The sequence below is a fragment of the Setaria viridis genome, chromosome 7, assembly GCF_005286985.2.
Source record: "Setaria viridis chromosome 7, Setaria_viridis_v4.0, whole genome shotgun sequence".
NCBI lineage: Eukaryota > Viridiplantae > Streptophyta > Magnoliopsida > Poales > Poaceae > Setaria > Setaria viridis.
Window position 1 is genome coordinate 19,844,605 of NC_048269.2, and position 124,369 is coordinate 19,968,973.

Consider the following 124,369-nt stretch of genomic DNA (forward strand, 5'->3'; position numbering starts at 1 on the left):
GGCTATTTTGATTATACTCTACAGTTTGCGGTCGTATACTTATACCAAAGTTATTGCTCTCTTTATAATTGTTGACTGATCATTATTGGTGCTAAGAAAAGATATTCGGTGGATATGCTGTCGAACTTTTAGAAGTATGCTTATTATTGAGCAAGAAGGCCAAAGAAGGGTCGGTTTCTATCTCTACTATTAATGAGTTGGTGGTGGCTGCAAAGATATATGATATCCCACAAGCCGACGTATGACTTTAGAGAATCCAATGTAGGCTATGCAATATTTACGAACCAAAGTACGAATCCAATGTGGAGTATGCAACCATTTATGCATGGAGTATAAAACCGATATAGATTACATATGAGGATTTATGTAGGGTGGATGATACAGACATATATTATTGTCATTTACATATTCGATCATGAAACCAATATGAAGTATACAATCATTTACATATGAATTATACTATGGGAAGTATGTGATTACCTATGCATTTGAAAAGCATGAATCTAGTGTGGAGTATGTGATCATTTACATAGAGGAACACTAGAACATATGATTCTTCACATGGCTTATTGTGCAATCTTGCTATGTATTTGCATACCATCTCTAGATTTAGGTAGAATTATTGGTGCCTGTTAGTTAGGACTTAGGATTATGAAACGTTTGGCTTGTTTAAGATCTTTTCCTATGGAACTTATTGGTTGCCTCAATGGTTATTGGGCTAGGCTAAGGTTTTGACCACAAGCTAGTATGAACCAAAGCTCTCCTAACAGAAAAGTTTCTTGCTTCCTTAGTTTGCCTCTCTATGAAGGTGAATGCACGGTATGCATGAAGTAAAAGTGAAAAATAAAAAATAAAATTACCATGGTGTTCTTATATCACTTAATTATTGTAAGATTGATTCTACTCTAAACTCCACACTATTGCCATTTGATATGTATTTATTACATATCAAACTGGCTCACACAACTCAATTCGTGCCATCACTAGAAGGGCATATCTTGCATTTGCTCATGGTTCATGCTTGATGGGTGTGGTGGGAGTGGGACTAAACCATTGCTTCCAAAGATTCATCCTACATTGCAAATGGGCCTATTTGTTACGGTAAATTAAGAAATTCTAGCTGGAATATATCATTTATGGTCGTAAATTTTTATTTATCATTATTTTGATTTCTTTATTGTTGTTGATCGACTTGTTAAGAAATGTTGTCAAAAATTTTAAAATCTATTTTTTATTCAGCAAAGGGACCAAAGAAGAGTTGGTTTTTTAAGTGTATTTCTCTAATATTAAATGTGTTGATGATGTGGTGAAGATGTATGATACTCTGCCAAGCAAATTACTTTTGAATTGATATAACCATATGCTTTGGAGTATCCAAAGCGGAGTATGCGATATTCACATACGAATATGAGTCCATGTAGAGTATGCAATCATTTATGTAGTGGAGGGTGATGCGGATGTCTTTATCTATTATACGGTTATTTATACAACCATATGAATCCAATGTGGGTGTATAATCATTCATGAAGTAGAGCAGAAAATAATATGAAATGTACAATAATTTATGCACCAGAAGTATGGAACTAATATGGTATATATGATCATTTAAGCTTTGAAGCATGGGTCAAATGGATTGTGAAATTATTTATGTAGTGGAGTGTATGATTATTCACACATTCCTCTATTTACATGGCTTATCATACAATCTTATCCGTGTGCCATATCTAGATATAGGAAATATTTTACGGGCGTGTGTCAACTAGGACACTGAAACTTGTAACTTATTCAAGATTTTTACTATGAACATTACTTTTAGTGGCCTAGATTGTTATTGGGGTACTAGGCCAAAGGGTGTGACCACAAGCTGGAGTACAAACTAAAACTCTCATGCAAAGAAGAGTTGCTTTCCTGATTAGTTTGACTTTTTAAGAAGGTAAATACATTATACATCACATGCACGAAGTATTGCCATGGTGTTGTTATATCACTTATATTATTGTTAATTCCGATCCTACTCTAAAGTATACTATTGTCCTTTAACATGTACACATATGAATGTTGCCATCAGGTGACACAGTTTACAAGACCCTTATTCTTCATTAGAAGGATGTATCTTGTACTTACAAACGCCACTATTGCTTGGGAAGAAGATTGATGCTAGATGAACGTGGGAAGGACCATTGCTTATTTATGAACTATTTTACTTATAGGCGTATCTGGTGTGATTTCAGACAAACTTGAGGTGCTGCACATAATTTGCGCTTTCTTTTTTTTGAAAGCTTGGGTGGCTCTATGGCCTTTCATTACCATCACCGGATTCCGCTAAATCGCGGATCACCTGCACATTTACAGATTCGGGAAGAGGGCCAGTCCATATGCATGACTGTTCCGAACCCCAAAATAAACCCAGTCTTGCAAGCTCGTGCGCAGATGAGTTAGTACAACGTGGAATAAGAGAAACAGCTAAACACACAAACTCATTAGCTAACAGGTTTCGGATATCCCTGAAAATCACTCCACAGTGGCCACGATCATGAGTATCACATGTAATAGCTTCCTTTAGAACACTTGAGTCAACCTCTAGCTGCACATGGGAGATGCCATACAATTCTGCTGTTTCCAAAGCTTTGAGACAGCCAACCGCTTCCGCCATTAACGCATCATGAAGCAGACTAGTGTTGCCTGCACCTGCCAGCACGTGTGCACTTGTGTAATCTCTAATAATGAAGCCCCAGGCGCCATGCTTAGTTGCCTTCACAAAAGCTCCATCAGTATTGATTTTCAGGACACCTTGGGGAGGTCTGAGCCATCTCTGTTGTAGCCTAGCAGTCGGTCTAATTTTTATCGTTGGCAATTCCAGCAGCCCCGCCATCTCTAAGACTGAGTGACAAACATTTTGTATATTTTGAATTGGATCTCCAGCATTTACCTTGTTTCTTACATCCCACCACTTCCACAGCAAGAGGCTAACCTTACATGCCAAGCTTTGTTCAAGTTGCAGCACATTCCAAACAAAATCCTTCGATGATTTGGCCGACAGCAAAGCAAGGTGTGTTTGTTCCATTTCCAAAATACGCCAACATCTCTTTATTAGCTTGCATTTTAGAAAACAGTGACCCCCATCCTCCTCAAAACGCATGCACACCGGACATCTCGTGTCAAGAATAACCCCTCTCCGTTTGATGTTTTGCTTCAGTGGTAGGCTGTTATGAGCCAGGCGCCAAATAAAATGATGTACCTTTGGAGGACATGGCAGCTTCCACAATTTCTTCCACTTCTGTGCTTCGTGGTCTCCCTCCCGACAGCACACGCTACTTTCTCCTTGCTGGTACTGCCGCTGGCGCCTCTCTTCATCTACTAACACGTGGTATGCCGACCTGACCGAAAACATCCCCTTCCTGTCATGGTGCCAGGCAATAACATCATCCCTGCCGATGCATACTGGGATTGATAGAATATTTGGAACGTCTTCTTCCCAAAAGATTTCACGCACAAGCTGGGAGTCCCATGTTCCAGTAATCGGATCGATAAGTTCTTCAACTTTTGAGAGTAGCACCGAACCCCGTGGTGTTCTTGGTTGGCGGGATATACCTGTTGGGATCCAGGGGTCATCCCAAATTCTTACTTGGGACCCATCGCCAATCCGCCAGATCAAACCATTCTTCAAAGCTTTAAATCCCCGAACAATGCTGCGCCAAGTATAAGAAATTCCTGACCCCTCAGACACCTGCAAAAGGTCACCACTTGGGCAATACCGAGCTGTGAGTAATCTCGCAGATAAAGACTTCGGGTTTGCAGAATGCGCCAAGCTTGTTTTGCTAGCATAGCAAGATTGAAAAGATGCAGATCTCTGTAGCCCAAGCCGCCCTCATCTTTCCGACTTGACAGAATCTCCCAAGACACCCAATGCACTTTATTTTCCTTCTCCATTTGAGCCCACCAAAAATGGCAAATCATAGTACTAATCTCATCCGACACTGACTTTGTGATATCAAAACAGGCCATCGCATAGCTTGGAATTGCCTGGGCCACCGCTTTTATAAGAGTTTCTTTTCCGACCTTCGACAAAAGCTTCTCCTTCCAGCCATGTATGCGCTTCCAGACTCTGTCTTTTAGATATGCAAATGTTTATGTCCTTGAACGACCCATATAGACAGGCAAGCCAAGGTACCTGTCTGTTCTCACCCCCTGTGCAAATTTGCGCTTTCTTGACTTCATAAACGACTCACAGAGACGAAACAGAGGTGGTGACAAACACGTGGAAATTATTAGTTTGCCCCGTAACCCTTATGTTGGACCGACGGGGCTACCATGGGCTGGCTACACGCGAGGAGATGGAAGGGATGTTGGGCCAAATTGGAGGAGAGTGAGGGCCTTACTTCCTTTCGGCCCATTGGATCATATACGCGCCACAGCATTCGTGGTTTCCCTGCCTCCAAATTCCCCAGTAAGCGCAGGCAATTTTTTTTTGTTCCCAGCTTTTTTGGCTTGTCATGCTGCTGTTGTCTTTGTACATAGAAGAAGAATTCTTGGAGTCATAAATATTTTCTGTGTTCGAGCTGGGCCAAAATGGAGACAGTGAAGGCCTTACTTCCTCCTTTTTGGTCCATTGATTGGATCCATGGGTAGCAACAACATCACGTCAAAGCATTTGTTGTTTCACAAGGCCCATTTGGCCTGCCTTTTTTTCCCTGTTAAGTGACCAGCACTCACTCTGCCTCCGGGCGCAATTTTTTTGTTGCCTGCTTTTGTAGCTTCTTATGCTGCTGTTTGCAGTTTGCCGAGAAAACCCTGCTGCTGTGCTGTCTTTGTAGAGGAAAGAATTCTTGGGGCCTTAAATATTTTCCGTCTTCGACCTGTAGCAGTTTTTGCACATTTGGCGCTTGAAATCTAGAATTATTGACTCTAAAAAAGGTTTTTTTTGTGAAAAGAATATGCTTTTTCCTTTTTTCTTTTTACATTGTTGCTGAAGCTAGAGACAAAACAGGTAGTTAGTGAGGTCCCATAGCCGCCTTTCTTCTCATCAGTTTTCAGAGCAAGCCCACACCTGGAACAATATCAAAGCCTGCTAATCTATTGCCTGTCAATTCCTTCCCTGAATATACAATCCAGAAATAAAAGCATTAGTACAACAAACGGCAGTATACAAAGTGGCACTCCGTCCATGTCAAACGCTAAAGTTTGACAAGCAATCCTGAAGAGGGGATGATTGGGAGGAACAAAAATGTTAGGTAGGTAGATTCCAGGCCACTTTATCGACAGGGTTTGAAAGAGATCGGGTCAACAAAGCTAAAGCTCAGGCTGTGAGCATGACAGGCCCTGATGGAAACCGCATTGATTGATTAGCTCTAGGATGAGACAACGTTGCACACATCACGCAAGCATGCTCATCAAACTGTTTATTTTTCAGTTCTTTCTCCTTTTTTGGGTTGTTTCCCCCCTCTTTTTGGAGATAAGCATGTTGCAAGATGCGAATAGTTTGGGAGGAACCTGGATGAAAAACGCACGCAGGACTGGTTGTGTCTGCAACGCATAAAAAAGCTGTCTACTCAGATTAGGCCTTGAGAGAGTTCATTTAGGATGAATTTCTTCAGATTTGACTGAACTGTAATTCAACTGATTCTCAGTTGCCAGAATGGGTACTTGCGGGACTCAACAATGCTCATTCCTCCACCAGCAGTTGAGACCATTATCTGAAGGAAATTCAAACAGTTGCAATTCCAGATAATGATCTCAACTGCTGCTATGACGAATGAATCATTGAGTACCGCCAGTGCCCTTTCTTTCTTTTTCTGTGGCATCTAAGCTGAAGTCAAAACGGCTGCTGATAAGTGATAACCGAGATTATAAAAACACGCTCCATTCCATCCATGATGAGACCACCCTTCCACATGCCCACGCACATGGTTCTACTCCGTGATCGAGCAATCAACCATGCCACGGGCATCACTTCAACGCCGAGAGGAGAGTTCTCCTTCCTTCCGCACCTCAAAAGAATCGTTGTATAATGCAAAATGAATGTGCAGACGCGCAGTTCATCCTCAGCACGCGCGCGCGTCGGTTTGCGCAGCGCTCCTACCTGTGGCCATTTGTTTTCTCTGTCTCTGAATGACTGAAATCTGCAGCCGCCGACTGCGACGAACGTTGTCCTCCAAAAGTTTGTAGTTTACGGGATTCGGTACACCAAACCACTATTTTACACTGGGGTTTAGAAGGTTCTTTTGGTAGATAAGATGGGCAAACTGACAAGACTATCTAGTACCTACCACCAGTCCCTGCAACTGCTTTTCCGATCACTGATCACAGTGTTCAGATCTCAGAACAGTCGCAGATTTGGAAACTTGCGATGCTGCCGGATTGCATAAGTGACAAGGCGAGACGGCAGTCTGAGGCTATAAGATCTTTCTCCGAGATCGTGGCCGGATCAATTTCAGACGGCAGGGGCATTCGTCCGTCGCCGGAGGTCAGCAGATGTTAGGCAGCCATGAACCGAGCCGTCTCGTTCGCGCCCGTCACCTCACCGCGGACTCCATCAACCGCGACGACGAAACCGGCGCCGGGGGCCCTAACAACTCCCGGAGAAAAAAAAAAAAGCCGAGGCCCAACACATTTCAGGCAAGAAGAGATCGCCAGTGCCTGTGCGTGCGTTCTCAGCTAATTTCAGGCAGGATCAGTCACGGTCACCACCAGTGCATGGGCTACCGATCGAGTTCTTGGGAGTTCGGCTCGTAATCTGACAGTTCGTATCCGATCCATAGGTGGGTAGGTAGGTGGTGCTGATGCTCTTGGGAGTTCGGCTCGTGATCTGACAGTTCGTATCCGATCCAGAGCTGTTTTTTGGGGCAGGTTCGTGTTTGTCTGAACTGTGCTGTCTCGGCTCGTAGGTTCCGGAATGAGATTGTAGGTCAGATCCGAGAACCAAGCGTGCAGGATATTGTAAACAACGTTGGTGACCTGATGTAATGAGCAGTGCAGGCGAAGGGAATTAAGTTAGTAATGGATGATTTTGACCTGACAGAAACCTGTTCCCTGAGCCATCAAAATGCTTTCGAAGTTTTTCTTTTGTTGATGGCGTACATCAATAATGCATGAATCGCGTCACGAACATTCCATCATGTAAGCAACCATCGATCGGTTCTAATAAAGAAACAAAAAGGAAAAGAGAGCTTCGTGTAGCCTCTGTTCATGCCTCTGCTCCTATTTCTATAATCCGCGCCATGTTTACAGGGTCCAAACACCATGGAGAGAAGAACAAAAATATGCGAAATAAACAAACAAAAGGGAAGCAGGCAAGTCGAATCCGTTGCACACTAGTCACCACATCCTCCAATTTTTGGGGGAAAAAAAATGAAAGTTTCGATCGAGTTCATTGCTCACTACTCGAGTGTGTAGCCTAGGTAGTAGTAGCTAGGTCGAAGCACGGAAGGCGGTCATCCACTTAAAAAAAAGATCTTCATTTCATTCACGTCCAAGTCCAACACGCAAACGATCTGCCCAAGCCTTTCACCAATCTTGTTGTCGCCCGACGGACAAATTGGCAAGAACTTCTCATCTCCTTCAAGGTGAGGTGATGGCCGGCCCGGGATTTACGTTTGGTTGGCGTGGTGCTTCACGGCCTAAAACAATTGGAGAGAGGAGTTGGATGGGGGGCAATGAGATCGATCGACGAGATGGCCGGGGAACGGCCGGTTGGTACGACTCCACTCTCCGCCCTGCAATTCGCTGAGATGACCTGTTCTTGAGGGAATTTGCGTTGGGGTTATGGATGGATGGATTGGATGGATCAACGTCTGAACGGCGGCGGCGATCAACAACTGCACACCAACTGGTACTAGAATGGCAGCTATGCCACTGGGATGCCAGGAATGCTATAAATAAACCATAATAAACGAGCGTTTGTTTGGTTAGGTTATGCTAGTTTGGTCAATGGGTCTTAATATTTTGAGAGGGATTGCAGCCGGAATTGGCTGTTCCGTGAGCTTTGTTGGTGGTGGTTCAGATGCTAAAAACCTCCAACAGATGGTATACAAATGTAAATGCCATGCTGGGTGTCTTCAAAATGGGGAGTTGGCTCTACAAAGCAAAATTGAGTCGTCCAAAATAGACATCACTCAGTTTTAAATTGTAGTTCGTTTTGGCTTTTCTAGATTCATATATGTTTACATGCATCTAGATATAGGCTATATTTAGTTTAAGTATATAAAAAAACTATGCACCTAGAAAAGCTAAAACGACTTACAATTTGGGGGCGGAAGTAGTAGTAAAGATACAATGCCATACTTCAAAAGATACCTGTTTGCACTTCATCAAATTATTGGTTTATTTTTCATTGATATTACTTTTGGACTATTACATTTTGTTTACCATTTTTTATACTTGACAACTTACTTTAAGTACCAACCAAATGCACCACGTATCGTTGGCCCGCGTCGTTGTCCTAAACAACAATTAATCCAAATTTCAATGTATGAGTGTTATGTGTATTTTTTGTCATCTTAGTTATAGTTTTTCTTCCTGATAACTGCAAGTTGCAGAGCTAACTTGAATAGTGCATTTAAGTGTAATCGCAACACAATTTTAAAGCGATTAAATCTAGTGAGACGACCTCAAAATCTAAAAATAAAGACCAAGAGATGGAATTGGGACAGTTTCTTCACCATCTAAAAAAACAACCCAAGCTAAAAATATAGGAGTACCTCATCAAGAGAATCTAAACATTTACAGTTAAACAATGAAAAAAGTATATATTTTTTCCACTATATTTTTGGTTCTTGTAAAATGTTAATGAATGTACCTATACTAGCAATTAATCGCAAAAGAAAAAACCTACAAAATTAGGGGAAAATGAAAAAGAAGAAAAAAAAAACCCTCAACAAACTCCCTCGTGACGTTGCCACACCAAGCAATGCCTTTGCCCACATGCCACGTCACGCCGTGGTGGACCCATCGGTGCACGACCGCGACAACACTGCCTCGCCGCCGCCGCCTTCGTCGTTCTCCTCGCACGCCGCCACGGCCCGCTCGAGCACGCCGACGACCTCGCTCATGGTGGGGCGGTCGCGCCCCGCTGGCCGCACGCAGTCCGCCGCCAGGTAGCCGACGTAGGCGACGGCCTCCATCTCCCCTGGCGTCGGCAGCGGCAGGCGCGCGTCGAGCACCCGGTGCACGCGGTCCGCCTCGATGTGCGGCACGGTGACGTCGACGACGTTCTTGGGCGTGCCGCTGCCCTCGAACCGCTGGATCACCTTGCAGCCGGAGAGCAGCTCCAGGAGCACGACGCCGAAGCTGTACACGTCGCTCTTGTCCGTCAGGTGCTGCAGCCGGTAGTACTCCGGGTCCATGTACCCCACCGTCCCCGCCGTCAAGCACGGCTCGTCGTCGACGTCGCCGCCGGCATTGCCGCATCCGGCGCTCAGGTCGTTGAGCAGCGAGAGGCCGAAGTCGGAGACCTTGGCGGTCCAGTCGGCGTCGAGGAGGATGTTGGGGGACTTGATGTCGCGGTGGATGATGGGCGGCACGGCGTAGGTGTGCATGTACTCGATGCCGCGGGCGGCGCCGAGCGCGAGGCGGAGGCGCGCCGGCCACGACGTCAGCGGCGGGGAGAGCGGCGCCGCCGGGGGACGCCGGTGGAGGTGGTCGTGGAGGGTGCCGTTGGGCATGTACTCGTACACGAGGATGCGCTCGCCGCCGTCAGCGCAGAAGCCGAGGAGGCGGACGAGGTTCTTGTGGTTCACGCGGGAGAGCAGAGCCAGCTCGGAGACGAAGGCCGCCTCGTGGCTGCTGGCGCGCCGCGCCGCCGCCGCCGTGGCGGAGGAGGACGACGCGGCGCCGGGGTCGCGCCGCTCCACGCGCTTGATGGCGACCTCGCGGCCGTCAGCGAGGGACGCGCGGTACACGGTGCCGAAGCCGCCGGAGCCGATGCGGTGGGACGGCGAGAACCCGCTCGTTGCGGCCCGGAGCGCCACCAGGGGAAACTGCTCCACCGTCGTGTTGGGGCCCTTGGAGAGCAGCGCGCTGAGCCGCCGCTCCACGCGCGGCGCCGCCGGGCCATTCGGCTCCGCGTGGATGCGCCCGGAGTCCTGAGAGCCGCCGCCCCGTCTCCTGCGAAGGCAGTACACCACCACCGCGGCGATGGCGGCCAGAACTCCCGAGCCGATCCCGGCACTGACTAACGCGATCGCCAGGTCGCTCGGCCGCCGCTTCCCGCTCGAGTGAGAGCTCGACGTCGACGAGCTGGGGGTAGGCGCCAGCGCCCTCATGGGCGGAGGAGAGTAGCCGCAGGGGTAGCAGACGGCGGCGACGCCTGCGCCGCCGCATAGGGGCCCGGAGCCCGACCAGACGCCGCAGAGGCACGACGCCCACGGCGCGCACGGTCCAGGCAGAACGCGGTCGAACACCTTGCTCACCCCGCCCGGGGCTCCGGCTCCGGCCTGGACGCCGGGGCCCCAGCACACGAGCGAGTAGTCGGACATGAGCACCCCGCACACCACCTTCCCCTTGGCCTCTAGCGCGACGAATTGCTTCTGCGCCACCGACCGCGGCGGCGCCGCCTCCTCCGGTGGCCAGCACGCGACCGTCCAGTTCCCCCACAGAACGCACGTTACGGCGTCGCCAACCGCCAGAGACGACACCGCGCGCCCCGCTATCCTCGGCGACGGCGACGCGGCCGCCACCGCCGCCGCCTCGCCCCAGCACACCACCTCGCCGCTCTCCGCCCTCACCGCGCACGCGTGACGCTCCCCCGCCGCGAGCATGGCGTGTCTCCCCTTCGGCTCCCACCTCGCCGCATCCCCGCCGCCGAAACACCTCACCTCGCCGGAGCCCTTCACGAGCCCGCACACGAACCCGCCGCCCACCGCCACGGCCGAGAACCGCACGCGCTCCGGCACCGTTCCCGACGACCACCTCCAGCATTGAATCCTCTCCTCGACGATCCCGCACACGTACTCCCCGCCGCCGGACACCGCCGACAGCGCTTTGCCCCAGTACACCCGCTTCGACGTCGCCTCGCTGTCTCTCAGGTCCCACCACCGCATGGACATCGGCTGCGACGACACACTCGGGCCGGCGGAGCAGAGGTACCCATCGCCGGCGACGACGGCGGAGAACGGCGTGCTCTCGCCGCCGTAGGAGTAGTTGTGGTGCTGGGCAGAGCTATTGGTGATGCTGGCGCAGGAGATCTGGTAGTCCGCCGTCCCGGTGCCTGTGGGGACGAGCGCGCACGCGACGTGGTGCGGGCAGGCGGTGGCGTTGGCGCCGACGGCGGCGATGGCGATGGTGGGGAACGGGAAGGAGGAGGACGCGAGGAGGAGCGGTGGGAGGAGGGCGAGGAGAGAGAGGAGGCTCAGGAGGAGGTGGCGGGGCGGCGGAGGTGGAGACATTGGATTGGGAGAGAGGTTAGGGGAGGAGAAGAGAGAGAGGAAGGGGTTGTGTAGACCATGGTGGCGCGAGGAAGGAGAATGGAAGGGAGAACGGGGGAGGGAGGGAAGGGAGGAGGTTTAAAGGTTGGTGTCTCTTTCTCTTTTTTTTTTCTTTTGAATTTTCTTTTCTTTCATTTATTTGCTTTGGGTGTGTTTGCAAGGGAAGATACCTAAACTCGTGTTCTTTAAATTTTTCCTTTGGTTGGATATGAATTTGTGAGGTGGTTTTTGTTGAGTGATGCCTGCCAATGTTTTTTAGGGACATGTTTGTCCCTGTTTTGTTGTAATGTTTTGTATTAAAGTTCATCCTTTTAGATGGTAGTAGACCAAACGATTATCTTAGCTAGCTATTACATTTATACTATATTGGAAATTTTGTTTTTTGAACACACGAGTGCATGCATGGTGCAGCACATCCATTTAAGTCAACTTTCCAGATTTGGGCATGTACAATCTTGTCCGATCCACTCTATTCGTAGACAACACTAAAAATCAACTCATACAATTAATTTAGTACTGGCTAAACTTATCTTAGTAGTGTGATCACTTGATGGCACTAGTATGAGTCACAATTCACAAACTACGCGTGTGCTCGTTGATATACCCAAAAAAAAAACGGAAAATGTGGTTCTCACGATGCATATTTGGAGTGGTTAGAGGCACAATTGAAAGGAAGACGGCGAGGGCTAGGAAGAGAGAGCAGAGTGAGACGTTGAGGATTTCACCTCACACACGATGCCACAATCTTTTATTCCAAATGAAGAGGCCGGTGCACATATCACCTCACGCACTTGAACTAGTGAACAATGTTGAAGTATTACATTTCTCCATTAGTAATCTTTCGAGTGTAACTGGTCGGTACATGCAATTCAATAAACTCAAAAACATATGGAATATCACAATATTGGAGGCTGTGTCGTCATTTACGTTTTTTGTGACTACTATACTGATGCAATTTTAATTCTAGAGATACCATTTCTATCGACAGAGCATTTCGTCGTGTGCGAGAGTGTCGTCATACACACATAAGCATATGGTCACGCATGGCTTCGGTTCGTGTGACTGCGAAAGGAGAAGAAGAAAATTACTTCATGAGCTCTTTCTCCTAGGTAACGTGTGAAAGAACGCCATTTCTTTCACGTGCGGCGCCATTTCTTTCCTGTAAAGTGGGAGGAGAAAACCGTATCAATTGTGCTAGTCCCCATTCGAGAACATCAGCAAAAGCTGGAGACCCAGACCCTTGTTTTTGAAGAGCAACGCGAGATCGTGGAGAAAAGGAATATAAAAGAGAGTGTTTTTCCAGATCTAGAAACAAAGTCTTCTATTACGATCGTCAGAAACGACTAGATTTATCAAAGATTAATTGGTTGTGAGTGGCTTGTGAGTTGTGAGCCAGATCGATCGGTCCTCATGCATGCAGATGATCCTCGAGAAATGTTTTCTTAATGCATGTCTTCCTACCGGAAGCAAGCAAGAGCTGTGCAGTATGATCCAGGGTGTCGATTGCATGTGCTTGCGTTGACTGCTGAAACTAAAACACTTGTAAAGCTGGTCTCAGTGCACAGTTTCAGTTTCGTTGCACAGTTATCAAGACTGAAAACTTCGTAATTGAGTCTGATGAGTGTCGTGGGGATGAAACTTCTCTCTCATCTGATGAAACTCTCACATCCTCTTTCCTCATAATTACCTAGCAATTTTGATGATGTGATATAAAAAATAATGTCCATAAAATTCCTATTGAGACTGGCCTTAAGCTAAACTTGGCAGCATATATAATCAGTGTGTCCGGACAGTCTAAAATGGACTTTCATGTGCAAAACAAAGACTCCTGATGGCGTATACGGCGCATGAGACTAGTTTTGGTGTGTTCCTCGGAGGAATTAAACTACCGGAGCTCGAGACCGGAAAATCCATACGCGTTTCTGAGCTAGACTGCTGACTAACCACCGTCCATCAAAGAACCGATCGAAACATGGTCACTGGTCAGTCTGGTAGTACTTGCAACTTGCATCGCGAGAGGTCCAAATGGAGATCCGAAAATTAGACGTCTGCATCCTCACTCCAACTGTTTCTTCTAAACTGCATTGCAAAAACATCCGACGAGGTCATCCTACATGCTGCATCCTCAAATTTCCACATGCCGTACAACGGAGAACGCACGTCATGAGTCGGTGCCGCGTACAGCCACTCATTTTGATCAAATCTTCAATCCCCGTCGGAATTCTGATGGAGTTTGGCTGTGACGAGTGGCGAGTTTACGATGGTCAGAACCGAATCGTTTGTTCTTGGTTTACTGGTCGCTGGTCACTCGCACTCACCAAGTCACCAGCTAGAAGGTTTCCTGACGACCTAACGCCGCAGCCAGTTGCCAATCGGCATGCCGCAGGGGTTAACATGTCAATCGCGTTCCACCTTCGTCCTCCCTCTCGTACTAGTTTAACCTTTTCTTTTCCCTCTCGCCCAAAATTTGCAGTTGAGTAATCCACATCCTCTCTTCACCTGTTTCGCCTAACCGCCGTACAGTATTGTTTACGTTGACGTGAGTAGCCAGTGAAGAGAAAGAGATTCAGACATGAATAGAAATGGACTAACCTTGGAGGAAATAGGCACCCAAATTGGCTTCGACGTCGAGGACTTGATAACTTGGGTGGTCGTCAAAGATTAATAAAGATTCAGAGACATTCGTATTGCCATTTTGTTTCTTCAGGGTGTGTGGTAACTGCAATCAGTGTGTGATGATCTGAACGACGGCAGGCACTGCATGGGGAAACTTTTCCACGGCGTTCCGGGCTGCTGCTTTTCCTGTGTGAATGGTGGTGGCAGCAGATAGTGGAGCTGCGCTTTTCGCCGGCGGCCTGTTTTACCTGGTCATTGCTTTTACGAGAAGATTCCTAGAACAAAGTGGCATGCATAGTGCTAGTACTTTCAGGAAAGTTCCCCTGGCTAGCTAAAAACGTGATGTGGATCATGTTCAGACTCGAGGTCTGAGTCGTATTTGCCCGGCCTGTTCGCGTTTCTACAGAAAGTATTTGCCCTTTTTCACCTGAGCGGCTGAACTTTACGACATGTTCAAGATCCTTTCTCTGATTTTAGGTTTTCCCCGTGTCAAGTTCAGAATTCCAATTAGTCGACGTCAGCAAAAGGATGAAGAAATAAATTTTCACTCGGAATTTAGTGTCACCTGTATCGAATTTCCGTTACCCTTTTTGTGAGTTTTCTCTGGCAGCAGTGTCAGCATTCGATCAGCAAGTGAAAGCTTTCTTCAGCCATCCTCAACTGAACACACACTACTCCGTGTCTTGAACTGGAAGTTGAATTGTTAGCACATCGACCTCACCGCTGGACCTCGTGGCCTTGACCTAATAATGTTCACCGTCAAGTGAAACTCGCCGTACGTGTCCGTGGTTAATGTGAAGTTTAGGAGTTTTGGTACAAGGCCAGTGCAATAATGTTGTTGAAGTTGATGTAGCACTGGCCAAGCCCAAATTTATACACTAGTTGTGCGTTCAAATTTGCTTTACAGGTTTGGGAGATCAGGTCGCAAATCATGCGTCCGATTAGCCGGTCTTCGGTAGCGATTTGTCAATGCGACAAAGCAGTCAGCGATCAAAATCTTCCACTGCACCTTTTTTTTTTCAATTAACTTCTAGCCGATAATCATTACCGGAATCCCGTCTAAAAGCAACCAAGAAATACTAGTTATCGTGGTACGGCTAGAGTTGGTAGTTCAAACGTGTATGCATTGTCTCTGCACAGAACGAACCTGATTCGGAAGATTTTGGTGTCTGGGAGAGCCAATGGTTCTTGGAGAAAGAGATCGGGCAAGAGGAGACCTTGGGTTGACATCTTTCCCTTGGACTCCCTCTATTCCAAATTATAAGTCATTCCAAAAATCTGGGAGAGTCGAAGTATCTTGAGTTTGATCAAATTTATATGATAATATAATAACATTTATGATGTCAACTAAGTATCATTAGATTCTTTATCAATTATATTTTCATAGTATATCTATTTGATGTTATAAATCTTTATATTTTTCTCTATAATTTTGGTCAAACTTGAGATGCTTTGACTCTCCAATATTCTTGGAATGACTTACAATTTGGGACGGATGGAGTATTTATTAACAGTATCCGTGATGCCAAATTTGACATTGGTATTTGGAAAAAAAAAAGTATACTGGATTGCGCGTGACAATGCACGACTATCATGCAATCCCGGTAGGGATAACCTCAGTCGAATTCTCTCTTTTTTACGCGACCGTGCTAAGGCACGTTTTTTCATTAATAGGAAGACCTCAGTCGAATTCTCATCCCACAGGTGACAGGTCCGCAATTCGTCTTCCTAGCTTGTTCGTCTTTGTATTGCTTTGAATCGCCGGACTAGTTAAAAAAAAAAAAGTCTACCATCACCTTCCGCACTGTTGAACATATGTTTTGCGAGAGACATCGTCATCTCGTCAAGTAAATTCTGCCTTGGACCACGACGCCGTCGGAGTTTTACAGCCGCATCTAGCCTAGAATCAGGCACTCGACAAAGGCTAGAATCAGGCAGGCCTAGGTTGCTTACCTAGCGGCGGAAGCGACCAGCGTGGTTGCGACCGCCGACCGAATCGTCCACGGATTGTCGACCCTTCGTCCGCGTCGGCGATTGACTGGCTCGTCGTCCGGGAGGCGTTGTCAATCTTAATTGGTTGTGCGTCTCGGCCACCAGGTTTGAGTTCTCACCAACTCGAATTTGAGCTGCCCATTTCTTCGAATTCGTCACGAGAAACGACCAAATTCTTACAGGTTGGGTCTCGTTTATCGCTGGAGCAGGCGAGACGCATCGTGCATTTTCGTGCTTTGCTCGCTACTCGGGGGACGCGGTCTGGGGTTTGATTTCCTCCGAGAAGCATGGCGCGCGCGGTGCGGGCGAGAACAGTCACTGTGTTCGATTCGTCACTCCGAAGTCCGAAGCGGCAGCGCACGCCGGCATCCGGCGGATCAGCGCGGGATCCCGGTCGTGGATGTGAACCGCGCTGACGCATCCGCGCCGGCGAACAGACGTGCTTGTCGTGTCCATCCGCGCCGGTGGTAACCGCGTGGACTGCTGCTCGGTGCGGTGCGGTGCGGCTCCGGTGGGCAAGGACCTGGTCGGCTTCCAGGTCGCCTGTCCGGGCCACGGAGGGCACTAGTACGCCGCCAGAGATGTGCTCTCCTGGGCGTGGATGGTCAAGGATGGATGGCCTCTCGCCGGACACCCATCGAGCTAATCCGAGGCATAAAAAAACCAGGGATAAGGTGATAAACTGGCTCCCCAGCGCGGCCGTATTGGAATGAAGACACATTTCAGCCCGATCAAATAGCCAGGAAATGTCGGAACAAGATTACTTGCATCGCCATAGTATATCTCTAATAACATACTACACATGATAACAACATGGTATCAAAAATGTGGTCATACGAACTGTCCCTGCGTCTTTCACATCCTACGATAAACCATGCAATGCAACGTCAGCACGAAACGATGTAAATAGAAATTTTTGACCCTGCTACGTTGACTAGCCTGACTTTATGAAGTAGGGGTCATAGGCTCGTAGCTACACCAAAAGGCGCAAGATGAAGGACACGATGTACATTGGCAACTCCAAAAGCTTGGCACAGGGAGGGTATACCTGGAGCATCATCACCGAACAGCTGTTCCTTTCTCTTAGACAGATGCTACAGCAACCCTTTGGACATGAGACGGTGGGCCGTAAAAATCAAAACTGCAGTCTCGCAATGAAGATCCACTAGCCGTTAATTTGAGGGAAGATCTGTGATATCTTCATGAAAACATCCATGACCTGTCAGGAAACAATCAGGTTACAAGGTGAAGCAGACTGTCACTCCATCTATGTTCATAAACTGAGTCTTTTCTCCTTTTTTTTTCAAAAAAAAAGTGAGACAGACAATCAATAGGATCAAAACATACCTCTTTGTCATTTTGGTATTTCACAATGTTAAGAGGGTTCTGCGAGCACTGCATCAAGATGGCACAATGTCAGAACACTCAAATGACTAAAGCAGCAAGGAAGAATTTCTACAGGTCTTACATCCATGATGGCTGTCTGGATTTTTGGATTTTGGAATGCAACAGCGACTTCTGGGTTTGCCATTATTTTCGATACTACTTCCTCCGGAGTCATGCCAACTTGCGCTGTACAAGCAATTCAATAGTTTAGGAGTTCATATCTCATTTAAGCTACCACTTTAATGGGTAACTAATGGAATAAATTTGCAACAATCAGTTTCCGATCAGCACATCAAAGCCTTTCGGTCCCAAACAATCGGTTTCTGATGAACAATAAAAATTCAATACCAGAGAAGCACAGATTCTTAACTTAAAACAATTTTAACATTGCCTTCGAAGCATAATAAAAACACACTAGAAGCATGTGCAAGTGATCCTACGCTTTAGCATAAGAAAGTGACATGGGCAAGCTAAAATAATTAAAACAACACAATATTCTCAATATGGCATCACTTCAGCCAATAAACTTTGTCAGCTTCTGGCAGGCACACATCAGAGTCAGAGGAACATATTTGCAGCAAATAATGACAATAATTACCATATTAATTGAAATCTTCATTTGATTAGGAGAACAATGAATCAGGTAGGCACAAAAGCATTGCATAGATCAGGGGGGAATTTTGCAGAATCCATGCAATCAAGCATTCCAAACAAGACCCAAGTTACACAGAAAGCGTTTAATTTACTCACCAAACTGCTGTCGCACTTCTGGACTGCTAAGGTCAAAGTTCTTCAGGTGATCAACCATGCGGTTATCCCATTGATCAGGAGACGAACCCATGTTATTTCTGTTAATAGGTAATAACATCAGTATAATAAAGCCAGGGAAGATTTTTACACTGTAATAAAGCCGGAGAAGACTTCTGTTAACAAGTTGAACATTCAGATATGGGTGCTTGTTAGCTCAAGTGCTCAAGTGCATTAGTGACCAGTGGGCATAAGTTGATAACCAGTAGGTCTATGAGTCTGGGTGAAGTGCTGGGCTCATCAGTTGGCATTAGCTTGCATAATCTTTAATCGTTTCTATCATGCCGTGACATCCTACCATTGAAGATTAATATGGTTTGTATAAATGGCTTTTATATAATCAAACTACTTCCTGCCGTGATTCATCTTAATTCCAAGTACTCAAACTTAAACAATGTAATATACAAAAATGCAATAGATGTATTACAGCATATCCTGTAGTTGTTGGCGGTACATTGGATTCTGCAGCATCCCTGGAAAATAAGATTTCCACACATCACTATTTGTATTGGAAAATAAACTGTGAATATGTGACATTAATTATCTAAATAAGTGATCAGGAGCATACACTTGAACGAATCTGGGTTCCTCATCTCTTCGGGCAAGTAGCTGCAACATGTGAAGAAACCGGCAAAACTTTTTCAGTCTACTTGGAGGATAAAAAGGAGTTCTTGATATTCTTAATTTTCCGATACAAGAATTAGTAACTTCAGATTTACTAAAATTGACTCTGCAGGTATTCCATTACATGGGATGCCTTCCCACAAGAGACACCACCTCAGTCCCAACATATAATAAGCAAGAATTGGAGAACTGATAAGTTGCTATAAGTAGTCCTATCTGTTACTATTCATTAATTGGGGTTCCCTCATCCCAAACACATGACAAGCAAGAAGCCATGGAGTTCCTCCCAAGCAGAACTAACTTTAGAGCATGAACCATCTAAAAATAGAAAATTCAGGATTAAGTTATTGCTACTAAACCAAAGGTATTATTTTGCTACTATTAATCTTTAATTATTCTCATCATTCAGCAAACAAACACAGATCTGTACAGATAGGAGTATGGAGTATCACCAGCACCCAAAATGCTAACAGCCTGACATTCAAACAGAGTCATAGGAACATGCTTCAGCCAAGCTGGTTTCTTAGGTGCTTTCTGATGAGCCATTCTCCTATTTCACAGGGATATTGTGTAAAAAAAACATTGTGGATATATCAAGGGGGGCAGGGTATGGGGTATTTGGTATGGAGCAATTAATTGATGACCACCAATATCACTAAACTATTACAATTTACAACAAAATAAACCAATTGTTGGGAAGTGTTACTGTTTTAAAATAGATGCAAAAATAGTGAGGTTCTGTATGTGTCAAACTTACGGATACACCATCTTCTGCACAGCTGGATCTTCCATCATTTTCTCGATTGTCTCAACAGATAGCATAGGTCCTGAGTTGCCTAGAACAAAATCAGTTGAGAAAAATCTATTCGCATCAACCAGGAAATAGTGGATAAAAGGAACACTACAATATCATTTTGAGAAAGATAAGAGATATGAATAGACATCCTCAATATGCATAACAAAAGAAGTTCAATTGCTCACTAGATTCAGTTGGTCCACGAGCAGCATCTTCATTTGGCTTAAAAGCCTCTCCATTTGTGGGAACCTTTGATAATTACAGAAAGGCATCAAATAAAATATCGCAGATTTTGCAGGAAGCTTATTAACCAGCCTTGTAGCATAACTTACTTCTCGCTCAGTATCCTCCTTACTTTCACTATCTGTACTATCACTTTTTACATCTACGGTCTCCAGTGAAGATTGGAGGTTCTTTTGCTGCAACTCTTCAGGAGAAACATCGACAAATGCTGCATGCATTTACTGATGGTAGTCAGAATGAGACAGATATCAAATATATAATGAAAACGAAGTTCAATGTTAAGATAAGCAGCAGTATCACCAATGGGTGGTGTGTTTTCATTTCCTAGTATCGTACTAGTAGAGGAGCAAGAAATACAATCACAGAAAAATACAATAAATGCACAACAACGGTAACATATAAGTTGAACATGCTACTGGAACACAGACGCCCAACCTTCCATTCGAGGATAATTAGAGGAAAGAAAAACTACAAACATAAAACCCATACCAAATTTCTTTGAAGGTTTCGGTGTTTCAGCCACATCCGCCTCTTTTGATGTTCCAGCAGCTTCAACTTCAGTAGCCGAGACATCAACAGTTGCAGCCTGTGGGTAGGTATCTTTCTTTGGTACTGAGTATGGATAAGGATAACTGCTTGGTGCAGTGGGAGCTGCCTGTGGCGGCATGGCAAATGGGAAAGGGGAGTTGGAGCCAAATGAGTTTGATGGTGACTGGGACATCATTGACTTAAATGCTTGCTGCATGGCATATTTCTGCAACAGATTTAGCAACAAGTGAAATAATGGGTAAGCCAATCACATACAGTCATATTCAAAGAGGCAACGGAAACAGTAAAAGGTAACAAAAAATGACTGAGAGGGCCAAACCTAGAAATATATGAAGTGGGGTGAAGTATGCACAAATTTGATAGGCAATTGGTGCAGTAGTGATAAGCATGAAAGTTGAAGATTATAGGATGCACAAACTAAGCTTCCCGTCAAACTACAACACAATCCCACCTTCATAGGACTACATACTATGCTTCAAACTTCTAAATAATAAAACTCGGAAATGAACTGATGCATTACATATAAACTGGAAGACTAAGCAAGCGTAGTACAAAAAGGCTAACAGAAAGACCTCCTGATTCATGTCCCAAAGGGTGATTTTTAGGAGTAACCATGCAATTAATGGGGATACATACCGTTTGACGACATAGAAAAAAGATAATAGCCAAGAGCTCACCTTTACCATGGAAGAGACCTGATACATCAAACCACCAAGTATTTAAGTTACAAGTGAATGGTATACATAACTGCACGGTATAGCATTAAAGGCAATGGGATTCATACCGTGGTAAACGCCACAGACAATGCTACACCAACTCCAATCCAGAAGACAGGAGAACCACTGCAGAGATTATATGTCAAGTTATCATACAAGGGTAAAGTTAACAGCAGCATACACAGAGAAAAACAAGAGGAAAAACTCACATGTATGATGACGGGGGAGGCATGGGAGGCAGGGTACCGGTTCCAGTAGACGTATTCTCATTGCTGGTCGAAGACGACACGCTTGCAAAGCCTTTTGCTCTCAATCCCTCGAAAGCTGACGTAACAAAGGATTTTATTTAAAGTTATCATGATAATAAAGTAGGTACTACTCAATTATATGGACAGAAATGGGAGCAACCCAAGCTGACGAAACATCCTCTACTCTACTCATCAGCTACTTCACTAAAAATGCAAACGGATAAGCTGACCATTCCGTACTTGGTCCTCAGCTACTACTTGTAGTCTTGTGAGCTAAGAATTCAGATGTGAGTTGAGGAAAATTAGACCGAGGATGCACAGAGCAGCCTCGAGCTCCAATAGGACAACACACTCAGTTCCAAAAGTGATGAGCAGGCAACGATTAGGCCGGCATAGATAGATGAACAAAAGGGAACAATCTGACAGAAACTACAGTCTACAGCCCTCGGCGCTTGAAGCAATTCAAATCCCAAGCTCCCACTGCTCAACCGGTCAACCCTAGTCATCATCTCGCCTCTCTCGCAGGACAGAAACTGGGCAGCGCGCAATCAGGGAAGGTAAAAGCATCAGGAGAGAGAGCCCCTCACCGTTCCTGGATCCGCGAGGAGCCACCGCCGCGACGAGGAGCCTGGGCCTCCTCGCCCCTCCCCGCGCGGCGCCGCCGGTGGAGGCCGCGGTCGGCGGCGCGGCGCCGGGGAGCCCGCGGAAGCGGGCGGCGGCGGAGAGGACGGGGAGGCGTGGGGACGCGGAGCAGGAGGAGGCGAGGACGAGGCTCTCCATGCCGCCGGGCCGCGCCGCGCTGCGTGGGGGCGCTGAGGTCTCTCTGTCTCCCTCCCTCGCTCGCTCGCGCTAGGGTTTATCGCTTGCGTGGCGCCGTGGCGGCGAGGCTCTCGTTGTGTACTCGCGCGGTGAGGGAGAGGGAGAGGACACAGGAGAGGGTGATTCGGATGACGATGGACGCCGAAACCAAAGCCCCTCGCCTCTCGGCTCTCGCTGTGGAGTGGGGCCCGCGGGGATGGTTTAACTGCAGTGCGGCCGCGCGGGACGGCAAGCCGGCAACAGCCTGCACAGTAGGACAGTAGGAGTGGCTGTATTGTACCTGCACGGCTGCACTACCCAAGCGTAAGACTCGTCATTATCATCAGACAGCAACGTCTATCCGTCCCAGAGCATAGACAGCCATGCTAATCAGCCTGGGAGCCTGGGAGGTACACGTATGACGTACCCCCTCTCTCGCAAACGAATATCATTTTTTTTAGCAACGATATAAGTCACTAATTGTACAAACTACAAAGCTACGAAGTTACTAATTGTGCGGAATTTACCAAAGTTGTAATGGTACTTTTCAAAGCAAATCTGATGGTTGAAACTAAAGCAAGTTACCACCTCTGGGACAACGCTGTTTGGGACTTCATCCTTGTAATTCCTCTGGTATATATCCTTCTTTTCCTTCCCTTTTTCCTTGTAACAACCCCCCCCCCCCCCCTCCCGGGTTTCCGGTCAAAATACCACACTTTTAAGAAATCTTTCTAAACGCATGGTCCTCATCTTGTATCCTGTAGAGTTTGTCATCCTTCGTACAGTAAAGAAACCATGGTCTTTCTGTGACACATTATCCTAACTAAGAAATGCTCTGGTTGTCACCTTGTGGCGTTCGATTTAATTACAGAAAGCTTTGACAAATTTCACAAAGTTGTTAAGTCATGGAAATATACACACGCTCTTCGTCTGCGACCGCCTGACAAGACACGTCTTCAAGGCAGATATAGATGTATCGAATAGAATTCATGAGCCGGAGCCGGAGATGCGGACGAGATTGGCATTACGACTCCAAAGTTCAGAAAGGAACATCAGTCAACATTGCAGTTGCAGATATCACTTAATGGTCCAGCATTTTTTAGGTAAAATTGCAATGGTACAGCGAAATAACACAACTGCATAGAACCTTTGTTTACTCCCAACAGGTTAGTTTACAGAAAGAATGTTCAGAGAAGTAAATTTACTCTTCCCTCCTGAGTCCTGATTTTTTTTCACAAAACACTGACATTTTACTCTCATAGTGCGTGCTGATCAAAGTCGAGGGTTTTTTTACAAGATACATGTGAAACATACACTCAAAAATGTTTTTCAATGTGCAAGGCAGCTATCAGTTGGCAATCTTTTACACAACCCTATCAAATAAAATTTGACATTATCCCTAAAGGAGTAAAAGATCCGCAAACTTTTCTGCCTTGTACTTCACAATTGCTGCTCTTTCGCTTTCTTCCGGGCCAGAGCTCGTGCTCTCGCAGCAGCAAGTGCATCATCACTTCTTTTGTAGTGATCATCAGTAACCTTTGCTGGCTGAATGTTCTGTGGGGTCTGAGAAGCATTCGAAGGAGCATCAGCGCCAGTTTTCTCAGTAGATGCAGCAGCTGTTGAATCCTTCGGTTGACTTCCTGAGGGTTCTTCCACACTCTTAGCCCTCTCTGGTCCAACACTGGATTCTCTTCTACGCTTTGGAGAAGGTTCGGAGACTTCAGCATCAACACTGTTAGATTTAGTATCCTCTGGTTTATTGTCCGACTTTTGAGGGTCAGCAGCTTTTGCACTGCCATGCGTCCGTGCACCGAAAGCAACATTCTTCTCAAGTCCGAAGTAAAAATCACTCAGGTCCTTCTTTTTAGTTACCTAGAAGAGATAGGTGAATAAAACATTAGCTGAGAGACAATATGGCAGCAAAATAACAATACAAGCTCCTTTAGATAGGCAATCTAATTTGCAGATGAGCATGAGACAAAACCAGCATTTATGTCATTAATACTGTGAATAGGAAAGGAATGCCACACCCATGACAAAATTTAGCCTTGGGGACGTTTACAGTTAGCAGATCATATTTTGCAGAAACAAAATTAACTTATCAGCTACAAATGAAGATAGTCCTGAAGTAAGGGATAAAACTAAAAGGGCAGTATAAAAGGCCAGGTTCATGTAGCTATACGCTATAGCATCCAGATTCATAGGCATCAGGATCCCTTTATTCTCCTAGTCTGATGCCACCAAGTCAAGCACATAGAACATGTAATAACAGCAGAATTCAAACTAAATACTTGATGATGATTTATCATCGAGCACAAGGCTCAACAGGAATGAAGCAACCATCCAACATAGACGTGTAATTCAGCAAAGTGAACTAGCCTGCCTCATGAGCAGGGTATCATCGGTAGTAAGTAAACGATACCCATACCGTATCGTATTGAAATAAAGGGTAGAAGCAAACATGCAACTTGGAAACAATAGAAACAAGTAATAAAAATAGGAACTCACAAAGATAGCAATGTAGGTATAAAAGACGTGAAATGCAACAGCAAACAAATGAAAACTTACATCTTCCCTTTCTTCTCGAAGTTGCCGCATTCTCTCTTCCTCAAGCCACTTTTGCTGTTCCTCAAGTTTCTTTCTGTAGGCAGATGTTACAAACTTATCCTTGTCCCCAAAAAGGTGGTCCTCCTTGCTCCTCTCTTTCTGAAGCTTCCTCTCATATATTATATCCTGTTCTCGTTTACGTTGCTCTGCTTTTTCCTTAAGTTGTGCAATGTATTTTGACTGTACAAAAGGAGAGGAATTGTTTTTAAAAAATCAAAATACCAAGGTATCAAACAATAATAAAACTCAGAGCTAGTGGCTCAGATCAGAGAGTACATGAAAAATATCATCGTAGCATAAGAAATGCAGAACAAAGCTCCTCTTTGGAAAGCTTCCACTAAAATACAGGTACATAACATATCTGTATCGTGTAGAACAAATCAGCTGCGACCAATATAGCATGCAAGATTGAGTAGCTACATGAAGGAATATCTTTCTCATTGCTAAAGCTTGTGCAGAATTCGAAAACTGGTTATCTAAGCTACATGCTAATTTTCAAATACTGGACCGATTAAACAGTCAGCAGAAGCAAACAATTACTTTTGCCAAAGAAAAATAATGGAAAATAATTCTTTAGATCTTCATAAATAGGAGATTTTCATTCAGCTAAATCCCTGTTTAGCACTCGATTCATCCACAAAAATTCCTCTTATAAATCAAGATGCGCTAAGCACCAAGGTGAATCTCTGCCAAACAACAACAATCTCCCATGCTCCATTTTCCTCCCAACAAGAAAGGAAAACACCATAAGCTCCACTTCAAATGTAAAATTTCGATTCCAGGAATCAAACACTAAGAAACAGGGCGCAGAACTATGCTAGCAACTAGTATTCTTCGCCAAAAATATCAAACTATACTCTTTCAAGCATCGCAATAACGAAACACTACGGCGCAAATAAACAATTGACGGAGGCAGGACCGGACGAATTACCTCGCGGACGACCTTAGCCTGCATCTTGGGGCGGGCTTCCTTCTCCTTCATGTCGTCGTACACCTCGTCGTACGCGTACACCGATGGATCCTCCTCTATGGCCTTCTTCTTCTGCTCCTCCACCTGCACTTCCGAAACACCAACGCCCCGGAGAGGAGGGACGGGGGGAAAATCCATCATCTCGTGGCCCGGCACACAAACGTTGGGGGGAGCGTACGCGCGGGGTGGTGACCGAAGCGGGTTACCTTCTGGAGGGCGCGCTTTTTGGCGGCCTGGCGGAGGATCTCGGCCTCAACATCGTCGTCATCGTCGTCGGCGAAGGCCGCCAGGGGCCGCGCCGGCGGCGGCGGCGCGCGCGACGACGAGGACGCCGCCGGCTTCGTGCGCAGCTGCAGCCCGTACCTCTGCATCGCGGCGTCGACGGCGGCGAGCTGCCGGTTCGATCGGCGACGAGACGGCGCAAACCCTAGGGGTCGGTGTCGCGCGTCGGCCTCACACGGTCACACCAGAGGAAGGAGAGCACCAGAGTCCAGAAGGCGAAAGGGAGAAGAACACGGTGCAGCGGCTTTTTTACGTTTTCCTGCACGGGTGACGGACCGCGCGGGGAGTCGGCACGGCGAGCTGTCTAATTCGGTGGCTTGGTGTAGCCTGTAGCCGGCTTCAATTTTCCTTTTCAAAAGACATTTTTATTTACAAATTGGGCTTTGATTTACGAGAAAATATACGGTGCAAACTACCGACATGATGGTGCCGTGAAAACCCTCAAAATACTAAATATAGAAGTTTTGTAATATTTTAAAAAATAGAAAATGGTACGCATAAATGCCATATCCAATTTGAAGACCAAAATCAACTCGCAGTTTAGGATTACACAAGTAGTTAGTTTGCACTGAGTATTTTTCATGGATGGTCTCACAATGTGAATGAATTAAAACCTCAAACAAAACTAATACCGTGTTTATACGTAGAGTACCTACACAAAGACTTCGGCGCTATGGCCAAAACGAGGATGATCAGATTTTGTCATCCGTGTTCCAATTTGTTTTGAGGAAAAAGTCCAAATCACTATCCTGAACTATGAAGAAAGTTTAGATAACCCTTAAACAAACTTTATGTTTACTTAACAATTTCTTAAACCAGCTTACTATTCACCTTTGGCCCATATTCGATTCTGGTTTTGCTGACTGGGATGTAGATTTTGCTAACTGGGATGACACGCGGACTATCCAACGTGGCAAAAGAAATGAGGAGCATATAACCCCTCGAATTAAGCCTGGCCAGGTGCCCTCCTTCCTCTTTTCTCTCTCTCCTCATGATATTGAGCACCTTCCTCGGTGCCGAGCATGTCACCGCCATCTACTACGCCGCTGTGTCTGATGTCGTCGTCTAGCAACGCTAAGTGCAACACGTCATCTTCGCTCCCTATCGCATCCACTACATTCGGGTGTTGTGCTGCGCTCAGTCTTGTCGCCTGGGTCTTTACTTCTGCTATCAAGGTCTGGTGACAATGGTGGCCGCCGGCGAGGGGCCCGGCCATGGCTTCAGCTCATCCATGGGCGGCTGCAATATCAATGAATGGCGACATGTGTTTGAATGCCTGTACCATCACAGGAGGGAGAGCGGCCACGTTACTAAACATTTTGGATGGAGAAGGGGCAGCTGCGGCAAGTTCAGAAGCAAGATTCAGAGTAGCAAACTACAATGTTGGGACTTTTTTACTTGAGTTTTAAATTTCTCTGTTGATTTAAGGCTGCTATTGTACCAAACATTCTCATTGGTTTATTTTTGAATATGATTATTGTAATTCTGTCAGCCTGTTCATGACAATTCGATTTGTCACATCAATTTGGGATTTCAGTATAGGAAAAGGAATAGCAAACTTCAAGTTCTGAGGACAGATATACACGTACAAAAGTAGTGTTCTCCATGCTTTCAGAATGGTTGCAAACTGGAAAATGAATGTCGGACATATATATATATCCAATTGAGATAAGTTCACTGACATAACTGTGATAAAATTAACAAAACCCAACTTAACTGACTAAATTATCAACTATTTACACCCAAAAAATGATTAAGTTCATAGCATGACTTGATCAACTTATTACGTCCCAACAATTGATATGAAAAGAAAGTTGCTGACAACTGAATCAGTTCTTTTTCCTTGCAAGAGCCTTGGCCCTTGGAGAATGCCTTGGCTTCAGAGCCCATTTCTTCTTTTTCTTCACAAGGGTTGACGTTGATTGTGAACGCATATCACATTGAGTGCTATTTTGAGTTACTTTAGCCTTCCTTAACTTTTTTAGTGGCCTGCTGCCCTCAACAACCTCCACATAATTTTGTAAGTTGACAATACAACATGGTCATAAATAGACTAATACTATGCATTACATATACTTGCCTCTTTGGCAGACTCAAAAATCCTCCTCTTTGCATTAGATTTACGACCACAGCTCCTAGTGTTGTGACCTTCCTTTTTACACTTGCTACATTTAATTTTGGTTCCTATCCTACTGACCTTTGTGGCCTTTTTATCCTCACCAAGTTCCCTCCTCCTTTCCTTCCTAGGCCTGCCCGGCATTTTCACATAGGCTAGAGTTTGTGGCTTAGGTCTTTTGGCCACTAATCCATTCCGTTCATGGGCATCATGCAATGATCATAGATCTTATTATATTCCACAACTGAATAGCAATATGCTATGTAGTCCTCAGCAGGCTTTGAACTCAAAAATAAAGCTGTGATGGTACAAGCACAAGGTATACTTGACAACTGTCGGTACGTATAAGAGCATGTCCTCTTCTCTATGTCAACTGAATACCTATTATCCTTTTGTTTGACCTCAAAGCCATCTTTGCCATTCCAAATTGCTAAAAATTATTGTGACAAGTCAATGTACTTGTTGAGCTTCTTCAGTATATTTGGACGGATCGTAGATGACCATCTACCTGCCTTAGTTTTGTTTTGCTGAATCCTCACATACACCTTTGTCCTTATACCCTCGAGCATGGAAATGATAGGATGAGCCCTAACATCTACTCTCCAATTATCGAAACTTTCACATATATTATTGTCAACACTATCACAATTCGATCCAATATTGAATCAAGTCCATGAATCCTCGGTTTCTTTTTCCACTACTGCCCAGACAATTGGATATATCTAGTTGTTTGCATCTCTGCCAAGAGCACAAATTAGCTCACCATTGCAAGAACCCTTAAAAAAATAGCCATCTACTCCAACCACTCTCTTGCACCCAGCAAGGAAGCCCTTTTTACAAGCATCAAAGCACACGTAAATCCTTTGGAATACTTGGAAATCGTAGTCAGGGTCCAAGCATATTACACATGTGCTCCCTGGATTGCTCCTAAGAATTTTAGCCTGGTACTCAAAGAGCTTGGCATACTCACCTTTGCATGACTCATAGATCTTTCTCATAACAATACCCTTTGCTCTCTTGATCTTGGAGAGTGACACATCTACACCCATCTCAAGTAGCGCGATCTCCTTAATATTTTGAAGCTTCCAAGATGGGTTTGCCTTGATGATGTGCTCGTATTTTTCAGCTATCCTTGGGCATGTGACTAACCTATTATCCTTTCTTTGAGGGCAAATGTGTACATTATGGAAGGTTTTCACCTTAAACTTGTCATTGTGTTTGGAGGCAAAAATGAACAAGGGTAGCCCTTCCATGAACACTTGGCTCTAATCCTAGTAGCCTCGTCCTTTGGAAATATGATGTGCCTCCTAGTAGTTAGTCCATATTTGATCAAGGCCTCCTTGAACTGCATTCTTCCACTAAAAATCATCCCAAATGAAAATATTGGAATTATAGTTTCACTGTCATATCTCCAAAATATGCTCTTCCTTCTTATTGCTTCACCCTCATCATCATCTTCATAACTGCATTCTTCACTACTATCCAGCATTATGGGTTCCCCATCATCTTCTAAAGCATGTGCTTCTTCTGCAATTTCCTGGATTTCAAGGTTAGAAAATCCATGATCTTCATCAGTGCTTGCTGGATTTCACCTTTGGTTCCTAGCATTGGTCCTAAACTCAGTTGCTTCTTCATCATCCTCTGATGTGTCCTCATCTCCCAAAACATAATCTTCTTCTTCATCAGATGTATCCTCTTCATCTTGAACGTATTCTTTATCATCTTTAGAAGGCACCTCACCTCCTTGATCACCAAGCTCACCTCCTTGATTACCAACCTAAACACCACCTTCATTAATAAACTGAACACCTCCTTGATCCCTTCCATCATACATATATATCTCTACATAAATTTCATCAACTACACCATCTGTTATGCAATCAAACATATAGAAGCAAGTTTTGTCATCACTAAGCCTCCTCAATCCATTGCTTAGATCATCTCTAGGGAATAACCAATAAAAATCAACATTATCTTCATCAGTTAGTGCAACATGAGCTAACAAAAACCTCCTAAGTTCTGGCAATGACACTTTGTCCCTCTCTACGTGTGATAACTCTACTCTACCGTTGACATGGTTCAATAAGTTGACATCAAAATTAAACCATCCCCCAAAGTGGAATCTAACCGGAATAAAGTCTCGCGGGTCCATTTTCCTAACAGCATTGAACACATAACAATCCTATATCAGAACAGTGTATATTCCATAGATTCATAGAAAAAGGCATAACTTTTTTTAAAAAATTCAAGACTACTAGCATCAGGGAGTACAAGTGATTGTATTAACGACATTATGATCAACTTAAACACCGACTTTCAAGTGATACCAACATCCTCCATCCGTTAGAACCCCATCAAACCAACAACAGATTGGCAACAATTTTCAAAATTTGAACCTACAATACATAGCTAATGGTGAAGACAACTACAAGTACTCATCCAAATCCCATTTGAACGAATAAAGTCACCCAATTGCTCCAAGATTGAATCCCAGCAGGTTCTAGACGCTAAAACCCTAGCCTTATAAACTAAATGATTCTTCTAGTTTCGATCTGTCCTAAAGGAAGAGGAATAGACTCGATTTCATCATTACCGATCAACTTGTCTGTCCTCCAATCATCACTCGGATTGATTCGCAAGGAACGGGAAGAGGGCGGCGGAGACAGTCAAGACGAACTCGAGGGATCAATGAGAGAGAGCGGGGGGGGGGGGGGGGGAGGGAGGGGCACCTGGCAGATTAGGAGGGATTTGTGGGCCTTATTTCAGGCTGCCATGTTGGATAGTTCGCATGTCATTCCAGTCAGCAAAATCAGGATTGAATATGGGCCAAAGGTGAATAGTAAGCTGGTTTAACAAATCAAAGGGGTTAAGTAAACACAAAACCAGGATTGAATATAGGCCAAAGGCGAATAGTAAGCTGGTTTAACAAATCAAAGGGGTTAAGTAAACACAAAATTTATTTAAGGTGTTCTAAACTTTCTTGCTAGTTCAAGGTAGTGATTTGGACTTTTTAAGGTAGTGATTTGGACTTTCCCTGTTTTAAATTTGGCTGCCTTCTTGAATTACTTGCTGCAACTACTTATAACTTCAAATATGAATTATGTTCAGGCTGATCGACAAGACATTCAAGCTAAATTCGTTGCAGCAACGATAGAGCTTGCCACCAAGAAGCAACAGCAGGGAAACGCTATTTAGCATAGGGCCTAATAAAAAAAGAAAAGAAAAACTTCTGATGGAGGGCACAAGAGGGAAGACATCATCACCCATTAAAGCCAGGCAACATCATCTTAAGATTAAAAACAGCAAGCACCTTGGATGCTGTACACAAGCATATCATTCTTAACATGACAGAACCCCGGGTCATCTGGTGGAACATGACAGCAAAAGACACACCAGACGTCAAAACAACCTCACATCCCATTTAGTCGGAAACATAAACCAAAATGAGATGTCACTTTTGCACTCTTGGGTAACTTTCCGTTGAGGCGAACCACGATTGCAGTAGTTGCAATACAGGATCTCAAAATCTACTAGCTAAATTCACCTTTATTTAGCAAACCGGGTAGTCTGATAACTCTTATATCTCTTTGTAGATACACGGCACCTCTAACCTGTAAACAGCAATCAGAACCAGACCTCTTCTTTCTCTAGAGATATTTACATCCATCTCTGACGAATTGATGAGGGTGTGTGTAGCCTCCAGGGGTCTTGGAAATATGTGACCACTATCACGAGGTAGTGAGGTACTGATGCCAACCTAATCTCCATGCATTGCTCCACAAATAGCAACCTTGGGCCCAAATCAAATCTCACCCAAAGTGATCGAGAGCTACCTACATGCTGGGTTATGTTACTTCACTATTTCTGTGAATCAAATCAGCAAGCTCCCTTTTTCAGCTACAGCTGAGACTTCAATTGACAAATCTGAGATTGCACTTCATGGCAGCATTTGATTGATGGGCATTTTGTTAACATACTTCACAGGATCAACAGCTAATAAAGAAGAATGAGCTGCAGAATCCAAGACTTCTCCACAACTTGCAATACCTGTTTTGGTGAGAGTATCTGCAAAAGAGTGGGAGAAATCAGTCTACAAATTCTAGATTTTCCTGAAGACCTTTTTAGGAAAAACACATTCATTAACAATTTGACGGAATAGCCGAATTCATCCCTTACGTTTTAAATGGTTCAGCCAAACCCCGCAAGTTTGGCTTAATTTGGTCCCTAGGCTGATGTGGAATGTGGCATGTGCATGCTAGTAAGCAGCAAGTGGGCTTAGGTGATTCGTGGTGTGAAATCTCTCATTTGCCCTTGTTTATAAGCTACAATGGTTTAGCCATAATTAACAGATTAAAACGCGTGTCACCTAGCTAGCTACCACATACTGGTTGGGATCATGTGACCAGTCTGAAAGGTTTGATTCAAACTTCCCAGGACCGAGGATTTTATTGAGCTGTATCATCTAACAGAAACAGAATCATTTTAAAATTGGGGTAGAAAAGAATTCTCCCATGCATGCAGAGATCCATCCGAACATCCAGCAGACTATGCACACAAACATGTGGCATTCCATGTTAACCTGGGGGCTAAATTGCTAATGATCAAACTTGCTGGACTTGAACGGACCTTTTAAAACTGTAAGGGACACAATTGACACTTTGGGAAGACTTTAGGGATGAATTTAGCCATTCCACTAACAGTGCTCCCAAAAGAATATTAGGAAGCAGAAATGTACATGGATGGTGCTGGCAATGATCATAGTAGTGTTACAACGATTCCAATAAGGGCCTGAAGACAATGCATAAACTAGAGTAGCATAGCATACCGTCAATGCACAAACTCAAGAGCCTGAACTTGACTTCTGAACCCATACTTGTCTCTGCACATGACATTCATGGTATTAGATTTAGATGAAAAATTAACAGATTCATAGACCTCTGCAATCAGCCATGGTTAAATAAGAAATTACAATATAATCACACCTCATGAGCACCATAGCTAGCAGAGCCCCTCTTCGAATTCTTTCCATCAGGCGTGCTAGCAGATGTTTCAGTTTCCTTCGGACCACGTGGAGGACCACGACGGTTGGCATGCCTATGCCCTGGATTAAAAAGTGCATCAGGAACTGTGTGTAAACTGATCTAGAAATATGCAGCTTATTTTGCATACAAACCATTTTCAACAGGACCGCCACGGCTACCACCATGACTCCTTGTGTCTGTCTTTCTGTCTCCATGACCTGCATCAAGTCATACAGTTTAATGACTCAAGCATCACCAACAATGAAAACATTTCAGCAAGATACAAACCATCTGCTATTTGTGAGAAATTGTCTCCAGAATGTGAAGGCATTTGTGGGAACTCTGATGACAAGGCATTTGAACCACCACCAGATGTAGACTTGTCATAGCGGCGAGGAGCCCATACACCACGATCGGGCCTATCTCTGTTTCTAGCATGCCTTTCAATCTTCTCACCAACTGGAGCAGAGCCATGGAGATGATTAGGCTTCTCATCAAAATGGCTTCTCTCAGCATTTTCAGCTATCTGATCTTTCACTATAGTACGTGGGTTGAGAACCCGCGGTGGCCGCTTATCCCTCTCAGTGTTAAGTATGTGACCTTCCTGTTCATGTTGAGATGGATTCGAACTGCGGGCTTCCTTGTTTGAGAGTATAGTCTTAATAATTCTGCCACTGCCCTCGAGTCGCTGGTCTTGTCTAGAACTCGATGGTGGCACATTCTTCACAGGGGTTGATGACTGCTGTGTTGTGCCATCAGGTATCTGTGGCAAATATTGATCAAACTTAGGTCCATACTAACAAAATAGCAAAAATATTTGTGAGATGATGGTATGTGTTTGCTTACATTAGAATCAACCCTTCCTCTGCCTTTCAAAATGACAATTTTGTCCCTTTTAGCCTCAACAGCCTGGCCAGATCCAGATGTTCCCCCACTTGTGGCATCTAAGATAAAAAAATACAAAATGAAAAAAGATTAACAAAAAAGATGCACCACTCCGAACACATGCAATAAGTCGATAAATTGCAAGAGCAGCGATTAACATGACAAAGACAAAAACAAAATAGCTTTCTTTTTCTCTAACAGAAATAGACCACCATTCCATGCTCAGGAAAAAAAAAACCCATATAAAAAAACTTATCTTTCAATCTAGAATTAGAAAAGTAGGCGTTACATCAGTAAAGGCCAAAGACGTCACGCAATAGGAAAGACAGTTATCATGCCCATAATTGGACGGCAACAGAAGTACCAGAAGCGTGTCTCCACACGCCAGCGATGCAACCAAACAAGAGAAAAAGCTCAATATGCATTTGTGTGTTAATAAGGATATGCTTTTAGCGTTGCAGTGGGTCTTAATGAAACATGCATATTTTGCCAATTTTGGAAATACTCCCTCCGTCCCAAATTATAGGTCGTTTTGGCTTTATTAGATTTATAGACTTTGTTATGCACTTAGATATACCCTATGTCTAGATGCATAATAATATCTATGCATTTAGAAAAGACAAAACGACCTATAATTTAGAACGGAGGGAGTATGTTAACTAACTTCTAAACCATTTTGCTATGTAAAGGTTCGCATATATATATGTGTAATTCCACCGTGCAAAGATGCGCAGCAATATGAACAATGCCCTGAGCCCCTGACTAAGGGCTTGGAAATGTTGGGTACTGTTCCCCAATGACATACCAAGGGTGCAATTTAGAATAACGGGGATCACAGGCAGGGTCCAATAATCAACACAATAGTAGATACATCATTTTAACAGCACATAGACAAGGGTGTAGGTAATAACAGAAAAATCCCTCAGTAATACGCACTAACATTAAAAATACTGTTGTTTAAACAGTTAAAAACAGAAGGATTACGATTAACAACTTCTTGATTTGCTACAAGTTTACCACCTGAACTTCCAGCAACAGCCTTTTCCCTCTGTGTATGCTCCTCTCTCTTCGGCACCATGATATAAGTTGGTTTCTCCTTAGCACTGTCACGTACAACATACTGCCCGAGAACACAGCAAAAGAACTTCAGGTCACAATTTATTTCACAGAACAAAAGGAAGGAATTCATTATCAGAACAAACAATAGAACATAAGGTAAAGCTTCCAGCAAATCAGTAACAATTGCTACAAAAAGCAAGACAAACCAAATTTCAAATTAACCAAATGGGTTCGCTAGTGCCTCAACTGAATATAATAGTAACCATGTGGCAGAAGAGTCAGGGTACACCCTAAACTATTTTTTGTCTCAATTTACCCCCACAACTATGTCAATTGGTCCAATTTACCCCTAACAAGATTTGTGGTCTTTTTTTGTTTCTCCATGCACAGGTGGTGTTTTAAGTCAATTTTGTTGTGTGATAATGGACATCATAACTTATGTTAAAAATATATTCTGATTTTTTATCATCATTATTATTTTGTACAATTTTATATCCTATGGACTAATTTATTATTAGATGTCCTAGCCTATCAAAATAATGATGAAAAATTCATAATGTATTTTTTAAACATGTTATGATGTTTGCTACCACCCACAAAATTTTAACTTACAACTCCACTTATGCATGGGGGGAAAAAGACAAAAACCTATAAACGGGTAAACTGAACCAATTAACATAGTTGCAGGGTAAATTGAACCAAAAATAGTTTAGGGGGTTAGCTTAAAGGGAGTAATTTGGACTTTTTCCTTTAAAATATACATAACATATAGGGGCACATTATGCAGACACCAGAGATTACAGAAATGAGAACTATGATAGTTTCATACAGTACAACAGATTAGAGTCAAAGTCCCAAGGACCATCTAATGCATCAGGAGAAACATAATGATGAGTTAGTACCACACATAAAAGAAAATTTAACTGAATGAAACAATATTGCATAACATGACCATTCATTGGTAAGGTATACTCCACTTATCAGAAAATTTCAAAAAGTTGCAAACCAAGCATATTACCGCGGAGGACCTGCGCTTCTCAGAAGACCTTTTAGAAGGACTGGAACTGCTAGTCACAACACCAGCAACTTTTCTGCTAACTCTACTTCCAGGTCTCTGCAATGTACAAAAAGGGTATCAAGGTAACCATTGATAAGAAAGAACCCTATTTTATAAGTTAAGGAATATACCTGAGCCATACTCTTAGCTGCCCGTTGCTGACGAACAAACATCATAAGAGCTGTCACAACAGGGGCCTCCTTTCCAGCAGCTGACAAAAATAACCAAATGATATGACAACACCGTTTTAATCTTGGCATATTCAGAAAGATATATCATTCAGCAAAATACTGTATTACAGATAGAAAGTAATGATCGCATATTCTACCTGCCCTTTCAGCTTCTTTCCTTTCAAGCTGAATTTCAGCACTTGGCAGATGCTCAGTAGGCTTTGAAATAAGCTCAAGAAACTCCAAGTATTCCGGATCTAGTAATTCCAAAAAAAAAGTCCGAGTTTAGAAAAATGGTATGGTTTGATAGTATCAGACAAACAATTAGGTAAAGTAATTGTCTAGGACCTTTCATAATAGTTCCTTCACGGCCATCCTTCTTGATATTTGACCTTGGAACCTGTTGCGATGGTGCATATTCGACAAGAGCTTTGAATTGAACGCCTGACAGAACCATGGGCAACATCCATAAGATCCGATTTACATAGAGCAGATCATAAATGAATACTCCCAAAAAAAAACTAGAAACATGTGCTCTTCAGTTGCGTAAAAAAATAGAGAGAAGGATTTACACATTTAATGCAGTAAGTATCAAATTTCTGCTTCAGCACTATAATATAACACTACAAGAAATATTATCACATCAACATATTCTGTGCCTTGCAGCCACCGCCTCGGTGCTGAACTAAGTTGGACTAACATGCACAATAACCCCAAGGACAAGATTAACAGGGCACTATGTCATTGTTAATGTTTGCTGCAGCCTTAGTTTAAGTACATCTGATACAATCTCAACGTAGCACCTTCGCTTTCTTTTCTTCTACAGTCACTAAGTAAAGGGAAAACAGAACCTATAGGTCAAGTAGACAGTATTCATAGAAGGTTAACTATAGCTAATCATAATCAATAGGAGACAACATTAGTTGAACGGCTAATGCTCAGGTATCAAAAATTAACATCAATTTGCAACGTCAAGTAGTAGCATGACTGATGCAAAGACCCTAACAAATCATGCTAAACTTAGATCACAGGAGTTATGAACAAAGAAAGGGCAGGCCATCAAGGATAGTTTATCATCTTAAAAAAGATGTATATTCAGTGATTGGAATGATCAAGTATATTCAGTGATTGGAACTGATCAAGTTGACATAATATGATCAGATGGATTTAGGTATCCTGAAGATAGATTACACGGATGGAATTAAAAAAGACAAACATATTAGGTAATAACTAATAAGATCAAGAAAATACCCTTTTCATTCACAAAAACATGTCCATTGAAGACCTCAGCAAACTCAACAACATCCTCTGGGCGCTTGAAGTTAAGGTATAGTCTAGAATACCTATGATTCTTTTGGCTGGATAACAAACATAGATGAAGAAGAATGTCAGAATCATTTAGTTTCGAAGTAAGTAATATACTTATTTGCTCAAGAAGTCACTTGCTGCAAAGTAAAAGAAGCTGAATGCAAAAAAGTAGTTCTAAATGATTGTATAATTCTTCTCAGCATTGCTCTACAACTAAGAATGAAAACGCCTTCAGTCAAGAAGCAACAAAGATAAAATTAAGAATATTGAGTCTACCCTCACCAATGATTTTTAGCCCTTTTTGGCTCCACTAAAAGCAAAAGTAGGTCAGATACAGCTCATGCTATGTAATCAACAGAGAGAAACAGCTAAGAAGGCAACCACTAGCACTTCAATAGCAATCAATGCTAAAGAAAATATAATTAAACTTGAACAGACCTTTCAGAACCCCAGATACTCTCCTAGACCATCGCAAATTGGAGAAGGTTTTTGAAGGTCACAACAATCATAGGAAAGTACAATTCCACAACTCATCAGTAATTAATCAGTCACAGATTAGAGTACCACTAGAACTAGCAAACGGAATGTAATAGAAAACATCTCAATAGTGTAGTTGCCTATCGCAGTTCATAGGGTCAGAAGGATGGTACCCCAAGCCCTGAATCTAGCCCTAATCACGGCCGCAGGAACGCCACAAGCACGGGGCACAGAGGGAGCGCTGACCTGGCATTGCCGGGGCGGAAGCACGCCCAGTCGTACCGGCCGGCGAAGCGCGCGTCGACCTGGTCCACGACGGCCTGCTGCGCGATCGCCGGCGGCAGGCGCCGGAGCACCACCTTGGTGCGGTGCGCCGGGTCCTTCATGTGCGCCCGCGCCGCCGTCGTCACCACGGCTCCCCGCCCTCTCCCGCGTCACGAATCCCAGCCCCCCGCGAAGACCCCCCCGCACCGTCGCAAACCCTAGGGCCGAGTCACATCGAGGCGGGGCGGGCGGCGGCGAGATCTGGAGGACGGAGGGGGAGGTGGCTAGGGTTTGGAGGCTGGTGGGGATTTCTCTCGCTACCGTCTGCTGCTTCCCCTCCCTTCTCCGTCGCGTCGTCGCGTGCGATTTTTTTTTTCCTCTTCCCCTTTGGTCGCTCGGGTGGGTTGGGGTTGGGGTTTGGGTTTGGGAGATGGGAAATTGGGAACTGTCGGAGATTGGGGGAGGAAGAAGAGGCGAGGAGGAAAGCGAAAAGGTCAAGACGGGAAGAAAAAGGAAAAGGGAAGGAATTCAAAGAAGACGGTAGAAAATATAAGTACGGGAGAACTGAAAATCCGGGAATCAGGAAACCATTTGATTTTCATTAATTATTTTATTTATCCTATGTAAATCAATTATATCGAAATATTATTTACAAATAATTTACGGGATATATGCATTTTAGTGATTTTCTATATTTTGCATGAAAGACTCTAAATGACACAGCCCTGGAATAATAGGCAATCCGTCCATGAGTTCATAGACTTGTGTTGGTTTTCTCATCTTACTTGCAAAAAAAGAAGTAGAATAATTTTTCAGGAAAACACCAAAAGTAAAAGTGCAATTGTAATGTATTCTTTGGTGTAGATGCTTAGCAAAAGGCTTGGGTTAAAATTCTTCCTATTTTCTCCCGTTAGCTCTGCACGCTGGCCAAAGTAGGAGTGCAGGAGCAGGACCGACCCACTAGTGTGACTCCCACCGATCTTCTTTATGTTTCTGCTATGTGTCAAGCTTGCTACATAATGTTTGTAATTTTGAGACAATGAATCTAGATATTATGATTTGTCTTGTGCCAAAATACTTATATTTATGGAAAAAATTTAAACAACAAACACCTTATATTAGTGGAAAAAGGGGGTATAATGGGTGCTTTTGGATCGACACCCTGCCCTGGTCGACTAAAAAATTGGCGTTGACTTTGGCCAACCGTTTGTTTAGCACCGATCTTTGGCATAAACGTTCGATTGCGCCAAGCGCATCTATTTTCCGCCAACTGCGGGCGAATCATTGGTCGCGAAATCTCTCACCATTTTTTTTTTTTGCTCACCGACGTATCGCCGCAGGTCGCTAAACAAACGAGCCCAATATTCATGCGTTTCTCGATCTAATCCTCTAACGAAAAGCTACTTCAATTTTAGTAACTTTCACAGGAACCTCGAGTTTCAAAGCAGAAACTCGTTTTGGGAGGTCTTATAGAGTTACAAAATGTGAAAATGGAACAAATCTTCGCGTTTAATAATGGGAACTTTGTTATTGTCAAAAAAAAAAGAGGTAACTTTGTCGTTCCACCTTGAAATTGCTTACATTTTTTCTGAGCTGGGCCGGTCTCCTGCTATGGATGAACAAGATCAAGCCACCGGGGGCCCGGTTCCCTGCGATGGATGAACAAGATCAAGCCAGCCCAGCCCATCCAAGCCCATTTACAGTTGCAGCGCGGTGGACTAGTGCCTAGTGCTAGTGGAGCACTGGAGTGGAGTGACCTGAGTGATGCCGCCGCTGCCGACTCCTCCACCCTCCCTTCTCCCCTTTCTCGCTCGCCGTCAGCCTGGTTGGTGTTGGGGAGACGAGCTGAATGGGGTTTAACCGTCTAGCTAGCAGCAGCGCCCACACACACCCTCGGACCAACGCCACGTTCCCCTTCCACTACCTGCTACTATGGCCCGGTGGCGGCTGCGGCGGTAAGAGCGGTGCGAGGGAGGCCTGTGATGTCCGATCCCACCCCAGGTCCCTCCGCTTAGCTGCGATGGAGACCGCCCCCAAGCGGGCCTGCGCGAGCGGTAGCTCGGCACCTGGCCGAGTTGAGCGTTTTGTTTTAAAATTAAGTACTACTTCATCTTAATAATTAATTGCTCAGAACTCATTTAATTTAATTGGTGTTTTACACAAACTCTAACATACTTAGGGCTCGATCGGTTAGCTCATTCTAAACCCAGAACCATTCCAAATTTAGGGTACCCAAACGTACCCATTTCATATCATTTTTTTACAGTAGCGAAATGCTTCGAAACACTTCCAAGGTTTAATAAACAGCAAAACTAGCGTTTGCGTTTGCGATATGGGCTCCTCCACCTCGTCCTTTCCTTCCTCCCGTCGCGGCAGGCAATGCAGAGCGTAGTGCTGTCCAAGCGGGGGATAGATCTGTGGCGTTCGATGCCTGCCGTCGACCTCGACATCAGCGAATTCCTCAGCATCACCCGGAGGTCTTCCCAATACTGCTGTAAGGATGTGTGGGGAAAGATGGAGAATTTCAGCACCAACCTACTGATGCGTCACAGAGCCCCGCGGCTGGATGCATTCCGGTTACGTATAGGTAGTATTATGATCGATTGGAGTCGGAATTCTTTCTTCTTTTCTATTGCTACCGAGTACTGCCCAATGGAGCTCGAGATCCGGCTTAATAGGCTTGACTGGAGTGTTCTATATCAATTACCCAAACTGGTTTCTTGTCATCTCAAACGTTTGGTTCTTTCTGGTGTGTCTTTGGAGCACAGTTTCGCAGAGCACCTCCACTCTGGGTGCCCAGCCCTGGAGGATCTGGTTCTCTGGGGATGTGACACTGAGTTCTGTGGCCTTCAATCTGAGACATTAAAGAACTTGGTTATTCGTAGTTGCACAAGTCGAGTTGCAGATATATTGGTGATCAGGGCTCCTTCTCCTGCTTCGCTGCGCCTCGACCTTCTTTACAACACCCATAAAAATGGTGTTCTATTAGATACTGAAAAGTTCCTTGTCAAGGCATCAATTTCTCTGGCATCTGATCAACTATCTCAAAGAGGCGAGGCAATCCTTCTCGGCAGCCTATTCAGTGTGACGAGCTTAGAGTTGGGAGGTTTTAATGCAATGGTATGATCTCCTTATTAGAGACGTGTCTACTAAGCTGATCATTGGCTCAGTTCTGTTTCCATTTCTCTATTTCAGGCAATTCTAGATAAGGAATTTGATAAATCCCCAGCATTTGACAACTTGCGAACCTTAGCACTCAACTGGTGTTTTCACAGCAAACGTGATGTGAACAAATTCAAGGCTCTTGGAAGATTGCTGCAGAAGTCTCCTAATCTGGAGAAGCTTACTTTGCAAACTTTCTGGGTAAGATCAGTTATCTTTTTTTAATAAAAAACATATACTGTGAGTATGTAACTCTGTATATCTGCGTCAACATCTTACATGACTTTGTGCAATTGAAAGTATGGTGAAGAAAGGGAGGTGCAAATGACCAACAAGAAGACGCTTTTTTTCTCTTTGTCGGAGAGATAGCCATATCTTTTCTCTATTGTTTATTTTTAGTTGGTCATCTGACTTCTGTAACTAAGCTGTATCAAAACTGATCGCTAGTATGGTGCTTAGTTGCTTTTACCCTTATGTTACTCGTTTATTTCTTAATACCAACCTGTGCAATATAAACTGCCTACCATGGCCTGTTGTTAATACCAATGTTACAAAATTTTGGACTCTGATTTTAATTCCTGTCCAAGATTTCAATATTTTACACCTTAACTCCTGAACAAAAGCTATGTATATAGAAGAAAAAAGTCTACTTAACACCTGAACTATTGTGTTTGGTCTACATTAACACCCTCAACTACAAAACCAGTTCTTTTACACCTTTAAGTATTGAAAACTGTCTGAAGGTGGTTTTACTGATGTGGCACATTACGTGGCAAATGATGTGGCTGTGAGTAAGCAAACAACTTCTTTCCTATCTTCATCTCTCTTATATTGTGATCCCCACAGGCCCACATGTCATTAATCTCTGTTCCATCTTCTTCCTTCAATCAGCTCCGTTTCGTCAAGCTTTGAGAAAAAGAAAGCTATGTTCCGTCAATGCTGGTAGCTGCTTCTAGAGTTGATTGAAGGTGGACGTAGATGCAGAGCGTGCGCTGGAGCGAGGGCAGCGTCTTGAGCTCTTGCGTTGCGATTAATTTGGCTAGCGGCGCTGGTTGCATCTTGCATGAGCGAGCAATGACAGAAAGCGAGGAAGACGGCTGCCTTGCGTGCCTGCGTGCTGCTTTTGTTTTACCCGATGGAAGCGTGGCTAGCGCGGCTCCCTGCCGTGGCGGTGAGCTCCAGTTCCACCGCGAGTCTTGCCGCAGTTGTGAGCCCCGCGGCCACGAGGTCTGCAGTCTGCTCCGCTGCGAGTCTTTCCCCCTCCACGCACCTCGCTCTATGGCCTACGTGGACTGGTGGCGTGAGGAGAGCTCGGTCGGGGCCTCGGGGATGCGGCTCGGTCGGGGCCTCGGGGGCGCGGACGGGCGGTGTGTGGAGCCGGGTGGCCAGAGGCGCTGGGAGCTGCTCGACCGATGGCACGGACGCGGGGAATGGCTTGGCCGGGGCGCGGCGAGCTGGGCGGCCAGGGGCGCGCGTGGAGCCAGGCACCGCGAGCGAGTCGAGCACAACAGGTAGAAGAAAGATATACAAGTGGGCTCATGCCAGCATGGCACGCCACCATGGGAAAACCAAAACCACCCAGGGGGTTATTTGAATGGTATTCCATAGTTTAAGGTGTATAAAACCTGATTTTATGGTTTTATAGTTTGGGGGTGAAGTAGCCCGCTTGCAATAGATTAGGGGTTATGTAGACTTTTTTCTATATAGAAATGTCAAAACGAATAGTATTTTGGGACAGAAGGAGTATCTTTTGTTGCAAACCCGCTATGCTCGTTCTTTGAATAAGGGCCTAGGCCCACAACATAGCGTCACAATGTTTATTTCTCCTTATTATGTCCTTATGTTGTGCAATGCAAATGCTTGCATGTACTTGGAATTTGTTTCAGCTTTCCGCAATTGCAAATGTTACACATTTGAAGAGTTTGTTTCAGCTTTCCACAATTACAAATTATTGATCTTGCTACTGATGACCAATAATGATATGAACATAGTAGGCCTGATGCCAGAGCTAAGCTGTCGGAGCTGAAATATTCAGGGCCGAGCAGTAATCCCTGCAATAATTCCAGCCAAAACCATCCAAAACCGAACGCAGGGTATAAACACAGGCCGAGGGAGTGAGGGAAAGGCTTAAAGTGTTCTTGGCGTCTGACGCTAGGGTCAGCTCGTGATCCAGTGGAACCTATATGCGCGTCGCTCCTTGTGGATCAAGCTCCTCCAGGACCGTGCAGCCGCCTCCTCGAACCTCTCGGACAGCGACACGGAGGAGAGGTGGGGCCTGTGAGCTCGGGCACCACTGGCCCCCAGGACTTCATCCAGCTCCTCGAACGGAGGCTGCGTGGCCTGGCGGTCGCCGAACGCGTAGCTGAACTGAAGCGGAGCGCGGCGGGACGAAGGCCGAGGCCGTGGCGGATCCATAGGCCGAAGGGGGCGTCGCGTTCACCTCGTCGGCGCTGTGCAGGCGGAACGAGCACGGCGGCGGCGACGCGCCGTGGAGCCGGATCGCCAGCATGGCGTCGGCCAAGTCCTCGAGCATGTAGCAGCCCCTGGAAGTCGCGTCGGTCGATGTCGATGCACCGCGCGCCGCGACGGCACGGTCGTCTCTGCACAGCCTGCATGGACCCGAGGCGCGACCGCGACTGGTGTGCAGGAGGCGGCGGCTGGCATCTCCATGACGATCAATCAGCCCTCCGTTCCGAGAGAGCCGTGTTTGCCGCCCTTTCTAGCTAGATGGCACCATACCCGCGCACCGGGGCACGTACACGGTGCATGCAGTGTGCTCGTGTCTATCCTCCCATGCATCATGCGCGGATGCGGCGGCGATGCGCCCGCCCCCCTTTGGTGGCAACTGGCAAGCGCGGACTCCGTCACCTGGATACGCACGCATCTTGATCCGCGACGGCAGGGAGGGAGAGCCCCCCAGATCTGAACGCCCAGTACGCATGGAAAACTACGGCGGCACGCACGATGCCGCCGGCGGCGGCGACCGGCTGAGCCAGCTGCCGGACAGCCTCCTCCACTCCGTCCTATCGCGCCTCGGGTCCCGGCAGGTGGTCCAGACGTGCGTGCTCTCGCGGCGGTGGCGGCAACTCTGGCGCGCCGCGCGGACCATCGACCTCGACGACCGCGCGCGAGTTCGTGTCCACCGCCATCCCTGCCAACAGAAGCGACGCGGGGTGGCTCTACGAGAGGGAGAACGTCTACGACAGGTTCGAGGACTTCGCCGACAACCTCCTGTTCCACCGCCTCGCCGCCGCCGGATGCCCTCCGGCTGTGCCTCGACGACAGGATGTCCCGCCACACGACCCACTTGCGGTGGGTCCGCCGCGGGCTCGCGTGCTCCCCGGCGGCGCTCGACGTCCTGATCCGCGACGGGCACTGCCGGATCGCCCTCGCCGCGGCGGCCCCCGGGTGCCCCCGCCTCACGAGGATGCGCCTCGACAACGTGACCCTGAACGACGATTTCATGGCGCGGCTCGACGCGCTGTTCCCCGCCCTGGAGGATCTGGACCTCAGGGACTGCCGAGTGTGATTTAGGAGACGACATGCAGACATTGCGGCGTTTCCTGCAGAACACGCCTGTCCTGGAGACTCATCGCTTGCAGCATTGCAAGGTTAGTATTTACACTAATTCTACCTATCTGTATACTTGTGAGTGTTTAATTGTGCACTTCGCTCGATTGATGGCTCACTGAAACCTCTGCATTGGCAAAAGCTTCCAGATATACTACATTGCTGGGAAAGGGAGGGAGGAACCGGCCGTGTGTAGCTCCTAAGCTGAAGTTGTTAGAGATCAAGTATAAAGATGATGAGTATGTAGCGGGGACGATGCCGGATGAATACTGGGAAGAGCATGCTCGTAGATTTTAGGAGGTTTTATCGGTCATTTCTCAGGAGCTGCAGACTACTGTCCGAGCTACCAGAGTTCAGTGAAACTAGCCTTGCTGCGAATCTCAAATCATGTGCGCGTTCAAGTTTCTTGGGTTTTTTTTTTCCAACAGAAGAATTTTTTTCCAACAAGAGTTCAGAAGAATTGTTTTCAAAATAAGTGGCGAGGTGGCTAGTACCGGTTGTACAACCGGCCTTTAGTACCGGGTCAAATAACATAATATGCATATTATGCGTGTACGCACTTTATGGGATTCGAACTCACGATCTTAAGTCTCGCTTGAGCCTTCCTTACCATCTCATTTACACATCACATGTGATGGAGATAGATATGCTTTTCTTTCGAAATAACCCGTGGAGAGACCTTTATTACGGGTCATAACACCACCCGACCTTTAGTACCGGGTCACACTTGCTACTAAAAGGCCTCCGGGCCTTCCAAATTTGAACTCGGTACTAATGCTAACATTAGTAACAGGTCAAAATGCAACTGGCACTAAGACCGAGGATAAATGTTTATATTTTTAGTAGTGCTTGTTGATCAAAGACGGGGTACAACCGTTGATATTACGACAGCTACAACTATGCCAAATGCTCCTCGATCTAGTTGTGTCTGCTGTTGTTTTCTTTCCTTTTGGTTCTTTGAGTGGTTGCCCTCCCTGTCCTCTCATCTTAGTTGTTCATGCTTTTGTGCCGGCTTTAGTGGTGCTCGGTTTTCTGTCCTAGGTGGGGGAGATGCCCAGTCATTTTTATTTTTTGTCTTTGATTTTGTGGTTTGTTCCTTCTTTTAATAAAAATTGCGGCAAATCTCTTGCCGTTCCGTTAAAAAAAATCTTGGTTTTCCGTGATCGTACTAGCATATATATCTTTGTGTACCTAATTGTGGAAATTGGTTTTATTTTAACAACTTATGAAATGTTAAAATAATAAAGGTTTCGAGAATAAATTGTCCATTTATCATTTGTATTAAAAAAACATTCTACTTTTTCCTTGTTCAGGTACGATGTTGAACTTCAAAGTTTTTGTTTCTGTTTTCTAAGAAGAGCATATTTTCAGTAGCATATATACGTATTTTTTAAGGATGTTTTATTTTGATTCGATACTCTCAAGTTCAGTGTTGTATATGCACCGAATTAGATACTACTACTAGTTCATACTCTTACACATACACTGGCCACTGGTACTTCAATGGCTGGTGTCAATGATCGGATTCAGTGGCACGGTGCACCAAATCTTCACGTGTACGAAATTTTGACTCTACGCTTCCCGTCCTGAACAGAGCTTTCCATCGGACGAGCCTCTTCCTTCAAGATACCTACCAGAGCTTGAGCTAGCTCATCGACGGCGTGGCCTTCACGGAACTCGAGCTCTATCGACTTCAGGTTCTTGCACTCGTACGCCGTCGGACTGCAGCAATCGGAGGAGGGCGTCTTGTCGCGGGACCTCGCCTTCCTCTTCTTGCTCCTAGAGTCACCTGTAAACGCGCAGCGTGAGCGTCTCCAGACTGGGCGCGTTCCGGAGGAAGCGCCGCAGCACCTGGCACTCGACCCCGACGTCGCACCCGTCGAGGAGCAAGGTCCCCAGGTTGTGGAAAACGGGGAAGTCTCCGGCGTCCTCGCCGCCGAGCAACGCCGTGGCCGAGAACCCCGACAGGTCCAGGCTCCTCGCGTGGCGAAGGGACCTGAGGAGACCGAGCTTGCCCGCCGGGTCTGCCAGTGACGCCGCGATGAGGGCCGGCATCTCGCCTTCCGCGGTGACCGGCGGCGGGTGGCCATTTATACTATGGTAGGCGATACGAGGAGCCGCGATTGCCAGGACGTCGTTGACCTGGTGGTACTCGCGCCGGCAGCGATCAATGAACAGCTCCCTCAGCGAGTGGGAGGCGAGCCGGCCGAAGTTGTACGTGCACCCCTCGAGATGCAGGTGTTCCAGGACCACGAAATCGGCGGCGAGGCAATCCGTGAAGTCGTCTGACAAGCTCACCCCGGAGAGGCGCATCGTCCTGAGGCGGCACGCGAAGGCGCCGGCGTGGCTGCGCAGGGTGATGCCGGGGAAGCAAGGCCATCCGTGCTCGCTGAGAGCGTGAGGGGCGTCGTTGTCGCAGGTGAGGTGGAACGCCACGGGGCGGCGCCGGAGCCCGCGGCGGATCCACCTGCGGGCGGCGCGGAAGTCGACGCAGGAGACGCCGCGCAGGCGGAGCGCGTCCAGCGGCGCCGCGTCGCCGGGCGGCAGTAGTCTGTCGGCGAGGTCCTCGAACGCTTCCCACTCCTCCACGCACCTGTGCAGCCACACGAAGCCGCGCCGCTGTTGGTCTCTGCGCCGCCAGCACCGGTCAAGCTGCCCCACGCCTCTGCCTTCATTGTGCCCCCTCTCCCTGTTACCGGCCTCCCGCCGGCCGTCGGCCGGCCGTTCAGCTCTCGGAGGAGAGCCTCAGTGCGGCGGGGCTCCATGTGCCGCGTCGGATGGCTGGGTGGCGGTCAACAGCCGCGATGCGGCGGGCGCCGTCGCCTGGCTCATCGCAGAGGACGCCGGCGAGGGGCCACCGTTGTCTTTGAAGAACGGTGGCACACCTCGGTGAGCCGCCATGGTCCCGACAGTGAAGCTCGGGTGGATGGCTGTGGTACTCCCAACGAGGTCGGAGGTGATGGTGGTATGGTTGCCACAGTTGATGGAGGGGTAGCCTCGGGACCGAAGTCGACGATGTTATTGATTGATGGGGTAGCGTTACACATATATACAAGTCCAAAGGGTGCGAAGGTGTCCGTTCGGGAAGGACATGCCCCTTCCCGAATGGCCCCTTTGTGACTTGTCATTAGCAGTTACTAATGATGTCATTAACTAATAATTAAGTAATTAGAGTAATTGACACTAATAACTGTGTTTCACCGCAGTTGCCAAGCCGGGCCGCCGGCCGTTTCGATTGCCTTCTTAATCCGAGAAGAACCGACCGTTCTCGTGCACTACGACGCGTAGACGGTAGACTACGTGTCCTGCGCGGGTACGTACGGCATCTCAAGTATTCCCGTAGGGGAAGCAACGCTTCTGCGCCGAATCGATCACGACGCCCTCGATCGATCCCCATGGAGACTTCCGCCGCCTGCGCCCTAGACCGCCTCAGCGCGCTGCCGGACGACGTTGTGCGGGCCGCCCAGCCTTCATCTTACCTCTGCGCAGTTCTGCCACGCGTGGGCTGCTGCAAAAGTGCTCTCCCCCACCCCACGGCCCGTGCAAGGGGGTCGGTTAGCTTTTCGTTCGGATCCATCATCATGGACATGGACACAGAGTTGGATCGAGGAAGCGACGCTTCTACACCCGATCGATCGCCCCCGATTGCCATGGAGGAGGAGACGCCCGCCGCCTGCCACGACGGCGAGCGCGGCCGCGGCGGCGCAGCAGCAGAAGACCGGCTGAGCGCGCTGCCGGACGACGTCCTGCGGATCGTGCTGTCGTGCCTCACGTCCCTGCAGGCGGCGCGGACGAGCGCGCTCTCGCGGCGGTGGAGGCACCTCTGGCGCGCCGTGCCCTGCGTCGACATCGACCAGCGCGAGTTCTTCCGGCCGCCGCCGCCCCGCCCCGCGGCCACGTGGATCCACGCGTTCCGCGGCGTGGCGACCGAGGAGGAGGATCGCCCCCGGGCGCCGGCCGCCGATCTGTGGGACAGGTTCGAGGACGCCGCCGACTGGCTGTCCCTCCGGCACATCGGGCCGTCGTCGCCGCCGCCGCTGGACGCGTTCCGGCTGCGCGTCGCCTGCGGTGGCTTCCACGCCGCCCGCAAGTGGATCCGCCGCGGGCTCGCGCGCCGCCCCGCGGCACTCCACGTCCGCGTCGACAACGACGGCGTCGACGCCGAGGACAGTGGGTGGCCGTTCTTCCCCGACGCCCACGCCGCCGGCGCATTCACGTGCCGCCTCAGGACGCTGCGCCTCTCCGGGCTGACCCTGACGAGCGACTTCGCCGGCGCTCTCGCCGCCGACTTCCCGGTCCTCGGAGACATGCAGCTCGAGGACTGCCGCTACGAGTTCACCCGGCTCGCCTCCGCCTCGCTCAAGAAGCTCTCCATCGAGTACCACGACCACGCATACAACGTCGACGAGCTGGTTCTCGCGACACCTAGCGTCGTCTCGCTGCGCGTCCTCGGCAACGCGCCGCCGGTCGCCTTGGAACACGAGACACCGTCCATCGTCGAGGCGACGCTGACGCACCGGGCCGGCGACCTCGGCGTCCTGAGATCCCTGCGCGGCGCGGCGAGCCTGAAGCTGTTCCGGTTCTCGACGGCGGCGCTGCTGGACGACGGCGAGCCCGGCGGGTTCCCCGTGTTCGGCAACCTGGGGACCTTGCTCCTCGACGGCTGCGACGTCGGGGCCGAGTGCCACGTGCTGCGGCGTTTCCTCCGGAACGCCCCCCGCTTGGAGACGCTCACGCTGCGCAACTGCCTGCGCAACCGCGTGTTCTCCGGCGGCGCTCCGGTGTCTAGGAGCAGGAAGAGGAAGGAGAGGGCCAAGAGGAAGCGCTCCGACGATCAGCGTGCGCCGGCAGGTTACCCGTGCAGGAACCTAAAGCTGGTTGAGCTCGAGTTCTATGAAGACAACGCTCTGTTCGAACTGTCCAGCGCCCTGCGGGATATCTCCAAGGAAGTGGTTCATCCGATCGAAGGTTCTGTTGAGGACGCGAAGCGTACGGTCAAAATCTCGTACATGTGAAGAACTGCAGATGGTCTGAGCCCATTCTTGGAGACATTGTAGGCCGGAGTGGTTTCTCCACGAGTTTCAGTTTTCGATCAGCTTAGCAAAGATGACCCTGCAACTTCTTATCACTGTTTTTGTATCGAATTCTTTGTCAGCAGCCCAGGAACAAGCAAAGAACACAGCGGTTTCCAGATTGCTATTTCACTTCACAGGTAAATTAGTGTATGCATAATTGCATATACATGCAGAAAGATCAAGTGAACTCAAAGATTTATTTTTGAAAATGCCAGCCTCCACTTTAAGTTGGAGTTAGGGCTCCTTTGGTGCGGCTTACGCTGGCTTTAGCTTCAGCACTGTGCGCTACTATTGCGCATCGTAGCGCGTGCCGGAGTCTAAGCTGGGTAAGCCACTTTTTTCGGCTCCACCGGTTTCTCATCTTCCTAGTTCATTTTTTTGCCTCGTTTTGCATTCCGGCTTCACGCTACAGTAGAAAATAGTGCAGCATAGTGCCCGGCTACTATAGCAAGAAGTCAAAGCTAAAACAGGCTAAGTCGTGCCAAAGGAGCCCTTAGTATATGCAAAGAAACGAAGCATCAAGCAAACATGCTACTTTCAGTCCACTTTGAAGTTTGAACACACGTAAGCATCACACCAAGGTAACCAAGCATCACACAAAAGCAAGATTATAGCTTTATAGGTGCAGACGTGCAGTGAACACAAATTCAGAATACCACACCATGCAGCTAAATTATCTAGAAACGAAAGGAGCCAAAAGTACATGTTTGCACATTAGCTAAGATAGAAGCGGTCCTACATTCGAAGATAGTAGAGGACATGGATGCAAAGCGACACAACCACAGAGACGGTCTGGAGCCCTGTCCTAATGGTCAAGCGAATCGATTTTGGTGAGTTTTATGTTATTCTTGGGCAGACTCACTAATGCTCAACAAAAGCTCCACCAGCTTTTTTACATCGTCATCTTCATAGACAATTTCAGTATACTTGAGGTTCTTGCAACGGACATCAAACTGGTTCAGACACCCCTTGTTCAGCTTGGCCTTCGTCCTTTTTTTTTTCTTAGGGTCTTTTGAGAACTATCGACATCACAAAAGATGTAAGACAATGAACTAAAAATTTAATCGCATAAGTTAAAGGCCAAAGCACATTATACCTTGCAATGGCACAAAGTGAGCTTCTTCAAATTAGGTGAACTCTGAAGAAAGTGTTCCAATATCTGGAAGTTGTCACTAAGATCACAGTTCCAATAATAAGGTCCTAAGATTTCTGAAGTTCGGGAATGTCACCAGATCCTCACCAAGCACCTGGTGCATGCAATGCACCAGAACATGAGTAGAAGAGAAAAAAATGGGAAATATCAATGAAGACAAAAAGTATTACAATGTCAGGAAAATTGACAACACCCAAACTTGTCACATCAGAAACACAACAAAAAAGAAAACATTGGTAAAGATAGAGAAGGCAAACCATTGTCTCGAAACCCGACAGCACCAAACTTGTCACATTAGACACACTAAAAAGAAGCTTGAATTGATCCTCGTCGAGTTTACTTTCTACGTAGTTCCTTTTTAAATGAATTGAGGCCTTGGCAAGAGATAGCATCTCCTCTAATGAGACACCACCTTCAAAGAAACAAGCATCCATGTCCAGGAGCAGATAAGTAACAACAGGGGCAGTGATAACCAGCAACGATTCTGTAAATTCTGTATATCTGCGGATATGAATAATCAAGCTCTGCAGTGTGGGCGATGTAATCACAGAAAGTCCACTGTGTTCGATAAATTAGTTGATATCTTGTACCACAAGTACTCGAGGTTGTTTAGATTGGAACCGTGACAAGTCTAGAGATAGAGTTAGAGATATAGTTGGTTGTTGTAATCTAGTTGTTATAAATCTAGCTGTAGTTTGGTTCCAATCTAAACCAACTCGAGTACATCTTGTAAGCCACACAAGGGGCTCTTCCTTGCCTATATAACAAAGGTGCGGCCTCCTACAGGAGGTTCAACGCTTCCCATCTTATTTCACATGGTAATCAGAGCTATCCTCTAAACCACATCCACCGTGTCGAGCTCATCTTCCATCGCCGAGATGCCCTCCTCTTTTAGTCACCCGGTGACTGAGAAGCTCACCAAGTCCAACTTCGCCCTATGGAAAGTGCAGGTCCTCCCTGCCATCTGAGGAGCGCAGATGATGGGCTACATCGACGGGACTATCGTCCCCCCACCGCAACATATTGATTGCGGCACTGAGGAGAAGGAGAAGGTAGCCAATCCGTCCTATGCAGCATGGCTGGTGCAAGATCAGTAGGTGTTCAGCTACCTCGTCGCCGCGATGTCCCATGACATCTTGGTGCAAGTTGCGACCTTTGTCACGGCGCGCGATCTGTGGATAGCCCTGGAGGAGATGTTCGAGTCAACAACGCGGGCACGTGTGGTGAACACCTGCATTGCTCTCGCCACCACCAAGAAGGGAGCCTTGTCCATCGCTAAGTATGTTGCTAAGATGCGTGCTCTTGGCGAGGACATGGCAGCTGCTGGCAAGCCCCTCGATGACGAGGAGATGGTGTCCTACATCCTAACTGGGCTCGATTTGGAGTTCAATTCGGTCGTCTCAGCGATGTTGGCTCAAGTAGAGCCCATCATCGTCACAGGGCTCTACACCTAGCTTCTTGCGTTCGAGTAATGCATGGATCTACTGGTATACTGACACCGGAGCCTCTGATCACATCACTGGTGAGCTGGACAAGATGATGATTCGTGATCAATACATGAGAGGAGATCAAGTCCACACGGCTAACGGGGCAAGTATGAATATCGTACACATCGGTCGTGTTATTTGTTATACCCCTGAACGAAAGATCTTTCTCAATAATGTCTTACATGTACCTAGCACTGCTAAGAATCTCATATCTGTTCATAAATTAGCTGCTGATAATGATGCCTACTTTGAATTTCATCCAAATCTATTTTTCATAAAGGATCGAGCAACGAAGAGAATCCTTCTGGAAGGAAAGTGTAGAGATGGTCTTTACCCTCTACCGGCTGCTGCCCTCAAGAATAAACATGTTCTCAGCATCTCTGGTGTTGTCAAACCAACTTTGGAGAGATGGCACCATCGCTTGGGACATCCCTCTTATCAAGTCGTTAGGGAAGTCATCAAGAAGAATAGTTTACCTTGCTTGGTCGAGACTAGGTTAAATTCCGTTTGTGATTCGTGTCAGATGGCCAAGAGCCATCAGCTACCCTATCCAAAGGCGTCGAGTCAGTCTGCTTTCCGTTTACAATTATTGTTCTCAGATGTATGGGGCTAGCTTGTGATTCTTTTGGAAAGTACAAGTATTATGTGAGTTTTATCGACGACTATAGCAAATTTGTTTGGATCTATCTTCTTGAATACAAATCCGAAATTTTCCAACATTTCCATGACTTCCAAGCTCTTGTTGAACAACAATTTGATCAAAAAATTCTTGCCATGCAAACTGATTGGGGCGGCAAATATGAAAAGCTAAATTCTTTCTTTAACAAAGTAGGCATCTCTCATCTTGTTTCTTGTCCCCATGCTGACCAACAGAATGATGCAGTTGAAAGGAAACATAGGCATATTGTTGAAGTTGGCCTCTCTCTTCTTGCTCAATCTTCCATGCCCCTAAAATATTGGGATCAAACTTTTCTAGCAGCCACCTATTTAATCAACAAAAAACCGAGCAAGGTTATCCAACATCTAACACCACTTGAGCGCCTTCTGAACCTTGAAGTTGACTACAACTCTCTTAGGGTCTTTGGTTGTGCATGTTGGCCAAACTTGAGACCTTATAACTCTCGGAAGTTGGAATTTCGTTCAAAGCGATGTGTATTTCTTGGGTACAACAACCTTCACAAAGGGTTCAAGTGCCTTGATGTCTCTAGTGGTCGGTTTTGTATCTCGCGAGATATCATTGTTGATGAGGAGATTTTTCCCTTTTCCGATCTAAATCCAAATGCTGGCGCTTGATTTACCTCGGAGCTCCTTCTTTTGCCTCCGGCCTTGCTTAATCCATCTAGTTCAGGTGGAGTACACTTACACGATCATGTGGACGATATGTCCCCTAATGGTACTGATGATAATTCTCTAAGTGTATAGGAAAATGCAGCTCAAATTAATGAAAACACCACAGCATAGCCTGATTTTATACAACCATCCACCAGCGCGGAGCACGAGGATGATCTTCCGGTAGTGTCAGTATGAGGAGCAGGCAGATCCGCCTCGGATCCGGCGTCGTTAGCGCCATTAGCACAGAGCCTGCACACGATCCGCCCGCGGCCAATCCGGTCGAGCCGCGTCTGGCGCCCATGTCGCCCGAGCGCAGGGGGGCAGGATCTTCTGTGCCACAACATAGCAACACACTCGAGGCACACGGATTCGATGCGGCTGGCACTAGACATTCGGAGTTCGAGGAGGATCCGGCAGGATTTGGTGTGCCCGCTGATCCTGTGCACCACTTAGTGTCAGCATCGCCCCTAGAGCTGACAGAGCCGGCTTCAACTTGTCCCAGGGCACGGCTTCAAGGAGGTATTTGCAAACCCAAAATTTATACAGATGGAACTGTAAAATATGGTCTTCTCTCTTGTACTGGGGAACCAGATAGCCTTGAAGAAGCTTTGCATGATGAAAATTGGAAGCAAGCTATGGATGTTGAATTTCTTGCTCTACAAAGGAACAAGACATGGAGGCTAGTACCACCAGAGAAAGGAAGGAACATTGTGGATTGCAAATGGGTTTATAAAATCGAAGGAAGCCAGATGGAACTATTGATAGATATAAAGCAAGACTTGTTGCCAAGGGCTTCAAGCAAAGGTATGGACTAGATTATGAAGACACATTTAGTCATGTGGTTAAGGCAGCAACAATTAGGCTTTTGCTCTCCATTGCTATGTCACAAGGATGGAGTCTTTGACAATTGGATATGGAGAATGCGTTTCTTCATGGTGTTCTAGAGGAAGAGGTGCATATGAAGCAACCTCTTGGATATCGTGACAAACTCTTTCCCAATTATGTGTGTAAGTTGGATAAGGCACTCTATGGTCTCAAACAGGCACCAAGAGCATGGTATCATCGTCTAAGTGTAAAGCTTCAAGGTTTAGGATTTAAAGCATCCAAGGCCGACACCTCTCTTTTCTTCTATAGGAAAGGTAATTTGGCTATGTTCATCTTGGTATATGTAGATGATATCATAGTGGCAAGCTCATCTACCGAAGGAACAAAGGTACTCTTGCAGGTTCTCAAATCTGATTTCACGTTAAAGGATTTGGGGGATCTGAGTTACTTCTTGGGGATTGAGGTGTCGAGATCTGCAGATGGGCTGACATTGTCTCAAGAGAAATATGCTGGTGACGTGCTGAGAAGGACAGGGATGCTTAATTGTAAGCCAACCAACACGCCAATGTCAACTACAGAGAAATTGCCAGCACATGGAGGGATTCCACTTGGCCCTAAGGATTCTACTCTCTACAAGAGCATCATTGGGGTGTTACGGTACTTGACACTAACAAGACCGGATATTTCCTTTACTATAAACAAGATCTATCAGTACCTCCATGCGCCAACTTCTGAACATTGGATAGCAGTGAAGCGTGTGCTGAGATACCTCAAGTATACATTGCATCTTGGGCTTAAAATGTCCAAGTCTAAGTCTGCACTTGTAAGCGGGTTTTCTGATACAGATTGGGCCAGGTGCGTTGATGATAGGCAGTCAACACGAGGCTTTGCCATTTTCCTTGGTTCGAACTTAATCTCATGGAGTGCAAGGAAACAAGCCACTATGTCACGCTCAAGCACTGAGGCAGAGTATAAAGCAATGGCAAATGCAACGGCAGAAATTATTTGGGTGCAGTCATTACTTCAGGAACTTGGAATTAGAAGCCCCCCCTTTTGCAAGATTATGGTGTGACAATCTTGGCGCCACCTATCTATCAGCCAATCGAGTCTTCCATGCTTGCACAAAATATATAGAAATTGATTATCACTTTGTAAAGGAAAGAGTTGCACAGAAGCTTCTGGATGTTCAGTTCATATCTACTCAAGATCAAGTAGCTGATAGGTTTACAAAAGCTCTCACAATTCGAAAGCTTGAAGAATTTAGGAACAATCTTAATCTGGAATCACTACGTTAAGATTGAGGGAGGATGTTAGATAAATTAGTTGATATATTGTACCACAAGTACTCAAGGTTGTTTAGATTGGAACCATGACAAGTTTAGAGATAGAGTTAGAAATATAGTTGGTTGTTGTAATCTAGTTGTTGTAAATCCAGCTCTAGTTTGGTTCCAATCTAAACTAACTCGTGTACATCTTGTAAGCCACGCAAGTAGCTCTTCCTTGCCTTGCCTATATAACAAAGGTGCAGCCTCCTTCGGGAGGTTCAACGCTTCCCATCTTATTTCACACACTGCACTAGTAGTCTTTCAGAATCAAGTTCTTCAGTGAGTGGGACGTGATCTCATGAAATGTACACTCACAAGCTTTCAGCTCCAAATCCTACAAATATTGGTAGCCTGAATTGACATGCTTCATGAAACTGTCATCCAAATGTACGTGGGAAAGATAGTCTTTCGAGGCGCCAAGAGCTAGAGCTCAATCCCTGGCGCTGAATGCTAGGTTCCTGGGCATTGTACTTTATGCCATGATGGATCCATCTGGCTGCCGCTTTACCCTGATAGCAATTACGGTGACTAATGTGCAGCTGGAACGTATCCAAGAGTGGAAGGGAAATATTGTTAGGGATAATCAGGTGGTCGGTGAAGTCCTGAAACTAGTCCCACTCCTTATCTCCGTCGTCGTTCGAACCTGCGGTCTCAAACTCCTCCTGGTCGATGTTGAGGCAGGGTGCGGAGGTGCTCCCACCTGGTGGACAGCACGCAGGTCTGCACCACCTGCCGGGCCTTCATGAAGGACATGATGTGGTGGAGGAGGCAATCCGGCAGGGAGCTCAGCCGGTCGCCGCCGGCCAAGATGCTGCTCCTGCTTGCACCTAGCATGAGCCTTGTACGAGCGAGACGTAGAAGTATATGTCCATCAAATGATCAACTGTTGCCAAATACGCATTACGTATACGTAGTCGTAGTTATACTGCATTGCTGAGTAGTACCAGCTGCAAGTACATATTTTGACTGGATGCATTGGGAAGATTGTAGTTGTAGAGGAAGTCGGGTGCACTGCCCGAGAAGCCGAGCTGCCGCAGGCGGGAGGACCGAAGGAGGAGGAGCACGAGCTCACGCCACGGCCTCGCCAGGCGGCAGGCGCCGCACGTATCGGCCTCCTTGTCCTTACCAGAGCGTGCAGTGAACGGAGTAGGGCCGGGCTCTGTAGAAATGAGGACCAATGGTGGTCACCCTTGGATGATGAGTGATTGACAACGTTGTGTTGGTTTGATGTTGCTCTTGGCTTGTGATGTGCAGGTGTAGGATGCGACGTGGCGGTCGACAGCGTGCGGTGAAGGTCAAGCGAAAGGTTCGTGCCGATGAACCAAGGGCGGTGAAGGATGAATGCGAGTAGGCTTGGACTGATGGACCCGAGGAGTCCGGGCGGTCCACATGATGCACGGAACGGCGGGAGAACAGACGAGATGGAGACGGCGGCGGTCGATTCGAGCGAGAGGCTTGGCGGAGGCCGGACACGCGTCAACATCAAGGAGGTTGCGTGGCGGCCAAGCGAAGATGGACGGTTTGGGTGGTTTGGGCCTCAAAACCACCGCGCAGGCAGGTTTCCCGGTTTGGGCCTCAAAACCGGGGGCGAGCCCGGTGCAACCGGAGCTTCGAGAAGGAGGGCACGTGGCGTCATCGCGAAGCTTGCGTCGAGGCGAAGCAAAGTCGTGAAGGCGATGTGTCCGTCTGATGCGCGGATAAAAACTTGGACCAAAATGCCCCTGCGTGGGTAGTTATCTTAGTTGTAGCTGTAGGGATAGTATAGTCTTTCATCCTGGACTATAAATAGGGATGGGAGGCTGGTTATTTCAGCACCTCTTTGCTTATCAACTCATTATCTTTTAGCTTAGAGGCTAGTCATGTGCTTAAGTGAGAGGAGAGAGGGAGATTAGAGAGTGATTACTCTTTTTTCTTGATTTCTTCATCTTTAGTGAGTGGATGAAGGGAGGAGGCTAGTCCTCATCTTGTATAGAAGATGTTCTCGTGATTTAGCTTTGTTTGTTGTCTCAAATCGTGCTAAATCTTTGATTCCCGAGCGTTTTTCTATTTCGCTATTTTCGGAGCTATTTTTGGGGATTTATTGTTCTTCGTGTTTGAGCTCGAATCTCGTGAGATTGGTTGAAGGGAAATGTTGCTAGGACCTTAGGAAGCACCTTTGATATGATCCCCCTTCAAATCCCTCACGAATCCGGCTTGAATTTTGAATTTTCCCAAATCGTGTTCTTGAGTTAGGGTTTCGGTTTTCTCCAAAATTTGCGATGAATGCTTGAGCTTTTTGAGATTTGTCTCATGGATCTATTTTCCCTAGTGGTATTGCATCCTTGTCTCAAGTTTTATCTTGATCAGCGGAGTATCGAAGGAGTTCTTGTGATTTGAAGTGGAGCGTGTTCTTCTTTGTTCCTTGCTGTTCTTGCGTGCGTTGTTTTCTGTTCTTCGTTCCTTCTGTTCGTGTGCGCAGGTGACAGATTGCAGGGAAGCAGCGCTACACTCGCTGCGAGGCTGGCCCGATGCAGTAGGCGCAGCAGCCCGGCAGTGCGCGACGCGGCCCAGGCAGCAGAGGAGCATTTGCGGCCCAGCAGTGCTAGCGACAGCAAGCGGCCCATCGGCTGGCCTGAAGCCCATCGGCGAGCAGCTGCAGGTGAGCTAGCAGGCTCAGGAGCAAGTAAGTGACCAACGGCCCACACCAACAAGCCATCGCAGGACCAGGCCTTCAAGAAAATGAACAGCAGGTGCACACAGCCCAATAGCACAAGTCCAAGTGTAGCTAGTCGTGCAAACCAGTGAGCTAATTCCTTTTATCTTTTGTTAATTCCATGCAATAATTAGTTCTCTATTAATTCCTTCACTTAGCTAAATTAACCTGTGTCCCTTTATTTAGCTACTTGTTTTTATCTTACTAATCATGTGTAGTTTATTACTCATCCTTTGATGCCTAGATTAGTAAGTGGGTAGTAGTATCTTTGCTTTGCCTCATTTGTGCAAACTTGATAGAATCAATTCATGCTATGTTTCCGCTGTGATTTGAGCGTTTCTTATCGTTCCTAGGGTGAGCTTGTCACGAGTTGACTTGTGTCATCTTGACGATAAAATGCGCGGTGTGATGTGGGGTTGCATTTGGAACATAGACCTTGTTCTCATTGAGAATTTTTATAGGCTCCCATTCATCTCCCTCTGGTCGCCCTTTCGATCCTTCAAGAAACCATCCATGCACGCGATTGCCAGTGCGGTTCTGGCCTCTGGGCAGGTATTTTCGGCGGAGGGCGGCCGGCCGCCGATGGAGTGAAGATGTTATGCCGGTTTCCGGTCTACCGAAGTGGCTCGGGGCGGCGGCGGAGGTGCAGCAAGCAGCTCACGGCCACACGCGGCCACGCTGCTACGTTTTCAACAATTTCTCGGATTTTTTGAAGGCCCGGTTGCCGATCCTTCATAAATTTTTTCTTAATTATTTAAAGGCTTTTAGTAATTATATAAGAGATTCCTAGAGTGATTCGTGGTTTTGGTTGATAAATGTTGGTTGGGATTCTTATTAGTAGCTAATTCGTTGTCATCAAGATGAGGGGCTAAGCGTTTTGCAGGGAGCTTGGAGAAGATTTTTGCTATAATAATGTATGCGAGGCTTATTGGTCTCATGGTCTGTAATTACCTATGGCCAAGGCATCTGCTTTTTTAATGAGAATAATATGTGCAGAGTTATAGAGATCAAGGTTACGAGCGTTCGTAGAGATCTCTGAAAACAGCCGTAATCACGCAAAGCTACTCTTGATACCTTCCCAACATTCTCTAAGGAAACCTCAAACGTCTCCAATAATATGAGCTAGAACTAGCTGCTAACGAATTTAGAGAAGAGATGGTGTGCAGCAGCTAATTTTAAATATTGTGTAGTGAGAGGAAGGTGCATTGAGAAATGAGTGAAACTATCTCCTTTGCACAGTTCAACGAATAAAAAATCAATTCTACCAACTTAGAGCTAGATTGTTGGAATTATCGTGTTTGCATTTCGTATCCAAGTGAGGCCACAAAGTGTGTAAACCACGCATAGTCAAAGAACAATCTAAAATTGTGGTTAGAAATTTTGAAGCATACGAGTTCAGAATTATTCACCCTTATCTAAGATTGGAATATCTAGAAGCTCCTTATCTCTGTACTATAAGAGTTCTTTTCTGGTCGTACCTATCAGCCATATACAGTAAAAAACGAGTCAAAAGTTGCTTGTACTTCAGTTAGCCAGGGGCATGCAATGCAAGCAGAATTCAGAGAAGCCATAGGTCACAAAACCACGCACATGGCGCCGGGCTAACGATGCACTAGTCAACCTTGGTGAGCCTTATGTTATTATTCGGTAGATTCCTTGAGAAGAGCAGCAAAAACTCGACAAGTTGCCGGACATCATCATCTTTATATATGATTTCAGTATGCTTGAGGTTCTCGCACCGGACATCCACGAGGTTTTCGACAACAACGTTCTTCATCTTGGAGGTTCCTCTCCTTTTCTTTGTATCGTTTAAGAACTGTTGCACCATAAAAGATGTAAGCCAGGGGACTAAATTCAGTCACAGATGATTTATACACGTAGTAAAGAAAATGACACTACTATACCTTGCAACACCGCAGAGTAAGCTTCTCCAATATAGGTGAACTCCGAAGAAAGCATCCCAATAATGTCTGGAAATCATCACTGGGATCATAGTTGTGCAGTATCAAGACCCTTATGTTCTTGAATTCTGGATATGACGAAAGGGGTTCCCCAACTAGCACCTGGAGTAGATTCAATACACAGATGAAATGAAAAAAATGCATTGGCAAGGACAGAGAGAAGTCATAATTATGTAGTCTTCTGCGACTTGCATGCTCGTTTTTAAAAGATTTAAGATGATGAAATGAATCTTAAAGCTTAGATATAATATACCTTCCAACTCGGGGACAAATGTAAAGTGAGCTTCTCCAAGTTGGGTGAATTCCGAAGAATGCGTCCTGATACTTGGAGATCATCGCAAAGACCACATTTGTTCAATTCTAGGTTCCTTAGGTTGTTGAATTCTGGGAATGCCGTGGATTCTTCACCTGCTTCCACCTGAAACGAGTTCGCAACATGAATCCATGCATGCATAGAGTGAAACGGAAGCAGCAGCATAAGAAGATATATACCGTAATGTCGAAGCCTGATAGCTCCAAACTAGCCGCGTTCGACACGCTGCGAAGAGTCTTGAACAGGTGGTCTCTGAGATGTTTTTCCTTTGCTAGTGTTTCACGATGCGTCAACAGATGGATCGATGCCCTGGCAAGGGATGCCATCTCACCGAAGGAAACGCCACCTGGGAAGTTGTAAGGCGAGATGTCCAGGGACAGGCAAGCAAGAGCCGGGGCCGTGACGACGAACGGAGAAGTGATGATGGAGTCGTTGTCGCCACGCTCAACAACCAAGCTCCTCAGCGTGGGCGACGTGATCTCGTAGAATCCTTTGCCCGTGCAACATTTCAAGGCCAGGCTCTTCAGTGAGCCGGAGGCGATGGCATGGAACTGACAAGTACAAACCCTCAGCTCCAGATGCTCCAGGGACGGGCACCGTGACCTAACGTGCTCGGCGAAAAGTTCATCCAGATGACGCAGGTTCGAGAGGTGCAGCGTCTTGAGCCGCCAAGAGCCGGAGTTCAGCACTCCCTCACGCTGGGGCTCCTGGGCGCTGGACATTATGGCGCGACGGATCCACGCCGATGCATTGTCGTCGTCGGCGCTCCCCAAGATGTAGCCGCTGTGTACGTGCAGCCGGAGTTCGTCGAGGAGGGCGATGGAGACCTTCTGCAGCAGGAAGTGCACGAAGTCGCCGAACTTCTTGTAGCCGGCGACCGCGTCGGTGAACTCGTGCTGGTCGATGTCGAGGCGCGGGACCTTGGCCCAGAGGTGCCGCCATCGCCTGGACAGCTCGCAGGTGTGCACCATCTGACGGACCTTCAGCCGGGATATGATCTCGTGGAGGAGGTGGTCCGGCAGGGCGCTAAGCCGGTCGCCGCCGGCCGACGAGTCGTCGTCGTCGTCGCCGCCGCGCTTCCGCTTGCCTAGGGCTTCCATCTTGAGCTCGAGCTGCGGTTGCTAGCACTTGTTCTATTTGGATCGGTCTGATAGCTTCGATGGCGAGGTTTGCATATGTAATGTCATAGCTCCGGTCTTTCCATGGAAATCGTAGAGAGTTAGGAAGGTTCTAACGAACTTAATTGTTATCGGATCATGCCGATCCTCTCCGTGTTGTTGACGATCGGTCGGTTATCTTCTTCTGATCGCATACCTGCAGACCTGATTGTTAAAAGGATCGGTTGACTGCAGAAGCTCAGCACGTTGTTCTGGATGTGCTCCAGACAGCCGAAATACGTACTTGGCCTCATTCAACATTTGAGGCCTCGAATTAGTCCCCAATCTCTCCAGCACGACGTGGCCAAGTCTCATCTCACCGAGTCAATTAGTAGGTCGCACATTGTTTACTTGGACACCTACACGATTGGAAATCTGAATCGGATGGGACTCCCAACCTGGCAATATATTTTCCCCTGACGACTCAGCTGTTCCAGTAACACTGGATTGTACAAGAACTACAACTTATTTGAGCATTATAAACCATGTCGTCCGAAACGATGGCAGCAAGGTTTAAGCCTGTCTGGAACTTGAGATCGCTGGCATTTGCTAGTAGAACAGACTGCAGTCTTAGCCATACTACTCTGCAAGGAATAGTCAGAATGACAGGGGATCGGCGTGCGTGATTATAGCATAATTCAGAACCACCATTATGGGACAGTATCACACAGAAATCATCTAGATAACAATAGCACTAGGCCACAAACGAGCTTTGGTGAGTTTTATGTAGTTATTCGGTAAATTCCCTGAAATGTGCAGCAAAAGCTCAATCAGTTGGCGGATGTCATCCTCTTTATATATTATATGGGTGAGCTTGAGGTTCTTGCACGGGACATCCACGAGGTTAGGGCACGGGGTATACTCTGCATTCTTCGACTTGGATGGTCCTTTCTTTTTCTTCGTGTCATTTGAATACTGTTGGCAGCGTAGAAGATGTAAGTTCATGAAAATACCAAGAACTTATAACTAAATATGAGTTTGGAAAAGCTTAGTTAAGAGCAATATACCTTGCAATATAGCAAAGTGAGTCTCTCCAGGTTGGGAGAATTACGAAGAAAGTGCCCCAGAATCTGGAAGTCATCACTAAGATCACAGTGGCTTAGTACTAAGGTTCTCAGGTTGTTGAATTGTATGAATGTCGTGGATCCCTCACCGAGCACCTGGAGTATATCAGAACAGATGACACCCGACATGAGCAGTAGAGTGAAACGAGAAAACATCACCAATAAGTGGAAGATAGAGAAGGCACAAGCATACCATTGTCTGGGAAACTGATGACACTTCTAGATTTGTTATCACGCTAGATACACAACTACCAAGGATCTTGAATGGATCGACTATTTCTTTACACGATAGATGAACAGATACCTTGGCAAGGGATGTCATCTCGCTCAACGAAAGGCCACCAACAAAGTTGTGAGGCGTCACGCCTAGGAACATAGAAGCAAGGGCTGGTGCCGTGATAACAAGCGGACGATCCATCGTCTTCAAGTTGGTGCCAGTGCCACTTTCGATGAGCAAGTTCTTCAGTGTGGGCGTCGCGATCTCATCAAGTCCATACAGGGTGCAGTACTTCAGAGCCAAGTTCTTCAGCGAGCCGGAGGCGATCGCGTGAAATTTACAGCTGCAACTTCCCAGCTCCAGATCCTCCAAAGATTGGCAGCTCGTTCTGACATGCTCGGCGAAAAGATCACAGAGTTCTATATTGGAAAGGTGCAGCCTTCTGAGGCGCCAGGAATTATAGCTCACTACTTTGCCACGATGAACACCTGCAGCAGGTAGCTGGCCGTGGGGGTACTTTATGCCACGGCGGATCCATCTGGATGCAGGCCTGCCCTCGCCAATGCCGTAGCTGGCCTGCAGCCGGAGCGTGTCCAAGGAGGCGATGGAAACGTTACCAGGGGACAGGAGGGTGTCCATGAAGTCTTCAAACTTCTCCCAGCCCTCATAGTCCAGGTACTTCTTGGCGCCGGGGGTCTCGAATTCACTCTTGTCGACGTCGAGGCAGGTCATGGAGCGCCAGAGGTGCCTCCACCTCGTGGACAGCACGCAGGTCTGCACAACCTGCCGGGCCTTCATGAAGGACATGATGTGGTGGATGAGGCTGTCCGGCAGGGCGCTCAGCCTGTCCCGGTCGTCGCCGGACGAGTAGCCGGCGGCGGCGTCGCCTGCATCGTTGCCGCGCTTCCGCTTGCCGGGGGCTTCCATCTTGCGCCCTTTGCCGAGTCAATTGCTCCGTATTTGGTGGAAGGTTTTTGTGTTTTTTATACATACTGGAAAAAAAGGTGTTGTAGTTTACAACGTAGAGTAGTACGCAGCATCCACATTATGTTGGGAATCGTAGCGAGTTTGGACTTTGGAATGCTCCAACAAACCAGATCTCCCTTCGATCTTTTGTGGAGTACTTATGGGACGGTACTCTCTGTTATCATCGGCTGGCTTATCTCTTGTGATCGGATCGTAGCAACCATGACGATCAACCCCACCCGCTCCTGGGTTTTTGTTGCCAAAACTATAGTAGTATATGAAAAAGGATCGATTTATCATTTATCTGTTGCCGAATTTGATACGAGAAGGAGCATCTACTGTTGCATAAAGCCATGACTTGTTCCAGAGGTGCCGCCACTGCCGGGACAGCGCGCACGTCTACACCACCTGCCGGGCCTTCATGTGGGACATGATCTCGTGGAGGCGGTAGTCCGGCAGGGGGCTCAGGCTCACTCTATCCTGTTTTGGAACGCGAGGTTCTGTCACACCCGATTTTAAGGATAAAATCGAGTGCATTAAATACATGTGCGTCAGGATCAAGTTACGCACATGTACGACAATAGTGAATAACAAAGACAGTGCTAAAGCGAATAGAGAGAGTATTAAACATTATTACATGACCGAAAGTCTCAATAAAACATAAGCCTAATTTATTACGCAGCGGAACTCCAAAGACGACGACGACTCCACAGGCAGCTGACTGAAGAAACGTACGCCTAGTACTCCTCAAAGTCGTGTAGATACTCCTCCTCCCAATTAGCTTGGTCTGAACAGCGGTTTTGCAAGGGTGAGTACACTTATGGTTGGTACTCAACAAGTCGTGGGGAATAGTATAGTGTAAGGCAAATCAAGGTACGGCTAAGGCATAATTAGCATTCGCTTTTAATTAAGTTGGTCAAGTTTTATTAGCAATTAACTAAGTATAAGTTCATACCACCCGAAATTAAACATGATCATAAATAAAGTAAACAACATATGCATGAAATGACAACGAGTTAAATCCATCTTCCGATAATATTATCATGTGAGGGTCCAGGCCGCTCTTAACCGTGAGCACGGCTGATCGATCAGTTTTACACTCTGCAGAGGTGGCACATCTTTACCCACAAGTCGCGTAAAAGTTCAATAGAACTTTGGACCCAACCATGCGGTGTTTGCAAGGCACCATACCACACTTCCGAGGTGTGATTGCATAGGGACGCTACGAGGTCTTTACAAAGATTCATTAGTCAGTGGTAACCCGCTAAGGTTTCGGTGTCTAGCGTGCACCACCCATCCCAGACAAAAATGCAACGACTCAGTCCCCCCTCTTGCCTCATCACGAGTAAGGTCACCCCAGACTAAGGTTTCTAATTATTCAGCCAAGACCAGAGCCATTTAGTCTTGTGGTAGCACTGTTTTCCTGGGTGGTTCTCCATGTTCCGATTAACAAAAATGATCTTGTATTAATGAAAGGTATAACAGAAGTAAAGCAAGATTAAACATTGTGTTTAGTTAAACCACCATACCAAGTAAGCACTAAGCATGAACTACCCAACATAAAGTAAACCGGTTGGTCAAGGCAAAGGTAATTCAATCTAGACGAACCTTAATTGGGACCCATCAATTTAATCTTAACATGTGCATAGCATAAATGTTGAGTACGAGAAAGTAAAGGTGTATAGGATGAAAAGGTAGTGATCAAGGACACGACTTGCCTTCTTGGCCTTGCTCTTGCTGTTCTTACTCCTCGAAGGCTTGGTCTTCAACTCCCTCGAACTGCGGGACGTCTACACGCGTCACACGGGCACATACAAGCAAACATGGGCAAAAAGTAAGAAACAGTACACCAATCACAGTTAAACAGAGAAAACAAGCTTGAAAAGTTGATCTACGCTTTAAAACGAACACGTGGATATAAAGAACGCGAAAAACGGAGTTAAGATGCAAAATATATGATTAAAACAAGATCCAGGGGCTTTTCTGTGAGAAAAACAAAATTTTTAGGGCCAAACCGCGAAAACCGAGGGCTTATACGTAATTACGCGCATAAACCAAACGTCTAACACGCAAAAACTCAAATCCGGACGGCAGGTTGATTTTTAAAAAGTTCAAGGGTTAAACCGAAAAGTGCGAGGGCAGATCTGGAATTATTTTCAACGCGACCTGGACCGCGGGTTGATTTGTGGAAAAGGCGGGGGCTTAAGAGCAAAAGCGGCACGGTGCGGCTCGGTTGACCGTTACACAGTCGGATTGACCCGTTGCGAGCCGTCGGATCTTGATCTGACGGTCGGGGTCGACGATGACATCGCGGCGCCGCGACGGGCGGCAGCGAGCGGCGGCGAGCGGCGGAGTTGGCCGAAACAACGCCACAGGGCTCAGTTTCGCGCGCGGAAGGCACCAGAAGAAAGAGGAGGTTGCGGCGAACTCGTTTTGGGGGTCCTCGGCGACCGGAGCTCACCGGAGGCGGCGCTTGACGGCGGGGAAGAGGCGGCGGCGCTGGAGCTTTGGGGCGCTAGGGTTGCGGGTGCTTCGGCGTGGGTGCTCGAGGCCGGGAGGGGGCGGCGGCTTATATAGGGGCGGTGCTTGGAGATAGAGCGGCCTCGGGTTTAAATGCCCGACGGATTCGAGGCGGGGGCGAGGCGGTTACGGAGCCGGCGGCGCGGCGGTTGCGGGAAGAAGTCCCGGCCGGATACGGCTGGAGGAAGGAGATGACGGGCGGCCCCACCCGTCGGTGACTGCGGGAGGTAGGCGGGCTGGCGCGATGGGCCGGCGCGCGTTCGCGGGCCGCGGAGGAAAAAGGAAACGGCGGCGAGCGGGCGAGCTACGCAGGCCGGGGCGGCTGCGTGGGCCGGCGCACGCGTTCGCGGGCTACGGGGAGGAAGCGAAGCGATGGGCCGTGCAGGAGAAAAGAAGGCGGCCGGCGAGCGGGGGAAACGGGCCGGAGGAGCTGCTACGCAGATGGGCCGCGCGGGAAGGTGGAGCAAAGGGGCTGGGCCGAAAGAAGAAGAAGAAAAGGAGGGAAAGAAAGATGCGGCCCAATAGGAGGAGAAGAAAAAGAAAAAGAAAAAGGAAAAGGAAATGGTTTTGGAAATTGAATTTAAATTTGAAATTCAAATTTTGGTTCAAACTCCAACAATCAAAAATTATGCTCCAGCATGAATGCACAAATAATTCCTATGATGAATTAATTAAATTAAAGAAAATAAAATTAAATGCCTAGAATTTAAATGACACCCTAATTTGAGCAAATTTTAATGAATTTGAATTCTTCAAAAATTTGGGTGTTACAGGTTCCTCCAGCCGTGCTACCCTTCAAGTAAGGGCACCAGCACACATGCAACCAAGCAATAAGCGCACCGCCACGCAGTTTTCAAGAACAAGTGTGCAACAAAGGATGATGGCATTCGCATAATCGCATGCTAAGGGAGGTAGTCAGAAACAACGACGCATTTCATACACACATGTTCTTGCATTCTGCACTATATAATTTCAGAAAAAGGTCACTAGTAGGTCAAGCCCTTGCATTCTGCATTCTAGTTCAGAAGTACAGCAGGCAGTGCGTCTGAAAATAGTTTACGGCTAGCAAGTTCGACAGAAATTAGATAAAAAGAAGACCAACGTAACTGGAGCCAGGTCGGTAGATACTTCATATCCTTTTAACCATTATAGCATTATGTGGTGCAGAGATGTCCAGCAAAAACCTGACAAATTCTGGAATATTGGCATGATTTCCGCCGTGTGTGATTTCAGTACAGATCAGCTTCGGAAACTGCACCAGGTTCCTAGACCGACAATATGTCTTCTTTGCCCCTCCTGTGGAACCATCTGGGAGCTGTTTCCATGGTAAAGGATTTGTGTTAATTACTGGTAAGATCAAGTGAGCATGAGTTACATGGGGCTAAGAGAAAAAGAAAAATGAAATACCTTGCAGTTCCGTACACTGAGCTTTTCCAAATTAGGAGAGTTCCGCAACCAGTGATGCAATAACAGAAAGTTATCATGTAAACTGCACTTATCCAGGATTAAGGTTCTCAGGTTTTCAAGCGTAGGGTATTCAGCCGGTTCAACAATTGACGCCCCCTGAAACAAATATACATCTTGTTAAACCGTCCAAAGCAACTACCTGCACAGAGAACTCCAGAAAAAGGATAAACATATAGGCATTGTTTTATTGTAGCCTTGAAAACTAAGCTAGCAAAGTTTAAGATAGCACATTGATTTTTGTATTAGGACTGCTTCAATACTAAACTTGAAAAAAAACGGTGTCTGTGCAGCTCTTCTTTATTTGAGTACTGGATAAGCAGGGTTATAGGAGAGTAATTGTATGATTCGGATCACCCTTTCTCAAGCTAGCGGAAAAGAAAAAGGCTAGAGAACAGGTGAATTGTAATCTGAACATCACTTGACACTTGCACCCTGTGTTGATCACATCGGCGCAACTTTCAAGACTTCCCATTTTGCTGTAGTCAATAACAAGGAACATTTTCCAAAATTTTGGAATTTCTCATTTGATTGAAAATGTTCCCCAAACCCTTAAACAATATGTCTGGATGAACTGATTCTTAGAAGCAGGCACAAATGTCAAGCATGGAGTAAATGCATGATTAGGGTTGCCCTTTCTCAAGCAAGCAGACAAAAACCAGCCAACAGAACAGGTGAAACGTAATCCGGACAACATCACTTGCACCCTGTGCTGATCACAGAAGTATGACTTTTGAGACTTCCCATTTTCCTCTAACAAATAACAGGGAATTTCTTTCCAAAATTTGGAATTTTCTCCTAATTTTGTTTAAAATTTCCTCTAACTCGTAAACAACATGTGTTTCATTACTTCTCAAGTCATGCAAAAATCAACCAAACAACATATTTCTGCAACCATTCCACAGTAGTAACAGTAAACCAACAAGAATCTATTATTGCCAGTGTTTCTTACCCTGGTTCATAGGTGTTCATATTACCTGAAGCACAACACAACAGAAAACTAATTCAAAGATTATTCACAAATTTCTGACAAATGGGCATCATTAGCATCAGGATTGTTCTGTTCTAAATGCAGATATTTCAAAGCAAAAAGCTAGGAGCAATGCTAATCTATCAGATAAGAGATGAGAACTTCATCAAATTTGTATGATTGTATCCCCTCAATATCAACACCAAGCCTCAATAAGTCAGTTTGTAAACTGGGGTAGTGGTGACTAGGCACCACATCAGAGATCAGTTTAAACACAGCCTAATAGGGGGGAAATCAAATGGTGAATTAAGATTAATGGATATAGACGGATGTTAAGGGCTCCTACGTGAAAATCCTTCAAAATAAGCTTCTCTAGATAAGGAGACTTCTGCATAAACCTCCAAAGAGCACATTCCTTGATTGTGCTGAAACACGAGACAAGTGACAAAGTTCTTAAGCTGTCAAATACTGGGACATCATTAAATTCCTTATTTAGCACTGCCTGAAATAGAGTAAGAAAAAACAACTTAACATAATGATCAATTATTCAATTATTATCTTAATTCAGTGGGGATAAACCTTCAGACGACACTTAACAAATATGCATCTATCAAAGACGTCTCTAACAAAGAAGGCGTACCCTTGCTCGAAAACCTTTCAACTCCAAATTCGTCACATTGAACAGGCTCCCAAGAAGTATGATTTCACATTTTATTGGAGAGGAAAAAGTTGGTAACACATGAACCGAGGCCTGCATAAGTAAGTTTCCTGCATCTAATGAAACACCGTTTTTATAGGTGGCAAAAGGAATATGCAGGCACAGGGAAGTAAGCGCAGGTGTTCGGACAACAAATACATCTGCAGGTTGACCTTTACAATACTTAACCACCAAATTCTTCAGCTTGTCAGATTCAATGCAACAAAACCCAATGTTACAGCGCTCGAGAACCAAATGTTCCAGCTCTGGACACCAAGAACGGAGCTGCCCCGCAAAAGAATGGTCCAAAGAGATACCAGTAAGCTGCAACCTTTTGAGGCGACGACAAGGGCTGGAGCTCAGATGGGGTAACTGATATGAAAGAGGGGCACTTCGACAGAGAACAAAGAGCTCGAGCACCAAAGGGTTGTCTTTGATGGCACGACGGACCCATCTATCCAGATGTCGAAGCGGATCGCAATCAACAAAACTTGCATGAAACCGGAACGCATCCAGGCACGGAGCGTTGTGCAAGATCAGCAGGTTGTTGGCGAAATTCTCCATCCTTTCCCAGGCCGCAGGACAGCTCTCAAAGAAATCCCTTTGGAAATGCCGGAGGTCGAGGTTGATGCCGGGCACCGAACGCCACAGATCCGTCCACCTCTTGGACAGCACGGTGGTTTGTACGACCTGCTGCGCCGGGAGGAAGGAAAGAACGTCGCGGAGGAGCTCGTCTGGAAGGGCGCTGAGCCGGTCGGGAACCGAGAGGCCGCCCCTCCTGGCCCGCTGGGCGGCGGCGGCGGCCATCGTGCTCTCCTTCAGCGCGGCGAAGCGAAGGGGGCGCTGGCCCTCCCCAGACTTCGCCGTAGAAGAACGGCTCGGAGCAGAAGGGGAAGGATGGAATACGCTAGACCCTAGTCTCTAAAGCCTGCGGCAGTCCAGTATCACATACAAAGCTCATGTCTATAATCTGGGCCACCACGGAACAGTTTAACCTACCACACGCGCGAGATGGGCTGAGAGCAGGCTCTCGGCCTAAATTCAGAATTTTTTTTAATCTGATATTTGTGACGATTATTTAAGCATCAATATAATACTAAATAAAAAAGTTTGTAGATCTTGTTGAGATCTCATATAAAGTTTATCTCCATCCAAATTTATATAAATTAGTTATAATTTTTTAAAAATGTATTTTCCTATAGGAGGGAATTGTTGTTACAGTACACCTCCTGCCGTTTTCAAACTGTGTTATATTTATAGATTTACAATTTTTTATTAGGATATATATTTTTACAAAATATTAAAATAAAAAATTCCAGGCATCCATTGTATATCACTCACATGCAAAGCCCAAGCCCAAATTTGTCATATGGGCCGCTACAGAACAGTTAAACACGCGCGCGCGCTCAACGTTGGCTGAGAGCAGGATCTCGGCCCAAATTTACTACCGGGCCGCGCCATGAGGCAGTTGAGAAGAACTTAGTGATGAATTTATTTTTCTTTAGTGAGGTTAGAGTGATGAATTTCTACGAGCAGCTATATTGTAACCTGACAAACATCTAGTATGTACTTAGTGCCGTCTAGTACTGTGGCTGCATGACAGTTTTCCGCTTGCATTGCAGATTTGGACATTTGGATTGGCCACACGTGCTTCTTGAAGCTTCATTGTGATTAACTGCTTGTCCATTTATTGATTCGCCTTTCCTGGAGTGAAGATACTTTAACTAAACAACTTGATTTGCTTGTTTCTGTTATGCACTAAAACTCATTCTTCAGTTTTCTTTTAATATTTTCATTTATGAAATTTTCGTTTTTTCTTTTCTGATTTATTAGTTTTCGTATTTCTATTATACACTCAAACTCATTTCTGATTGTCATTTATGGTTTGATTAGCCATACATTCAGACTTTTAGACTGAACCGTAGAGCAGTTAACAATTATACTAGGGTACTGTTTGGATCCACCAGCTAAACTTTAGCTAGCTAAATTTAACTACTATGAATCCAAAAAGAACCTAGCTAAATTTTAGTTGGATAAAGATTCCTTTAGCTAGTTGAACTTAGCTAAACCCAGCTAAAGTGATAAAAGACTAAACTGCCCCTCCACCTTCCTTGGGAAAAGTATTTAAAGTGGGAGTGAGGGATAGGATAGACAAATAACTTTTTCAACTACCATTTAGTTAGAGGATCCAAATACCCTTTAGCTAGCTAAACTTTAGTTGGGTGGATCCAAACAGGGACTAGATAGAGAAAAATTGTACCAGTTGCAATTGATGTTTTTCAGTGATTACTAGTTTTCAAGATTCCTCTTAACTGAAGATAAATTGAACTGAATCAAGCGAAGGAATTGATCATAGAACACAGAAACTCTACCATCCGCAAGTCCTACTGAGGAGAAAACACAGTAATCCTACTGTTCTGCCGTCGACTTAATGGTGGTGAGTGGTGACGGTGCAAGCTGGTGCTCGAGACGTTGCAACACATGAAAATCTGCCATTACCACCATCATTAATGAAGGCAAACTTAGACTGATAATTTATTTAGATGAAATCTTAAATGATAAAAAAAATGGTTGAATGATAACAAACTAGATCTGCTATAGGGATGAATCTCCTAGTCTCCTAGATCGTTTGTAACTGCAGCTGAACAAAGAGGAAGAGAGAGGACCAGAGATTGCGTGGGACGCTAGGGCTGCGGTGATCTTTGCCGCTATCGAGCTGACGCGGACACAGGTTGGACATCGTTGTTGGTGCCCGACTTCTTCAACAGCACGTACGGCACGGCTTCTTCTTCTCCAACTATTTGGCCGCGCCGGCAAGCAATTTTCCGTGAGACGAGCAGCGGGACGAAGCGAAGCGACAGCGAATGAAGAGACATTTTCCGTGACAGGGAGCACTGCGGATGACAAAGCGACAGTGAGGTGACCTTCGCCACGCCATCTCCATCTCGCTCGACCGAACAGGTAGACACTGACACGATGCCTTGCTTGCTTGGGGAGCTACAGTACGGTAGGACAAGTAGGTACGATATCCTTTTCTGGATAAAGTGATCGACAGAGTCACGGAAGTACAGCATCTATCTGCGACGATACCGACTAGAGCCTATAGAGGACTAGCGCCCGTACTCTAGCTGAGTGTTTGCTCGGTGACTGAGGGGCGTTGGTTTCCCTTTGCTTATTTTTAAGCAAGTGTCACATCAATGTTTAGATACTAATTAGGAGTATTAAAGGTAGGCTATTTACAAAACCCATTACATAAGTGAAGGCTAAACAGCGAGACGAACCTATTAAGGCTAATTAATCCATCATTAGCAAATGTTTACTGTAGCAACACATTATCAAATCATGGACTAATTAGGCTTAATAGATTCGTCTCGCCGTTTAGCCTCCACTTATATAATCGGTTTTGTAAATAGTCTACGTTTAATACTCCTAATTAGTATCTAAACATTCGATGTGATGGGTGCTTAAATTTAAGCAAGGGAACCAAACCAGGCCTGACGATGCACGCCAGGTTCCCGGGCGGCCCTGAACTTTATGATGCGACGGATCCACCTAGCTTCGTGTGTCACCCCATCTGAAGTCGCCGGCGACCCGCAGCCGGATCGGAACGAATCCAAGGGCCTTCTAAACAGTACGTACCTATCACATCGGATGTTTGAATACTAATTAGGAGTATTAAATATAATCTAATTACAAAACTAATTGCACAGATGGAGTCAAATTCGCGAGACGAATCTATTAAGTTTAATTAGTCCATGATTTGACAATGTGGTGCTACAGTAACCATTTGCTAATGATGGATTAATTAGGCTTAATAGATTCGTCTCGCGAATTAGTATAGGGGTTCCGCAGTTAGTTTTATAATTAGCTCATGTTTAGTCTTTCTAATTAGTGTCCGAACATCCGATGTGATCCTGACCCTCCTAAAGTTTAGCACCTCATATCCAAACACCCCAAGACAAGAGCCAACGACGCCGACGTTACGATGAATCGATAAGCGGGTGGCCCGTCAGTGAACTCCTCGCGAAACCCTGCCATCCCTGGTCGCACCCGCCGCGAACTCCTCCGGGGCGACGACGAGCGCGTCACGGACCACGTACGGAGCGCCGGAGGGGCCTCTGCCTCCTGGACAGCACGCGCGTCTTCACCACCTGCCGTGCCGTGCCTTCGTGTGGGATTGTGGGACACGATCTCTCGGCCAATGCAAACTGCCGGAGAGCCTGCTGCCTGCATCATGTCGCAATGTCTTTGCCTGCTTCCATCGTCCGTTCGGGTTGTTGTCCTAGCCCTAATCTGATGAGGAGGGCATAACTAACCTTCGTTTTTGTCTCTCATAGGATAGGCAGCGTCAATATAAGGCATCTTCACAATTACTCCGTAGTCCACGATACAAGAGAACAGGCCGTACGTGTAAACGGCATTATCACGGTGATTTCTATAGCCACCGTTGCTTTTTCCTCGTAATGACCTTGCCACGTTATTAAAATTGTTGATATGGTATGTTATTTAATGATCATAAAATCTTGGATGAAACCAATACTGACATTAGTACTACACAGCAGGTCTAAGAGTATGCCGTTCCAACCGGTAGTAGTCGAGCGGGCAACGATCAAGGCCTACGCTGTTAAAGTGCGCCATGAACTCTTGTGCCGTGACACTCCTGTAGAGCGGGGGGCGGCGGCCATCCGTGATGGGGCCATACAGCCTCGTCGATCTCTTGAGGTCCGTGTTGAAGAAGGACGCCACTGAGACCCTCGCCGGGTCTTTGCTCTTGATCGCCGGGACCCGGTGCTCCACGCTCCTGAACCGGTCATTGCTGACAAGCTGCTCATCACGGGCAAGTTAAGGCATAACAACAACCGGCGTCAGGTTATCACATGTATAATTTGGAGCGAAATGGATAATTCCAGACAAGATGGAGGGTGGATGCCTGAAGAAGGTCGCCGATGTTCACGGTCAGAGAGCCAGGCAGGGGCGGGACGTCCACCCAGGTCCGGCGGTGCCCGCCGCCGCGATCGACGAGCACCTGCAGGCCGCCCGTGCTGCCGTCCTGCAGGAGGACGGTGAAGAAGGCCGGGTCGGTGTGGCTCTTGATGCCGAAGGTGAGGTGCGGCTCCGGGCATGGCGGGTAGTACTGGCACACCGCGTGGAGGCTCTCCATGCAGCCCATCTCGCGCAGGTGGCCGCTGCTCAGGCCGAGGGACTCCGACAGCAGCTCGGACACGCGCAGCCCCAGCTTCATCACCGCGTCGCCGTACTCCATGATCACGTTCCTTTTTGTGTTCAAATCGATTATGTGCTAGCATTGCCTATGAATCAGATATCCATGATCATCAGATCATGTATGCTGCTGTGTGTTCTTCATACCTGAGAACCTCGGGTAGCTCCTCCGGCAGTGGCGGATCCGGAGCCAGGTCGCAGAAGAGGGTGTCGCGCCAGTTGGCCGCCGCGGACTGGAAGAGGTCGAAGTTGGAGCCGAAACGCACCTTGCGAGCTTGGTCCCTGCTGTACAGGGCCCGCTTCGCCTCGGCGGGCCCCTCGTTGAACCGCCGCGCCCCGGCGAGCATGCCGGCCATGAGCCCCTCCGGCACGCCGTGGTTTACCACATGGAAGAAGCCTACCGTCCCGGCGGCGTGCCTCACCTGGGCGACCACGTCCTCGCGCCGCGCGGCGGCTGACAGGTCGACGACCGGGATGGCGAACGCGCCGTCGGTGCAGGAGGGTGGAGACGTCGTGGTGTCCTCGAGGGATTCTGGCGGGTGGTGGAAGATGGACGGGATGGCCGTGACGCCGGCGTCGACGAGGCCCTTGACGCCCGCCTTGGTGTCATCGAACGCCTGCAGCTCGCGCCGGCGGTCGTAGCCTGAGGCCACTCCGGCGGCGGATCCGGTGGCGGACATCGATGATCTCAATTATGCTGTGCCCGCTGCAATCGTACGCGTTAGCAATACCACGTCAGGACTAGGACTAGGAGTGCTGCTCCAGCCGGATATATATGGTCGTCGTTGACGCCGCCATCGGTGATGGGATCACCAAACCTCATGGTCTCCTTTGTACTGTACACCGTCACGTCATTACGGCAGCAGGCCGGTGCGGCATCTTCCTCCGTGAACAGGATGATGAGCCATAGCGTCAACTGGCGCTGCCAGGTGATCTGTACATGCTATCTTCATCAATCTTCATCGTCAATTTAATTTTTCTATACATCTAAATATATATCATATCCAGATATATAGCAAAATCTATGTATTTAGAAAAGCTAAACGATCTATATTTTGAAATGGAGGAGTATTTGCTAAGGAATTAGATATTGTATTTGTCCTAGACTCCTACTACCTTTTTATTTACAGCTAACGTGGGAAAAGGCGGAACTTTGCAACTATTAAGAACCAACGTGAGTAAAGGAAAATCCGAGCCCTCGTGACATGGATGGATGAAGAGATTTAACTAATTAACGTGTGATTTTCCTTTGAGTCTGTGATTATCAAGAAAAAGGTTCAGTTTAGAAAGATAAAGATTTGAGCATGTTTTGTGTCAGCTGGCTTCACACTAATGCATAGTACTATACTTATCATACTTACATGACTATTTCTATTACTTATCCAAAACCTATATATTTCTTTACTGATAGGATTATTTAACATGGAGAAGAAGATTGAAGACTCCTGTGAAGACATTATAAAGTGCATGGACATGGCTAGAGATGGGATATATACATGCAATGCTTATGGTTTTTTCAGCTACATCTCGGTTTTCTCATGAAGATGAGAAAACAATTGAGGCAATTAAAATGTTTTTTGGTGGCACAATCATTGACCACTTGATATTAGTGTTCACAAATGGAGATAGAATAGGGGAGAACAATTGGAAGAAAATGCTAAGTGATGATAATTTCCCAAAGTATCTCCAGGTATATTTCATCTATATATGTCCAATTTATACTACACACAAAGTTTCTTCAAGAAAATACATTTGATCCAATGAGATCATATATATCCTAATGATAGTTTAAGTGTGGTATGCATTGGTTACTTAGTTGCTACTTGATTTGTGCTGTTTTATGCACACAGGACGTGCTCAAGCAATGCAAAAATAGGGCCGTACTCTTTGGTAATGAGACCAATGACAAGAAGAAATGTGATGCACAGCTTAAGGAACTGCTTGATTTGGTTGACTCCGTTGTCTCGATCAAGTGTGGGAAACCATTTTCAAACCAGATGTTTGCTCGCATTAATGTACATGAGATAGGAAAAAAAACTATCCAAACCAGGTGCTAGCCTTTTGTTTTTTCTGTTTGTGGATATTTTTTTCCTTCTCTCATTGTTTTTAACATTCATTCTCAGATAGCACATGAACAGAAGGAGCTCCATGCAAAGGGAAGTTCTACTGAACAATTATCTGAATTAAAGAAAGAGAGATCATATGATGAATACTTTGCACAAGTTACCAGGATGGTAAGAGATTCCTTTAATTAAGTTATAAGCTTGTTCTCTTAATAAATATGTAAATGGAATAATCATGTTTACTAAATTCTGGCAACATGGTAGTTAGCACACTCTTGTGTGCTAATAGCCTAATAGGATGTTTCCACTTGCAGTTTTGACAACTACGACATGTCATCCTCTCTCTTTTTTCTCCCTTTTGAAAGTCATTCTCTAATTGAGAAATATCTACATTTGTTCAATAGTTATTTTATTCTTTTTTAGATGTATTTTTCGTGTTTAAGTGTTGTGTAGTTGTTGAATCGTACCTATGATCCCACCCACATCATATTGACTTCAATCATATGTTAATCATGTCTATATGATCTCCAATAGAATCGAGGTAGGATTATGGTTAGAACATGAAAAGGTCTTCTCATATTTTGTGATGTTGAATGACAGATACACGATAGTGGGTAACGCAGATTTGATAGTCTTGAGGATTAATTAATCCGATAACAATTATCTGATATCTGTAGTGGCATGGTTGTTGAAATCGCTATCGTAGTATTGGAATATGCCAAATGCTGGGTGATCAAAGTTATTTTATTCTATTCAAGAATTTGGCCCTATATGGTAGCATAAACAATGCCACCACTATTTGCAAAACCATTTGCAAAGCCACTATTTGTAAACACATTGACATTACAAGTTTGTAACAGGTGGAAGAAAAACTAAATAAAACAATTGAGATGATGGGAAAACAGCTCCGTGAAGAAAAGACAGCAAGGCAGAAGGCGGAGGAAAAGGTGACAGAAGCGGTGTCCAAATCGCAAGATCAAATGAGAAGACTCAGGTTGAGCCTAGCGAAGGCGCAAGAAGAGAGTGATAAGGTTCGAGAAGAAAATAAGAAATACAGGGAATCAGAAAAGGTTAGAAGAGAAAAGGAGGAAAAGACAAAAGAGGAGATTGAAGATCTTAAAGATAAACTGAACAACATGGAAAGGGAGCAGCAGAACATGAAGAACAGCAATAGTTGCAACATTTTGTAAGTCGTTTTTCAGATGGGAAATTTGCCCCATGGTCAAATGGAGGTTGTTGTATGCATTGTCAAATTGTCCTTCAGAAAACTAGTTATTATTACCAAATGAACATTTTGCCTAGTGCTACCTATATGCATTGCTACTATCAAGTGTCCGTGTAGTAGTTGAAGACATGAACAATGTCCTTTTGGTTACCCTGCTCGTGCTGTCTTACTATACCTTGAGAGGTCAGTTATGGTGTGTGTATCATAGGTAGTTCCGTAGTTACTATATATGAGTTCATATACTCTGAAAATATATTTTAATTCCTGTTTAAGCAGAATGGGTTCATATGTCTTGACTCATCAAGTATCTTGGCATCGCCTTGTCGCCCACTCTGAATTTCCTTTTGCTGAGTACTGTGTCCAGATGAACTTGCCTAAGAAGTTATATGATTTGCACTGCGGAACTAGCATAATGTATTGCAGTTTTCTTGAGCTGTTACTATGATGCTGCAACCTGACCGGAGGCAGCTGTGCATGAGAACCATCTCCACCGGGGTGGCGAAGTTGTAAGTTGTAACACACCCCACACAGCTGGTGAGTGGTAACAGAAGTTGAGCACGCTAGCAGAAGTGTAGAACATGCCCTACCCTGTACTTGTTCAGGTCGTCGTTGTCAACAGGGCAGCCGCCAGCCGCCGTGACCCAGTTGACTAGCGAGACGAGATCCGAGCTTTCAGTGTTCACCCCTGTGACCCTGTTTACGCATGAGCTGTAGGCGGCCAACGAGCCAAGTCGAGATCCGGAGAGTTGTTATCCTGTTAGGTGATAGATCCAAAGAGGTGGGCAGGTGGCACCTTGGCAGTGTAAAAGGTGAAGCGGAAATGCGTTGTTTACCATCCTCTCACACAACGACATGCTGAAGCTCGTCTAATATTCGATCTGCCATCTGTGTTGTGAACAGGCGGACGAAGTAGTGAAGATCAGTTCGAAAGAATCGCCTGTGATCTTCGCTACAATCAGGTCATATACTCATATGCCGTGCCGTCATCGGCAATTGCAGAGACGTAAAGGTCCTGATGAAATTCCATGGAATGCTCTTTCAAGCTACATATGTGCAATATTCAGTTCTTCTCACATCAAAACACTAGTGCACGCGTAGGCAGAGCTCCTGGCAGCTCTTTTTTTAGAAAAATTAAAAGCTGTAATATGCATGGGTCTGATTCACCAATATAAATGTAGTAAGTTCGGCTGCCAAATGTGTGGAGCAACATTTTGAAATATAGAAAACAAAAAAAAAAACTAGTTCTCATTGGCTGACAGGCTGAGGGCAATGGAAGTGGACATACTACTACATTTCACATTTCAGGCGATAAAAACATGAAACCAAGAAGGTACTGAGATGAGATACTTCAAACTTCGACAAATAGCCTTCAAGCTTGAACCATTTCCTTTCACTCTAGATAAATATCTTTCTGCATTTTCCAGAATTTTTGCTGAAACACTATGTACCTTTTGGTGGTAGGAAACAAGATTGATACGGGTGCCAAAATGAAAAGCTTGCTTAACTTTGTAGTTGCATTACAAGCAACCAATAAATGTCCTACGGTACATGTGTTGGCCATCCTCGCACGCGCGCGCGCGCACACTAAAAAATTTTGCACTAGGAACCAAAGCTTTGCATGACGCTATATAGTTTTGAATGAGAAACTCAAGTAGGTGGTCTATTGTTTTTCCTTTCAGCAATAGCTCAAAAATTATAAGAACAAGGAAAATGCAAAAGCACATCCCAACTTCACTGGATAAACAAAAAAAGATTGGAGCAGCAAAAGGCATTTTAAAATCATAATATATGATTCTTCCTGAACCGAAGGCCCTCAACGAACACCAATGTAACAGCCAAGGTCCTATTAGTGCTGGTCTAATAAAAGTAAAATCATGGTATCAATATATACTACATGATGTAATCAATGTTGTTGCCTCTGATGGAAACACATTTGCAGCCAAACATCACAATAATAATCACCAACAGGCCGTCCTAGTTAGTCCATGTTGAGTTTGTCCTTAATTCCTGCATATATAATGGAACAGAGATAGTATTAGAATCAACATGTAGTTGTATTGATGTTTTAATTTCTTTCAAATATTTGTATATTTTCAATACAAATATAACAGCATGGAGTTAATGAGCCCATTGACTAGTAATTTATAGCTAAGAATTGGATAGGAAACTACCTACGCTTCTTGGGTAAGCTGGCAATAAGCACGTCATTTGGATACCCTTTTTCACTTATTTTGTCCGTAAGCTCGATTTAAGCTGTTTTGATTTAAGCTGTTTCAAAAAAAACCTAACTATGACTATGAACAGTGGCAAACAAATCTCAAAATTTTAGATTGGGGAAGATGAATAATAAACTTAGGGCTTGTTTAGTTTGTCTTTGCATGTTACATACAGGACCTTAAAATGAAGGAGAAAACATATGTGCATAATGTTCTTTTAATATATGTATAACTGCAACCATACAATTTAGGCTCAATCTAAATTATGATGGGTGTGTTTGGTTGCTTGGGTTAGTTATAGCCGGGCTAATAATTATGCATGGCCCAATGTAGCCTGTGTTAGTGTAGCTAGAGCCCATCTGTTTGGTTGGGTGGCTAATCTGGGTCAGACCAAGATGAATTCGTGTTTGGTTGATTGGCTAACAGTCCGGCCTGCATAACAATGGGCTTTGCATAATGTTTGGTTGGACTGGCCAAGCCCAGTCACTAGTGTCAAACACACGCCTGCAGTAGACGGCAGCAGCCATTCACAACTGAATACTTCTCACTTGAAATATCTCAATCGCTCAGAACTCAACAGAAAACACCGTTGTCAACCTACTTTGGCTTAAAAGACAAGGAACAAAACTAGCAGAATTCAGCCAAATCTGGTTCAAGTTGCACGACGATGCTACATGTTCCAAAGAAGCTCAAAACTGAATCATTCTAATGAGTAATAGCATATAGGTAGCACCGATAAACCAAATAACTGAGTACATCGACCGCACAACTGTGTTTGCAAGTGACCAATTGAACTGATGATGAAACCTGAGTGCCAAGGGCCCAGGACATAGAAGTTCAGTTTCACCAGTACGCTATGCCTAGTAAGACTCTCTTTACTCAGGAAGTTTGCCTAGTATTGACTCTCTTTCCTAGCGACACAATAAGCGATTGCTCAGGAAGTTTGCCATTACAGGAGAACGGGAACGGGATGCGCTTCTGCTCCTGGGGCTTCTGCTTGCAGATCTTCCACGAGAAGGCTGCAAAAGAGTTAAATGAACTGCATTTGAACAAGCCATTTCATGGTGTAGCTGAGTAATGAGAAGCTTGGAACTTACAGAAGAGACAGGGGATCGGGATCTAGATAGCGATCTGCAGAAGGTTCCAGAAACAAAATTTGTTACTTGATGATGCGTTAATAGAACCAATATAAAATTGTATCATAACTAACATACCATTTGAAATATCTCGTTTCAATTTCCAACACTGATTACATGACATTCATAGACATTCTTAGGAAGCACACCGTTTTCCAATCACCCAAGGACTTGTCCTTCAGGAAGGGTCTCTAGTGATCACTGACACAGGCTACTACTAACAAAAGTTTATACAGACACAGGCTACTACTATTACTAACAAAAGTTCAGAGGTAAGCAATCACCCAATGACAAGTAGTAGTAGCATATAGCAGCAGCATATAGCATCAATTTTTTGTCTATATCTCTACAAAACATATGTAAAGCTAATAGGCTGCAATTCTTCAGCAACTGAACCTTGGAAAAGGGTGTCATATCTCAAGCTGACAACATGCAGAAAGAACATGTAACACCCTAAAACTGTGTAAAGCTAATGAGTTAAAGCTAAAGCTAAAGCATTATTGACAGTGTAAAGCTAAAGCATTAATGAAATAAGCTAAAGCTGTAGCAATGATGGTGTAACAAACATGACAATGTCTAATGCATTATTGCATGTCATATATAATATACCAGAAATGTAACCATAACAAGTCATATGACAAATATTCAGTGTAAGCATAAGGAGAGTAATTCTCAGAAGATAACTTACTTTAGAACATAGTGCTGGTAGACATTACTGTTGTATCAAAGAAGTTCATCTCCTACTTAAGCTGCATCTTATGATCACAGAAGGTTATTGTCTTCCAGGTAGGTTCTCATCCACAGGTCTCTATCTTCTGGTGACATCTTCACAAACTGAATAGCACTAGCTTTGTTTGCGGTCATGTGGTTCCAAGCTTTCATCAATAGAGGTCTTAGAAAACCTGGAGTGTTCATGCATGCTTCATATGTTCCAGGGTACACTTCAGCATGAGCAGCGTCTTGCACAGCAGCTGCAAATCCCCAGATAGCATCAGTCATTGCATGCATCAGTGAAGCATCGTCTTCGCTTACCATCCTCTTCCTCTTCCCCCCGCCAACCTTGCCTCCAGAGCTTGAAGCATCCTTTGTTCCTTCAGTTGGTGCCGCTGTTGCTGGAGCATCTGCCTCCACATCCATTGTCTCAGGCACAACAAATGGTTGTCCAAGGGCTTCATTTGATCCCATTGCAAACCTTCCTGTAGCAACACCACTTCCAAAGATCATCTGCATCTGAACAAAGTTCTTGATTGGGATGTTGAGGTACTCCGCATCCTTAGGGTGGTCCTGCAAATACTAATATTGCTTAAACATTGCTGGCAGTAATGCTTAAATCAGTAGTGTTATCATGTAGACAGCAAGTTCAACAACTCACCTTGATGTGCCCTTTGTAGTGCTCTGGTGCTAGTGTTATCATGTAGTTCTCTTCATCCCAGTTGGACCCGCTAAGCTCCTTCAGTTTGCTGATTTTCACCCATTTGGCCCGCCATTTGCGAAGATGATTGTACACCTGAGTTCCGCTAACCTCCAACCCTGTAAACTCACGCAGATCACTAGCCACACTATTCAGATGTACCTCTTTAAAACCTTTGTCGGTCTTTAGTCCCTCCCCAACCATCTCAGTGAACCTCCTTAGGACAAATGCAGACATTACTTCTGTCCACACTAGTCTTGCAGGCCCCTGCCCACCATTTCCCTGCCCACCACCTCCTTGTCCACCATTTCCCTGCCCACCATTACCCCCAAATCCCTCAAAGATACCCTCAAAGATACCATCATCCATCCCTGACTATGTAAGATAAGTATGTAAGACATATTGTAGTCAGAGATTTGAATCTAGCAAGAAATGAAGAGTTACAGTTAGAGATTTGAATCCAGCAAGAAATGAAGTGTAGAAATGTAAGACATATTGTAGACATATTGTAGTCAGACAGCTTGAAGTAACTGTTAAGTAACTGGAACTAAACAAAATAGCAAGAGTTACAGTGATGATGATCTACAGAGCACACATTTTAGAATCTAAAATGTAAGACATATTGTAGAAATGTAAGACATATTGTAGACATATTGTAGTCAGACAGCTTGAAGTAACTGTTAAGTACTGAAATGTAACAGATCAAGATAATTGAGGTGTAACAGATCAAGATAATTGAAATGATAAGTGTAGAAATGTAACTAAAATGTAACTGATGATCCTTTGATCAAGATAATAACAGAAAAATATTTTAGAATCTAAGCAGTTGAGGTGTAACAGCAGTTGAGGGAGGTTGGATCATCTCCTGTCTAAGCTCACCAACAGCATAAAGGACCTCCTGAAAGTGCCTGCTAATGGTTTCAAATGACCTCCTAAAGGATAAATTGATTACCCTAAACCTTTGGTTGTGACCAACTACATGCAAGAACATTGCCACCTGCTCTTCCACATTACAATGCATTGTATCCTTCAGCAGCTCTCTTGTGCGGAGAAGGTCACACAGTTGGAAGAAGGGTGCTCTTTTCATTCTAAGGAGGTCAACACACCTAGTGTCATCAGCTTGATAAATGTAACTGAGATTGTTCTGCCTCTGTTCCTCTCTAGCACTCATGGGGGCATATGTGATGGGTGGTCTGGTGAGACAACGGCGCCTGAACCTAACAAACATCCAAGTTGTGACTACAACAACAAGTGATGCACCCCTCAAAATCAGCCATCGGCGTCTTTCAGCACCATCCATCCTCTAGAACAAAGCATCACATATATCAGAATACTACTATTTCATCAGTTGTGCTACAACATTTGAAAAGAAATGGATGCAAGTCACGGCTGCGACACCCAGACAGATGCGCCTCCCAGTGACAACCATCAAGAACCGTGCACTGCTACTCAGATAAGTTTAACTAAAACAATCAGCCAGACATGAAAAATTAGAAATTTGTCATCATTGACCTTGCTGCACCGCTCATATGTAGGTAACAAGAGTAACAATTTAAGCATTACTGCTAGATCTACAAAATCAGTCATATTGTACCATTTCATCAAGTAGATCTAATATTTCAAGAACATGAGAGCACAAATTCACAAATCAAGACACCAGTAACAAGCATCAAGAACTATGCACCGCTACTCATAAAACAATTGGCCAGACATGAAATTTATCATTATTGACCTTGCTGCACCGCTCATATGTAGGTAACAAGGTACCAATTTAAGCATTACTGCCAGATCTACAACAAAATCAATCTCGCAAGAATAAGCAAATCAAAAACATCTCATAGGAAAGCATCACACGCAGAAGGGAAACCATGCGGGAGTGACAAGTCTTGAGAGGAACTCGCTCACAAACCAGTCCAAGGAGCCGCTAGGCAAGCGATCTTACCGGATCGAAGAAGCTTTCAACCTTGCTACGGGAGGAGGAAGACGAACGGGAGGAGGAAGACGAACGGGGGGAGGCGACGGCGAACGGGGGGAGGCGACGGCGAACGGGAGGAGGAAGACGAACGGGGGGAGACGAACGGGAGGAGGACCCCGATTGCGGCGCAAATGGGGAGGGCAAGCGGTAACCTAGCGGCCACCTGCGTCAAGGAGCTGCACAAGTCAGGCCATCGATCTGCACAAGTCAGGCCTGGCTGGTTGGAAACGGCCGAATCAGCCGTATTAGCTGGGCCTAGCTATGCCCCCTCGGGTGGCTTGGGCTAGGCTGGCTAAGTCCTCTAGCCAGGCAACCAAACTAGTGCATCTTGCATTGGGCTGGCCTGGTTAGGGGGATAGCCACCCAACCAAACACATTCGATATATCTAGAAAATAAAGTTCCTAGCAGTAAGGTAGCAGAAATTGTCGAGTTATCAGGGGCTGCAACATTACAAAGCATGGCTGGAACCTAGTGACGGATGGACGAACGAAGGATGGCCGCACTCTGCATACATGAGCTTAAAAGAAGGAAACACACGTGCATAACATTCTTCTAGTGGATAACTACAGCCATAAAAATTAGGGTCAATCTAAACATTGAAGTAACATTAAATTATGATGTATCTACACGATAAAGTTCCTAGAAGCATAAACAGTGGAGTGAAGGAAATTTTCGAGCTATCAGGGCTGCAACATCATACAGCAAAATGGCTGAAACCTATTAACGGACAGACGGACGCATGGCCACATGAAAGACCTACGTGGCGGCTTCCACATTATGAAGATAATAAGGATGGTCCCTCCCTCAACATTTTCTTTTTCCTTCCACAACAGTTCCTTTTTTGAGAAAATCAGAATACTATAACTTGGAAAGTATGATAGTGTTATCCTCTTAACTTCGTCCTGATAGCCATCCTGACGTGCGTGTTTCGGAATTAATACGTACATCTCGATGGCTAAATCTCCACAACTCATGAGCTGTGACGTTGCAGAGACTGCCGAGGAGCGCGAACATATTCCTGTCCACGAACCAGAAATATAATCTTCACAACTGACGGTACGGTGATCGATGCTTGCAAACGGGAACCGCCGCCGGCTGCTCCTCCATTCACCGAGAACGCATCCTGACGTTCGTGTTTCGGAAAGATCAGCCGAAAGGAAGCCAGCGCGGGCGCCGTGACAGTCCGCGACACAACCGAAGACGGAGAGCACTGGCAACACTCGATGACCAAGCTCTTGAGAGTGGAGGAGAAGATCTCCTGAAAGATGCAGTCGCATCTCGTGAGCACGAGGTCTTCCAGGACGGGGCACCCTGACCGGAGATGCTCGGCGAAGCCGCCGGCCAAGCGCACGCGGCGGAGGTGCATCCTCGTCAGGCGGCAAGCGGTGGCAGGTACCAGAGAAGGTGTGAACCAATAACCGCAGGAATCTGCCATCGTGATCTCGAGCGCGGCGGGGCGGTACCTGGTCCCGCGGCGGATCCAGCTGTTGACGGCGTCGCCGGAAAGATATGGACCGACGTGTAGCTGGAACCTGTCAAGGATCGGAGCGCCGTGGCTCCCGAACAGGTTGGACATGAACTCAAGAAGCTTCCTCCATGTCACCTCGTTCGGGGACGGGCCGGAGTGACCGGAGGTGGCGGCGGCGCCGTCGCCGCTGGCCGTGGCGAACTCAAGGTAGTCGATGTCGAGGTTCGGCGTGGCGCCAGAGGCGCCTCCACCGCCGAGAAAGCACGCTGGTCTGCACGATCTGCCGCGCCATGAGGAGGGACATGATGGAGTGGTGGAGCTCGTCGGGGAGGGCGCTCAGCCGGTCGCCGCCGTCGGCAGCGGCGACGCGCTTGCTCATGGAGGCCTCAGCCATTTGGTGGCCTTGGCGTGCTCGTCGGAGGCGGGTGACAAGCAAAGATGGCCGGCGGCTGCGTGAAGATCCGAGGAAGTTTTAGGGTTGGAGCCTTGGCGGTTTGGGTAATGGGTAGATCTTACTGAACTCTGGAAGAGGTGGGAATGGGATCGCGACGACGATTGCTAGTTGGAGGAAATTTAGCTCTTGTTTCTTAAAAGGATCATTAGAGATTGTAGTTGCTTAATTAGCAAAATAATTATGGCACATGACTTACAATCAATCTTCAATTACCCATTACCCAATTTAGCGGCTCATCTTTCATCCGTGGCAAACAAAGTAGCGCAGATATGTTTATAAGATTTGCTAATGGCCATCAGCCCATCAATCATCAGTCATCACCACAATAATCAGGTCATAGGCCACAACCGTTCATTTCTAAAAAGTAAAGGTGCTTCTTACGATATTCCACTAGAGTTTTTCCTTTCTTGCAAGAAGCAACACATGCAACATTGGGTACCGAAAAGGGTTTACTTCCCTCCAATACATAGTCACATAGATGTGGTAAGGTTGCTTGGAAAGATAGCGGGAGATGATAAAGGGCATGCTACATTTCAAAGGAACTATAGGCCAGAAGCATTGCAAAAGGTACTGGGTTTAGATACTTCAAGCTTTAGTAAGCATGATGGTAGTCTTCTGTAGGTTCCTCCAAATGCCAGACAAAAGGCCAAACAGCTGGTGTACGTCATCTTCTTTATACTTGATTTCGGTCAACTTCAAGTTCGGGCACTGGAAAGTTATTGTGTCATGACATTTTATAGATATCCTCTTTGGATTTTGCATTCTTTTCCTTTTCTTGGAACCTTCTGAAAGCTATTGACAGTGAAAAATGTTCATGGCAAGTTGTCAGAAAGATAGCGAAGCAAGAGTGTGCAACATGGTAGATCAAGAAAGGCAAAAAAAAAAAAACCTTGCAGTGTTCCAGAGTAAGCTTCTCTAAACTATAGCTGTTGTTCAGAAAGCATCCAAGCATCTGGAAGTCATCACTCAGATCACATCCATTGAACAGCAAGGTTCTGAGATTAGAAAATGTTGGGAAAGTATCCGATGTCCCACGAAGTATCGACTGCAACACAGTAACAAAAAAACAACAGAGTGTATCCTCTAATTTTAGGGGATGGGTTTATCTTGATGCATAGCAGGGTATCAATTTAATTTGGTCCGTTTGTACCATATATGTACATGACGATTCTTGGTGTAGATAGGGAACATTAGTACTTCCCTTCACGAATGAGCCATTACAAGTATAAAAAGACTAATATATATAGATACTACAGACAGTTTAAGAATCTATGTTGATCAACAATACAAGAGAATGATCGATACTATTAAAATGATACCATAGGAGTAACAGAAGAAACATACCAATGTTTCTAAACCAGATAACTCCAAATTTCTCACGTTAGTCAGACTGCAAAGAAGCTTGCATGGTCCTTCTGGTGAGCTGCTTTCCAAACAAACCTTTGCTTTTACAAGGGCTGGCATCTCATTCACCAAAACACCATCCGAGTTCCATACAACAACAGTAAAGACCAGGTAAAAAGAAACTAGCGCTGGAGCTGTGATGGTCAGCACACGACCACTGTAAGTTCTACAACCCGTGATTATCAAGTTCTTCAGGGTGTAAGACTTGATTTCTGGAGAATGAAGATGGCATTCGTTGAGCTCCAAATCTTCTAGGACAGGGCAACCAGAAGGAAGCTGCTGAGTGAAACTCTCGTCCAGAGAAATAGCAACAAGATGCAGCTTTTTGAGGCGACAGGCACTGGAACCCAAATGAGGAAATCTATGAAAGAGACCACTAGAAGAGTATATCTCCATCACTGCAGGGCAGCACTTCATTGCACGGCGGATCCATCGCTCAACGACTTTAAACAGCTGATAGCCGCATGTAAAACGAAACCGGAACATATCCAACGATGAGGCACTGTGAAACATCAACAGGTTGTTGACAAATTCCTCAAACTGACTACCTCCCCTTGCCCCTGAGGCTGTTGAGATGAACTCCGGTTCAAATTCCTCAAACTGACTACCTCCCCTTGCCCCTGAGGCTGTTGAGTTGAACTCCAGTTGATCGATGTTGAGACATGGCATGGAGCACCAGAGGTGCTCCCACCTCCGTGACAGCACACATGTTTGCACAGCCTGCCGCACCGGGAGGAACGACATGATGGCGTGAAGGAGGTCGTCCGGCAACGAGCTCAGCCGGTCTCCTGCAGCCACAGGAAACCTGCTGGAGCTCCTCCCCATTGGTGGCCTTGGGGCCATCACCTCTGCATTATCAGTCTATCACGATGCACTGCAGAAACATAATCACAGACAAATTATCAGTTCTAAGCTGAAAACATTGAACCATTAACAATACTGAGCATTGAAAGAGGCAGGCACACAACCATTAAGGCATTAACACACCAGATTAAGGGTTGCTTGATTTAGGGGCTCACCAGTCGCTACCAAAATTTGGTGGTGCCAAAGCAATTTGATCTAACTGTTTGGGGAGTTTGCAAAACTTGGTACTACAGTACTTCCCAAACTTTGATATGGCCCCAATCCAGGACAACTAAACTACACCAAAATGTTAGCAGGCCCCTCTCTTGCATCCGCCGCGGAGGTCAAGAGATCACCGGGGGAAAGCCCGCAGCGTTCTAATTTCTAAACCCAAACTCTAGCCTCGCCGTGGATGGTGAAAGGGTCTCGGGTGAAACGTGAGGCGTTTGCGTAAGCAAATGAGCCCAGGGAGGAGGTGGTCGGCGGTGAGATTACGTACCTCCCGTCCGTTTCTGGTGGGGGAGATGGCGATCGTCGGGTGGGGAAGACCGTACGGACTGCGGAGGCGGGGAGAGCAAGAGCCGCTGGATGTGAGTAGGCAGAGCGCTCTCGAGCGAGTCAAGTGGGGTGAGTGAGAAGGGCGGAGGCGGACAGGATGACACGCCACATGTACGAGTCCGGCGGAATGGCGAATGTTCTGGATCCCTGTTGTGGCCGAATCGCAAGCCCACAACTCATCTATATCTACAGTTTGACTTACCCATACTTGGGCTCATTCAGTTTTTTCATTATTTGTACTACTAGTTCTTACCTCAGCTACTACTGAATTTCATGAAGAAGAAATACTCGATGTCAAGGGGCAAGAACCTGCTTAGAACATATACCCGAGGCAAAAAAACGAGGTGGACAAAACTTGTATACGGCCGATTGTAAATTGCAATATACGGTGCAAAACGCGTAAATCACTTTGCATCATTTTTTAGTTAAATGCATCATTAGTATATAAACTTGGTAAGACCATCTCTCAAATTGCTCATTTGGAAACAACAAATTTAGTAGGTGGGTGCAGATGGATCACTAGGATGACACGTGGATATAAAAATACCATATAGGGAGCTTACACGTAGCCAATGTTCTTTTTTAAAAAGAGTCCTCACTAATCCTACCATTTATTTAAGTTGCATTCTTTTTTGTTTTGTTCCCACTTCTTTTAGCTCGGAATGTTGTAAAACCTTTGAGTAAAATGTATGATCAATCCTTAAACTTGTCCGGCCGGCTGTGTCACTTAAGTCCCCATGCTCTTAAAATGCATATTTGGCTCATTAAACTTGGGCTCGAGCGTTATTAAGGTTCCTATACTCTCAGAATGCATATCTAGCCCTCTAAACTTACTTCGGATGTCATTTAGTTCTATATACTCTCTACAAGCATTGTCATCTTAATTAAATTAATTAAAACTTATTTTTACATAGATATAATTTAATTATAGCCAAATAAAGGGAATTTCAGCTCAACATGTGTAGAGAATATTGATGTGCTAAATCCAGAAAGATTGATGATCTTTTACTTTGAAAGCAATATATTAACTTGCTAGGTGCGCGCACGACAAGTGTGCTCTATTACTCTTGAAAGATTGTTAAAATTTGAATAACTCTTAATTGCACTTATTAACTAAAATCAAGGGTTTATAAGATGAATTACTGGACTGAAGGTAAATAAAACATGTTAAAAAATATGCCAATGAAAATAATGGTTTGCTTATCATGTTGTATTAGTGGGATGATACTGCATTTCAAGAGTTTAGGGACCTATATGACACCCAAAGCCAAATTTAGAAAGTAAGATATGCATTTTGAGAGTACATGGACCTAAGTGACACCCAAACTCAAGTTTAGGGAGCTAGATATGCAGGCTAGCCATACACTTTACTCTAAAATCTTTAAAAAATCATATATTTCATGGAAAATAGCCAAATTTTGCGAGGTGGAATAAAATATCGTAAAGAATAAAGAATGTGTTTCTTGTTCGGACATCGTACAATCACAAAATATTGACATTTTGATTCGTAGGTCAATGGATGGTCGAAAACTGTGGGCCGCGTAGAGCTCCTCAAAATTCCTTCCGTTTGACTACTCACATGTAATTTTGGACCTCAAATCATGAAGTTACACGTAGATAAAGTTTGGTCGGTAGAAATAATTCAAAACCTGACAGAACTAGAAGGGGATCGATTCCACCCCTCTCCTACTCCCTCTTTCTGTGTTTATCCGTAGCACACACCTTCAGCAATATAAGTTACCTACGTGGGAACATCTACACGAAATTCCATTTATAAAAGGAGCAAATAAATAAAGGGCTATTTTGCAACAGTGTTACCCACGGTTTATTTACACGTAAGCGTTAATTGTACGCATAAGCTACCTACAGGGTATTTTTTGGCTCACGTGTCGTCCTGGTGATCCATCTCTACCCACATGCTAAGTTGCTGTTCTAGCAATTTGAGAGATGACGTAGCTAAACACACCCACTCACCAAGTTTATGTAGCATTTAACTCCTTTTTTTCTTATTTTGTATTAGCTATGTCGAATTATTTGCAAGGCTAATAGCTAATTTGCACCAAGCGTGCACGCTAGGATGTACTAGGTGATGTCATGTTTGTACCCTATTGCACACCACTTAAAATTCAAGCATTCCCTAGTGGTCTCTAAGGCAATGAAATTGTAGCATCCGATAATCTGGGGAAAAAGACATAGGCAAGGTCTTACCATGTGCTGAGGTAGTACTCACGATTGTGTTGTGACTTTGTGAGCACCCAGTGTGTAACGGGGCCAGCTCAAAGACTGGTTTTTAACTTCTCTTAGCAAACTCCAAAAGGCGGAAAGGGCTCCTATGTGCTGAGGTACTCAAAACTCAGAACTTGATGATGCGGACACGAAGGAATCCATCAAAAATGTTTTTCGGCAACAAGATTGTCGACCACATGATACTAGGTTTCACACATGGGGATATAGTAGGAGAGAGCTGCTGGAAAAAATTGCTAACGTAAGGGCGCAAGATATCTGCTGGTATACATTCTTCACCTCTGTCGATTTAGAATTACAGAACAATGTTTTATCGGACTCAGTTGTCATCTTCATGAGTGGGTTTTTATACCTGCTCGGTATTTTCCGCAGGACAAGTTAGACCAATGCGCAAAGAGTGTTGTAATCTTTGTCAACAAGATCAGTGATGTGCATCACCGACAGAAACAACTCGATAAACTCCTTGAGACAGTGGACATTCTGATATCACGCCATGGTGGCTAGCAGTTCACGAACCGGATGTTCACTCAGATTCAGTTTGTTAAATAAAATTCGACTTTGAGTGACCCACTATCCCCTTTCTAATTTGTAATGCATATGATTCAGATAAGATTGCCGAAAAGTAGAAACGAGTAATATGGGCCAGGTAGCATTTGACATCTAAAAGCAGAAACACAAGCCAGCATGCAAACAGCTTTGTCCTATCAACAAATACAAAGTAGCATAGCCAACGATGGCAATTATAGGGATGCAACATTTCAGGAATGTTAAACCAAGAAGCATTGCAGAACGGGCTGATGCCAATCTCTCAGGCTTTGGTAAGCGTGATGGTACTCTTCTGTAAGTTCTTCCATACGCCAGACAAATGGCCAAACAGTTCGTCGAAATCGCCTTCTCTGTACCTGATTTCAGTAAACCTCAAATTTGGACACTCGAAAGCTGGTGCGTGTGCATCCTGAGGTAATTCTGGAGACATCATCTTCGGATTTGCAATTCTTTTCCGTTTCTTGGAAACTTCTGCAAGCTTCGGGAAGTGAACAGGATCTAGTGTCAGAATATTGTGTGTGAAATCAAGAGTAGGAAACATGGTAGGTCAAGGAATGGAAAGCACCTTGCAGTACTGCAGAGTGAGCTTCTCCAAACTGTTGGCGTTGTTCAGAAAGCATTCCAGTATGAAGTTGTCGCTCGTATCACATCCGTTGAACACCAAGGTTCTAAAGTTAGGAAATGTTGGAAAGGTATCCAATCCCTCATGAAGATTCCACTGAAGAAAATGAATAAATAGCATTGAATTTATCCTCTCGGTGCATAGAAAAATATAATCTACTTTCTGTTGTCTGTACCACATCATCGAACCACACTACACAGTTTAGGAATCTATGTTGAATTGTTGATCAATAAACTCATAAAAACAATCATATTTTAAATGGTGATATAAAACAGATTAAAACATACCAGCGTCTCTGAACCAGATAGCTCCAAACATCTCATGTTAAATAGGCTGCAAAGAAGCTTGAATGGACCTTTGTGTGGGATCCTTCCAGTACACATGTGGTACTTAAAAGAAATTGATGCTTTGATAAGGGATGGCATCTCATCCACTAAGATACCATTCCAGTACCATTCAGTGGGGATAATGACAAGATGAAACGAAATGAGAGCTGGAGTTGTGACAGTCAGCACATGACCCCAGTGAGTTCTACAATCGATGATTATTGCCAAGTTCTTTAGAGTGGCAGACATGATTTTTGGGTAAGCAATAAGGCATCCCTCAAGCTTCAAATCTTCCAAGGCAGGGCAGCCAGAACGGAGGTGCAGCGTGAAATCCTTATCCAGATAAAACCCAACAAGATGTAACCCTTCTCAAGCGACATGAACCGGAACCCAAAGGAGGTAGTTCATAGTCATCGTAGTAAGAATAACATAACTCCAGCACTTCGGGGCAGCATTCGATGCCACGCCGGAGATATCGGTGCGCGGCTGCATGCCCATGCCAGTTGCTAACACAGAACCTGAACGTATTCAGTGATTCGGCCCTGTGAAACACCAACAGCTTGTCCACGAAATTCAGGAATCTAACAGTTTCGGGCGTTTTGTCAGCAGTCCAGTCCTCTGGTTCGTCTGTGGCACCGAACTCCCGTTGATCAATGTTGAGGCACGGCACGGTGCGCCAGAGGCCCACCCACCTCCAAGACCCCTTTTCGCGCGCGCCGCCGCCGTCTAGGTCTAGGGTTTCCCGTGGCATCCAAATCGTCAGCTCCTGAAAGGATTCGGAGGAACGGCCGGCCGTGCAGAAGAAACAAGGAAAAGCAACGCCGAGCACGGGAGGAGGGTTTTTAACTCTAGCTGGGCCTGAAGGAAAGGCCCAACACACGACCAGCCCAATGTAGATCAGAATAACGAAGTGGCCCTCGGCACGGCCCCCCATCGCCCGCCGCCTCGTCTTCCCAACCCCCTCCACCTGCCTGCATTCAACTTGCAGCAGTGCGTGGCTCCTGGGATTCTCCACCAACTTCGTGTTTCTCCTCCAGTTCTTCTTGGCTGCCTTGGCTTGCATCTTCAGCTTCAGGTAACCAAACTCTCTTCTCGTTTCCTCTCGTCCCGGCTGCTGTGATCTTTGTTTAATTTGGACGCGCTGCTATATCGTGGTGTCTTCTTTCTCGATCGCCAGGTGCTAGATCAAGGTGACCCTGCAGTTCGTCCTGACGATGGGTGGCGGCGGCGTCGACGACTGTTTGCTTCGCCGCCCTTGTTCTCGTCGGAAAGGTTGGCTCCGGCAAGAGCGCCACCGCCAATACCATCCTGGGATACAACACGTTCGAGTCGGAGTTACAGACGCTTCACGGCGACGTGCCAGATGAGGAGCACGACGCGTAGCTTTGGCGACGCGGCGGCGCCGCGCGCCGTCAACGTTATCGACACGCCTGGTAAGTGGTAACATCTCTCACCTCGGTAGCGTTACAGACGCTTCTGGTCCTCATACAAGTCTACACTGTACCCGAAAAATTGTGTTTTGAATCATGTGAATCTGGTCCTCATACAAGTCTACAACTGCACACGAAAATTTGTGTTTTGTCTCATGTGAATACCTTGTTTTAGTGTGGCGTACCAAGTCCAGTGGCAACACTTTTTGGCTGAATCAAACTAACTAGTTCTCTTTTCTTGGTAGGGCTGTATGACATTAACGTGACAACAGAAGACGCTCGTAAGGAGATTGCCAAGTGCCTGGACATGTCCAGGGGTGGCATACACGCCATGCTCATGGTTTTCTCAGCTGCTACTAGGTTTACTCCCGAAGATGCGGATACAATCAAGTCCATCAAAATGTTTTTGGGGGGACAAGATTGTTGACCAGTAGGAAGATGCTAACTGACGAGAACGCCAGATATCTGCAGGTTCTATCCGGTCTTACTTCCAAATGTTCGCTCAAATATATTTCACAAGTTCAGATCAAGCTTTGTTCTGTGTTTGCAGCTTAAATTTATATGCTATTTTCCCACAGGACACAGTTCAGGCATGCGGAGAAAGGGTCCTTCTCTTTGAAAACAAGTCCAATGATGAGCTGCAACTACAGAAACAACTAGCAGAACTGTTTGATGCAGTGGACTCTGTAATAGCACGCAATAGAGGGAAACCCTTCACAAACCAGATGTTCACTCAGATTCAGGTGGTTATATTTCAGTGTATCTTGTTCTCATCGGTTTTTGTATGTTTCAACCAATTCATTAATTTTATGTTTCGCTTTCTTACTGCAGGAAGTTTATGCTACAAAAGAAGAGATTCGAGGCGAGGAATTTTCAGCTGAAAAACTATTGAAATCTCAGAAAGAGCTATATGATGGGCATATTATGCAGATTGCAAAGATGGTAATATTAATTTCAACTTTTAACACATAAATACATTGTGTGGTAAAATATCTTATTGAGTAAATTGTGGAATCAAGTTTAAATGGGCTAGCAGATTTTTGCCAACTATATGTATGGATGTATATGAACAAAATGTGTAGCTGTCTCTTTGATCCTATGCAGATGAACTTTGTTATTTCATTTTGGGAAACATCTTGGTGTTTTAATAAAAAACACATGATGAATTGTACTCATAGCTACACATATAGTACACATCCTCATAGTTTTAGGACTAACAGATTGTGAAAAACTTGGGAGGTTTGCTAGTGATGTCATCAGTTCCCCCCTTCCCCTTATTTGCAAAACTAGAGTTGAAAATGCAATTGTATTTGTGAGTTGCAAGACCTGTGATTAGCATATATACCTTTCTCTTTTATCACTTCATTGATGAGAATCATTTCCTCCCTTTAGTTTTTTTTCTTGAGGATTAATCTCATTAGTTGCTAATTTATATATGTTGCTTACGCAAATCATCAATAGGTTGAGGAAAAGCTTAACAGTACAATAGAGAGTCTGCAACAACAACTAAGGGAAGAGCAGAAAGCAAGACAGAAAGCCGAGAAGAAGGTGGCAGAAGCAGTTCTGCGATCAAAGGAGGAGACCAAAAGACTAAGGAAGGACCTAGAGAAGACCCAACAGGAGAGCGACAAAGCGCGTCAGTTTTATGAGAAATTCAAATGATGGAGTGCACCATTATGTGATCGTCTTCAAATGGGAAAATGTTCAGCAGGGTTTGCATGGAGGATTTCTATCTGCTTTCTTGATTGGAGACTTGGCGCCAGTCATTACTAGATGAACTTTTGCCTCATGTTATCTATATGCTCTTAATCTTAAGTACTCTGACGTAGTTGAAGACTTGAACCATATGTTCTTCAGACTGAGCTGTTCTTGCTACTCTATTGTACGTCGTGTGGTATCAGTGGTCATCTAGCTAGTTATGAATTCATCTATCCAGAAAACCTTGTTGAGTTCCTGTTTCATTAATTGTTGCAAATTTGATGCCATGCATTTGTCAGAAATGTTCTTGTACTAGATTTCCCCCCCCCCCTCTGTGTTTTAATTTATTATACAATTGCCCTGCTGTCCACTCTGAACTTCCTGTCTGAATGAAATTGCCTAAAACCTATGCTTTTCTACAGAAAGCATGGAATATCATCATTAATTCCCGAAAGGTAAATGTACTCGTCACAGGATTCCACAAGACAAAAGTTGTCCTTTCGAGCAACATATGCAATTTTCTGTGCTAGTATGAGCTTAACATGACTTTTCTTCTGCCATTACAAAGTGAGTTCTTATGTCTGCACCATTGTGGACACTGGAAAACAAAACGCAAGCAAGCATTCCAATTTCTCCTATATGGGCCAAATTGCAAGGCTCGCGAACCGGCCCACTAGCAGAGCAGCAGGCGAATCGCTGCTCCTCGGGATTCCGGGAACGCGACCAACGATCAGCGTGGCAGCGTCGGCGTCGCCCGCCGCCTCGTCTTCCTCCCTGCCTGCATTTAACTTGCAGCAGTCTGCCTCCTGGCGCTTGGGACTCTGGTGCTGCTGCTGCTGCTGCTGCTATTTCTTCGCAGCTGTTCTTCTTCCCCGGATGCTCCATCCGTCCGCAAAACAGTAAACAGGTTAGGCGCTTGGACCTCCACTTCTGGTTTCTTCAGTTGCTTGCTTCTTCTTATAAGAAAAATATCTGTTTTTGCTCGGTTTTTTGGATCAAGGTCCAGGTCGTTCCTGCGGTTCGTTCTGGCAATGGGCGGCGGCGGCGGCGGCTCGGTGCCACACTGCAGATGCCACGCCGATGTTTTTGAAAGGAAAAGGGCACGAGATTGTGCCTATTTCATTGATAAAGATGTGTTACAGCCGGCTAGCCGGTTCAGGAAAAGGTAAATGAAAAGGAAAAAAAGGGCAAAGGTAAAGAGGCCCTCCGCGTGTGTGCCACGCCGATGTGACTTTGTTCTTGTCGGAAAGGTTGGCTCCGGGAAGAGCGCCACCGCGAACAGCATCACCGAGACCTGCCAGATGAAGCGCACGACGTCCTGGTAAACCAAGAAATCGTAGCCTAATCTGTTTTTTCTTTGCAAAATAGATAGTTTTATTTTCCCCCCTTTTGTGGATTTGGGTGGAGGTCAACTTTGTTGTCTCTGCGTAGTCCTAATCTGCTCTTTGTATGTAGCGCTTTACTAAGGTACACCTCTTACCTCCGAAGAGGTAAGATGGGCCTTTTCATTTTGTAAATAGAAAAACATCAACTAGAAAATAAAGAAATCGGTGACGTGCAAGAGATCCTCCTCAAATCATGGGTTTTCCAAACAAACTGCATGCGAGCATGCACGCCGTCATATTTTTTCTTTTGAAGTTTATGCATGCCGGTGTTATCATGGAGAGATACTGTTTGAGGGATTTTTTTTGTCCGTCATTTTTTTCTTTCGAAGAAGTCCATGCATGCCATTGTTAAAATGCGATCTTTGGCCCTTCACTGAGCGTCATGAATATTTTTTTTACGCAAAATGCAACTATCACTTTGATGAAAGATCATGTTACAGAATTGCATGCGGTGTGCACCATGTCACGTTTGAACCCATCACCATGTCACCATAATTTCAGGTGAAAAACACGTTACAAAATCTCAGGGATTCACACCATGTCACGTTAACAAAAGCGACATATGAAATTTGTCAGATCTGCTTTAACGTGAAACTGTCGTGATAGGCTGGATCCTTTACATCTAACAGCATCAGATCTAATTGACGAAAGATATTTTACATTTTTATCATATTTTCTAAATTAAAAATTATTCAAATATATATTCCTTCTATTACCTCCTAGGAGGTAATGGTTATCCAAATCTAACCAAATGGACGGGTCCACATTCATTTAGGAGTACCTTAGCAAAACCCTTGTATCACACTCATCAGACTTGACAGTGTAAAACTCCTCTTTACTAATAAAATACTTATAATTTTCATTTTCTTGATAGTAAAGTACAGGATGTTTGTTCTAATAAATGATTCATAACCACTTCCGATTTTCCATTAGTGTACTCCGAAAATTCATACTGCTTGTAGCTTTTTATTTATTCAAAACATTGAATTGGAACCAAAGTAGTACTATAGCTTTGTATGGGTACTTGTACTTGTTTCCATGCTGCATATGAACAAAATGTATAACTTCTTTACTGAAGACTTCTTACACTCCTTTTTTTTGAACATAGGGTTATTTGACATGAATGCTAGTACAACAGAAGATGCCCGTAAGGAGATCGCTAAGTGTATGGATTTGTCCAAGGATGGGATACATGCGATGCTTCTGGTGTTTTCAGCTGCCACTCGGTTTTCAGATGAAGATGTGAATACAGTTGCGTCCATCAAAATGTTTTTCGGTGATAGTATCTCCAACCACATGATATTAGTTTTCACTAATGGGGATCAAGTAGGGGAGAGCACCTTGAAGAAAATGCTATCCAATAAGCGGGCAAGATATCTGCAGGTCATTTTCATTTCTATCCAATATTGTTTAACATGTACCTTTTAGTGTCTCTCATTGGGTCAGATTCTGAGGACTCCAATTATTCATGATCTTTTTGTCTGTGATTTCTGTTTGGCGCTCTATTTTTTTCACAGGAGCTGGTGAGGCTATGTGCACATAGGGTTGTCCTCTTCGATAACAGGACCAGTGATGCAGCATGCCAACAACAACAACTCAAGAAATTGCTCGAGGCTGTTGACTCTGTTATATCAGACACTGACGTCCACCATTCTCCAATCAAATGTTCACTCAGATTAAGGTGTGGTTAAACTAAACTTCTACCGTGTTTTTGGAATTTGTTTTAGTTCTCATGTGTATATTTTGCTCTATTGTTGCAGGAAGTGCATGGGAGGCAGAAAGAGATAGATGTTGAGGGATATACTGCTGAAGAAATGTCCCAATCAAAGAAAGATATGTACGACCAATACCTTATGCTCATCACAAAGATGGTAATATAATTCTTTTGGTATATGGTTGATTTGTTAATGTTTAGCACTACAGTCTGATTTAGTATATCTATCTTTTACTGAACAAGATTTTTTAGATCTCTATTTGTAAATGTCCATACAAGAATGTCAATAATTTGCTCTCTTCTGGATGCTGTTTTGCTCTTTGCTTTATGGGAAATCTAGCCTTTTAAAACTGCTATACTAACTGCACATTGTGAGAAGCTTGAGCTTGATTATGTTATCGGCCTCATTTTTCTTTGAAAACAAGCAAATCTTATCCATAATCATGGTTTCTATTATTCAAACTAGCTGAGGGAACTGTAGTCTATTATTCAAACTAGCTGAGGGAACTGCTATACTAATGTTGTGTGGCTACATTTGAATATTCCACTTTTATTCGCCAACTGTAGTCTATGCTACCATATGTTTCTCTGTTTATTTTGCTTCTGAGTACTCAGCAATTTTCTAGGATTTTTTTCCTTTTATCTGATTTACTGGTTTATTGAGGTGTCATGAATCCCACAAGTTTGTTTCTAATAGTTTGAATATAAATATATATAATTAATAGGTGGAAGAAAAGCTTAACAGTTCCATCGAGAAGCTACAAAACCAGCTAATGGAAGAACAGAAAGCAAGACAGAAGGTGGAGAGTGAGGTAGCAGAAGCAAAGTTGAGGTCTACAAAGCTCGGCGGTTTTATGAGAAGTTCAGATGGGTGGATGAGAAGTGCTCCATAATGTGATCAATGTTTGAATGCAGACATGTACAGCATTGTTGCACGGAGGATTGTTGTCTGCTTTTGTTGAATGGAGTGCGCTACCATCCACTCTTAACTAGTTGTTGAAGACTCCAACCATATGTTCTTCTGATTACCTGTTCTTGCTACTTTATTGTGACAATTAAACGTAGTGTGTTTTCATTTGGCATCCGTATTTGTTTCCTGTCAGCGGCTTAATTCGTCGTGTCTTTGCCTTGTTTCCCTACTCGAGTTTTTATTTCCTTTTGCTGAATGTTTTGTCCAGATAAAGTTGGCCTGAAAGCTTGCTTCACAGCAAAACTATCATACATTTTACACTTTACCTAGTAATCATTTTCTCATCACTTTCCCATACATGTATATATACATATACCTATACGCATACATATATTCAGTTTCTGGACAACATGTGGGATAGAATCCACACCTTCTTCGTTAAAATTAGCGTGCCGCGACGGAGCAGAAGTATGACAATCGTGGCCTTGATCACGGACGCGCCAACAGAACAACACGAGGAATAATATGTTATACTGTGCGGCTGGGAGAGAGGAAATTAAAGGCAGCATGCAGGGCCTACGCAAAGGTGTTATTACCATCAATCTGCAAGACCGTTTCACATGCGTGCTCCAAATGAATCGAGAAAAGACCAAATGAAAATGAGTTAGTAGTTGAGATATGGCTGTTTATTTCAAATGGAAAATTGGAACCATTGAAGTTTGTTTGATCGAGCATCCCTATTTGTGTAAGGTGTCGTTAGCTACAAAGAGAATGTCATGCATGGCCCTTATATATCCATGACGGGTAAACACTACCGGTCGTTAGCTAGATTGATTGTTTCTTACTTGTCTTCAATGTTTTAAATAATAGGTCAAGGGATTTAGCAGCAAGACTCTAAAACAACTAATAACGAAGCTAAATGAGGTTATAGCGGGCTATAGTGGCTAAATTGTGTGTGAGAACAAATAGCTAGCGGTATCCTGGCTGTTGCGAACCATAGAGGCAGCTATAACGGGAGATTTAAAACCTTGCTTGTCTTTGATTGATGAGGCTCTTTTTTTTTGTATAAAGAGGTTTATTACTTGACTCCTAACAAACTAGGATAATCCTTAACTTCCTGATCCTCCCTCTTGCACCATGTATTAACAAAAGTAAGTGACAAAAATAGTAGATCATCAATGCACCAAACGAATGACGAGATCACAGCAAGGTTGTCGTTGTGCAATTGCTAAAATGGCATATTATATATATATATCCATTGAAATAGTAGTAGTTCAATATTTGTCTTAGGAGAGATCAAATATTTTAGTTTTGTTCAAGGATGATTGCTTGGCTGGAGGGCTTCCTGCGGGTTCACCCATCAATCAATCCTAGCTTAATATAATCGAAAAGCTTAATCATTGGCTTAACCACAATCTGGAAAAGGATCGCGGATGCCAACACCTCCAGCTTGAGTGGATTTCCTGCGATACACTGAAAATTACAGATTTGCCTGTATTTTAATGGTCTCAATCACAAGGAACGCAGCAGAGTGCACAAGCAAGGGGTCTGTGGTAGGACAGGATTTGGAGAACACTGAGCAACCAAGAAGTACATTATCCTAATTAATGTACGAATGCTAGAGCCCGTAGTTCTGTGTCAATAATGCTTTTAATTCAAGTTGAAATGTCCGTTTTTCAATTGGCATCGTCTTTGACTTTTTATGTTTCTTGACATCCATGAGACTTGAACAACTTTTTTTCTATGACATTATTTTTTTTACATATATACATCCTAACAAAACCATTCTTTTATGGAATTAATTTCAAAGACAAATGTAGTAATATAACTAGCTAATAATCTTAGTAGCTCTATAAATTCTTATGGTTAAATTGAATAAGAGAATGGCAGAGAACTAGTCCGAGGATATGAATAAAAATGAGAAGAGGAAGTAATTCATCATATACCTAAACAGTGTAGACATGTACTAGTGCAGGGTGATATCTTTCTATTTTTAATCTAATTTGATGCATTGGCATTACTATCTATAACACCTATAAGAAACAATTATTGTTTGTCTTCCAATCAAGTGCTTTGAAAAGGTATATAAGTTTGTCACTAGGATTCTTACGCATGGCAACAACAAAAAACCATCCTCTAGCTAACCACCACAAGGAGCACAAAATATTTCATAGCTATTGTTGCGATGTCGCTATCATTGCGCTCCAACTCAAGCTCCATTACCGCCCCGCATGCATGATGCATGCACTCAAAAATTGGTAAAATTCCTTACAGTAATGCACGAATTTGGGTAGTAATTAAATTGATAGCTAGTTACATGCCACTGTGTGTTTTTTTTCATATCCTGCAATGTTTCTTTCAATTTTCTTTTCATGCTATTACTAGCTAGTTGACATTTTTAGCTTTTTAGAAACTCGTAAATCTGATTTTTTTAGTGAAATTTGCACCATTTTCAACTGAATTCCCCCCAGAAACTCTTGCTTCCTAGATCTCCATGAGATTTGGATATGGTGATCGAGAGTCACACCAACTCTAAACGATAAAGCCAAATGACACAATAATATATAACCTTTTAGAAAGTAACACATGATAGATTGATAGTGTAGCAGCTATATCTCTCACCGTAGAGCGTGCATGGCACTCATGCATCGAGCCGCACTTTGTACAGCGCTCAGCACGTGATTTTTCACTTGACCTACATGCATGGATCAACGGCTTAATATAAAAATGTTGGTTAGTGGATTTTATCCCAGTAGTATATTACAGTAAAAGAACACGTACACAACAGCTGAAAGATTAGAGGCACCATAAAGCAAGCTTGCATTAGAGCAACTCCAGCACATACTCTAAATAGCCATCTACCCCAAATTTAGAGGGCAAGCAAAAAAGAGAACTTTAGTAGGCCCTCCATTTTAGGAAAATCTTCAAAATTCCCTCACACCCTCCGTTCGGGGGATCTAGGGAGCCTTCTATCCATGGAGGCTGTTTAGATAGTATTGCTGCTTCTCAGCGTGAAAAAGCATAAGCTCAAACAAACAGTGAACTTCTCGTGCAGCTTTCGGAAAATCAGAAGCTCAAAAAAGCTGAGTTCTATGAAAAGCTAAAAAAGCTTAGTTTTCTAAGTTTTTCATATTTTTTTAAGCCCAGAAAGATAAAAACATCTTGTAAAATTATTGTTGACAAGCCAGCCGCAGTTTTCCAAAAAAAGCTCTGAAAGCTGCAAGTCAAACAAATAGGCCCTCAGTAGGTAGCTACATGGAAAGATAGATATATAGGGTGCGTCAGGCAGAGCTCTCATACAGCTTCCAGGCTGAATCCAGGAGGAGCACTACCAAACAATTTTCTAGGTAGAAGTGATTCTGTGCTAATTCTATGAGGTGATTCTCTGAAATGAACTAGAGGGGTGGGAGCTGAGAAAACTAGTGTCTCCTGATTCACTTCTCGCACACAAAATATTTATCCATAAAGTTTATTATAGAGATTCAAAGAGAATCATTTTCAACCACATAATCACTTCTCTTAGAGAATCAAAATCACGTGGAGCTCTACCAAACAAGTTCATACTTGGACCTATGTGAAAAGCAAAAGCAAAGTGAGATGTTTATTACGTTATTTCTCTGACTAAGTTAGAAATTGAAAATTCACCGAATTTCTCAACGACATCCTCCAGGGCTTGACAATGAAGCTTTATGGTGTGCTGCTTCTTCTTCGGGGCCAGTGCAATGTGGCGGTGAAAATTTCCAGCGCTGTTTGCGATGCCAACGCAGGAGCCGAAGATGAACGTCGCGCCCACTTCGAACGCGACGATTGGCTTGATGATGACTTGGGCCATCGAGTTCGCTAGTGGATTCTCAGTGAGATCCCCTACCTGACGCACCAGCTGTCGGTGTTTAGACCCGACAACCTACCAAGGGAGGGTGCCCGATGTAGTATTTAGTGCGTGGGGCTCGCCAAGATCAGGAACTCGAAGGTGAACTCGAACACATGATTTAGATAGGTTTTGGCCGTTAGATTGCGTAATACCCTACATCCTGTGTATTTGTTAGATTTAATTGCTTTGGAAGGGGTTCCTGACTCGCTTTATATTGCTAGGGGTAGGGTTACAGGTTGGTTGATTTACAAGAATACTAGTTAGATTCAATTAGACAAGTCCTACTCTAATTGCTACGAATAGTTTTCCTAATCATCGACTAGTTCCTGTCCTGCCATCTACACCGTAGCCTCCATATTTGACATGTCTCAGTGTCTAGCCCTATATCTAGGACTGTCCAAACTTTCTGGTGGACCCATAGATGTATGTACGACACTTGGTTCATATTATATCCAATAACAATGGAATTATTCTTAGGCATGCAGATGTGCACAATATATGAAAGTAATAAAACTCACCCTCGCGTAACGCATTAATTAGGCTTGTGTCAAGCATATTGAAAAAAAATAAGATTTGGAGCCTAGCTTTTTATTAGATCCCACTACTAGAGAACTGAGTATTGGTCCTAGCCCTTAGTATCGGTTGGTTTTTGACCTGGTACTAATGTGAGCATTAGTACCGGGTCTAACGGCTAGTTCCTCAGAAGCCCCCCTGGACCCCCTTTAGTACCGGTTGGGAGCTCCAACCGGTACTAAAGGTCACCCATTAGTACCGGGTGGCGGGTGGAGCCTTCACCCGGTACTAATATGCCTAAGGGCCTTTATTAACAGGTGGAGGCTCCATCCGGTACTAATGGGTGACCTTTAGTACCGGTTGGAGCTCCCAACATTTAGTACCCCGTTGCCCCATCCGCCTTATCCACTCCCCCACATACCCGCTCCCGTCCTCTCTCTCCGCCCCCATCTTTCTCTCTCTCTCTCTCTACACCGCCGTCTGGATCCCATCCTCCTCTAGCGTGACAGGCTGAAGGTGCGAGGCTGCTGCCCCTCTCCTCCCCCCTCCGCTCGCCCCTCACTGCGGTGACGAAAGGCGGCAGGGGGAGGTGTGGAGGCAGCGCTGGGCAAGGCGATGGCCGGAGGATGCAGCGCAGGATGAGGAGCAGTGGCACGGGTGGAGGATGCGGTGTAGGACGAGGAGTGATGGTGCGGATGGAGGATGCGGCGTCCGACGCAGGGGAGCCGTGGGGTGAGGCATGGCGGGCCGACGAGGTAAGGGGCTCACCCTCTCTCTCTGTGATAGGGGCAAGGGTGGCGGCCTCTCTCTTTCTTGGTGACTGGGCCAATGGCAGCAGCAGGAGGCAAGGGTGGCGACGGGGGCTTCCCTCTATCCCCCCTTGCCGGACCTACCCCTCTCCCAGCCACATCCTGCCGGCTGCGCCCAGCTGCCCCTCCCTCGCGACCCGCTGGCCACCCGTGCGCCTCAGAGGTTCGGCGAGGAGGAGCGGTAGGCGACCGGGAAGAAGGGGTGGCCGGCGGGTCGCGGGGAAGGGGCAACCGACGCCGACGAGGCGCGGTGGCGAGGCAGCCGGGCGCAGCCGGCGGGATGCGGGGCTGGGTGCTGTTAATTTTTTAAATACATCTTTAGTACCGGTTATTTAACCTGGTACTAAAGGTCCTCTTAGTACCGAAGTAGCAATACCGGTTGCATAACCGGTACTAAGGGGTTAGTAACCAGTACTCGCTTTACCCAGCAGTGTTCAAGTTGCGGGCGTACTGGAGGCCAAGACAAGGACAGGAGGACACCTGACCTCGTTGAATATATCGCATGCCCATGCATACGCACAAACACATAAAGTAAGATGTTAGAAATATTTTTTGGCACCTAGAGAGGCCAGCTTTACCGGGCCAGCATCTTTCAGCATAAAAAAAAAAATGTATTGGCTTCACTTGATGCAGCGAGCTACCAGCTCCGATCCAGCGACAGTGAGCGGACTTGACAACAAGGCAAGTACGTCGACCTCAGCAGGGGACTGGGGCGGACCCAACCAAGATTTGATAGGGGGCACTCCTCAAGAAAACATAAACATAATTTTTGTGAATTTTGTACATGGTGGAAATTTACTAATTGCCTTTGCTTTAAAAATTTGAGTGAGGGGTAGTGGACTGGATGTATCACAATATCACATTACTAAATAGAGAGGGCTCTTGATTTAGAGTTAAATCGAGAGCCCATGTGTTACTTCTTCATCAGAGGAAATAAAATAGCAAAAAGTAAGTCCATGGCCGGCTCGCCGGACTCGGAGAAGACAGTCAGATTAGGATTAGGGTTCAAGGTTCCAGGTTATCGGGGAGGGCTCTATGGTCGGCTGGATTAGAGGGATGACCGCCGGTGGCGGCAGGCCCGATAGAGGTGGTGGGGTGTGGGAAGTGAGGCCGGGTGGTGATGGTGTTGCCAGTCGGGTGGTGGAGGATGTAGACTAGTGGTTAGGAAGGGTGAGGAAGAGTGGTGATTAGGAGAGGGGAGGGACTGCGATGGAATGGGAGCGGACGGTGCAGCGGCGAGGTCACCGCTGGCTGCGAGCGGTGGTGGAGGCTAACGTGGCGGGGGTGTGCGTCGGAGAGGAAGAAGGCCAAGCAGGCGTGGACTCTCGCTAGAGACACTGGTGATGACGAAAGCATCATGATCTCTGTAGATTTGGATAGAGATGAAGGATTGGGAGGGGAAGGGAGGGGCGGATCGAGGTTGGGCAGTCCTTGCTGTGTCAGAGGCGATGCCAGTGAGGCAGAGGATGGCAGCGGGGAGGATTGAGTGGAGGGGCGCGTGTGTCAGGATGATTTGTTTTTTTTCTTTTTTCGCGTACTGAGCCGGTGGTGCCTCGGGCGTTCTCAACGGATGGCAATCCGAAGAGCCCCCTTCAGCTCCACCATATATTTCTCAATCCTACACTGTTTAACCTAGGTCATATGATGGGAGACATTTTTCCTGTACAGATGAGGAGGCCATAGACCATGAAATTCAGCAGCAGACATATGTCCTCCTATTTGTTCATAAAAATGGCAGGCTTCAGGCACCGGTGGAAAAGTGAGCATTAATCCCGGCTGGAGAGACACATAGATCTCGAAAATCCAACCGAGACTAATATGTGAAGACTAAAGGCCCCCATCTTTAGTCCCGGGAATTTTACCTGGGACTAAAGACCTACCAAGCGGGACTATAAAGGTTAAAAAAAATGGGCCATCCGCCACTCACCCACACGCGCCAGCAGCCGGGAGCCCACCGGAGGTGGGCCCGTGCCGCTCGTGCCCCCCGCCACTTCGCCTGGAAGAAAGGGTGAGTAGGAGAGAAGATAAGGAATAAAGACTGCGTGTGCGAGATAAGGGAGGGGAGAGGAGGAGAGAAGATAAGGTAGATAGGGGGGACTAAAGGTCCGGGGAGGTGTTTAGTACCGGTTGAAAACACAAGCGGGACTAAAGCCCCCCTTTAGTCCTGGTTGGAATTACTAACCGGGACTAAAGGTGGGCATTTAGTACCGGTTGGTATTTTCAACCGGGAATAAACGCCTCTCCAGATTCCCTCGTTCCACTAGCTGTTACAACCGGGACTAAAGGGTCTCTTTAGTCCCAATTGATATTATCAACCGGGACTAAAGCTCCCGTCGATGGCCACGATGGTGGCCATCAGTGGTGGTGTTTGACCCGGTAGTCCCGGGTCCAAAAACGACCGGGACTAAAAACGCTAGACGGTAGGTCTCTTCTAGTATAAACTAGTGAGGATTAGAAATTTTAATATGCTCCATCTGTCTACGTATGGAGTATTTAATTTGTATGTTACGTATCAATCTATATTTTAGAACGACCTACGTTTTAGGACAAAAGCAAAATGGCCACATTGATCCACGTGGGTCATGATGAACATGAGCGTCGTTACAACAACAGAACTGTACTGTGAGGTATTATATGTCAACCGATCACTACAAACCTGGCCAAGTATGACCTGCCTGATCTCGATTTGATAGGTGGCCAGATGTTAAACGAGCATACCATGAAATTGTTTGCATTTATTATTTATACGTCATGAATCACATTCGAGGAGCAAATATAATGTCTTTTTCACTTGATACAGGCCACAACAAGAATCTCAAGCGAGCAAAACAAAAAAAACAAACAAACATTATAGAGACAAGGAGGGGCCCGGCATAACAAGTGGTGCTGCTATAATAATACCTATAAAAAGGAGGACTCTCTCCCGGCCCATGCATGGTCATTTGGCTGTTATTTTAGCAGAGGCAATTAGCAATATCAAGCCGTCATTTGCAAGGTAATTAACTACGAGCTCTCCTCCATAATACATTTGCAGTCCTATAGCCCTCCTTGATCTTATTGTGCAGATTCTTCCTTCTTTTATGAGCGTTAAGACCTAGCTTTAGTTTGGTCTCTACTTTCATATCTACCCTTGTCTACTCCTTAATCTTGCTTTTCTAGGAAGTGGATTTCAAAAGGTTCCTTAGCTATTAATGTCGTGTAATCATACACTACTACGCCTTGACTAAATGAGAGATGAGAGACGAGACTGCAACAATCATTTATTTACAAATTACAATCCATATGCTTGCTTATAGTTGGCTGTCCCAAGTTGCCATTTTTTAAGATACATGCTTCTTGCTGTGAATAAGTCAAGATATCAATCATTAATTTGCTGCAGGGTAGATTGACCTAGCGATCTGAAAACATGGAGGACTACTCGGGCCTGTTCTTGCAGTGGGCGATGGATAGGCCGCAGCAGGAGCATCTGGCGGCAGCCCCTGTCGACGGTGAGTGCGGTGAGGTGGCTACCTTCCCCTCGCTCCAAGCGCTCCGCGAGGCCTCGCAAGCTGAAGAAATGGTCCAGGAGCTGATCGGGCAGCCCCACCCGGCAAACAGCTGGAGCCCAGGCGATGGGTACATCATCGACGGCAGCAGCATCGGCAAGAACGCAGACCCCGCACTGAGCAGAAGCACGAGCTGGAATTTCGGCGCCGCCTCAGCGCCGCCGCCGGGTCCTCGCGACGGCGGCATGTCTGGGGCCGCCGCCACACGCAGCCTGCCGGAGCTGACGTGCGGGCCACCGCCGACGAGAAGAGCCGTCTTGAAGAGCGTGGGATCCATGTATGCGCAGGACCACATCATCGCGGAGAGAAAAAGGAGGGAGAAGATCAACCAACGCTTCATCGAGCTCTCCACCGTCATCCCCGGCCTCAAGAAGGTCCTGATCCGCTAACTAAATTCCTGCAATTCTTCTACTCATCTCTACACCAGTTCCTGACAAAAAAAAATTGCACCGTGCAACGGTTCATTGCGGATCAGATGGACAAAGCGACGATCCTTTCTGACGCGACGAGATACATGAAGGAGCTCCAAGAAAAGATCAAGGCACTGGAAGATGGCAGCAGCGACCGCAGCATCGAGTCCTGGGTCCTCGTCAAGAATCCGTGCATCGCGGTGCCCGACGAGGGTAGCTCCCAGTCGTGGACCTCGTCGGGGACGCCGGCGATGTCGAGGAATCCGCTGCCGGAGATAGAAGCCCGGTTCTTGGAGAAGAGCGTGATGGTGAGGATCCACTGCGAGGATGGCAAGGGGGTGGCTGCGAGGGTGCTCACCGAGGTCGACGAGCTCCACCTCAGCATCATCCACGCAAATGTCACGCCATTCCCGGCTAGCACTCTGATCATAACCATCACGGCAAAGGCAAGTTTTCATTACCCTTTAATTTTATCTAAATAAATAATCAGCACTCTGATTAGAATTACCTAAAACTTCATTTCTTAATTAAGAACACTACTGATGGACTTCTTCGGTATACACAAATGCATAAAAAACTATGCTTGTTCAGAATTCCTAATAATAAATAATAAACTAGTCAAACACAAATCGCTAATACTACCTTTAAGCGTGTTATTATAATCCATCTGTTTCACTATCTTCCATGTTATCTGGATACTTTTTATACGTAAATCAAAGACAAACTGCATGGTTAAACTTTAACTTTTTATTTCATGAAAAGGTTGAGAGAGAGAAAAAAAGGGTAACTCTATTCACCGACCACTTAATGGGCAGTTCAATGTACCTCTATATGGAATGTCTCTGTGAACGAAGAAAAACTTTAGCACATGTATCTTTAAGTTCTTCACGATGCACATAGTTATCTTTGTGTGCTAGAAAATATTTTAAAAGTTCTTACGCGCTATGGAGAACCAATCTTTTCTTTGAACTCTCTAGACCTCATGGATAAATGATCTAGCCAACCTCATCGGCATGTCCTATCATGCCTCAAACATCTAAAAAAATTCATAGATAATAGTAATGAATGATGGCTCAAATAGCATCTCTAAATAAAAGATAACATATATTTCAAAGTGTGACCGAAACAATGATTTTCATATAGAAATTTTACAAAATGCTTAAAACCAATGTGCTGTTGCAATCCAGGGTTACACGTTCTCTTCCTAAACATCGATCACACAAATAGTATATCTACACATATGTTGTTAGAGGCATCCTCTAAAGTGCGACAAAGAGGTGTCCTTTTGCAATATACCTGCATAAAATGTCAAGTATAAGATATATATCTGAGTCTCTAGATATGCTTTTTTGTAGTGGCGTTATTACATAGAAAAACCACTGTACTCTCAAAAATAAAAAGATACAAAGTCACTGGATTGTCCTCCGCAAACTAGCTAATTATATACCGGCCAACTAAAGGATTTAACGACACAGGTTGGTTCTTATTATTGTTGTACATATATATGTGGCCAACCACTTCGAACCATTGTGTGGAAAATTTCCCTTGTTGATGGGGAAAATTGTCCACTTAATTACATTTGGAATTTAAATTAGTGATAGCTTTTGTATTTTCCAAAATGTATCTTTGATTATGTATTTATTTTGTCTTATTTTAGTTTGAAGATTTGTGTATGCTTGATGCAATTTCACTTGTTCGTGTTGCAGCCTATTTTGATTAGGTATAAAAATACATTACCCTAGTCTCAGGATGTAAAATGTGGCACCATCACACAATGGGTATGATTGATTTCTTCCATCATTTTTTGGAATGGTCTATCATCCCATTTTAATCATTTTATAGACCTCGAGACCTAATTTTATTTAGGGAAATTTTTTACAGTACACTAAAAAAACAACAATGTAGATCCAGTATCCTATAGAGACAAAAAAAAATAGTGTGCTACAGGAGAAAAAACACGTAAATGTAGCGTGCCCTAATTAATTTCCCTTTTATTTAGGAGCCCTATGCTTTAGCATAAGTTGACACAGCATGCATTTTTTTATCTTGTATTATGGCAAAGTGTAGGGCCATGGAATATGAATGTCTTCTTAGAAGAGGGACTTTGAATTAGAATTTTAAATTTACAAGCTAGTACTACCTAGCTTCAAACTCCCACACATCAAATTTTAATATGATCATGTTTCAGATTTTGTCTCTGAGGCGAACATGATAGTTAAGATTCTAACAGCAAGAAGGTTCATGTAAACGTTAATCAGCTGTTTCTTTTTTAATATGATCAGGTGGAGGAGGGCTTCACCGTCACAGCGGACGAGATCCTTGGCAGACTCAACTCTGCATTGCTGCATAGTAGCAGCTGCAACAGCCCTGAAGAAACAGGAAACTAGTTATAAAGGCAACTCACAAGTCAGTATTCGACAGTATGGTGTGGTATGCATGAGTGTTGCTTTTTTTCCCTTTCCTTTTGTAAAGAATCTGCGCCGTGGCCAATGACTTTCGTCGGTGCGACACTGCTATTTGGCATTTGGCATGAAAACATTGACACCAGTGCACACGTATCTGCTGCTCGATCGCTATTGTTGTCGCGGAAAAGCACTGAAGAAAAGTCAGTCAGGTGGTCGGTTCTGACGAAATATATAGCTAAGTAAAACATGATAGTGATCAATATGTACGGCGGCCTGCAATGCAAGTTGCATTAAGTTATATATTTGTGCTGAGCTTTCCATGATTATAGTAAAATATATGTACTCTTGTACTAATACTCCTGTTCATGATGCTAGTTGTCTAGTCGACTAATGAACTATATTATACTCCTGCAAGTACAACTGCTGAGCTTGTAAGCTTGCTCTTCAAGTTGTGCGATTAGTTTGTTGCCGCGTTGCACGAGCTGAGCTGTAGCCTCGTTGTCTCCATCTTGGGGTATGAGCGTTGTTAAAAGATTGATAGAAGCGATTGCTACGAGTGGAGTGGTATGGTCTTGAGCCTGAACTGCGTCGAAAGCTCTTTCAAGGTTTGTGATGGGAATATTTGTAGCTATCGTTTGCCGTCGCTCAGCCCGAGTAGCATTGCGCATCCTTCTTTGGTTCCTTTGATCAGAGGTTTCATTTTGTGGGGCGTCAGCTGTAGACTCGTCTTCTGAGATGTTGTCGAGTTGTGCTAATCGCCTGGGGGTTCTGTTCTGGCTAGTACCCGGGTTGTTATTTTGAGTAATAACAAAGACTTCCCTGTCTGGGTAGTAGCTTCCGGAGCTTGATGTAGCAATCTCTGTGGAACTTTCCTCGCGGTTTGAAGTGAGTGGGACACCTTCCTGGTACGGGAGGTTGTCTATGTGAGCGACAAGGCGTGACTCGTAGTCGCGGGCAAGGGATGGTCGCATTCCTGGCCAGTGAACGAATCTGCCTTGTGATGTTGTAGTTATTACAAGACCCTGGGCTAATCCTGATAATGGTATCTCTGGGAGATAAACCGAGTCGGAGTCGTCGTCTTCGTCATTCCCGAGTTCGAGTTGAATTCGAGTGAGGAAACTCTAGTGGGCTTCGGCTGCATTGCGGAGTCCGTTGGGAAACCGTTTTGGAGTCGAAGTCGATTTGAGAAGCGACTGGGACCGACTAGTCCGAACCGAAGTCGAGTCTGATGCGTAGTCGAACTCGAGGTTGTTGACTTTGAAATCTTAGTTTTTTCTGACCGAATCCTCCAATTTCTTGTCCTGGGCATTGACGATCTGGCGTCGGAACAATCCGGTGCCATCGGTGATGTAGAGCCAGGATCCAAAAATGAAGGTTGCGCCCGCTTCGATAGCGAAGATGGGCTTGATGACGACCGTTGCCATTGAGTTCGCGCTGAGAAACTCGACGAGTTCCCCTACCTGGCGCGCTAGCGGTTGGTGTTTTAGACCGGCAACCCGCCTAGGGGGTACCCTAGGTGATCTTTTATGCGGTAAGGACCGTTGAGAATCAAGGAATCAACGATGACGCAAGGAACACGATTTAGACAGGTTCGGGCCGCTAGATCGCGTAATACCCTACGTCCTGTGTGTTTGTTTGTATTGATCTTGGATATACTTGGAGTTGTTCTTTTTTAGGGGGGTCCCTGCCCGCCCTTATATACACGGGAGGGTAGGGTTACAAGTCCGAGTGGGATAAGCCTAGCCCTTTGTCCTGATCACATCCGAGTACGTTCCTTAGTGGGTCGTCCAAGGTCTACTTGTGGGCCTAGGGTGCATACCCGACACTCACTGTAACACTTCCAATTGCCTTTTGGCTTCGTTTAGCATTGCTAGCTTGTTGGCTGCTTCTCTTTGAGCTTGTAACTGCTGCATGAACTGTTCCTTTTGCCTTCTCATTTCCTCGAGCTGCCTCAGGACCAAAGCTAACTCGTCCTCTGAGTCACTTGGGGGTTCATCTTCGGTATCTGGTTGCGGCTGATCTTCATCAGAGGCACCCTGCGTGGCGTTTGCTTTTACTGCCTTTGCTCTTAGGACCCTTTCGACTCTCCTGTGTTTTTCCTCCTTGTCCATCTCAATTTGCTGTGTTGGCTCAGACGAAACAAGCTGCCCTTCCTCTGTGGCTTCGGTCTCTGTGGTGGCTCTCTTCTTTTTCTGTGGTGGCATCGTGGGTTTCTTGGTGGCTTAGACCATGGTGGGCGCCAAATGTTGGGTCCTAGCTTCTTGCAAAGGCAAGACGCAACGATGTTGGTGGAGCGAAAGGGAATACAAACCATTCCTTCAATGAATGTAGAACGTAAAAAATTACAACGGGTGAGGCCCCCTTTTATAGTGTCCAGAGCACCTCTGCACTTTACACATTTACCCTCGCTCAACTACTACATCCTCAGTATATTCTTTACATTTAGGTCATTTGTGAGTCATGTTTTTCAAGCTACCCGATAACTCCACGATTCCCGCTCTCACAGGACTCCGTGATTTGTGCTTCCATGTCGTTCACGTCTTTGTGCTCCTCGACTTCGCGCTCGAAGCTTGCCCAGCTTCGGGCATCCGAGCTATCTTGAGTTTCTGCGCACCTTCTGCATGTACTTCAAGTCTTCTCTGGTGCCTTCGTCTTCGGGGTAGGAGGTTGAGGTGAGCTTCGGGAGTCACGTCGTCCCCAGCCGCTCGCCCCGAGCTTGCTCAGCTTCGGTTGCGCTTGCACAGTAGGGCAAAGGTTACCGGGTTAGGGAAACATCAAGGACTCACCTTACCTTTGGCCTCGACCCTGTCTTTGGGATGCTTGCTCTTTGTAGCGTACCCGAAGCCGTGAAGTTACCCACGAAGCTAGGTACCCTGCAGGAACTCGCGGTATGGTTTGATTCGAGCGACCTCGAGGGTGACCGTATTATTGGGCGATCCTCAACACTTAAAACCAATGTGCTGTTGCAATCCAGGTTACACGTTCTCTTCCTAAACATCGATCACACAAATAGTATCTACACATATGTTGTTAGAGGCATCCTCTAAAGTGCGACAAAGAGGTGTCCTTTTGCAATATACCTGCATAAAATGTCAAAAATGTAAAATGTCAAGTATAAGATATATATCTGAGTCTCTAGATATGCCTTTTTGTACTGGCGTTATTACATAGAAATACCACTGTACTCTCAAAAATAAAAAGATACAAAGTCACTGGATTGTCCTCCGCAAACTAGCTAATTATATACCGGCCAACTAAAGGATTTAACGAAACAGGTTGGTTCTTATTATTGTTGTACATATATATGTTGCCAACCACTTCGAACCATTGTGTGGAAAATTTCCCTTGTTGATGGGGAAAATTGTCCACTTAATTACATTTGGAATTTAAATTAGTGATAGCTTTTGTATTTTCCAAACTGTATCTTTGATTATGTATTTATTTTGTCTTATTTTAGTTTGAAGATTTGTGTATGCTTGATGCAATTTCACTTGTTCGTGTTGCAGCCTATTTTGATTAGGTATAAAAATATATTACCCTAGTCTCAGGATGTAAAATGTGGCACCATCACACAATGGGTATGATTGATTTCTTCCATCATTTTTTGGAATGGTCTATCATCCCATTTTAATCATTTTATAGACCTCGAGCTCGAGACCTAATTTTATTTAGGGAAATTTTTTAGAGTACACTAAAAAAACAACAATGTAGATCCAGTATCCTATAGAGACAAAAAAAATAGTGTGCTACAGGAAAAAAAACACGTAAATGTAGCGTGCCCTAATAAATTTCCCTTTTATTTAGGAGCTCTATGCTTTAGCATAAGTTGACACAGCAAGCAATTTTTTATCTTGTATTATGGCAAAGTGTAGGGCCATGGAATATGAATGTTTTCTTAGAAGAGGGACTTTGAATTAGAATTTTAAATTTACGTGCTAGTACTGCCTAGCTTCAAACTCCCACACATCGACACCAGTGCACACGGATCTGCTGCTCGCTATTGTTGTCGCGGAAAAGCACTGAAGAAAAGTCAGTCAGGTGGTCGGTTCTGACGAAATATATAAAACATGATAGTGATCAATATGTACGGCGGCCTGCAATGCAAGTTGCATTAAGTTATATATTTGTGCTGAGTTTTCCATGATTATAGTAAAATATATGTACTCTTGTACTAATACTCCTGTTCATGATGCTAGTTGTCTAGTCGACTATTGAACTATATTATACTCATGCAAGTACAACTACTGACCACTGTCGTATATTTCGGTCCGGAAAACGGTTCGGTATGTAGGTTAAGTGACGAATAAGTAAATTTAAAAAATGCTACGAATTTACACCAAATGCACACTTTAATGGACTAGATTTTATACAAACAAGTTACACATTTAAGTGAATGTATAAAAGCTACACATGTATATACCTGTACATGTCACAAAAGAAATACACACAGCATGATTTGAGTCACCCTTTTAAATTGGTACCTTTTTATACATATATAGCTCAAAACATTTGTGGTTCTATGTGATGGGGTCTCGCTAAATGTTCTCTATACACTTACTTAAATCTGTAATTTTTTAGACATATCACTACTGGAAACCACTTTTACACTGCGTCCGGCTATTTTTTTTACGGTACCACGAAGACTCACAGGAAATGCAAATTTCCCTGTCGGGTTGGTTAACTCTCGGGAAAATAGTGATTTTCTCGTCCATTTCAAGGGAACTCACAAAGAAATTGGCTCAGAGTATTTGCCTAGCGCAACAGGTGAACAGCTAAAATGCAAAAAATACTTGGCAGCGAGGGAATCAAACCCGCGACGTCAACCAAAGAAGCGTTCCTACCACCCTGAACCACTAAGCTATTCGTTGGATTAAGCGCATCCTCGGCTGAAAGTTATATATATTTTGAAGTAAGGTCAAAGAAGTAAAGCTGAAAAATTGGTGCAGAAGGTGGAACTCGAACCTGTGTCCTCCATCATCTAGAGAATGAGAAGCCTCAACACTGAACTCCAAATACTCAATTTTCAATTGAGCGCTAGTATTTTTTTTCTATAACGAAATAGCCACAACAGTTTGTTTGGGATGAAAAGCACATACATAGTTCATCTTTCTCCTTTTAATCTAAAATTAAAATTTGTAACTAGTATTTCTCCGTCATAAGAGATCGAAATTTGATGCTTCTTTTTTCTACCTTTTTCTAAAATCACTTTCTTTCATTTAATACCATTTGTTTGTTTGTTAATTGTTATTTCGTGGATCTTTTTCATATAGTTTGTTTTCTTACACCTTAGTGAAGAATAAAAAACATGTGTTTTGCATAACAACTATTAATGTAACTTCATATTTTCTAATGTTATGGTAAACATAAAATTGTGTCCAAATTTAAGATGCATAGGAATTCAAAAATCATATAAGCTATTCAAATCTCAAAATTCGACTTGAGTTATAAGAAACTATACAAGAGATGTATCCATCTGTGAATAATGTATGGTCTCACTTTATAAAAATTATTTAATTTTTTTATATCAAGATATGAACCAAAAATATGTTGCCATTGTAAAATTATAGAATTTTCTGACCAAATTTAGATATTATTATAATTATTATGTGGTAATTTGAAAACAAAAGTTTGAATTATCCCTAGAAGATAATTGAATTTTTCATCTGTCTCTAGTACATGGGTTAGAATTGAACATATGAGCCTAAATATAACTTTTGTGTAATTTTTTGTATCTTATTTGATGCACACATAATTCAATTTGGAATTAATATTGATAGCCATGTAGAAATTTACTAACATAAGAAAAATAATAAATCAGTTCTAAAATTCTTGAAACTTCTATGAGACAACTTATATGTAGTCTATTACATATATAAAATATATTGGTGTATATAGGATAATTCTTTTTGCGTGTTACTAACATTGGTGCCATAAGTGCAATAAAACGAAAAAAGAAAAACTGGGCATGGGCTGTTTGTCATCTCAGACACCAGGCCTGCATGGCCCAATTCTTTGTGACTGTCCATCTCCGATTCGATGGTTCAGATCTCGTTTGTGTAGTATAAAATTATCTCACCGACCCCCCAAGACCCTATTTACTCCTCCTCGTTCTTTGTCGCGGCGGCGGTGGTGTTTCACCTGCCTGCACGGCCGCACCACTCGCCATCGTGCCTCACCCGTCCGCACTGCTCATCACCACCTGTACTGGCAGCAGCTACCTCACCTGCCAATGCGTACCACCTTTAGCTCCATAGAGGAGCTGGACCGGGGAACGACGGTGGATCCTCTCACATCCAGCACGGGGACGACTACTTGTGCCCCCGCAACGAGGCATTCGGAGGCTATCACGGGTGGAGGATGGGTCTTCTCCTTGACTGGCAGCGCATGTTAGCGATTGCCTGCGCCATGGATCTGTTGCCTGTTCCTCAAGTTCGAGTTCTGCCCCCTCCGTCCTCGCTAAGGCTAGGATGTTGACCATACATCCTCGGGCCCACCAGAAGGTCTATACGGACCCACTCAAGGGGACGTACTCGAGACGTATCAGGACATGAAGACTACGCTACAGGGCAACGTAGACTGCATGGAACTCCTGAAAAACTAGTCGGAATACAAGGAAACTACTCTGCCGAGTTAGAGTAGGACTCTATAGTCTTGTCTAACTGGTACTCTTGTACCAAAGACTACTCTGTAACCCTGCTCCCCCAATATATAAGGGCGAGGACCCCCTCAAAACAAGTTCAATCGAATACAAGCATACAACACCCAGGACGTAGGGCATTACGCGATCTAACGGTCCAAACCTGTCTAAATCATACCCCTGCGTCACCATCGACTCCTTGATTTCGGCGACACCCACCAACCAAAATACTGTCTCGGGTACTCTCTTGATAGGTTGCCGGGTTAAAACACCGACACAAGAGGATCATCCAAGAGTCCAATGTAAGGTCACATCCCTCTTATTACCCTTCCCGATTCGGTTCCATTCGAAATCAGTAGAGGAAAACCTAGCTAAGGTTTGCAGCTAACAAGCCTATTTGATTGCTTGCTTTCATCCCGCTGATCTCGTTTTTACCACATCCAAGATCGTTTCCCTCGTCAATGTCAGTCCAGCAAGGACACGGAAGGCCTCTAGATCTAATACTACCTCGTCCAGGTTTGCTCTCAACCCCCTAGACCCCTCACAGCTACCTGTATTGCTTGATTTTCTGTTGCGGCCCTCAAGAATTTTGATGACACTGAACTGAATACAGACACATCTGTGCTGTGAAAAAAAATGTTTCTGTGGCGCATTCTCTGATGCCAAATGCGAAAAAATTGTTTCTATATGGTCGAAGATTGTGGCATATAAGGAGTTCTAACAGTTTGTTGAGCTGCTGACATAATTTTGGAAGTGCCAGTTAGGTGGATCTTGTTTTGTACTCTGCATAAAAAATGGCAGAACAGCTATATTTTTCTTGGCATTTGTCCACTTGTAACTCCGTCAGACTGTACTTCTCTGACTGATAGATAGTACAATGATATCATTTTAATCTGCACTGCAACATGCCTTCATGTGAATCTTATTTATCTGTTTCTATGGCTTTCTCTTGCAGTGGTTTGCAGATCTATAGTTCTTGATTGATGTTCTAGCTATTAGTAGCAAGTCGAGATTTTATGAGGTACCTGTATTGATGAGGTATTGATCGGAAATCCGGTTCTGTTTTCCAGGAAAAGCATGAGACTATGAGAAGAATGAGTAACTGAAGGAGCAGATGGTTGCTTTGTCCACTTCTTTCCTGTCCATGAAGGTACACTCACTATTTACACTCTTACTTCGAGATGTGCCTGAGTGTAATCAGTAGTCTACTGATGAAATTTGCTCGTTGCATCGGACTGAATGTACAGGTAGACTTGCTCTTGCAGAGAGTCGGAAAACAGCCTTGCAATTTGGTGTGGCGGGTGCAGCAGCAACAACGGTGATAGCTATGATGGTAGCTTTGTAATTTGGTGGAACCTCCACTATATGGTTAATTTATATGTTTGGCTATTCTGTGATGCTAAACACTAAACAATGTTGATTGCTTTGTAAATTGGTGGGAACTTCTAATTTGTATGCTACCAATCAATGTGACCTGTACAACGTTGGGCATCTAATGCTGGAATGTGGATTTGTAATCCTAAAACTGCCTAAAATAAAATCGAATTGATAACAATAGAACCTGTTACACTGGTGATGGTTTGGAAGTTTCTCTGTCGGTTGTATAAAATAGCACAATGTCACCGTTAGGGAAATGAGATGTTTCTCTGACGGCCAACCGACAAAGTAAGGTCTTCTCTGATGGTTGATGACGTGAAAATTTCCTGTCGAGGAACCAACAGAAAATTACCATCGGAAAAATTGTTTCTGTCGGGAAACCGACAGTTAATTTTTATTTCTCTGTCATTTTATCCCTGTCGGGATTTGCCTGTCGACCAAATATATTTCTGATGGTTGGCTGACGGGAAATATATTTCTAATGGTTATGCGCTATATCTCTGACGGTTTTAGGCACACAGGGTAATTTCCGTTTCCAGTAGTGTATGCCAAAGAAGTTGTAGCTTTTGCAATTTACTCAAAGCTAATATATTAATGAAATGGAATTATGTCTTTGGATTCAACCATATTGACTATTCTAATAACTACTACTTCCTTTATACTATGTCCAGCTTTTTCAGGTGTTCTAAAAGGGATAAATTTTGAAAACGAGGGAACAATTTATACATGCAAATACATCAGTAGTGAATACAGAGTATGTGCTGTGATGAAATGGAACGGTGGCTTTAATTTGGTCATTCTACCATAATGAAACAACTAAAACTACTTTCTTTTTACTATGTTTATTTTTTTGGCAGGGATTCTAAAAAGGATTAAGTTTTAAAAATTATGGCACAATACGTTCACGCAAATAGATAAGTCAATGTGTATGCAGATGTGTGCATCTATGGGCCACTCCTCCCAATCGTCATGGAATATGCAAGTATACATCATTAAGAATGGGTTGACAAGGATCGCTATCGGGAAAGGCATAATAATCTCGCAATCAAGAAAAGGTGCTCACAAAAAAAAAATAAGGTACGGTGTTCGGATAGCAGATAAATAATTTAACCAAGGACACACATTGGTTGAGTGAACACCAACTTCGGCAAACCCCAGAACCAGTCTGATGATATAATACTGCTCTTTTTATATATAATTGCCAGATAGGAGTACTATTCTTGCAGAACGGTGAGCATTCATAATTGAAACCCTGACATCAGCAGACAGCACAATCTCTATTGATGTGATCTAACTTTAGGTTATATTATTTTTAAGTGTAGCTAACTTTTTGTTCACATGAATTGGTAGGAGAACTAAATAAAAGAATAGACGGTGAACACTCCCTCCTTCTGAATGTTAAAAGAATGAAAGGTGGAATGGTTGTATTGATAGAGGGAGTCTGTACTTATTTATACTCTGCCAACAGACAGGAAGTGGCCCCTTCAAGATGACTGTTCATGAAGGGGCACCCCTTGGGGTGGCAGTTCCCCACTTGGTAGTTATCCACTAATTAACTAATTAATTCAATAACTATAATAATTGGTCAGTAATTATGTGTTTCACAACACTCCCATCAATTGTTTCTTGTAAGCTTCATGTAATCCTGGTTCAATCATCTTTGATTATCATATGAGAAAAACTCCTCCAAAAATCCTATGGGAAAAATATTAAGGAGAAACCAACTTGTATGTCCATATGCCATTAAAACTCCTTTAAAACCCAGTGGAAAAATATAAGGAGAAAATGATATGGCATATTTTAGATTATTGTCTCATTGCAAACTCATATGAGAAAAATCTTGAAAAGGAAATACTCATAAGTGAGTTTGGAGATCAATAATATTATGATCTAAGGATCATATTCGAATCACCTTCCCCAAAACCCAATGGAAAAATATGAGAAGGAATTGTATATCTTATATATCTCCTTAAAAACTCTTGTAGAGAAAACAGAAGATATGACATAATATGTCTTGAATACCACCTTTAAAAACCACGGTGGGAAAAATAGGTGATATGACATATATTCTTGTATTGATAATGCCTCATTAAAACCTTTTATGAGAAACCTTTGTGAGGAAAAACTCATATAGGAAAAAGAGTACAATATGATGATAGGTTAGGGAGTCTCCCCCTGAGCCTTGAAAAATTTAAGTTTTCATTCACCACTTACCATGAACACCATTCTATGATGTAGTGGTGGATAAGTGCATTAGTGATTATATTTTGCAAGTTGTTTATTCCCTTACTTTGTAAAAATGAGGATAAAACATTTTGAGCAATATGATATTGCTGATATGTAACCTTGTTTCATCCAAGCAATACAAGTTGCATTATCATTTATGGATAATGTTAGTGATTATATGGAATCACATTTTATCATTCATTGGAGTCACACATATACATGTGATGCTTCAGAATGATAGATAAAAGTTACCATTAGAGTCTATTTTGATGACTCGCGTGAAAACTTTATTATCAATATCAGTCTATGATCGGGCAATATGGGGATTAGTAAGCCAGTATCATGATATCCCACTTTGTCATGTCTTGAAATTAATCGAGATCTTTTAGTACCATTTAAATATCTATAGATATCTGTTTTTGGACTCCCACCAATATGGTATTTTTAGAGTTGCACTAATTTGCACAATAGCAATGTATTTACAAAAGCAGTATCAGGCCTGTTGCATTTTGTTATAATACTTGAGTGCTTTTGTTGGCACTAAGTTTACTATCCCAGGGTCTAAATGGACATTGATTCATCTTTAGGGACTGAATGACCATAAGTATTGATGGATATGCTTGTCCAATATTATTTGAATATTTTTATACATATCAATTGAATATTGATAAACTGATATATATGCATAAGTTGTAAACTTAAGCATAGTTTGGTTTTACCCAAATTTCCATCTCAAATTCCATCATAAAATGATTGCTTGTTTGTTTGTGTGTTGAGATGATGGAAAATCCAATTTGGGATTTATTTGTGAACACACATATGCAATCATTGTGATTGGAGTAATCCTTCTAAGGAAGATACTCTCTTAGTCAGTTGTACCACAACCAACTTGACTATTTCAAGCCATGTAGTGACTTGAGTTATACACAATATATGTTGCGGTTTATATTTAGATTTAGAATGTGAAGTCTGCTGATGACTTGTATATCCAAATCTATCAAAATTATTATACCTGCCAATGATTAAATATAGGAACAAAATTTTCACATATACCATGAGGGTATGTGTAACACCTACTATTTTAGTCATCAAAAGTAAATCTAAAGAAATAGAAGCAATTCATGAAGAAAAGGAGAAGAAATCGGCTAAAAATCAAATTCCGGTCAAATTTGACCGAAATTTGAATTTTGAATTCGAAATTTAAAATTAATTTAGCAAAAATATGGAATGGAAGTATAAGAGTGATTAGAATTTTAAGATCAAGATTTGGGACAAGATCTGGTCCTAAATACCTCAAGAAAATCGAAGAAAGAAATTAAAAACCCAAGTTACTATTCACCATCCGACAATAAGAAGTTCAGAAAAA

At 44.9% G+C, this 124,369-nt stretch overlaps 16 protein-coding genes, 2 long non-coding RNA genes, 1 other non-coding gene and 4 pseudogenes across 21 annotated transcripts; 7 read left to right on the plus strand and 16 right to left on the minus strand.

Moving 5' to 3' along the window:
* Nucleotides 1–8,676: 8,676 nt before the first annotated feature.
* LOC117863289 (serine/threonine-protein kinase-like protein CCR4) lies at nucleotides 8,677–11,452 on the minus strand. The gene has a single exon (XM_034746929.2). It carries the CDS (start codon nucleotides 11,379–11,381, stop codon nucleotides 8,928–8,930), a length of 2,454 nt encoding a protein of 817 aa, XP_034602820.1. The 5' UTR covers nucleotides 11,382–11,452; the 3' UTR covers nucleotides 8,677–8,927.
* A 5,323-nt stretch (nucleotides 11,453–16,775) lies between these two features.
* Nucleotides 16,776–22,338, minus strand: LOC117864505 (protein TIC 40, chloroplastic). The gene is made up of 14 exons (XM_034748637.2): nucleotides 21,985–22,338; nucleotides 21,359–21,473; nucleotides 21,218–21,275; nucleotides 21,111–21,128; nucleotides 20,374–20,638; nucleotides 19,974–20,092; nucleotides 19,827–19,890; nucleotides 19,603–19,681; nucleotides 18,790–18,830; nucleotides 18,649–18,694; nucleotides 18,165–18,262; nucleotides 17,497–17,600; nucleotides 17,376–17,423; nucleotides 16,776–17,247 (listed from the first exon to the last, which is right to left on the minus strand). Exons 1-14 carry the CDS (start codon nucleotides 22,175–22,177, stop codon nucleotides 17,194–17,196), a joined length of 1,302 nt encoding a protein of 433 aa, XP_034604528.1. The 5' UTR covers nucleotides 22,178–22,338; the 3' UTR covers nucleotides 16,776–17,193.
* Nucleotides 22,339–23,323: 985 nt separating this feature from the next.
* Nucleotides 23,324–26,280, minus strand: LOC117865902 (uncharacterized). Its single transcript, XM_034750163.2, has 4 exons — nucleotides 25,979–26,280; nucleotides 25,734–25,856; nucleotides 24,764–24,982; nucleotides 23,324–24,067 (listed from the first exon to the last, which is right to left on the minus strand). Exons 1-4 carry the CDS (start codon nucleotides 26,141–26,143, stop codon nucleotides 23,636–23,638), a joined length of 939 nt encoding a protein of 312 aa, XP_034606054.1. The 5' UTR covers nucleotides 26,144–26,280; the 3' UTR covers nucleotides 23,324–23,635.
* A 1,544-nt stretch (nucleotides 26,281–27,824) lies between these two features.
* On the minus strand, nucleotides 27,825–28,829 carry LOC140223468 (uncharacterized; annotated as a pseudogene).
* On the minus strand, nucleotides 28,776–30,438 carry LOC140223379 (uncharacterized; annotated as a pseudogene).
* A 998-nt stretch (nucleotides 30,439–31,436) lies between these two features.
* Nucleotides 31,437–38,892, minus strand: LOC117863929 (regulator of nonsense transcripts UPF3). The gene is made up of 13 exons (XM_034747841.2): nucleotides 38,394–38,892; nucleotides 37,614–37,720; nucleotides 36,711–36,806; nucleotides 36,521–36,619; nucleotides 36,324–36,403; nucleotides 36,154–36,249; nucleotides 35,097–35,196; nucleotides 34,038–34,135; nucleotides 33,480–33,954; nucleotides 33,344–33,409; nucleotides 33,153–33,271; nucleotides 32,996–33,049; nucleotides 31,437–32,235 (listed from the first exon to the last, which is right to left on the minus strand). Exons 1-12 carry the CDS (start codon nucleotides 38,531–38,533, stop codon nucleotides 33,011–33,013), a joined length of 1,515 nt encoding a protein of 504 aa, XP_034603732.1. The 5' UTR covers nucleotides 38,534–38,892; the 3' UTR covers nucleotides 31,437–32,235; nucleotides 32,996–33,010.
* A 1,898-nt stretch (nucleotides 38,893–40,790) lies between these two features.
* On the plus strand, nucleotides 40,791–41,942 carry LOC117864714 (MEIOTIC F-BOX protein MOF). The gene is made up of 3 exons (XM_034748823.1): nucleotides 40,791–41,531; nucleotides 41,607–41,774; nucleotides 41,874–41,942. Exons 1-3 carry the CDS (start codon nucleotides 40,791–40,793, stop codon nucleotides 41,940–41,942), a joined length of 978 nt encoding a protein of 325 aa, XP_034604714.1.
* Nucleotides 41,943–46,928: 4,986 nt separating this feature from the next.
* Nucleotides 46,929–48,044, minus strand: LOC117864715 (MEIOTIC F-BOX protein MOF-like). Its single transcript, XM_034748824.1, has 2 exons — nucleotides 47,941–48,044; nucleotides 46,929–47,736 (listed from the first exon to the last, which is right to left on the minus strand). Exons 1-2 carry the CDS (start codon nucleotides 48,042–48,044, stop codon nucleotides 46,929–46,931), a joined length of 912 nt encoding a protein of 303 aa, XP_034604715.1.
* Nucleotides 48,045–51,023: 2,979 nt separating this feature from the next.
* On the minus strand, nucleotides 51,024–57,174 carry LOC117864717 (MEIOTIC F-BOX protein MOF-like; annotated as a pseudogene).
* LOC117866006 (small nucleolar RNA Z247) lies at nucleotides 52,703–52,841 on the plus strand. The gene has a single exon (XR_004642707.1). It is a non-coding gene; the product is annotated as a small nucleolar RNA Z247 (small nucleolar RNA).
* A 985-nt stretch (nucleotides 57,175–58,159) lies between the features above and the next one.
* On the plus strand, nucleotides 58,160–60,043 carry LOC117862783 (uncharacterized). 2 transcript variants are annotated; one of them, XR_004642063.2, is made up of 2 exons: nucleotides 58,160–59,120; nucleotides 59,494–60,043. It is a non-coding gene; the product is annotated as an uncharacterized lncRNA (long non-coding RNA). The 2 variants fall into 2 exon arrangements; XR_004642062.2 differs by having other exon boundaries at nucleotides 58,160–59,069.
* Nucleotides 60,044–60,461: 418 nt separating this feature from the next.
* LOC117864718 (MEIOTIC F-BOX protein MOF) lies at nucleotides 60,462–62,866 on the minus strand. Its single transcript, XM_034748827.2, has 4 exons — nucleotides 61,486–62,866; nucleotides 61,247–61,411; nucleotides 60,937–61,095; nucleotides 60,462–60,848 (listed from the first exon to the last, which is right to left on the minus strand). Exons 1-4 carry the CDS (start codon nucleotides 62,404–62,406, stop codon nucleotides 60,645–60,647), a joined length of 1,449 nt encoding a protein of 482 aa, XP_034604718.2. The 5' UTR covers nucleotides 62,407–62,866; the 3' UTR covers nucleotides 60,462–60,644.
* A 275-nt stretch (nucleotides 62,867–63,141) lies between these two features.
* On the minus strand, nucleotides 63,142–64,694 carry LOC117864719 (MEIOTIC F-BOX protein MOF). Its single transcript, XM_034748828.2, has 3 exons — nucleotides 63,721–64,694; nucleotides 63,471–63,623; nucleotides 63,142–63,378 (listed from the first exon to the last, which is right to left on the minus strand). The coding sequence occupies exons 1-3, from the start codon at nucleotides 64,669–64,671 to the stop codon at nucleotides 63,142–63,144; spliced, it is 1,341 nt and encodes a 446-aa protein (XP_034604719.1). The 5' UTR covers nucleotides 64,672–64,694.
* Nucleotides 64,695–69,799: 5,105 nt separating this feature from the next.
* LOC117864720 (putative F-box/FBD/LRR-repeat protein At4g00315) lies at nucleotides 69,800–71,168 on the minus strand. The gene is made up of 3 exons (XM_072295307.1): nucleotides 70,857–71,168; nucleotides 70,011–70,166; nucleotides 69,800–69,943 (listed from the first exon to the last, which is right to left on the minus strand). The coding sequence occupies exons 1-3, from the start codon at nucleotides 71,166–71,168 to the stop codon at nucleotides 69,800–69,802; spliced, it is 612 nt and encodes a 203-aa protein (XP_072151408.1).
* A 3,197-nt stretch (nucleotides 71,169–74,365) lies between these two features.
* LOC117865632 (DIBOA-glucoside dioxygenase BX6) lies at nucleotides 74,366–76,300 on the minus strand. Its single transcript, XM_034749860.2, has 3 exons — nucleotides 75,729–76,300; nucleotides 75,292–75,634; nucleotides 74,366–75,185 (listed from the first exon to the last, which is right to left on the minus strand). The coding sequence occupies exons 1-3, from the start codon at nucleotides 76,259–76,261 to the stop codon at nucleotides 74,913–74,915; spliced, it is 1,149 nt and encodes a 382-aa protein (XP_034605751.1). The 5' UTR covers nucleotides 76,262–76,300; the 3' UTR covers nucleotides 74,366–74,912.
* A 703-nt stretch (nucleotides 76,301–77,003) lies between these two features.
* On the plus strand, nucleotides 77,004–97,292 carry LOC117864721 (immune-associated nucleotide-binding protein 9). The gene is given in 5 exon segments (XM_072295308.1): nucleotides 77,004–77,069; nucleotides 77,071–77,271; nucleotides 77,432–77,596; nucleotides 77,705–77,815; nucleotides 96,965–97,292. Coding segments are annotated over 5 exon segments (744 nt in total). The 3' UTR covers nucleotides 97,166–97,292.
* LOC117865548 (uncharacterized) lies at nucleotides 81,782–82,304 on the minus strand. Its single transcript, XR_004642557.2, has 2 exons — nucleotides 82,183–82,304; nucleotides 81,782–82,104 (listed from the first exon to the last, which is right to left on the minus strand). It is a non-coding gene; the product is annotated as an uncharacterized lncRNA (long non-coding RNA).
* Nucleotides 82,984–84,092, minus strand: LOC117864722 (uncharacterized). Its single transcript, XM_034748831.2, has 2 exons — nucleotides 83,594–84,092; nucleotides 82,984–83,505 (listed from the first exon to the last, which is right to left on the minus strand). Exons 1-2 carry the CDS (start codon nucleotides 83,999–84,001, stop codon nucleotides 82,984–82,986), a joined length of 930 nt encoding a protein of 309 aa, XP_034604722.1. The 5' UTR covers nucleotides 84,002–84,092.
* LOC117865584 (MEIOTIC F-BOX protein MOF) lies at nucleotides 87,854–90,636 on the minus strand. The gene is made up of 3 exons (XM_072295389.1): nucleotides 90,277–90,636; nucleotides 88,420–89,808; nucleotides 87,854–88,322 (listed from the first exon to the last, which is right to left on the minus strand). The coding sequence occupies exon 2, from the start codon at nucleotides 89,775–89,777 to the stop codon at nucleotides 88,809–88,811; it is 969 nt and encodes a 322-aa protein (XP_072151490.1). The 5' UTR covers nucleotides 89,778–89,808; nucleotides 90,277–90,636; the 3' UTR covers nucleotides 87,854–88,322; nucleotides 88,420–88,808.
* LOC117864724 (MEIOTIC F-BOX protein MOF) lies at nucleotides 93,629–94,571 on the minus strand. Its single transcript, XM_034748832.2, has 3 exons — nucleotides 94,458–94,571; nucleotides 94,035–94,406; nucleotides 93,629–93,843 (listed from the first exon to the last, which is right to left on the minus strand). The coding sequence occupies exons 1-3, from the start codon at nucleotides 94,569–94,571 to the stop codon at nucleotides 93,673–93,675; spliced, it is 657 nt and encodes a 218-aa protein (XP_034604723.1). The 3' UTR covers nucleotides 93,629–93,672.
* On the plus strand, nucleotides 95,437–96,415 carry LOC117865993 (immune-associated nucleotide-binding protein 8). Its single transcript, XM_072294948.1, has 3 exons — nucleotides 95,437–95,506; nucleotides 95,749–95,905; nucleotides 96,054–96,415. The coding sequence occupies exons 1-3, from the start codon at nucleotides 95,437–95,439 to the stop codon at nucleotides 96,382–96,384; spliced, it is 558 nt and encodes a 185-aa protein (XP_072151049.1). The 3' UTR covers nucleotides 96,385–96,415.
* Nucleotides 97,293–99,602: 2,310 nt separating the features above from the next.
* LOC117864725 (immune-associated nucleotide-binding protein 9-like) lies at nucleotides 99,603–101,380 on the plus strand (annotated as a pseudogene).
* Nucleotides 101,381–109,350: 7,970 nt separating this feature from the next.
* LOC117865126 (transcription factor bHLH25) lies at nucleotides 109,351–113,081 on the plus strand. 2 transcript variants are annotated; one of them, XM_034749242.2, is made up of 4 exons: nucleotides 109,351–109,398; nucleotides 109,783–110,322; nucleotides 110,424–110,804; nucleotides 112,641–113,081. In XM_034749242.2, the coding sequence occupies exons 2-4, from the start codon at nucleotides 109,810–109,812 to the stop codon at nucleotides 112,743–112,745; spliced, it is 999 nt and encodes a 332-aa protein (XP_034605133.1). In that variant the 5' UTR covers nucleotides 109,351–109,398; nucleotides 109,783–109,809; the 3' UTR covers nucleotides 112,746–113,081. The 2 variants fall into 2 exon arrangements, with proteins under 2 accessions (XP_034605133.1, XP_034605134.1); XM_034749243.2 differs by having other exon boundaries at nucleotides 109,355–109,398; nucleotides 109,788–110,322.
* Nucleotides 113,082–124,369: the final 11,288 nt, after the last annotated feature.

Excerpts from the sequence above, each read along its gene's own strand:
- LOC117864719 (XM_034748828.2), bottom strand. The coding sequence starts at position 64,671 with ATGGAAGCCCCCGGCAAGCGGAAGCGCGGCAACGATGCAGGCGACGCC. Across the intron at positions 63,624-63,720 it reads CATCAGTTTCCCAGACAATG|GTGCTCGGTGAGGGATCCAC; the intron begins GTATGCTTGTGC and ends GATATACTCCAG. Across the intron at positions 63,379-63,470 it reads TCACTTTGCTATATTGCAAG|TATTCAAATGACACGAAGAA; the intron begins GTATATTGCTCT and ends CGCTGCCAACAG.
- LOC117864722 (XM_034748831.2), bottom strand. The coding sequence starts at position 84,001 with ATGGATGATGGTATCTTTGAGGGTATCTTTGAGGGATTTGGGGGTAAT. Across the intron at positions 83,506-83,593 it reads ACTACAAAGGGCACATCAAG|GACCACCCTAAGGATGCGGA; the intron begins GTGAGTTGTTGA and ends TAGTATTTGCAG.
- LOC117864715 (XM_034748824.1), bottom strand. The coding sequence starts at position 48,044 with ATGGCGGCTCACCGAGGTGTGCCACCGTTCTTCAAAGACAACGGTGGC. Across the intron at positions 47,737-47,940 it reads GCGCCCGCCGCATCGCGGCT|GTGCGTGGAGGAGTGGGAAG; the intron begins GTTGACCGCCAC and ends GTGGCTGCACAG.
- LOC117863289 (XM_034746929.2), bottom strand. The coding sequence starts at position 11,381 with ATGTCTCCACCTCCGCCGCCCCGCCACCTCCTCCTGAGCCTCCTCTCT.
- LOC117864505 (XM_034748637.2), bottom strand. The coding sequence starts at position 22,177 with ATGGAGAGCCTCGTCCTCGCCTCCTCCTGCTCCGCGTCCCCACGCCTC. Across the intron at positions 20,093-20,373 it reads GAAACCTTCAAAGAAATTTG|CATTTGTCGATGTTTCTCCT; the intron begins GTATGGGTTTTA and ends AAATGCATGCAG. Across the intron at positions 17,248-17,375 it reads AATACCAAAATGACAAAGAG|GTCATGGATGTTTTCATGAA; the intron begins GTATGTTTTGAT and ends GTTTCCTGACAG.
- LOC117865902 (XM_034750163.2), bottom strand. The coding sequence starts at position 26,143 with ATGCAGAGGTACGGGCTGCAGCTGCGCACGAAGCCGGCGGCGTCCTCG. Across the intron at positions 25,857-25,978 it reads AAAAGCGCGCCCTCCAGAAG|GTGGAGGAGCAGAAGAAGAA; the intron begins GTAACCCGCTTC and ends TCGGAAGTGCAG. Across the intron at positions 24,068-24,763 it reads TTCGAGAAGAAAGGGAAGAT|GTAACTAAAAAGAAGGACCT; the intron begins GTAAGTTTTCAT and ends TATCTCTTCTAG.
- LOC117865126 (XM_034749242.2), top strand. The coding sequence starts at position 109,810 with ATGGAGGACTACTCGGGCCTGTTCTTGCAGTGGGCGATGGATAGGCCG. Across the intron at positions 110,323-110,423 it reads TCATCCCCGGCCTCAAGAAG|ATGGACAAAGCGACGATCCT; the intron begins GTCCTGATCCGC and ends ATTGCGGATCAG. Across the intron at positions 110,805-112,640 it reads TCATAACCATCACGGCAAAG|GTGGAGGAGGGCTTCACCGT; the intron begins GCAAGTTTTCAT and ends TAATATGATCAG.
- LOC117864714 (XM_034748823.1), top strand. The coding sequence starts at position 40,791 with ATGCAGAGCGTAGTGCTGTCCAAGCGGGGGATAGATCTGTGGCGTTCG. Across the intron at positions 41,532-41,606 it reads TGGGAGGTTTTAATGCAATG|GCAATTCTAGATAAGGAATT; the intron begins GTATGATCTCCT and ends TCTCTATTTCAG. Across the intron at positions 41,775-41,873 it reads TTACTTTGCAAACTTTCTGG|TATGGTGAAGAAAGGGAGGT; the intron begins GTAAGATCAGTT and ends TGCAATTGAAAG.
- LOC117864720 (XM_072295307.1), bottom strand. The coding sequence starts at position 71,168 with ATGGCCGCCGCCGCCGCCCAGCGGGCCAGGAGGGGCGGCCTCTCGGTT. Across the intron at positions 70,167-70,856 it reads TGGATGCGTTCCGGTTTCAT|GCAGTGCTAAATAAGGAATT; the intron begins GCAAGTTTTGTT and ends ACTCTATTTCAG. Across the intron at positions 69,944-70,010 it reads TTATTTTGAAGGATTTTCAC|GCTGTGTTTAAACTGATCTC; the intron begins GTAGGAGCCCTT and ends CCCCCCTATTAG.
- LOC117864724 (XM_034748832.2), bottom strand. The coding sequence starts at position 94,571 with ATGGGCATGCAGCCGCGCACCGATATCTCCGGCGTGGCATCGAATGCT. Across the intron at positions 94,407-94,457 it reads ACTACCTCCTTTGGGTTCCG|GATTTCACGCTGCACCTCCG; the intron begins GTTCATGTCGCT and ends TATCTGGATAAG. Across the intron at positions 93,844-94,034 it reads TATCTGGTTCAGAGACGCTG|TGGAATCTTCATGAGGGATT; the intron begins GTATGTTTTAAT and ends CATTTTCTTCAG.
- LOC117865632 (XM_034749860.2), bottom strand. The coding sequence starts at position 76,261 with ATGTCCGCCACCGGATCCGCCGCCGGAGTGGCCTCAGGCTACGACCGC. Across the intron at positions 75,635-75,728 it reads GAGCTACCCGAGGTTCTCAG|GAACGTGATCATGGAGTACG; the intron begins GTATGAAGAACA and ends GAACACAAAAAG. Across the intron at positions 75,186-75,291 it reads ACATCGGCGACCTTCTTCAG|CTTGTCAGCAATGACCGGTT; the intron begins GCATCCACCCTC and ends CGTGATGAGCAG.
- LOC117864718 (XM_034748827.2), bottom strand. The coding sequence starts at position 62,406 with ATGGAAGCCCTAGGCAAGCGGAAGCGCGGCGGCGACGACGACGACGAC. Across the intron at positions 61,412-61,485 it reads TATCAGGCTTCGACATTACG|GTGGAAGCAGGTGAAGAATC; the intron begins GTATATATCTTC and ends AACTCGTTTCAG. Across the intron at positions 60,849-60,936 it reads TTACTCTGCGGTGTTGCAAG|TTCTTAAACGATACAAAGAA; the intron begins GTATAGTAGTGT and ends ATGGTGCAACAG.
- LOC117863929 (XM_034747841.2), bottom strand. The coding sequence starts at position 38,533 with ATGAAGGACCCGGCGCACCGCACCAAGGTGGTGCTCCGGCGCCTGCCG. Across the intron at positions 36,620-36,710 it reads TGAAGGAACTATTATGAAAG|ATCCGGAATACTTGGAGTTT; the intron begins GTCCTAGACAAT and ends TGGAATTACTAG. Across the intron at positions 33,955-34,037 it reads GAGGAAGGGTTGATTCTAAT|ATACCTGATGGCACAACACA; the intron begins GTAAGCAAACAC and ends TATTTGCCACAG.
- LOC117865584 (XM_072295389.1), bottom strand. The coding sequence starts at position 89,777 with ATGGCCCCAAGGCCACCAATGGGGAGGAGCTCCAGCAGGTTTCCTGTG.
- LOC117865993 (XM_072294948.1), top strand. The coding sequence starts at position 95,437 with ATGAGGAGCACGACGCGTAGCTTTGGCGACGCGGCGGCGCCGCGCGCC. Across the intron at positions 95,507-95,748 it reads CAACGTTATCGACACGCCTG|GGCTGTATGACATTAACGTG; the intron begins GTAAGTGGTAAC and ends TTTTCTTGGTAG. Across the intron at positions 95,906-96,053 it reads ACAATCAAGTCCATCAAAAT|CTTAAATTTATATGCTATTT; the intron begins GTTTTTGGGGGG and ends CTGTGTTTGCAG.